The 144179-nt window shown below is 39.9% G+C and overlaps 1 protein-coding gene across 1 annotated transcript; it reads left to right on the top strand.

Annotated features, from left to right (window-relative positions):
- The first annotated feature begins 20848 nt into the window (after positions 1-20848).
- LOC134222429 (uncharacterized) lies at positions 20849-100640 on the top strand. Its single transcript, XM_062701579.1, has 5 exons — positions 20849-20855; positions 20961-21467; positions 21610-22354; positions 100226-100335; positions 100417-100640. Exons 1-5 carry the CDS (start codon positions 20849-20851, stop codon positions 100638-100640), a joined length of 1593 nt encoding a protein of 530 aa, XP_062557563.1.
- The last annotated feature ends 43539 nt before the right edge of the window (positions 100641-144179 follow it).

Here is a 144179-nt window from a genome sequence, read left to right on the forward strand (position 1 = left end):
GACATTCTAATAATTTTTCATGAAAATTACTAATGCTTTCTTACAAAAATTGCAATAATTTTTTTGTGAAAACTCAAAGAGTTTTTGATGGTAAATTCAAATAATGAAAGTGAAAGTTTTCAAAAATTTCGTTTTCCATAGAGTTTTCAAAAGAATTTTTTTAGAGCTGCCGAAGAAATTGCCTTTAAATTTCGAAGAATTTCGCTTATATGTATGTCCAAAGAATTCCTCATGAAAATTCCAAGAATTTCAGAAATTAAGAAAAATTTCTCGGGAGACTTCCCAGAAAAATCTTCAGCGGAAATTCTGAAGAATTTCTCCACGGAAATTTCGGAGAATTCCCTTACAAGTTCCAAAGAATGTCTTTTGGAAATTCCAAAAGACTCTCTTTCCCTTGGATATTCCAAAATATACTTCCTTTGTAAATTCTACAAATAATTGTTTGTCGAAGTGTGATACTATAATTCCCGTGGAAATTCTAAAAGAGATCACTTGTAGTTTCTAAAGAAGTTCCCAAAGCCGAAAATCAAAAAGATATTTTAGTAGAATCTACAATGTAATTAATAATCCAAGCGGAAATTTTGAAATTTTTTTCGAAATTTTTTATATATAGAATATATTATTGGAGAATTTTCCTGCTCCAACACAGAAGAATTTGCTGTTAAAATCATTTGGATATTTTTTTAAGCCGTAGTTCAGACTATTACTACTTCAGTAGAAATCCATAAGAGATTCAGAGAGATTAAATTTCAGTCAAGTCTTGCAAAAAAAAAAACGGAAGGATCGAAAAAAAATCAAACAAGTGAACTTCGCACAAAGCTGCTGTATTAAATGTTTTCCGGAGGAATTCTCAAAGGAATTTATGAAGAAATTTCTAATAGAATTTCAGAGGAAATGCCTACTGGTATTTCTGAAATAATTCCTAGATTTCTCCAGGAATTTCCTCAGGAAACGAATTCCAGAAAGTCTTTCGAAAAATTCTCTCAGCTATATTCGGAAATTTCTCTCAGGAATTAGTTCGAGAAAAGTTCCTTCAGAAATTTGTTTAAGAAAACCTTGGGAACATCGTTAAGGTTGTTTTCTCGAAAATTCCTCAAGAAATTCTTTTCTAAGAACTCTTTGGAATTCCTTGAAAGTTCTAGAGACGAAATTTCCTTAAGAATTCCTGAACAAGATCCTGAAAGGAATATTCGTAGAAAGTCCCTGAAGGTTTTTTCAAAGTAACTTTCCTTAGAAGAAACTTCTCGAGCAGTCTCTTAGATATCTCCGAAGGAATTCCTTTGGACATTCCGTCAAGACTTCGTTCAGAAATTCGGATATACCTTCTGAAAATCCTTCTTTTGAAATATCTACAGAGGAATGTTTTAGGAGTTCGCTTAGGGAAATTGTTTCAAAATTCCAAATCTCTAAAACCTCCTTCAGAAATTCTATTAACGGATTACTTCGGAAATTTCTGTCCAGCTTCGAAATCTTTTACTTACCTTTGGAAATTTCTTTGAAAATCAATTTGATATTCACTTCGAAATTATTTTTTAGAAATTCCTCTAGGAGTTCTTTAGCAAGAGTTCCTTTGACAATAATTGATCCTGGGAAATTCCCATAGGAATTCTTCCAAAACTACTTTTAAGCAATTTAATAGAGAATTTCTCAGGGTAATCACTTTGAAAATTCCTCCAGAAAAATTCTTTTTTGTAACTTCACGAAGCTACCTACAGACACTTTTCAATACAAACTAGCTCTGTACACATCGTTGATCTCGTCTAGTCGTCCTGTTACCGGCCATGAATCATGGACGATTAGAAGATGCAGATTATCAAATTCTCAAAGTGTGTTTGAGTTGAAAATCACTGTGCTCAATACTTATACAGCAAGGAACTGGAAAATATGGGTAAATGGCTGAATAAAATGAACCACGAGTTAAAACCAATTGTATACACAAATGCGAGAGCATAGGCAGGAGTTGATAAAATAAAAGGCAATGATTACAAGTGGAGTTGGACATGTAGTGCGTATGCAGGAAGAGAGACCAGCAAAAGAACTTGCAGTGAACCTGGAAGAGGACGTTGGCTCAAGGGTTTGCAATCGAGAAAGATGCGGAAGCAGCCGCTGATGCATTTTTGGGAAATACTATTAGGTATTCCTTCAGAAATGCTCTGTGAGGATTTGCTCAACATTTTTCTTAAAGGTTCCTACAAAAGCTTCCAACATTACTTCACAGGAATTTTCTCGGAAAGTCCTTTAGAAAGATTATTTAGAACTCCATCAGAAAATAGTTCATTCTTCAATAAATTTCAGATGATGAAATCCTCGCAGGAATATTTTATGTTTTACCTAAAGGAATTTCCCAAAGAGAACCCTGAATGAATTATTCTTTCTAAAATGAAAAGATTCTGCAGTAGGCCATTGTCATAGGATTTACGAAGCTGAATTCCTAATGAAATTTACTGAGAAATGCCTACTTGAGGAATTAAAAAAATCATAGATTTCCTCCAGAAATTCATTCAGAAACTCCAAGAGCTTTGTTGGCATATTTAAAGGCAAGAATTTCAGTGAAAATATTGATAGATTTTTCTGAAACTTGAATTGATTTGAGACCAAAACGACTGAAGTGTGGGTATCTAAATCCTAAATTGGAAATAACTTTTTGAAAAGACAGTTAAGCTACCAATTTGTTCTATGACACCGAAATCAATTCCTAACACTTTAGGTCACTGAAAAAGAGTGAAGCCAGGATTTATTTGATCAATCAAAATAACATTTTGAAATCAGGTATTAATTAGTATCGCTCAACGGCAATTGACTATTCCTTGAGATGTGCATGTTTGATGATCGGCAAACGCAAGGAATATTGCAATTTTAATCCACTGAGGTTGATTTTTATACGCGGGCGTTTCCTACCGTGTGAAATCAGAAACCGCGTTAATCCAAAATCCGCGGTAAAATTGATTTTTTCAACAATTTATTTTTTCATCCACGCCAGTTCACGCCGCCGCCGCCGCCGCCGATAAAGTCAACGGCGCGCCGTGGCCGTGACGCCGCCGCCGCCAGAGGGGCAAAAGTGACCACCACGCCGCCGCCGCCGATGATATGACCGGCGCACAGGTCTAATTTCGGTTCGTTCCGTTTCGAACCAACATAGGCATTTTATATTTCGTTTCGTTTCGTTTCGTTAGGAAAAAGTGTGTTATCGCATACCCTTAATAGAATTAGCAAATCCATATTCATCAACACTTATTGCTTTGCATGTACACTTTGTTTTTACATTAATCCATAGTGTGTTGCAGCAGCAAAGTTGCATCAATATTATCTAGAAAACAATCATCCAGAAAATTATGAAAACATACCCTTTTTTACTATCACCCCGCCCTCTGCTCATCGAAAGTTAAAAAAAAATAAATGAAAGCAATTTCAACTTAATAACTTTAAAGCTAATATTCAATGCATACCAATGGGTTTCGATTCTAATCAAATGCAATGGAATTGCAATCTGGCAAATATTTGCTCCAGCATGGTTCAATCGCAAAACAACAGCTGTTATGCCACAGTCAAACCATATTTACATAGAGAAAAATAAAACAAAATTCCAACTCAAAAGAACACACACAAACCCACCTACATGAATCAAAACACATTCTCATGCCAACGCTAATTGAGTCCGTAGCAAAACAACATTGTTGCTGTTGTTGTTGTAGCTCAGCATTTCACAGCTTTCCCGGAGTCATTTTTCGATCCAGCGCTCCAGTGCCACCCCCCTCCTAAGCTTTCTCGCGCGTAATCTCTTTCCATTGAACGAGATCGAGATGAATTCTACACACGTTGTTATATCGAGAAAAAATGCCATTTTGTTTTTGTGGTTCCGGGACCACGCTGTTTGCATCACATTGTAAAAAGCGGAATTAAATTCTGACCCTCGGGTGATTGGAAATGAAAACCGGAAAAAGAGCTTTTTGTGAGTGGACTCGATTCCCGGTACGTCGGTCAATTCCGTGGCAGGTTATATCGGGTATTGGCCGGGCAGCGAAGCCAATGAATGTTGTTGCAGCATATCATCGTCATCTGGGTCAGGGATTCTCAAATTGCGAAAAACAAATTCTACGCAGAATGAAACAATAGTTGAAGCTAACTTAATAATGTTGGAATGTATGTTTTTTCTATTTTGTGGCGGAAAAAAGAATAAAGCAACGCTTATGTCCGCAAGTCGGTGTCCAGTAAGCGTCCGCAGAAAGCATTCACGATGGATGTATTTCATCATGCCCGCCATGGCAATTTCCCACCAAAATTCTATTATTGGTTAATTGTGTTTATTTCCACAAATTCGGCTTTAGGCATCTACGAAAAAAGTCAAATAAATGTGATTCACGAAATGCTACGATATATGTGACATCAATTTCAATAACCCAAGCAAAATGAGATAACAATTTTTGACAATTACGACGAAAATATCAAGATCACCTTTGAATCGATTTTGGTGATTCAAACTCTTTTTAATTAATAAGCGAAGTTTGGGTATCGCTATCTCACAAAAGCGCAAAAGTTTGGATGAATGGGCATATTTCGCACCGAAAATCAGCTTAAAATTCAAATAAAACTCCCTCGAGAACAAAACAAAAAAAATGCCATTCTGATGAGAGAGCACAACTGATGCGATCTTTTTTGTTTGCGGGTTCCACGACCCAATCCGAATTGAACCTGGTGATCGAATTGACAATCAACTTTTCTGGTGCCGGATTGTTTTTGCGTTACGATGCAATTGACTTCTCAAATGCGGGTGACCGGACACGGACACGGTCGACGCGGTTGGCTGTGCGATAGAAATTTGTACTTTGTTTGTAATGCAATTCGCGTAGGTGGTGGGGTGCACGCATCGTTCGCAGAACCACGGCGGCGGTCGAGAATTAAATGAAGTTGTAAACAGAATGTGTTTTCGATTTCCCGCCGTTAATTGCATCCCCTGAGCTGAATGTGCTCCGAAATTGCATTCGACTGAAACTGATCCGACAGGCTGTTAATTATTGTTCGAAGAGGAAAACCATTGGTAATTGTAAGCTTATTAAAAGTCATCGGAAAATCATGTTTGAGTGGAATGAATGATGGCTCAAATAAAAAATTGGCCAGTCAGTGTTTCTAAGGGAAGCGATAATTGCTGCAATTACCCAAGCAATCGGCTTGCAGCTCCAACGTCATGGGCGTCTTTGTCATGGGTTTTAATTTCATTTCAATTCAGCTAGCTAATAACTGATTACGGCCATACCATTTGGCCCAATGCCACTTGGGCGTATAATCGCCACTTCCAGGGCTGTTACAACAGTCGTGATTTTTGCGTTTTTCGCGAACTTTCGCGAACAGATTTGCTCTACCAGTCACGAAAATCGCGGTTCCTTTGAATGTTGTCGCGGAAAATCGCGGATTTATTGTATTGCAAAATGCGATTTTTGAATTTGAGGAAATTGATTGGATTGTGTTTAGAGCTTACTCTTCGTTTCCAATATGTTTTTACAGTGGTTCCTACAAAAATGGTAGCAAAATAGAGGATTATATTATTACGTTTTTTGGAACGACTCTTTTACTCTCCGAGGGTGTTATCATATTCGGCCATTCTGAACACACGGCGCTCTCGTATAACTTCGGTGTGAGCCCTTTCCGTACAACTTCCGACGTCTGTGATATTCGCGGAACACTTTGTCTACCGATCAGATGTGATATTACTAGAGATGGGTGTTTAGATCCGGAATCGTCAAAATGATTCGGTTCTTTAAAGTGAGTAAATGATTCGTAACTCACTTTTTCAAAGATCCGGTTCACCAGATCAGGATGTGAGGAAATGATAAAATAAAAATTTGTTGAAGGGTTTTCTAATCATGTTATAAGTATATGTGAGTTAGAGAGGTGAAATTATTGAATGTATGGGCCAAAAGTGTAGTCCTAAAAGACAACCGTTTCAGAATTTTGCACTCTTTTTACTTTGTGATCCAAAGATCCGATCCGTATGAAAGATCCGGATCATTAGACTGAATGACCCAGATCTGAACCGTTCAACGATGTGATACGTTTTGCCCATCTCTAGATATTACATCTGTTTTGTGTAACAAAAAAGTGACGTAATTGGCATTTTCTTCCAAAATCAAGCGCTGTAAGAAATGTGTGACGTAATATGTTCGACGTAACGACAAAAACGACGTAATAAGCAGGCAAATGAAACCGCCCTTTCGGCAGCTGGGTTAGGGGTGTTCGGGAATTTTCTTTCATGCTTCTAAAATAAATTTCAAAGAATGTTATATTGTAATTTATTTCTCATAGTTTCCGTCAGTATACAACATCATAGTGAATTATTGATTCTCATTTCAACTAACATGATTATGAAACAACAAGTTTTTGTACTAACAATATTACAAATTTTTAGTTTAGGATTTCATGATTTTATATTCTTAGATTTTTAGTTTAGTTTAGTTTAGTTAGTCAACTTTTAATTTACTGCACTTTACCAAACATTCATTCAAATTTCTTAAGAAACTCTTCCGAAAAGTTTACGGGATTTTTTTTCTGAAAATTCATTCAAAACTCCTTCCGAAATTTGGGGGGCAGCAGGGACTATGTCCAAGGGCTTGACGATTCCTCCCCATGCCATCTGCGAGTTGTGGGACTTGCCTAGGATGTGGTGGGGTTTGACAGTGGGCCCTGTTAAACCTCTATAAAAAGCTGCATGTATTCGCAAGTAGGCCCCACCAAAGCGACCGTGTGCCACTCAAAGCGCACAAGCCCAAGTCCTGGTGTTAGGTGGGACGCTAAACAGCCCTGACACGACGGCCCTCCGACGAGACAGGAGGTTTGCGCAGGCCCAATAAGCCGCCTAGAAAACCAATCATTACGAACAATATAAGAGATAATGCGACTCGATATAATCGGCAAAGACCTAGGCGACGAATACAGGATCACGATTGGAAGCTTGGAACATGGAATTTACGTGTCGCTAGGGTTTCGCAGGTTGCGACAGGATGATCTACGATGAATTACATCCCCGCAACTTCGACGTCGTGGCGCTGCAGGAGATTTGCTGGACAGGACAGAAAGTGTGGAAAAGCGGGCATCGAGCGGCTACCTTCTACCAAAGCTGTGGCACCACCAACGAGCTGGGAACCGGCTTCATAGTGCTGGGTAAGATGCGCCAACGCGTGATTGGGTGGCAGCCAATCAACGCAAGGATGCAAGCTGAGGATTGAAGGCCGTTTCTTCAACTATAGCATCATCAACGTGCACTGCCAACACGAAGGGAGACCCGACGACGAGAAAGAAGTGTTCTACGCACAGCTGGAGCAGACATACGATGGATGCCCACTGCGGGACGTCAAAATCGTCATCGGTGACATGAACGCACAGGTAGGAAGGGAGGAAATGTATAGACCGGTCATCAGACCGGATAGTCTGCACAACGTATCGAATGACAACGGCCAACGATGCATAAACTTCGCAGCCTCCCGCGGAATGGTAGTCCGAAGCACCTTCTTTCCCCGCAAAAATATCCACAAGGCCACATGGAGATCACCTAACCAAGAAACGGAAAACCAAATCGACCACGTTCTAATCGACGGTAAATTCTTCTCCGACATCATGAACGTCCGCACTTACCGCAGTGCGAATATTGAATCCGACCACTACCTCGTTGCAGTATGCTTGCGCTCAAAACTCTCGACGGTGTACAACACGCGTCGAAGTCGGACGCCGCGGCTTAACATTGGGCGGCTACAAGACGGTAGACTAGCCCAAGAATACGCGCAGCAGCTGGAAGTGGCACTCCCAAACGGAAGAGCAGCTAGGCGCAGCGTCTCTTGAAGATGGCTGGAGATATTCGATCCGCCATTGGTAGCACCGCAACCACTGCACTTGGCACGGTGCCCCCGGATCAGAGAAACGACTGGTATGACGGCGAATGTGAGCAGTTAGTGGAAGGGAAGAATGCAGCATGGGCGAGATTGCTGCAATACCGCACGAGGGCGAACGAGGCACGATATAAACAGGCGCGGAACAGACAAAACTCGGTTTTCCGGAGGAAAAAGCGCCACCAGGAAGATCGAGACCGTGTAGAGACGGAGCAGCTGTACCGCGCTAATAACACACGAAAGTTCTATGAGAAGTTAAACCGTTCACGTATGGGCCACGTGCCACAGCCTGATATGTGTAAGGACATAAACGGGAACCTTCTCACAAACGAGCGTGAGGTGATCCAAAGGTGGCGGCAGCACTACGAAGAACACCTGAATGGCGATGTGCCAGACGAAGATGGCGGTATGGTGATGGACCTGGGAGAACGCGCGCAGGACTTAATCCTACCGGCTCTGAATCTCCAGGAAATCCAGGAGGAGATTGGCCGGCTGAAGAACAACAAAGCCCCTGGGGTTGACCAACTACCAGGAGAGCTATTTAAACACGGTGGTGAGGCACTGGCTAGAGCGCTGCACTGGGTCATTACCAAGATTTGGGAGGAGGAAGTTTTGCCGCAGGAGTGGATAGAAGGTGTCGTGTGTCCCTACAATAAGGGCGATTAGCTGGATTGTAGCATCAACAGCGCAATCACAGTGCTGAGCAACCCCTATAAGAAAATCTCCCAAATTGTATCCCGTCGACTAGCACCAACTGCAAGGGGAGTTCGTGGGGCAGTACCAGGCGGAGTTTTATGGGCGAACGCTCCACCACGGACCAGGTGTTCGCCATTCGCCAAGTACTGCAGAAGTGCCGCGAATACAACGTGCCCACACATCATCTATTCATCGACTTCAAAGCCGCATATGATACAATCGATCAGGACCAGCTATGGCAGCTAATGCACGAAACGGATTTCCGGATAAACTGACACGGTTGATCAAAGCGACGATGGATCGGGTGATGTGCGTAGTTCGAGTTTCAGGGCATTCTCGAGTCCCGTCGAAATCCGCAGAGGGTTACGAAGGTGATGGTCTTTCGTGTTTGCTATTCAACATCGCTTTGGAAGGAGTAATACGAAGAGCAGGGATTAACACAGGTGGTACAATTTTCAATAAGTCTGTCCAGCTATTTGGTTTCACCGACGACATAGATATTATAGCACGTATCTTTGATAAGGTGGAAGAAACCTACATCATGAAGAGCGAAGTTAAAGCGGATCGGACTAGTCATCAATAAGTCGAAGACGAAGTACATGATAGGAAGAGGTTCAAGAGAATACAATGTGAGCCACCACCGCGAGTTTGCATCGGTGGTGACGAAATCAAGGTGGTAGAAGAATTTGTGTACTTGGGCTCACTGTTGACTGCCGAAAATGACACCAGCAGAAAAATTCGGAGACGCATAGTGGCTGGAAATCGTGCGTACTTTGCACTCCGCAAGACGCTCCGATCGAATTGAGTTCGCCACCGTACCAATCTGACAATCTACAAAACGCTCATTAGACCGGTAGTCCTCTACGGACGTACAGGTAGTCCTACCTGGACGATGCTAGTGGAGGACCAACGCGCACTTGGAGTTTTCGAAAGGAAAGTGCTGCGTACCATCTATGGTGGGGTGCAGATGGCGGACGGTACGTGGAGGAGGCGAATGAACCACGAGTTGCATCAGCTGTTGGGAGAACCATCCATCGTACACACCGCGAAAATCGGACGACTGCGGTGGGCCGGGCACGTAGCCAGAATGTCGGACAGTAACCCGGTGAAAATGGTTCTCGACAACGATCCGACAGGCACAAGAAGGCGAGGTGCGCAGCGGGCAAGGTGGATCGATCAGGTGGAAGATGACTTACGGACCTCCGTAGACTGCGTGGTTGGCGATGTGTAGCCATGGATCGAGCCGAATGGAGAAGACTCTTATATACCGCACAGGCCACTTCGGCCTTAGTCTGAATAAATAAATAATAATCCTTCCGAAATTCCTCCGCAAATTCCTGCTTGAACTCCTCCAGGACATCCACCGGAAATTTCTCCAAGAGTTCATTTATATTTTTTCCGGAAGTACCTCCAGGAGTCTAGACAGAAACTACCACTGGAGTTCCTCCGGAAATTGCTTAATTGCTTCAGGATTCTCTCCAGAAATTGCTCCAGAAGTTTCTTCAAAAACCCCTACAGAAGTTCCTCCGAAAAATCACCCAAGAGTTCTTCCAGGACTTCCTCTGGAAATTTCACAAAGAGATCCTTTGAAAATTTCACCGGAAATACCTCCAAGAGTTCCTTATAAACTACTCCAACAGTTCCTTTGGAAATTACTCCAGAAGATCCTCCGATTTTTTCCAGAAGAAATTCCACCAGGACATAGTCCAAGAGTTTTTTTTTAATTCTTCGGAAATATTTCCAGAAGTCCCTCCGGAAATGCCTTCAGGAGTGCCTTTGAATTACTTCAGAAGTTCCTTTAAATATTCCTCCAGAGCTTCCCCAGGAAATTCCTCCAAAAGTTTCTTTGGAAAATCCTTCAAAAATTCCTCAAATCATTCGTCCAGGAGTTCAATCGGAAATTCCTCCAGAAGCTCCTCCGGAAATTCCTTCCAAAGTTCCTCGGGAATTTCCTTTCAAAATTTTCCTCTCAAAAAGTTCTTTCGAAAATTCTTCCGCAAGTTTCTTTTGAAATTTCTCCAGAAATTCCGTTGCAAATTCCGTATGCAACTTTTTTTTGGAAATTTCTCCTAAAGTTCCTCCGAAAATTCCTCCAGTCTCTTCGGAAATTCCACCAGAAGAAAATTTCCAAATTTCTTGAGCAATTTCTGGAAATCCAAGAAGAAATAGTGATGGAACTCTTGGAAGAATCTCTGGAGGATGCCTTTTAGAATTTTATGAAAGAATTTATGAACTTACTCCAGGAGGAATTTCTGGAAGAACTCTTGAAAAGGGACTGCTGGGAGAATTTTCGGGAGTCTCTTGAAGAGGGACTGCTGAGAGAATTTTTGAAGGGTCTCATGAGGAAATTTCCTGGGGTAACTGCAGAAATAATTTCTGGAAGAGTTCCTAGATGCATTTTCTTATAAATTCTTGGAGGAATTTCCGAAGAAATTCCTGGAGGACTTTCCAAAGGATCTCCTGGCTGAATTTTCTTAAGATTCTTGAGTTGTTTCTGGAGGAGCTCCTAAAGGATTTTCCAAAGAAGCTCGTGGAAAAAAATTAGTAGAATTTAGTGAGATTTCAATGGAGAAATTGCCGAAGGAACTCCTGAAAGATTTTTCGGAAAAACACTTGGAGGAATTTCAGAAGAAACACCAGGAGGAATTTCCGGAGGACTTTTTGGAAGAATTCCTGGAGTAATTCTTGAAGTATTTCTTGGAATTTCTGGAGGAATTTCCAGAAGATCTTCTGGAGAAATTTCTGGAGGGGTTTCCGAAGGGACTTCTGGAAGATTTTTTCAATAATTTTTGAAGTTTTTTCTGAGAAATTTCTGTAGGACTTTTCGGAGATACACAAGAAGGAATTTCAGAAGGAATTCTTGGAAGAATTACCGAAGAAAACCTTGAAGGAATTTTCGGAGGAGTTTCTTGAGGACCTCCTGGAGTAATTTCTGAAGAATCTTCTAGTAGAATTTCTCGATGAACTTCTGGAGGAATTTTCGGAATAATTCTTGGGGGAATTTTTGGAGGGATTACTTGAGGAATTTTTGTGGCATTTGGGGAGGATCTCCTGGAAGGAATTCTTGATGAACTTTTAAAGGAATTTATGGAGGATCTGCTGCAAGAATTTTAAGGGAACTCTATGAGGACTTCCCGAAGGAATTCTTAGAAGAATTGACGGATGAGCTCGTGGAAAATTTCCAAATTTCTGAATAAATTTTCGAGCTAACTCCAGAGGATTTCTTGGAGGTATCTCTGGGGTAGGAGGATCCCCTTAAGCAGTTTCCGAAAAAAACTCGGGATGATTTTCTAAGGATCCTCTGGAAGAATTTCCGAAATAATCTCGGCCTTCTGAAGAAATAAGTGGGGGAGCTCCTGAAGGACTTTACGGAGAAATTCCTGGAAAAACTACCGAAGGAGCTCCTGCAGGAATTTTCGGAGACCTTCTGGAGCAATTTCCGGAAGAACTACTGGATGGGTTCTTGAACACATTTTCGGAAAATTTTCCGAAGGAGCTCCTGGAAGATTTTCTTGAGGAACTTTTCTGGGAAGCTTCTGGGATTTTTTGGAACAATTCTTGGAGTAATGTTTGGAGAAATTTTCAGGAGATCTTTCCGAAGGAACTCCTGGAGAAATGTATGCGGAAATTATCAAAGAAGCTTCTATAACGAAATTTTTGAAGAAACTGCCAAAGGAACTACTGGATGAATTTTTGGAAGAACTCATTCTGGAAATTCGGGAGAGACTCCTGAAGGAATTTTCGGAGGAACTTCTGGAGGTATTCTTGAGAAACTCCTGGAAGGATTTCTGGAGGATCGCCTGGAGAAATTTTCGCAAGAACTTTTGGAAGAATTTTCGGATGAAGTTCTGGAGAGACTTTGGGAGGAAATTCCGAAGGTACTGGAGGTATTTCTGGGGGAGCTTTTGGAAGGTTTTCCAAACAAACTTTTTGAGGAATTTCCTGGGAAAGTTCGGCAGGTACTTCATGAAGAATTCCTGAAGGTATTTCCGAAGAATTTCCGAAGAAATTTGCTCAGTTTGTAACAGCCCTGCATTTATCATTTGCCATGATAGGTTTTCCTATTTTCCACATTAGGAAGTTAGAAGTTGAACGTCTTATACGTATAATTTTTATTTTATGTATTTAAAAAAGATGAAATTGAAAGGTAGAAAGCTAAAAGAAGAAATTATTAAGAATAAAAGAAGAACAAAAAAAGAAATAAAAAACTGTAAACCTTTACCAGAATTCGCAGCTTCTCCAAAAGCATTTAAAAGAGAAAGAAGAGAAGAGAGTTAGAAGAATTCAAAAAGGAAAAAATGGAAGGAAGAAAAGCGAAAAGGAAGAAGAAAGGAGAAATTTGAAAATATGAAGAAGACAAAGTTAGAAAAGAAGATACAAGGAAGTAGAAAAAACGAATAAGTTGAAAGAAAGCAGAAAGATGAGGTAGGTAGAAAAAAGAAAAGGAATATAAGGACAAAAGAAAAAAGATAGTAATAAGAGTAAGCAGGTAGAAGAAACAAGGAAGTAAAAGGGAACAAATAAGTAAAAAGAATAAAGAGGAAAGATAAAAGAAGAAGAAATAGCTGAACCAGACAAAACAATTTGGAGAAAAAATGTTAAAGAACGTGGAATGGAGAACAAAGTAGAAATGAGAAGGAAAGACAAAATAGGAAAAACAAAGAATGCAATTGAAAGAAAAAAGAAAAACCCACATTAATCCACCTAGCGGTGTTGGAGTCTTTCTCGTGTGTTATAAAAATAGTATTTTAGTATTTTGGCCGATCTGGCCAATTTTCAATAGGAAACGAATTAGACGCACCCGGACGGGCGAGATGATCCTCAAGCTGAAGCGGGGCGTTTCGCAAAAAGGCGCCGCCTACAAGAAGTTGGCGGAGGAAGTCCTAGGCGAGACGGTCAAGGTGAAGGCACTCACGACGGAGGTGAATCTAAGGGTTAAAGACCTGGAAGAGATCACCGCATTCGAAGAGCTCGTGCCTGGAACCGGGGCACAAGCAATGGGACTGCAAAGTCCCTGACAGAAGCAAGCTCTGCCGACGCTGCGGATTGGAGTGACATAAGACACAATGCTGCACGAAACCACCCAAGTGTTTGATTTGTTCCAGCAAAGCTGCGAACAGCAAGCACCCCATCGTTAGGTGCCTGGCGTTTAAGCGTGCTGCAAAATCACAGTGCAGGTAACGCAGCTAAACCTGAACCACTGTGATGCAGCCCAGCAACTGCAGTGTCAGACAGTTGCTGAATGGGGGACAGATGTCGGCATCATAGCAGATCCTTACCGGGTACCCGCCAGGAACGGTAATTGGGTCACCGATGGGTCTAAAGTGGCGGCGATATGAACAACGGGGAAATACGCAGTCCAAGAGTTGGTGTCTTCGACACACGAGGGCTTCGCCATTGCCAAAGTCAATGGGGTCTTTTATATTTACAGCTGCTATGCGCCTCCTCGATGGTCGATCGAGCAGTTCGGTCGTATGCTGGATTGTTTGACGGCTAACTTGATGGGGCGTAGGCCGGTGGTGATGTGGCAGGGAACTTCAACGCTTAGGCCGTGGAACGGGGAAGCCGTTCTACGAATCAACGGGGGCAGATCCTACTGGAATCACTGGCCATGTTGGATGTGGACTTGGCCAATGTCGGTACCAAAGTACCTACAGCCGGAGCGGACCGAGTCGATTATCGACGTTACGTTCTGGAGCCCTGAACAAACGAGTAGATCGAACTGGAGGGTAGATGATGGCTACATTCACAGCGACCACCTGGCGGTTCGCTACAGTATCGACTATACGGCCAGCATTCAGCGGACGGAAGAAGGGGCGAGGCCTAACCCTCATATGTGGAAGACATCATACTTCGACGACGAGGTGTTTAAGGAAGCGCTCCGCCGCGAGCACAATACTATCGGTCTGAGCGGCGAGCAGCTGGTAACAGTACTCTCGCGTGCATGCGATGCCACCATGCCTAGGAGAGTCCACCCTAGGAATGGGAGGCCACCGGCTTACTGGTGGACGCAAGCAATTGCGAACCTGTGCCACGCCTGCCTACGGGCAAGGAGGCGGATGCAGCGAGCACGCACAGAAGAGGAGCGTGTTGAAGGACAGGTGACGTTCGTGGCTACTAGAGCCGCTCTGAAGACTGAGATTAGATCAAGCAAAAAAGCCTGCTTCGAGGGTCTGATTCATGGGGTGACGCCCATAGGGTCGTAATGGCCAGAACACGTGGGGCGATGGCCCCTACAGAGCGGTCTCCAGAGATGCTGTAGAGGACCATCCTGGGCTCTTCCCACGTCACGACCCAGAGTCCCTGGCCTCACTTTGTGGAGCTGCCAGGAGCCAGGTGGCCGACGAGGGAAGAGTAACTGTGGCAGAACTTGCGGGGATTGCACAGTCCCTTAGTGTAGGTAAGGCGCCAGGACCGGATGGCATTCCGAACCTGGCCATCAAAGCGACCATTGCTGAGGCTCCCGAGATGTTCAGATCTGTCATGCAGAGATGCCTGGACGAGTCTTCCCTGAAGCATGGAAAAGGCAGAGCTTGGTCCTATTGCCAAAGGCGGGAAAACCACTGGGGATCCGTCGGCATATAGACCAATATGCCTGCTTGATACGGCGGGGAAGGTGCTCGAGAAGACCATCCTCAACAGGTTGTTGATACGCACGGAGGGTGCGGATGGTCTATCGAGTAACCAGTTTGGCTTCCGAAAGGGTAAGTCGACCGTAAACGCTATCTTGTCGGTTACCAAATCCGCAAAGATAGCTATCCTGCGTAAGAGGAGGGGAGTTCGCTATTGTGCAGTAGTGACTCACGGCGTGAGGAATGCATTCAATAGTGCCAGTTGAGCAGCTATTGCATTCCTGCGCGATCAAGTTATTGGTGGAAGCACTGCAACCGCTGCATTAGCCATGTTGCCTCCGGATCAGAGAAACGTCTGGTTGTGACAGCGAATGTGAGCAGTTAGTGGAAGAGAGTTTGCTGCAACACCGCACGAACAAGGCGAACAAGGCACGATACAAATGGCGCGGAACAGACAAAACTTCATTTACTGAAGGAAAAAAAAGTCAGCAGGAAGATCGAGACCGTGAGGAGACGGAGCAAATGTACCGTGCTAATAACGTACAAAAGTTCTATGAGAAGTTGTCCTTTTCTCGTAAGGACCACGTTTCACAGCCTGATTTTTGTAAGGACATAAGCGGGAGCCTTTTTACGAACGAGCCTAAGGTAATCCAAATGTGGCGTCAGCACTAAGAACAGCACCTGAATGGCAATGTGGCAGACAACGGTGGCGATACGATAATGAAAATGGGAGCACGCGTTCAAAACGAATGTCTTCCGGCTCTGGATCTCCAGGAAATCAAGGAGCCCCTGGGGTTGACCAACTACCAGGAGAGCTATTTAAACATGGTGGCGAAGCACTGGTTAGAGCGCTGCATTGGTCAATTACCAAGGTTTGGGATGATGAGGTTCTGCCTCAGGAGTGGATGGAAGGTGTTGTGTGTCCCATCTACAAAAGGGCGATAAGTGGGAATGTAGCAACTACAGCGCAATCACATTGCTGAACGCCGCCTACAAGGTACTCTCCCTAATTTAAGGCCGCCGACTAACACTGCAACTGCAAGAGAGTTCGTGGGGCAGTACCAGGCGGCATTTATGGGTGAACGCTTTACCACAGACCAGGTGTTCGCCATACGTCAGATATTGCAGAAATACCGCGAATACAACGTGTTCATAAATCATCTATTTATCGACTTCAAAGCCACATATGATACAATCGATGGGACGAACTATGGCACGATAACAGATTTCCCGATAAACTGATACGGTTGATCAATGTGACGATGGATCGGGTGATGTGCGTAGTTCGAGTTTCAAGGACATTCTCGAGTCCCTTCGATACGCGCAGGGTTTTACGTCAAGGTGATGGTCTTTCGTGCCTGACGAAGGAGGGAATAATACAACGGGCTGGGATTGAAAGACAAAAATGTACCAAACTGATCTAAAAAGGCCTTTCTACATTTATAATAAAGATTTATAGCTGCAGTCAAACTAAAACAAACGGAAAATTAGTTTGCCATCCCAGCTCAAAAGTTAGTGCAATAAAGTTCATGCGATCCCGGTCTAATGGGAACAAGAAACTTCACCGTCATCCTCGCTTATTTAGGCCATGCAACCTGTTCCTTTTATTTTGACTACCTTCTAGCTTATCCCAGAGCATAAAAACATAAACATTTCCTAGTACCTGCTAATTTTTCTGCTTTTATGATGCACCAATTGGCTTCATCGATGCGCCTCGTATATGACCCTCTCTCTCTCTTGATGGCGCGGTGCACGCGTTGCTGCTTCACTTTATCCATTTCGGTCCCCTTATCATGCCCAGGGTCCATCCAATCTATGAACCATAATCTCGCTACAGCGCAACGTTATGATCGGAAACTTGATCCCGACTTCGAGAAAGGCCACGGAGGCGGAGACACGTGAACCATCACCGAAAAAACGAGTGCTCTCTTTTGTTGCTTGACTTCATAAATTATATCGGGCCCCTAAAAGACAAAAGAACAAAGCACAAAAAAACCGCCGACTCATGTTCTGGTGGCGCAGGTGGATTTCAGGTCCAAGTTCTGATGAAGGCAGCGCTGCATTTTGCGCAGGTCAGAAAAAAAGTGGGTTCTAATTTTTTCTCTAGTTTCGAAGAAATTCGAACACCATAAACCTGCATGTTCTTCGATAAGGAAGGAACCGAAAAGACTGGACGATAAAAACCATCAAGGACAATGACACGCGGCCTGTCAAACGGAGGACAATTTACCGAGCGCTGAACGAGGGCGCATATCACTTTGTTAACGGACAATAAATTTGGAAATCAGCCGCCTGTTATCGTGGGTTCGTTTTGTAGCCCAAACAGTCAACAAAGTGGCAAGGATAACGGCGCTGGAAGATGCGATGCGTGTGCCTCTGAAGATAAGATCTTGGATATATAACAGTTGTATGGTAAAAACCGCGAGGCTTAAGCTTGAGCTATTTGTATTTTTGATCGATGTTGAGTTAAATATGTCCTACCTACGAATCATCTACAATACCTACCAGAGAATTTTCCTTGGAAGTTCCAATCAAATTCCCGTGTAAATTTGATTTTTTTTGCCGAACAATATTTCACTTGAAAATTGAGTACTGCGTTGCCGAGTGGGTCGGTAAAGCTTTGCCGAAATTCAGTAAATAATTATTTTTATTTATTTTATAAGAAATTTCTTCTGCTTATGTTTGACTAGTTTCCTGATCGTAGAAACCGATATTTGAATGAAATTTTAATGAGATCAGTTTGTTCAAGAAGGTAAGCGTTACAATGCCTTCATCTTCAAATCGTGCGTTCGTCATTTAGGTGTTCGGATAAAATCTTAGCATGTATACACTATAAGTTCATGTCAGTGCGGTTATGGCCTCGTGCAGCAATGACAGGCCTCGAGTCAACAAAAAAGATGGCTTCCTGAACGTACACTCAGAGGCAAGCCGAACAATTAGCAGGCAGCTCACTGCATCACCGCAGAACAAGCAAACGCTTTCCAGTGAGTGGAACAAAACAGTGTCCAATCTGTAAAGGTACTTGCCAGAACATTGCGAAATGTAAGCGCTTTGAAGAATTCAGCTACGATTCGAAGTGGAGGCCGCCGTACGTGAGTGCAAAATTATGCCGAAAATGTTTGCGAAAGCATAATGGTTCGTGTAGACAGCAGAAGGCGTGCGGCACGAATGGTTGCGCTTATCTACATCACCCTCTTCCTCATGGCTCCGAAAGACAACAAGCAAATGCGTCACCAACGGCAACAGAAAATTCCGGGGCAACGGAAGCAAACCCAACAGAACTGCAACATCCACCAGAGCCAGTCTAAAGCTTCTCTTCCGGATTTTACCAGTGATTCTCCATGAACCAGCAAAAGCCGTAAAAACCTACGCGTTTATCGATGATGGTTCCGAACTTTCCATCATGGAGCAAAATCTGGCGGAAGAATTAGGCGTGAAAGGACCAAGAACACCCTTGTGCCTGAAGTGGACCGGAGGTTCACAGCGTTTGGAAAATTCTTCACAAATGATAAGCCTTCAGTTCTCCAGCAACAGATATAGCTCGAAAAAGTACCAATTGTAAGCCGTGCAAACCGTGCAGTTTGCAAATTCGTCCACAGACGCTGTTGTATGCTGACATCCAAGAAACCTACCGACATCTCGCCGGTCTACCAGTAGAATTGTATGAAAACGCCTGTCCTAGGATTCTAATAGGACTTGACAACCTCAACCTTGGCCATCCGCTGAAAATCCAGGAAGGTCGTCCGCATGAGTCGATAGCCGTCAAAAACACGACTTGGCTGGACCATTTATGGAGTTATGCACCCGACGACACGGACGTACATTCCGTAAACTTTCATTCCCTCCATGTTTGACAGTGTAACCAGTACGTCGGAGAAAACCTTCATCAAGTAGTGAAGGACTTCTTCTCGCTTGACAGCCTCGGATTGTTATCCCGAACAAACTTCCTCAGTCGCAGGAGGATCAAAGAGCCCAAATGCTGCAGTTTTTTTTTGCGAAATTCTGAGCTGGGCGATACGAGTCTGGACTTCTTTGGAAGTACGACAAAATCCGACTTCAGATAGCAGAATGATGGCACTGAAGAGATGAGACTGTCTAGAACGAAGAATGAGAAACGACAAAATATTAGCGGATGCGGTTAAAGCGAAGATTGAGGATCACATAGCAAAAGGTTATATCCGGAAGCTGTCGGACGAAGAGGTTAAAGTAGAGTGTTCTCGAGTATGGTATCTACCAATGTTCCCAGTAGTGAACCCGAACAAACCGGAAAAACCAGACTCGTTTGGGATGCCGCAGCCACCGTACATGGGGTTTCACTGAACAGTGTACTGCTCAAAGGGCCAGACCAGCTGACTTCACTGCTGTCGGTGCTTATTCGGTTCCGGGAATACAAGATCGCAGTCTGTGGTGACATCAGGGAAATGTATCACCAGGTTCATATACGTGAAGCTGATCAGCACTGTCAGCGATTCTTTTGGAAAGACAACGCAACTGACGTAGACCCGAACACCTACATCGTACAGGTCGTGACGTTTGGAGCCTGCTGCTCACCGAGTACCGCGCAGTATGTAAAAAAACTGCACGCACGCAAATTCCAACAAGATAACCCGGCAGCCGTTGAAGCAATCATCAAGCGACACTACGTCGACGATATGCTTTGAGTGTCGAGGATGAGGAGAAGCAATTCAGCTTACACTAGATGTACGAAAAATACATGCATCGGCTGGATTCGAGATCCGAAACTGGACATCTAATTCTCCCACTGTACTGGAGCAGTTGGGCGAACCTTCATCAGCCGAGGAAAACCTTAATGGCGAAAACCCGGTTGAAAAGATTCTCGGAATGTGGTGGAACACAGCTTCAGATCAATTTAAGTTTAAGATCTCGAACCGCATGCACGAAACTATTCTTTCGGGAAGCCGTCGGCCGACGAAACGTGAAGTCCTGCGAACACTGATGATGGTCTTCGATCCGCTGGGCCTTATTGGCCACTTTCTGATGATTCTGAAGACACTCCTTCAAGAAATATGGCGCTCCTCAACCGGATGGGATGAGAAAATTAACGATCAACATTCTGAAAAGTGGTCAACTTCGTGTGTAGCTCTTCCTGGAATAACAAAACTCCAAATTCCTCGATGCTATCGTTTATCAACATCCGTATCTGACGACAATGACGTGCACTTGCACATTTTGTCAATGCGAGCGAAGCGGGCTTCGCTGCGGTCGCATACCTTAGGTATCAAGAAGGATCAAACATCGAATGCACACTATTGGCCTCTAAGACAAGAGATTATCCGCTAACATTTTTATCCATTCCCCGGTCCGAGCTTCAGTCATCGGAGTGCGCTTAGCAGATGCAATTCGCAGGTCATTGTCGATAAAAGTTAAAAAACGATTTTTCTGGACGGACTCCACAGACGTTTTGAGCTGGCTAAATTCGGATCACCGCCGTTACAGCCATTTTGCTGCCTCCCGAGTCAGCGAGATTTTGGAGGCCTCCGACGTTCGAGAATGGCATTGGATTCCAAACAAGCAGAATATGTAGCGGATGAGGGAACGAAGTGGAGCAAAAATATCAATCTGTCAGCCGCCGCGCGTTGGTTCGTCGGACCAGAGTTCCTGTGGACGTCAGCTGAGTTTTGGCCGCTACATAAACTTCGCATCAACAGCACTACCGAATAGCTACGTCCACATCTGTTAGTACACATGGAGGGTAATACTTGCGTAATAGACGTACATCGCTTCTCAGATTGGCAGAAATTACTTCGTTGTACTGCCTACGTTCTCCGTTAAGTTATAATTCTGAAGCTCTTCGTAGGTAATAATGATCGTACTTTCGGTCCACTGCAGCATTGGGAGCTGAACAAGGCCGAGAACTACCTGCACCGTGAAGCTCAGAGAACAGTCTTTGCCGATGAAATTACCATTTTAACAAGGGACCGGGAAACAGAGAATCCGGACAAGTGTTTACCAAGAAGCAGTTCGCTGTTCCGTCAGTGCACCTTTCTGGATGAAGCCTATGTTATCAGGATTCGGGGTAGAACACAAGCCTGTGCTTTCATTACCCGCGACGCAGCTCAACCAATCGTTCTTCCACGCGATCATCCAATTACCACGCTCATCCTCCTAGATTTCCATAAACGCTTCAATCACCAAAACCACCAAACAACAATTAATGAAGTACGTCAACGCTACCACATTCCGAAACTGAAAGTAGCCTATAAAAATGCCCGCAAGGGCTGTCAAAAGTGTAAAAATGATCAAGCTTCTGCACAACCTCCAATTATGAACGCCCTACCGATGCAAAGCCTCGCAGCATACACACGTCCGTTTACCTACATGGGAATCGATTATTTCGGTCCTATGACGGTTACTGTTGGACGACGCTCTGAAAAACGATGGAGTCCTGGCAACGTGCCTCACGATTCGAGCGATACACTTAGAACTAGCTCACACTCTGACTACAGATTCATGCCTGCTGGCGATACGAAACATAATAGCACGAAGAGGAACACCAGCAGTTATTTTCAGCGACCGTGGCACCAACTTCCAAGGCGCTAGTAAAGAGCTGAAAGCTGTTTTGCAGAACATCAACCAGGACCAACTCGTCCGGGAGTTCATGACACCGAATACTGAGTGGACTTTTATACCACCCGTCTCACCACATATGGGAGGAGCGTGGGAACGCCTGATCCGAACTGTGAAAGCTAACTTAACCAAGTTGCAATGGGGAAGGCTTCCCACCGACGAGGTTCTTAACAACACACTGTTAGAAATCGAAAATGTGGTGAATTCAAGACCACTGACTGAAATCTTTATGGACAACGACGAATCATCTGTGTTGACACCGAACCATTTCCTGCTCGGTTCGTCGAACGGCCTGAAACCAAGGGTACCATATAACGATAATCCGACCGTTCTCCGGAACAGCTACAAGCAATCACAAATTATGGCTAACGAATTCTGGAGAGGCTGGTTAAGAGACTATCTTCCTGAAATTACTCGACGCACCAAATGGTTTGGTAAGGTCAAACCAATCCAAGTTGACGATGTGGTGATCATTGTGGACCCTAACTCTCCACGCAACAGTTTGCCACTAGGACGCGTAATAGCCACCAGGTCTGCGGCAGATGGTCAAGTCAGAAGTGCAACTGTTCAAACCACTCGAGGCATTTATGAGAGACCTGCCGTTGCTTTCTCGCCGTATTGGACGTAGGCGTCAGAGAATAATGCGCCTCAGGAGACCCTTCTTCGCATTAGGGGAATGTTAGTACGCCCGTCCATCGACGAGCCCCCTTGCAATATTGCTACCATAAACGCTACCCAAAACCGTGCTACCGTGAAAAAACCGTGAGAGATGACATCGTCCGTCAACGCTGTCACAGATCTGTCATGACTGATGATAGGCAAAATTGAAAGCTGAATGTGTATACCTAATAATAGCCGAAGCAACTGTTTTACTGCCCCAAAATTGTAATTTATCTATCCACTAAAATTTCTTAAAGTCTACTGAATTAGTTATTTAACATGTGTTTCTTGGCTTACATGCCTATTGAACTACAATAACGCCAAAGTATTGTAAAACAAATGAATTATTTAGGCCAGTCAATAACTCAACTTTCTACCAACCACACCAGAAATAAAACCTACCAATTACCGTTCAACTGAGCAGAATACTGAACTGTTTCGCTCTTGCGGCAGCGAGTTGGTAAGAATAAATTTGAACTCCATTATAAATTAGATAATTTACCCAGTAAAATTTGAACAACAGCTAAACTGTGCCCGTAAATTAAGAATGCTCAATACGTCGATTTGTTGAGGAGTAGTAGAATACTAAACGTAATGAAATTCACACCTTATTACGTATAGCTACACTGAACATTGTTATCACTTTGTAGGATTTTGTAACTTTCTATTCTAACTGAATAAAGTTGACGGATTCGGGATATTCAGGCGACGTAAGCAGCTATTCTTTCCAACAATATTATTATTATTATTATTATTATTATTATTATTATTATCTTTATTAGAGAGGTTTTCGGCCCTGGGCCGGTTCACCTCGTATGTCGGAACTGTGAATTTAAAGCGTAATAATTTTCTTATTGATTGCATAACAATGGAAAAATAAAACTATGCAATGGATCATTCAACCAACGGAACATAAACATTCGATTTAGTTGGGTGTGTCCAAAATGTGCACCTTTGGATGGCTTCTCAGAAAGTTGTAATTTTGGTACATTAATCTTTAATCAAAGTGTGCTACGGTTGTCGATGGACGTAAAAATGTCATCGCTCTGAAGAAATCTTTTTTCCTCTCCCATATTTAAAAGTATTTATGAAATAGTGAAAATAGTTTATAGAGTGAAAGCTATATTGGAGTATCCCGTTCTGGAAAGTTTTAAAAGGAGTATCCCCAAGCCCAACACTAGCAACGTAGTAACGAAAGACGATTCTTGGGCCTTCAGATGGACAAAATTTAGAAACTTGTGATGAAGGGGAAAACGCACAAGCGGCTACGGTGGGAGAAGGTTTCGAGTTACTAAATATCTTCCGGGCGGCGGCTTGCAGGATTGCCGGAACTTGAGCAGATTTACAACATGACTTGTCAAAAGCGAAATATCATCTATCACAATTGGCGCATCACGGATCGGAGCATTGTTCTGGGTACTGCAAAGGTAAGGGCATTCCGGATGTATTGGTAAGTTGCAGGGATGGATCCCTGATCGAATGCCTTAAGAGGTTGTCCCGCAAAATAGGTAATTGGATTTTTCATTTGTAAGACGTTTGGTCTAGCAATTACAAAAATTACAGTATACCCCCGCTAATCCGACAAACTTATGACCGGACTATCGAGATTTTTCTCGTTAATCTGACTGTCAAATTGAAAATTGACAGCATAATGTGTTCGAATGGGTGTTGATACTTTTAATCCGGAAAATTCTGAATGAGCGAGATCCGAACTAACAAATCGTCGGGTTAGCGGGGGGCAGGGCTGGATTTATGGGGGGCGGGGGGTCCGTGGCCCCGCGCCCCCACAAATCTTATGTACCAAAACCAACCTTTTTTGTACATTTTGGAGTCATACCGTCACATACCGTCGGCCCCGGAGCCCCCTTCCGGCTAAATCCGGCCCTGGCAGGGGGATATTGTATCTGTTAGAGAAGATGCGGTGCGATGAAAAAATCCCAAGTGGAAGAATCAATTAAAACATTTAAAAAAATTGGCAATTTCATCTGACCGAAAGGGTTGATTGGCCGAAAGGGTCGTTTGGTCGAAATGGTCGTTTGGCCGAAAGAGTCGTTTGGCTGAAAAGGTCGTTTGGCCGAAAGAGTCATTTGGCCGAAAGGGTCGTTCGGCCGAATGGGTCATTTGGCCAAAGAATTATTTATCCGGAAGGATCATTGAGCCGAAAGGGTCATTTGGCCGAAATCGTCGAAAAACTTGTCCAAATGATCAAATATAGATTGTATGAATCATCAATGATCATTGTGTATATAGTATACAAGTAAACATAATCCGGATGAATAGAGTTTTTCGTTAAATGTTAAATATGTCCGGCACTGAGGAACCCTCCCCTACATCTGGCGGCATGGAAGCATTAAACAACAACAAAAAATTGAAGCTAGTATCAGACGATTTATTAATTACCCTATCAAGAAATTACGGTGTGGAACTTAATTTTAAGATTAAAAAACACATGAATAAAGTTTAAAAAAACTATCGAGAAACTTCCCGAGGAAAATTATATTGATAATAAACCATGATTTCAGCAAAACGATGATTTTTTCCATCCCATCACTAGAGTTTTAATGATCTATATTGAAAACTGAACTGGAATGCCCAGTTGAGATTTTCGATCCCAATATCGGAAGCTTCACCGGCTCAGCGCCGCATTGTTGGCCAGATATTTTCGATTCAGTCTTTTCGCGAGATAAATTTCACCAATGGAAACCATCATCTCATTTCAATTTATATAGATAAATAAAGTCTTCCCTATACACACGATCTTTTTCGCAAAAACAAAAAGAGCTGACACCCTGCTATTATTCCGATGTTACTTGCATGCATAGTGTGCATGCTTCGGTCCTCATGAATCATTCAACTACCGTCGCATTATTGCCAACAGTTGTTGTTGTTGTTCGCAAGCTCACAGCTGAGGGTGATAGTCGGAGTCAGAACGACTCTTCCTAGGAAGAATCATTCCTCAATAGGATGATTCAACGAGATAATGTTCACATATGTAACAACCGTCACGTCACATCGACTGCCATCGCATCTTTGTTCTGCTGTTGCTGCTCCAAGGAACAAGTCATGCGCGCATGACGTTCATTGCATCTCTCAGTAGGTACCTATAATAAATCAAATTTCGAAACATGTAATGAATCAAAAATGAAGTCATATTGGTACCGATGGTAAAGCGATTGCCTTCAATGTGTATGGATGTGGGTGTGATGTGGACATAATATGTTAAGTCGGCGACTTCTTAAATGAACAACACAACGCATTGTAGAGAATTCAAGCTAACATAGATCAACAGTTTTCCTTCTGATTGTATTTTAATTCTAGGTTTGGAGCTAATTCGTACCTACCTCACCCCTGCTTCCCCTTGCAACACAAGAATATAACACACTACGATTGCGAAGAAATTGCACTTTGTGGCATTTTTATGCTTCCCGTGCGTTATGGTTACTGTTGATGGAACATACCCAAGAGTGCTCCAACCTTGCACCTCAGCTCATGGGAATATTCTTTTATGGTGCATACGTTGCGAGATTTTCAAATCGATCACGTAGCAGCTCTCGATGGAATCATTCGCAAACTACTCTACAGGTCATCGTGAGTGAAGCACACATTTCCTGGCAACATCAACTCATGTTTAATTACTTATCCTTCAATCCATTTATCAATTTCAAAAATTGTTTTCAAACATCCTTTTGTGTTATTTACTCAGGTAACATCTATTTAATGAACCGAAATTTTCTTCCTTCCTGCCTTATCCGTCATTGACTTCTTGCCTGGGATGTCCTGCAGAGAGCCAGGTGCGCCATAAAACCACATGGCAAACCAAGTCAAGGTAACCAGGAAAAGGGACCAAGACCGTACCAGCATCGTCAGGGAAGAAGAGATTGTCTTCACCTCGGGCCATAGTACGGCAAATGGTGCTCCGTCCCTACATGTAGATCGAAACAAATAAATGATAATGTGTCTGTCTATCCGGGCCATCCCATTTGCTTCTATTAGCCTACTTTCCGTGTGGCTGGCATACAGTTTCACTCAATCTCTCTCCTGTGGGCATTTGGCAGGAGCTATCCTGTCCCAGCCAGCCAGCGTTTCACCTTCATGGTCTACCAGTTTGTGTAGGGCGAAACTGTTGAGTAAATGGGATTGTGTATGGATGTCGGCGTGCAGAAAATAGACAACTGAGCTGACTGGGGACATCAACACTAATAATGTTCCGATGAAATTGAATTAACCTAAATGTGTAACTAACTCGTTGAAACACATGTCTCTTCTTCAATGAATGATGGTTCGGTTAGAGCCTTAAGATGTTAAGGAGTGTACTATGTATCCTCTGTAAAGGATTGCTAGAAACAAAAAAAAAGTTTTACATTAATGGATTTTTAAATAAAACTCGTATTAAATAAAAATATTAAAATAAATAAATATTAAAATCGAATTTGATGACTTTCTTCAGAACTCATGAAAACGTTGCATTTTAACATTTTTTAACTTTCCCGTGGAAATTTCACCCGTCGACCCGGCGCGGCAGACGTTGTTCTGCATAGTACGCGAAAATACGCGTTCTGGGCTGCCCATGCGAAATTTTTAAACGATTCTTAATTTTAGTTATAGGTACTCGATTTACTCAACTTCACTAATGATTTTAGCATAAGAAAATATTAGGGGTATACACTTAACGGCGTAGGTCGCTGCGTATCTGATTATAGAAATGTTTCACACTCAATCACAAGGGACATATTTCAAATCGCCTATGAAACATTTCCATAAACAGATACACAGCAACCTACGCCGTTAAGTGAATCCCCCTATTATATAAACCCGTCGGAAATGTCAATGAACATTAGAGTGATTCAAATTTTGACTTTTTCGCTACCCTGTGCTTAAACGATTGTTTTTGCTATTTTAATAGTCCTCCCAAATTTTCAGATGATTTGGATGTAATTTGGTTGTGCACGAGCCGTTTGAAGGTTATATGAAAATTACTATGAGAATTGCCACTTATGTAAAGGATCGTTTCATGGAGCAGCCCAGAATCTATTTGAATATATTCAACGCATCGCCATCATAGAATAGATCCTAAGCTGAAAGTCAGTTGTTGCTGCGAAGCAATCTGACTTTTGTGAGCAAAATAAAGAAAACATAAATGCTCATTATTGATATTGATGTTATTCTTTTACGTGTTAAATTGAATTTCCCACAATTCAGTATTTCCCGAATAACTTTTGTTGCCAGCATCAAATCGTTTAGCAATAACGACGATATTTTCCCTTGTTAAATTTCTTATGTTGCAAACGTATTCATAAATTTTTAGAGCTTAATGGGCAATGATGGGGAACGGTTTTTCACGAAAGTTACTGTTTTCATAGTAATTTTCATACAAGCTTCAAACTGCTTGTGCTCAATCAAATTACATCCAAATTAGCTAAAAATTGAGGACGATTATTAAAATGGCAAATTCCATCGTTTAAACATAGGGTAGCAAAAAAGTCAAAATTTGAATCACTCTAATGAACATACTTGCTGAAGGAACGAAGAAAACCCATCCAGCCCAAGACGAATCAATTCTAGAGTAAATGTCGCAAATTGGTCAGCCCGTTTGTGAGTTATATTGCCTCAAAGAGAATGCAGTTGGTGCAGCATCAAAAATCAAGCTGTTCATCGAACAGGATACTGCTTCAAGCCGTGATGATGATGATGATGACTGATGGTTCGATATCTGATGATTCAAAGTGGGATAATACAAAGTTTTGTTTTTTAAAATTTTGATTCCAAAATTTCTTAGCATAAACTGGGAGGGAACTGTTATGATGGGGGAAAATCATTATTTCTGAGTTCTACTATTCAAGCCTTGATGATTTTGTTCATGCGACTACAATCGGCCTTCAAGGAAGGGCCCCGGATCCAGGTGGGGGAATTCGGTTCCTCGTTGAGAGTTTGGTGGAGTTTTGGTTGCTCCACGTGTTCTCCCAGGCTATGTTTTTTGTTTTTGAGTCGCTTTTAATAACATCATGCCACCGAGTTGGCGATGCGATGGCAGTAGCGATCTCAACTCCCACAGCTTCGATGAGTTGAGTTGACAAACTGTACACCCTCATCTATGTCATCGACTCCTGAGTACGGACATTTTGATTTGTGTTGCCTGTCCATATACTTTTTTGAAGGTTCTGATCTGGACCGAAAACTGGTATCATGCGATACATCTTTGCTATGCCCGCAACAAGCAAGTAACGATAGAGATGGAATCGGAGATTGGCGTTGATCAACTTTTCTTGTCCATGTCATGCCCATTAGGGCATCGTTCAACAATACTCCAGTTGACATTCTTCAAGTTTTTCAAACACTACTCTCAGATTCGTCCTTGTACTGTTCTATTTTAGTACTGCATGGTCGGGTAGTTATAGAGTAGCCCAAGCTTATATGGAAAAAGTGAAAAGTCTGGAATTTCAAATCTTGCACCCTTAAATGACAGTTTGTGGGTCCCAGAAGCTCCCCTGAAAATTTCAGCTCATTCGGTCCAGTGGTTGGCGTGCGCAAATGGCTCAAAGTTTGTATGGAAAAGTGATCCAAATGTATGGGGAAACGCAACCGTTTCAGTTTTTTGCTTCTAGGTGGCGCTGTAGTCGACGGATTCCTGTTGTGGACAAAATGTAGAACCTTTTTTATATAAGGAAGCGACTGGTGAAGACCGGATGTCAATCCCTTAGAAATTGGCCAAGTTATAAGCATCCAAAGTCGAGGGTGTCGAGCGTGTCCCCCAGGGGTGTTTAAAATGAGAGCAACGTACCACCGACCATTGCGACGGCGATGCAGGCGTATTCGGTGCGTGCGAAATTAAATGCATGATTATCACGCAATCTCGCGAATTTTTATCCGATTGGTAAATACTTTCCATGCTCTGTACAGTAGTGTAGCTAGACAGGGAGGGGGTGACTTACCACTGAAGCCCACGAGCTGAAGTTTTTAAGGGGAGACAAAATTCATGAACTATTTGTAACGAGATGTTTTCGGACATCGTGATGCCCGTTGCCTCAATTTTAGATCGATATGATATAATCGTTACAGACAGAAGGACAGAAGGACAGAAATTCATAGAGACCTGGGATAATTTATAAGTTATATATTTTTCTACAACAACAGTTTTAATGTTTATAGCATAATTTATTAAATGTATAAAACTACAAAGTTATAAACAAACAACACTTATTCCTATAATAATTATTTATTGCAACTGCCAGGCCTTCCTTTATAACAGAGCGAGTGCAACCTGGAAAATTTTGCCTATGCTGTTGAACAACTTTGAGAAGATATTGAAGCTGTTCTTCATTTTTGTCAGTTTTCCCACAAAAATCTTGAACTAGTTTAACTCCTCTTTCAGCACAGTCATTCACTACCAAGAATGAATTAATTTTATTTCTACTTTCAACAAATTCTTCCAATTCATCCCATATACTAGGATCTTCTTTGAGAAAATTTGCAGATATTCCACAAATTTCAAAAAAATTCATTATGTTTTGAGAAACAAAATCCGAAAGCGTACACGAAGTCAACTTATCGATCGTAGATACTTTCAATTTTATTTTTCTTACTTCATCACCCTTACAAGATTTTAAATTGTGTGCCATTTCTTTTCTCTCATCAGTAGATATTTCTGGGTCGAAAAAAGCCAGAGCGACTAGTTCTTCACTCAAGTACCATAGATGATTTGCAAATCTTGAGGCCGCAGTCATATACACATTTCTTGATTGATCAGGGAAAGCATCTCGTAAAATTATCAATTTTTTGCCAGGTTTAAATCATTTCGTGCTGCTGATGAGGGTAAAGGAGCTTTAAACCAAGACCAAATGTAAACTCGTAAAATAAAAGCACACATTACTGAAATTTTTTGCCTTTCATCATCGGTCATGTCAAATTGGCCTCTAAACAGCCATATTTTAAGCCAATATATTGCTTACGCCATTCATCTGGCATTGCTATATGCTCCTGGTGGCGAAAATTTAATTCTTTTCACACCAAGAAATGCTAAAGATAAATTTAGCAACTCTTTATAGTCTTGTCGTTGCTGTTGAATACTGAGTTGGGTTTCCAAAAATTCAATCAAATGTTGGGTTTCATCACCGAGGATCTCAATAATGTTTTCGTCTACCATATTTTCATCAGAGGATTAATCCATAGTAGGCCATGCCGATTTAAATTTTATAAAAATACTTGAAGAAGGGCCTTTTGAAGGAAATAGTTTTTTCCAAGCTGCTGTCATCAAAACTTCGGCAATATAATGCCTACACGCCAGCCAAAAAATATCTCTGCCAATTCTCTTCTCGATTAGGGTACAAGCGCTTTTTTTGATTCCTGTATTTGCTGCTGTTGTATCAAATCCCATTGCACAGATGCGATCGCTTAGTTCCCATGCATTCATCAATTTGCAAACTTCGTTTGCCTGTCTTTCACCAGAAGAAACCAGAAAGACCAGAAGACAATTTTGGGTCTCCAAGCAGCTGAACATTTGCTCCAGAAGGTACCAAAACTGGCAATCTTTCTACTTTGTAAGTACCTGAAAAGAAAAAAAATCAGATAGATTCTTTAAAAAAAAAGTTAAAAATTTGTTACAAATAGCTTCTTAAAAAAAAAACAAATATTACCAAATGTAATCTAAAATAGTAGGAAAGAAATTTCAAATAACAAAAAAACCTATCGATTACTTCAAATCATGCTTAGTTAGAAGATATCCAAAAATCATAACACAGAATAACACATTTCAATGCCATAAAAAATACTCAAATATATTATCTGTAAGATCTTGAAGCAGCTTATCATCCCAATGTACAACAAGAGGTCCATTTAGATCAAAACTGCTTTGGATATTTTGAGCAATCTCTTCGCGATATTCTGCACGGATTGTTTGTCTGCTTTACCTTGAGATTGTTTGTCTGCTAACGGTAAAATCGTCTGAAAAATAGATAAAGTTGATAAAGATTTTGTTTTAGTTACAAGATACTATCAATATAATAAAATTAAACTCAAGGAGAAAGAACAATACAATAAAAGTACTGTTAAGGAGAACTTACCTAAGTTTAGTCCAGTACTTGTTAAAACCGCAGAATTAACATACATTGCATTTCGGTCGCTTAGTCCAATACGGTATAGGGTGGCAGCTAGTATAGGAGTCATTATTTTTTATTTACTTCGCTCGGAAAACGCTCTACTAGTGGAGGGTTTCTCATCTGGAAGCAAGACATAAAAATATTGACATACAGTAGAAGTTACCATCTTATATGATTATATTCTTACCTCCTCCATCAATAGTAAAAACGCTGGTAGCTGATTGAGATTCCAAGGAAGGATCTGGTTCCGTTGTTGGTTCTTTTTCGATTTTGCCTTTTTCAACTCTCGCAAAGGCAGATCCAGGCCTTCCAGCTTCCCTTTGCAAAATAAGGAACTGTTTATCCTTATCGTTTTTAATCAAATTTAATGCATTTCGTCGAGCAATGTCAAACAATCGATCCAAATTATTAATGAAACTAGACTTTTGCTCTTTCTGTTTATCTCCCGCGTGAGAAGATTTTTTTGATAATTGCTCGCATTTTGTTTGAAACTAGAGAAAATATCACAATTGAAAATTTAAATCGATGCAGTATTTCGGAAATTTGTTTTTTTTTTCTGCTGAGAAACAAAAACATCATGTTTATCAGGGTTTCCTGAATAAATTTCGTTCTAATAATCTTGTTAGCTAATAATCTAGATTTTCTAGTAGTAGGTACTACAACATATCTCAAGCCCTCCAGTCGATATTTTGCTAGGACTGAAGACTTAACGTTCCAACGATACACGCGAGTTAATTAACAAAAATGTAATTAGCGAAGGCATAAATTCATGATCTGCCTAGCAGTGCTAGTAAAATAATTCATAAATCTTAATCATTGAGCGCTCCCGCACGAACCAACCCCTGGTAGTAGCCATGAACAAAATAACAAAAAATGACATGGATTCGATTGGTATCAGAGATAGAAGACAGGCAACAATATCAAACATTTGCACCGAAATATCATTTAAATATCAAGATATGCTATGGCCAAGAACAAACTAATGGAACATGATATTGATCACTTATTACAAAATGCATAACTTATTCTTCCCATGATATTTTAGTGCAAAATATTGATATTTTCGATTTTCCGGAGGAAACAAAACTCGATTTTCCGGAGGAAAAAGCGCCAGCAGGAAGATCGAGTCCGTGAAGAGACGGAGCAACTGTACCGCGCTAATAACGCACGAAACTTCTATGAGAAGTTGAACCGTTCACGTAAGGGCCACGAGCCACAGCCTGATATGTGTAAGGACATAAACGGGAGCCTTCTTACGAACGAGCGTGTGGTGATCCAAAGATGGCGGCAGCACTACGAAAAACATCTGAATGGCGATGTGGCGGACGAAGATGGCGGTATGGTGATGAACCTGGGAGAACGCGTGCAGAACATAATTTTACCGGCTCCGGATCTCCAGAAAATCCAGGAGGAGATTGGGCAGCTGAAGAACAACAAAGCCCCTGGGGTTGACCAACTACCAGGAGAGCTATTTAAACGCGGTGGCTAGAGCGCTGCACTGGGTCATTACCAAGATTTGGGAGGAGGAAGTTTTGCCGCAGGAGTGGATGGAAGGTGTCGTGTGTCCCATCTACAAAAGGGGCGATAAGCTGGATTGTTGCAACTACCGCGCAATCACATTGGTGAACGCCACCTACAAGGTATTCTCCCAAATTTTACGCCGTCGACTAGCAGGGCAGTACCAAGCGGGTTTTATGGGCGAACGCTCCACCACGGACCAGGTGTTCGCCATTCGCCAAGTACTGCAGAAATGCTGCGAATGTGCCCTTATATCATCTATATACGTTCCTTCATGCGCTACCATCCACAGACACTCGATTTGTTGAATTGCAAACACACAACAATCAAGTTCACTGTTGAGAAGGAACATGAAGGAAATCTTCCCTTTCTGGATCTTTTAATAACCAGAAAGGAAGACAACACGCTGAAATTTGGCATTTACCGTAAACCCAAATCGAACCATTTTGGTGCACAAAAGCAAGCCGCTTTTCACTCGATGGCGCACCGGTTGTTCAGCATACCAATGGAGAAGATGGATTTTGAAGCGGAGAAAAAATTAGATCCCCGAAGCAGCTAGGTTGAACGGATACGATGACGAATTCGTTCGTAAAATCCTCAAAAAACACGAAAGGAAAAACCACTAAACTTCAGCCCGAAAAGGAAGAGGTTAGAAGAATTAGCTTACCCTTCTACCCGAAGGTGACAAACGCTATTCACACTACCCTAAAGCAGCATGGTCTCCAGACAGTCTATAAAAGTAGGAACACTTTAAAGGATCGTTTATGTGCTTTAAAAGATACGATTCCGAGGGAAGAAATGTCTGGCATATACGAAATCCCATGCCAAGACTGCCTTGCAGTGTATATTGGTCAAACACACCAAAAACTGAAGGTTCGTTTAAGGTCACTCCTGACAGAATCCACGTTTCAAAGTGCTCGCGTTTTTGGGGGCATACCACTCGATACGGAAGCAACGCACAACTGTCATTTTTATTTTTTCACGCATGCTGCGACGCAGCAAAGCTGAATCAACAAAAAATGACAGTTGTCCGCCGCCTCCGTATCAAGTGGTGTGCCCCCGAAAACGCGAGCACTTTGAAACTTGGATTCTGTCAGGAGTGACCTTAAAATAACATAAGTACGCAGTTGACAACGACAGGTTCTATGACTCGAGCGTGGCAGCACACACTAGTGACCAGCTAATAAAATGCGTTCGAAAGTATTCCCAACTTAATGCCTGGGAGTCCTTGTACATTGCCACCGCTGAACAGCCGCTAATGAACGAAAATGAAGCGCCAACATCATCATCCCTTTTCAACTTGACGAAACAAAAAATAATGTGAATGCCATCTCTTTTTGACGTGTACTGTGCCAAGTACAAAAGTGTAATCGTTCCCATTTGTAACCAGTTGGACCACGTCCTGTAGATGGGCAACATCGAGCTCGGTCGTCGAACAGGTAAATTTAAAAAAATCCTTTTTCGTTCGTAAGAACCATAAGAGTTGTGTCCAGTCTCGAGTCGCGTTTTGTGTGTGCATTCTCGGGTCCCTTCCGAAACGCGAAGAGGATTACGGCAAAGTGATGGTCTTTCGTGTCTGATATTCAACATCGCTTTGGAAGGGGTTATACGAAGAGCAGGGATTAACACGAGTTGTACAATTTTCAATAAGTCCGTCCAGCTATTTGGTTTCGCCGACGACATAGGAATTATGGCACGTAACTCTGAGAAGATGAAGGAAGCCTACATCAGACTGAAGAGGGAAGCTAAGCGGATCTGACTAGTCATCAACACGTCGAAGACGAAGTACATGATAGGAAGGGGTTCAAGAGAAGACAATATGAGCCGCCCACCTCGAGTTTGCGTCGGTGGTAACGAAATCGAGGTGGTAGAAGAATTTGTGTACTTGGGCTCACTGATGTCTGCCGAAAATGTCGGAGACGCAAAGTGGCTGGAAATCGTACGTACTTTGGACTCCGCAAGACGGTCCGATCAAATAGAGTTCACCGTCGTACCAAACTGACAATCTATAAAACGCTCATTAGACCGGTAGTCCTCTACGGACACGAGAGCTGGACGATGCCCGTGGAGAATCAACGCGCACTTGGAGTTTTCGAAAGGAAAGTGCTGCGTACCATCTATGGTGGGGTGCAGAAGGTGGACGGTACGTGGAGTAGGCGAATGAACCACGAGTTGGATGATCTGCTGGGAGAACCATCCATCGTTCACACCACGAAAATCGAATGACTGCGGTGGGCCGGGCACGTAGCCAGAATGTCGGACAGCAATCCGGTGAAAATGGTTCTCGACAACGATCCGACAGGCACAAGAAGGCGAGGAGTGCAGCGGGCAAGGTGGATAGATCAGGTGGAAGATGACTTGCGGACCATCCGTAGATTGCGTGGTTGGCGACGTATAGTCATGGACCGAGCCGAATGGAGAAGACTCTTATATACCGCACTTTTTATATCTCACTTCTGACTTCTCACTTATCACATTTCACTTCTGTTGCAAGCGACGGAGGTACTAGCGGGTACCGAGTCTTTCAGCATAAATGACACACATGTTGTTGTCTGCGATCAGCTATAAAGCTTTGTAAATATTTATAAATTATTTGCACTTTAAGCTATTTACAATAATACTTAAAATTTCGGTAGCGGTATATGGAAAAACGATTCAGTATTTCCCATCGCGTACCTCTTCACTTGCTCTTAATGTTTAGTCTGTCAAATTAATAAAAACAGTTTCTACAGAACGAACAATAAGCTAAGTCTCATGTGTCTGGGGATGCTCAAGTTAAATATAAATTTATTTTCTACTAATGTTCAAATTCATCATGCGGTTTATTCGCATTAACTTCTCGCATTAACATTCACTTCTCCCTTTATACTTTTTTGTTTCTTACTACTCACTTCTAACTTTTAATTTCTCATACCTTACTTCTAATTTCTCACTTCTAACTTCTTATTTCTCATTTCTCACTTCACGCCTATCGCTTTTTACTCTAACTTCTAACTATATCATGCATGTACTGTTTCTGACAACATCGGGTTAGCGAGGTGAAAATGAATTGAAAAATTTCTTCAACTTAGAGAATATCGGGTAGGGGAGATATCTATTAACGGAGGGAGCGCAGTATGCTAGATTCAAGGGAGTTTGAATCTCATCAAATAAGGGTATATATCGAGTTACCGAACATCGAGTTTGCCAAGTTCTTGAACAGACTTTGGCAGGTTCTTATATATAGATGTAAGAAAATCTATCAAACTCCAGTTGGGTATAGACAAACTGTTACATACCAATTGAGGAATTGAGCACAAATTTATTCCGTTATTCTAGCTAACGTGGCTAGGTGGGTACTCATCGCAAAATTGAATCACAAGAATAAGAAACAACTCACATGGCTTCTAATTCCTGGGTTTTTGATACAAACGCGGGTTTCCAGGCAGCAAAAACAGTACAAAAATATTGTTTTCTTGGATCATGCTTTACTCCCGGTGAAACTACTTGTTATTATTTGAACACTTAGCATCTTTCAAATACAAACGCTCTAGAATGGCAGAAGATAACCAAATGATTTTATCGACGTTTAAACCGGCATGTTTAAGCTCGTGCTTATGTTGTAAAACGTTTTTCCTTAATCGGCCCTCCATTGAGCACATAATCCCACAACAATGTGTAATAACAGAAATGAGAAATCGCCGCTGGATATTTGATTTGGACCATCTGATAATTTAAAGTTCGAACCCCAGTCCTCCGCCCTGTCAAACCCTTTTCACCTACGTGGTGCCTCATCCCACCGCCGCCGTGTGCTGGCTGCTTCGCGGTTCTATACCTCTTCTGCCGGCGATGTTTACTTTAAGAACGCTACACATCCACTCAGTCTCCTCCAAACGTGACGGATTTCTGGCCGGCAGCTCACAGCAGTAGTCTACCAGTCGCCGGAGTGCATCGATGCATGCCGAGGCAGCCCAGCCCAGGAACAAGGAATAGGAACGGGAAAAAAAGACCGGGCGGAGGGAATCAAGCCGAGAAGAATAATTGTATCTGCCATTCTTGTTTGTCCGAAACTTCGTTCTCATCGAAAATAAGCTTTATTCAGCGTGTTTCTTTTTCCGAAACAAAAATTTTAATCCGCCTGTCTCCCTCCCGGCAGCGAATTGAGCATTGCGCACACTGACGGGGAGTGAAGAAAGGGAAAATGAAAGAAAAAATGCCGAGGGATAAAAAACAACAGAATGAAAATGTTACACAATCGAGAGCTGAGCTTTAATCTTTAGGACATTGAAAAAATGGTATCCCTCAGGGATATGTGATGCTCGGAATGATTTAGCTTGAGAAGATTCAAAAACAATAATGAAGGTTCGTTGCTTCTTCTATGCAGATTTTAAGCAAATCGATTGTCTTACTTTGTACGGATCTCTTAAATTATTATATAACAGGAATTTTCCTCCTCATTGTACAATTTGAGCTTTTTGATAACTCGACTCGACAACTTTTACAAATAGCAATTAAAACACATTTTACTTCTATATCTAATCATCTCGCATACCCCCGTCCTAGTACCTCCTGATCAGGCAAACGATGCTCGGTTGGCTGCCTTGCTCGGCGTTTCACACGAACGGCATGCAAGTGCACAGATCTTTCCAGATAAAATTAGGATTCTCTGCCTTACGTCATCCGGCAAAAGGCATCACTGGCAAACTCCGTCATGCGGCTCATTGTTGATGAAGGATACCGGGGACCGGAGGATCGATAGCAAACCAAAGGCAACAGTAATGAAAGCATAAATAAATAATTCTTCACAATTTCGACCACATACATATTAATGTTTTTGGTTCAAGTTCAAGCAGCTCATTGTTAGCGGAGAAACGTGTACCTACAAACGATACATTTTTCTCAAATTTAACCTTCTGTCGAGGCACGATTATCCGGCCGAGACGGAAAGACGATGGATGCAGACCACCACGGCCGGCTAGCTGGAACTCCGGGAGGCTGCCGGAGTTTTCTCCCATGCGAGCCGGCCAAAGGAGCAGTGCAAAGCCGAGAAGAATAACGTGCGCGTGTGTGTTAAGTCCCTCGGGAATGCATCACGTTTTTGCAGCGGTATAATCCGAAGCAATTAAAAAGAATATGCTTCTTCTCGTTTGATTGTGTGCATTTATTTCGCAACAAACAGTTTCTGGAAACATATGTAATCCTTTGCAGCTAGGAGGTGTTTTTCTTTCATTACTTTTTTATTACAGTTTCTCATTTTTGCTTTGATAACACGCATTCAATACTGCATTCCTGAAAAAAAAAGTTTTGGGTTGTTTTTTATTATTTGGATAGGTATTACCTGCTCTGTTTTATTTGGTTTAGAATTAGAGCTACCGTCCTTATTTTTTCTCATGTATCGAACTCATGGCTTTTGTAGTCCATACTGTCCTCTAGCCTTTACGTTCACTTAGTGCACGAGAAGAACTAAATACAAATTCAATGTAGCAGTTCCAATTAATCACTAATGAATGGCTCAACTCGATAAACGAATTAAGTATTTCAAACAATGTATTGCAGGACAGTCGAAAAGGCGTTTGTTTCGGTTTAGCAGGTCATCGTCGTATTCTAAATCCAAACCGAATCCAATCTTAATCCATTCCAAAACCAAAACAACACCAATACAAATCCAATCCATATCTATTTAAAATTCAACCCAAATCCAACACAATTCTACTTCAAATATACTTTAAATTAAATCTAAATACAATTTGGAACAAATCTAATCGAAATTCAATCAAAATCCGGTATATTGAATATATAGTCGCATTCTTAATCAAATCCAAATCCAATTCAAATCCTATCCGAAACCAAACCAAATCCAATACTTATCCAATCTCAAACAAATCCAAACACAATGACAATCTTATCTAAGTTAAATCAAATTATTCCAAATCCAACTCTATGCAATCCAAAACTCATCCGAATCCAATTCAAACTGAATACAATAGAAATTCAACGCAAATCCAATGTACTTCCAATATTATTATAATCCAAGCCCAATACAAATCCAGTCCAAATTCAATCCAAATCAAATAAATTCCAATTCAAACCTATCCCAATCAAAACCAAACACATCGTCAATCTTATTCAAAATCAATTGGAATTTCGATAAATTTCAATACCACGCAAAATTCATTCCACGTCAAACTAAAGTCCAACCCAACTCTAATACAAATCTAAACCGACCATAATTCAAACCAAATCCAACTTAATTCTAATCGAAATACAATTCAAATTCTATTCAAGTCGGCCTTCGCAACTTAGCGGCTACTGAGTGAGCCCGAGATTCCCAAATTGGACGCAAAGTTGAAGCACTCACAATCCATTTGTCAAGCCAACATTTCAAGACGGGGATCCTTCATAGCTTAGTTGGTTAAAAGCACCAGTCTGCACAGTATAAAAATGTTACAGCATATATGATATAACAAAAAGGCTCTGTTCGATTCGACTCATTTTTCTATAATTTTTTAAAATTACAGGCTGTCTTTACTATGGAGCTTGTATTTAATATTGCGTACAAGAAAAAGATGGATGTAAAATTAGAGGCTATTGAACACAAAAATATGAGTTCAAATATTTCCATAGCGTTTAATTTTCAGAATTTTTAACTGTGTAGCGTACTGAGGGTCGTGAGTTCTAATCCAATCGAAGGAAAGTGGTTTACCTCCAATGCATTTTCAAATCAAAATCATCCACATAATGAACATCATCTGTGTAATAATCACATCTGGGTTTTCAGAACATTGTAAAACTAAGGTCGTCAAAACCTCTGTGAGACGTTTCATTCAACTCATGGATTGTTTTTAGAATGTGTTGTACTTTTTAACCTTCGAAGACTCGTGCAACATTACAAAACAAGCACACTGGTCCTATACATCGGAGGCGAAACTGCATGCATGACTTAGGACAAAACGAGTCCCGAAGATTTAAGCATAAAGTTCTGCATACATAAAATAAGGTACCCGAGCAAAAATAGTTGTCTTACTCGAGTATTAAATCAGATCCTATGCATTTATAATGTATTTCATTTCGAATTAGTTTGAAATTAGATTTAAATAAGAAATTAATTCTGAGGCGTGAAAGAAAATTAAAAATGAGACGCGAGTTGCATGTTTCCGAAGGTATTTTTGTTTGTTCCGGAGCGGGAAGAGCTCCGAAGCAGTTTTTGTAAATTCCGGTGCGAGGAGGACTTCTAGGAACTTTTGGTTTATTCCCGAGCGAGAAGGACTCCGAAACATTTTTTTGTATTTCCGGGGCGAGGAGGACACCGACTCTAAGATACTTTTTGTTTATTTCGAAGCGAGCAATTCTTCAAGGAACTTTCGTTTATTCCAAAGCGAGAAGGACTACATTTTATTTATGCAGGAGCGAGTACGACTCCGAGGCACATTTTTGTTCATTCCAGAGCGAGAAGGACTTCGCAAAACTTTTTGATTATTCTGGAACGAGGAAAACTCCGAAGCAAATTTTGTTTATTCCGGAATGAGAGGAACTTCAAGGCATTTTTTGTATAGCAGAAAGAGGAGGCCTCTAATTCACTCTTGTTTATTCCGAAGCCAGAAGGACTTTTAGACACCTTCTGTTTATTCCGGAACGAGGAGGACGCCGAATCACTTTTTGTTAATTCAGGAGCGAGGCATTTTTCGTTTATTCCGGAGCAGATAGAAAACCGATGCACTGTTTTGTTTATTCCGTAGCCAGGAGGACTCAGTTTTTTTTAGCTTATTCCGAAACATGTAGGACCCCGACACACTTCTCGTTTATTCCGGAGTGAGGAAGAATCCAAGGCACATTTCAGAGCGAGGATGGCTCCGAGGCACTTTTTGCTTATACCGGAGCGAGGAAGACTTCATTGCACGTTTTGTTTATTTTGAAGTGAGAAGGACTCCGATGCACTTTTGGTTTCTCTTTAAGTTTCTCCGGAGCAGGGAGGGGAATGGTTGACATTTCTTTTTACCATTCATTCGTCCATCAGGGATCCCGACTAGAAGGTCATATACAAATTATATCAACCTATGTTATTATGTTATACTAAATTTTTATAACAAAATTTGATAGAAACATGGTGCAGGATGTTGTTAAAATATCTAAATTTCTATCAAAAACTACACTACTGGGAACAAAAAACTATTAAATTTTGTTACAACTTTATTATAAAAATAACATATTCTGATAGAAATTTATAACAGAATCAGATACAAAATATATTGTTTCTGTGCAGCTGGATTTTTACAGGTCATGATAGGTCTCCAGATTGTGATCAACAATCAGAAATTTTTGTTTTTGTTCGAACAACAATATTTTTCAAAAACATGAAACTAACAACATTTCAAATAAGGCAACCTTCTCAAATTATATCAGCGTTGTGATATCTATGGCTGGGAGACTTTGCTACATCTATTTTAATTGCCTACTGTTGGGCAATTCGGTGTTAAGCATTTTTCAAATCATATTATGATATAATCCTGTTACAACATTTGAAAGATAATGGCTATTGAGAACAAAATTGTATCAAAATAAGTTATAAATATCACAATATGTTAAAATTGTGTTCAGTTTCTGTTATGCTCTTTTAGTCGGGATGCCAGACATACAGACATGTCTGTATTTATACAGACATTATTGGTCTTGCATACAGACATCATACAGATTACAGACATTATACAGACTTTTGATTGAAGTTACACATTTTTACAGACATTCAGTTTTTGAAAACTTTAAGCTTTCAAACAGAATTAGGCTTTAAATTTAAACCATTTTGGGGTTTCAAACAAAATTGTTATGGGGATTTCGTACGGAATTCTATAAGGTTTCCAAATGGTATCTTTTTGGAATTCCGAGCAAACAGAATCCTTTCAGAATTCCAAATGGAAAGATTCTTTGATTCCTTCCGGAAACCTGAAAAAATTCCATTCAGATGTATAACATTATTCCATTCTGAAATTATCCCGCAAGAAGGCCCAAAAGAATTCCATTAGGGTGTCCAAAAGATATCCGTTCGTATCCTTCTGGGTTTACTAATGAAATTCTTTTGGGCTTTCGAAAGGAATCACCCAAAGAAATCTTTTTGCACTTCCAAACGGAATTCTGGTGGCATTCTAAACAAAATCATTCCAGAGCTCCGAACGGAATCCTTTTGGACTTTCGATTGGAGCGTTCTGGGCTTCAGAACGATTTTTTTTCTACTTCTGGGCAAGGGATTCCGATGAGAATACTTATGGGATTTCCATCCCAAGCCTTGAAAGGATTTTATTCGGAAGCGCAAAAGCAATCGATTCGAAAACCCAGAAGAGTTCCTTCAGAAAGCCATAAAGAACCCCGTTCAGAAGACCAAAAAATCTTCTTTCCTTAATGAGCATGAGCCTGAGCATATGAAGCGTAAAGAGCATGACGACCAGGGCCGGATTCAGCCGGAAGGGGGCCCCGGGGCCGACGGTATGTGGGGGCCCCAAAATGTACAAAAAAGGTTGGTTTTGGTACATAAGATTTGTGGGGGCCCGGAGCCGCGGCCCCCCTCGCCCCCCTTATAAATCCGGCCCTGATGACGACCGTGCATTTCGTAGTTGATACTCCGTGATCGACCAGAACAATCGTTGCAAATCAAGGATGTTATCGATCATTTAGTAATTTGCGTTCGATAATTTAGTAGTTTGCCAATAACTCATTCCAGAGGCTGAATTTCAAAATGTGTTGCATGGTAGAATTCCAGTGCGAAGGTTTTTCCACAACTCTGCCTAATGGTTTGTTGTTAGAATTCAACTAATAACGGAGTTAGAGCGTTAGTTGCAGTAACTTAAAATAAATGATTGGAATTTTGTTATCATTTAGTCTAACTTACTGAAACTATAGCTATAGAAACTATAGCTATATATAGAAACCGTTACTAGTGGAATTCAAACAACGAACCATAAGGCAGAGTTGTAGAAAAACCTTCGCGCTAGAAATTCACCATACAACATATTTTGAAATTCAGCTTCTAGAATGAGTTATTGACAAACTACTAAATAATCGAACGCAAATTACTAAATGATCAATAACTTCCTTGGCTGCAATCGTTGCACAGGGAACCAATGCAATGGATGGAAGCATGGGATTTGCTCTCCAACCTCAATGTGCACAGCCCGAGAGCTCTAGTATGTTAAATGGTTAATAACGGCGCTGGTCACGTCCTCACGGTCCATAGGGGATGAGAAGGTATTTATGATGCCATCACTCGCCCACTGCTAGCCGAGAACACCTCTGCACTCGCCATGAATTCATGCCGAATTTTATTGGAACCTGAGGATTTCAAATTCTAACAGTTACCTGCTAGAACTAGTCAAGTTGTAGGTATATATGATAGAAGATGGAAATGGTATGAAAGCTTATTTCCAGTTCTAGCGATTGCTATAGAACATGAGAAATATATGGAAAGATACAAAGTATGAGGAAAGGAACGGAACCGTGTTGTGCTTCTGAAAAAAAAAATATTTTCAAACGGATTCATTTTAGGCTTTCGAAAGGAATACTATTGAAATTCCGAGTGGAGTGGATGGATTTTTTTCTGTTTCTGGTCAAGGGATATCCTTGTGGGATTCCGAAGCCTAAAATGATTCCGCTTGGAAGTCAAAAGAATTTTATTTCGAAAGCTCAAAAAAAGTTTCGTTCGGAAACCTTAAAACGGTCAAAAGACTAAATTTTCTCCGCTTGTAAACTCTCAAGATGTCCGTTGCGTTCTTTGGGTTTACAAACGGGTTTATTTCTTCCCAACGGATTTTCCGTTAGAAAATTCGTGAATATTATCAATGCATACTTATGTAACAACATACAACAGAACATTATTCAGAGCATTTGGTGGAATATCTTCACTTGTTATAAGACGAGATAGTATAATCCCATTTAATTCCACCACTTGATTGTAACTTCACAGTAACTTCGAGAATACGTATTCCGACCTCAGCAGCAATCTTACTTGTTTTCAGTATTTCGTACTTGACTCGACTAAAACTTACACCGACTTTTTAATTGTTGAAACCTTGATATTCTATGTTGTCATTGACAACTTGTCAAAAGTGCATGGTTTTTGAATAATTTTCTAATTTATACACCTTCTAAACTCCATACAGACAAATACAGACATTTTGCTGAGATTGATACAGACTTATAAAAATTGTATCTGGCATCCCTGTCTTCCATGCAATCACAGAAAAACAAAACCACGGCAGCCGCAGCAACAGCCACGACAAGCAGACGACAGTAAGCCCATGCTTTTACTTTTTTTTTCTCGGCACAATTAATGTTTCGTACAATAATTTTACAACGTATAACCGTTTTTTCGTGGCAAATTCATTCATTCATTTATTTAGTCTACATCTAAACAGATAACACTGAATCAACAATTTGACGCCACAATACACGGTTCGAAGCCGCATCTCTCCATCCTCGAATACGCCCCACGCTCGCCCAGTCGTTTTGCACCTGGTCTCCACGCCGTCTCGTACCTACCGGATCGGAAGCGAACACCATCTTTGCAGGGTTGCTGTCCGGCATTCTTGTAACATGTCCTGCCCATCGTACCCTTCCGGCTTTAGCTACCTTCTGGATACTGGGTTCGCCGTAGAGCTGGGTGAGCTCATGGTTCATTCTTCTCCGCCACACACCGTCTTCTTGCACACCGCCACTTCTTCAGTAGCTGTTCAGTTTCCCAGATTCTTTCGTGGCAAATATTCATTTAATTACTGCTAATACATCAGTACCAATGGCTAGAACTCTTTCCAGGCTGTGCGCCACAGGTAATTAAACTCGATTCTGTTCTGTTTGTTCTGCGCACGAGCCGAAACAAGAAAGCTCACGAAAATGCTGACTGCACTGACGGCACAAGACTCTCACGCCGCAGCAAGAAACAGTTTGCCGATGAAGAAAAAAAAAAAGTAAAAAATGCCGCGACAAATTTTTTTGGCAAACTGTTTTGGTTTGTTCGGTGCATGAAATTTGACCTAATAAAATCTAAACAATCGCATAATCAAAGGTTTCACTGTACATGTCTCAATACTGCTCCGGAATGAGAAGGACTCCAAGGCGCTTTTTGTTTTTTCGGAGCGAGAAAGACTCCGAGGCAATTTTTGTTTTAATTTTGGGGCGAAAAGGACTCCGAGGCGCTTTTTGTTTATTATGCAACAAGAAGGATTCCGAGGAACTTTTTGTTTATTCCAGAGCGAAGAGGAATCCAAGGCACTTTTCGTTTATTTCTGAGCGAGGCAAACTTCGAGGAGCTTTTTGTCTATTCCGGAGCACGAAGGACTCCGAGGAACTTTTCGTTTATTCCGGAACGAGAAGGACTCCGAAGCATAGTTTGTTAATTTCGGAATGAGAGGAACTTCAAGGCATTTTTTTTACGTACCGAAGCGAGGAGGTTTCTGAGTCACTCTTGTTTATTCCGAATCAAAAAAAAATCTTAGGCGATTTTTGTTTTTTCTGGAACAAAAAGGAATCCGAAGCACTTTTTGTTTATTCCGGAGCATATACGATACCGAGGCACTTCTCAGTTTTTCGGAGTGAAGAGGACTCAGAAGCATTTTTCGTTTATTCCGGAGTAAGAGGGGCTTCAAGGAACTTTTTGTTTATTCCGGAAGGAAAAGGAGGAACTTTTCGTTAATTCTGGAGCGAGAAAGACTTCTGGACACTTTTTTTCATTCCGGAACGAGAAGGACTCTGAAGCACTTTTTGTTTATTCTGGATCCATCAGGACTCTGAGGCACTTTTTGTGATTATTCCGAAAAAGTAGGGCCCCGAGACACTTCTCGTTTATTCCGAAGTTAAGAAGAATCCGAGATAATTTTCGTTTATACCGGAGCGAGAAGTAGTTCAAAACACTCTTCGTTTACTCCGAAGCGAGAAGGACTCCGATGCACGTTTTGTTTATTTTGCAGCGAGAAGGGCTCCGAGGCTTTTTTGGATTCTCCGGCACGAGAGGAATCCGCGGAACATTTTGTTTATTTCGGAGCAAGAAGAACTTCTAGGCACTTTTCTTTTATTCCAGAACAAGAAGAATTCCGAGGATTTTTTTTTGTTTATTCCAGGGCAAAGAAGACTCCGAAGCAGTTTTTTTTTTCTTTCGGAGCCAGTAAGACTCCTAGGCACTTATTTGTTCATTCAAGAAAGAAAAGGATTCCGAGGAACTTTATGTTTATTCTGGAGCGAGGCGGAATCCAAGGATTTTCTCGTTTATTCCGGAGCGAGGAAAACTTCGAGAAGCATTTTGTCTATTCTGAAGCGAGGACGACTCCGAGAAACATTTTGTTTATTTCGGAGTGAGAAGGACTCCAAGGCACTTTGATTGCGCGGCCGGTAATAAAGTTAATCAGTTCAGTGCGTGTTTTCTCTTGTTTCGGACAGCAAAATGATCACGCGATGTGCTGAAATATTGTGCTCTGCATTGCGCGGCCGGTAATAAAGGTAATCAGTTCAGTGCGTGTTTTAGTCGTCGCGAAGTTGTTAAGATATCGAATCAGTCTTCGGGAAAATACGTAAGACACGCGTTGCTTTTCCGTTTTTGTATCATCATGAATATGGCGTAGTTCAAAAGAAATAATTAGTCGCATACCAAGGCGATTTTTTTATATATTTCCTTCCCAACTAACATACTATTCCTTTCCAGTGCGCTCATGGAGATGTAGAGGATTCCTCGGTCTCTTGTAGCAATGAGTGTCGAACTTATTTTCCTCCTGTTATCCTAATTGACTGAGAGGACGTGGCCGGCATCGTTATTGGTCTTGAATTAAAGAAACTTCGAAGCATGTACAGTGAGAATAGCTTTCTAGTCCCGAGAAAACTATTCAATTAGTGAGCTGTGCATTATTTGTTGTTTCTCGGCCAATCACGACTAGCAGCTACGATGGGTACAGTCAATCAAGCTAAACTAAGCTAATAGAAGGACTCCAAGGCACTTTCTGTTTATTTCGAAGCGAAAAGGACTTCAAGGCTTTTTTGAATTCTCCGGCACGAGAGGAATCCGCGGAACATTTTGTTCATTTCGGAGCAAGAAGGACTCCAATGCACTTTTCTTTTATTCCAAGAACAATAGAATTCTGAGGATTTTTTTTGCTTATTCCGTGGCGAGGAAGACTCCGAAGCACGTTTTTTTTATTCTGGAGCGAGAAGGACTCCTAAGCTCTATTTTGTTCATTCAAGAAAGAAAAGGATTCCGAGGAACTTTATATTTATTCCGGAGCGAGGAGAACTTCTAGGAGCTTTTTGTCTGTTCTGTTTTGTCTGACTCCAGACACTTTTTGTTTATTTCGAAGCGAGAAGGACTCCGAGGCACGAGTTGTGTATTTTGGCGTGAGTAGGATTCCAAGGATTTTTTTTTGTTTGCCGAAACATTGCAACTTCGATGCTTTTTTTTATTTCGGTACGCAATGAGCCAGAAACATTTTTAGTTTCTTTCGGTTTGTCTTCCTGCATTTTGTTTATTGCGAAGCAAGATGGACTCCGAGTCAGTTAATGTTTTTTCTGGAGCAATAAGTATAACGAAGCTTTTTCTGTTTACTTAATAGCGGAATGACTAAAAGTTTTTTTTTTTCTTGAGAAAAGCGGATGTGAATTTCATTTGATGAAATTTGAAACAGTTTTATTTGGATTCAGATTGCATTTCAATTGGATTTGCAATAGATTTGGTTTGGATCTGTTTTGGAACTGGATTTCATTTTGAATGGATTATAGATAGATTTGAATTTGATTGGATTTGGATCTGAATCGGATTAAAAATGGATTGGTTCTGGAGTGGATTTGGATTCGATTTAGATTGGGTTCGGATCAAATTTTTGCTGGATTTAGATTTAATTTGGTTTTGAACTGGATTGGATTAGAATTTAATTGGATTTGGACTGGATTAGGATTTCATTGAGCTAAGTTTCTTTTAAATCATATTTGTGATTTACACAGGATTTTGTTTTCACACGATTTTTTTTCGCTCGTATTTTTGATCGTGTGACTTCAATTTGCCACCAAACCCTTCGCAACATGTTTAAAAAAATCTAGAATAAATCAAAGAAAAATCACATGATAATTATTATACGTTTAATATTTAGGATGAGTGGAAAATTGAGAAAATGTAAATCGTGTAAAAACAGAATCCAGTGTATATGGTGATTATTCATAAGTTGATTTATTTAAAATGCAATGAGTTGGATTGTTTTACTCAACATCACATTTTTTGTCCTAAAATTATTCAATTTCAGTTATTGTTGTACATTTTTTCTCGTATTGGAATGTATGAAAAAGGAAATAATGCTATTTAATAGAGAATAAAATGGGACATTCCTTACTCGTGCAGGAAAATGCTCGACTACAAAACAATACCATGCTGAAGATGGCTGGGTTCGATTCCTGGTTCGGTCTTGGAAATTTTTTCGACTTCCCTGGGCATGAAAGTATTATCATGTTAACCTCATGATATACGAATGCAAAAACGGTAGCTTGGCTTAGAAACCTCACAATTAACAAAGTTGCGAGGCGGCAATGCCACAGTGAGGGATGTAATGTCAATAAGAAGGAGAAAAATAGAGAATGGACAAAGGGACAGCCGTAAACTAAAAAAGTGACGTAAACGCCATTTCCCAAAACTGATGTTAACTAGTACTACTCATCGAGCACTTTAACAGAAAAAATGAATGTTATTACGTCGCTTTCACAGATTACAGCAGGGGGAGGATGTAGTGAATATGACGGACTTTGTGATTGTTCTATTAATTTCGACTGTAGTTTAATGATTTGGAAATGGATTTTCAGTCTTGACAAAATCAAAACACTGTTATTTAATCTTGTCCAACGTTTCGGTCCGTTTGGGACCTTCCTCAGGGACTCAATTCTTACAGGTTTATCCTCAACTGTGATTATGCTGAACCATTGATTGTCATGAGGTCAGGATTTTCCCACATAAACTTTCTACCACAGAAATCAATGGTGATCGATCTAGTGCCAGGCACTGAATTCCAACGAACAATAAACGGAAAGGGTATTACCATAAACGCGGTGCTCGAACCGTTCTTGTTTATGTGGGAAAATCCTGACCTCATGACAATCAATGGTTCAGCAGAATCACAGTTGAGGATAAACCTGTAAGAATTGAGTCCCTGAGGAAGGTCCCAAACGGACCGAAACGTTGGACAAGATTAAATAACAGTGTTTTGATTTTGTCAAGACTGAAAAGCCATCTCCAAATTATGTGATTGTTCAACATAAATGTAAAATCATGATTTTTGTACGACCGAGTTGCTTATGCAATTAATTAATATGTAATTAATTATCAACTAAATGTCTAGATATAACAAGAAAAATTAATTTACCGCGGCAAATATTTTTTTTACAGTATTCACCGCCTACCATCATCGTTGATGCCGCTGTGACCGCTACCGACAAATTTTCTGTCATTTTGAAGCAAATTCGTTTCAAATGAAATCTCTTACATTTAATTAAAACGAGAACCGATTCACACAAATTACAATCATTGAATGGACGCAACTTTGGCGTCTGTTGCTCTGTGGTGATAAATCATGAAGTCCAAGTGGCCGTGTCGACAGCAAGTAAAATTTTCTCGTTTCGTTTGGTGGCTGATAAAGATTGGAAAGGCGCATTGAAAACGTTTCCCAGAGATATTTCTGGACTATCATTTGTGAAGGGCATAACAGCCAAAATTGATTCCTTCCCATTCTTTGTTCAATGGGGTAAGGCACATAAAAATCACCCTCACCCCAGTTATCACTCACCTATTTTAAAATATTCGTTTCTCTACACAGTATTATTTTTTTTTGTAAATTTACGTTTATTTTCATGCACATATTTGGAGCATGAAAATAAACGCAAAAATGAGTTGGGTATTAAATTTACACGAATTGAAAAAGTAGTCGTGCAAAATTACATGACATGTAGTTTTAATTGAATATCCTTAAGCGTTTAATTTTACACGATCGTTTAATTTTAAACGATGGTGTAATTCTACAATTCGTTCATGGTGTTTTTTTTTGTATATTTTGTATTTTTTTGTATATTGGACTCAAATGTACGATATTGGACAATATTCGAAGAAGGAGTTAAAGTCTGCAATCTTTAGAGATGAAAATATTCCTGGGTTAGGAAACAACTGAAAACCCAAGCAACCAAAAGTTCGGATTTTACTTAAATTTGTTCCTAACCGAACAAATTGGTTCACTATTGGTTCGCATTGAGTTCTAAGCCCCTTAACCGAACTTTAAAGTTCACTTCTGCGCTCCCACCATACAAAAAATTACTTAAAATGCGAGCTGATTAAGCCAAAATATCCCATCTTATCCGTACTTTTGGTTGCTTGGGAATATACCGTAATGCAATCAGATTCCAAATCAATTGAATGGTAATTATAAAGCATTGTGACAGTATGTTATTTAAATAAAATAGTGTGGAGTCGAGTTTTGTAAATTCATTTATTTGTTTCATTAAACAATACATGTCTTAATGCCTTCTATTTCAAAGTCTGACAAAGCAGAAATAATGATACAATGAACGGAACATTCCAGTGGATCCAAACGTGGTATCAAAAGCGTCAATGCTATACGCAACTTCCATTCCATTCCATACACATTCCAAATCAGTCAAAGCGATTTCCTGGGGGTACCCGAGGCTGTTCCTACTTTCAGATCGTGTGCTAGCATCATACAATAATTAGTTATTATTTCGCTTTTTTCACATCGACGTGCCAAGGACGCAGATGTTTTTTAAAGGATTCACATGATTTGCACCGTAATCCCCACTCCGGAATTACATTTCTCGAACATGTAAACTTACGAATGGCAGATCAGCTTTTCCATGTATTTTATACCAGATGCACTAAACTTACACTTAATCATGTCGAAGCAAACTAAAATACCACCAACTCACAGAGTGAAAAAAAAACTGGAGTGGGCTTGAGCATCCGCCATTTGTGTTTGGTCATGTGGTGCTGTATATTTATTTACACGTTGATTGAAAATTAAAGCAATATTGATTTAAAATTCAACGAATGCCATTTATTTTTAAAGTACTTGTTGGAAAAAACATTGTGCTGTAAAATTGAGTGTAATGAAATGTAAAGTTACATGTTTTTCGATGCTCTAATTATGTGCATTAAAATTCACTCAATTTTCAATCAAATTTTTGTTTCAATCACTTTATTATTAAAGAAGTTAAAAAATCAACCTAATTTTCAATCAAATTTCTGATCCAATAAATTTATTTTTAAATCATTTCTTATTTACACGTCATGTAAATTTCATTATTTTTTGCTGTGTAAAACTAGTTGTTGAAAACGGTTAAAGTTCAGTTTTTTTTTTCATTTAATTATTAAACAATATGAATAAACTTGAACTCTAACTGTTTTCAATAGCTAGTTTTCGAGAAATAAAGATTTTAAATTAGGTGGGTGAAAACAGGGGTGCGGATGATTTATGGGAGCCTTAACCTATATAGCTTTGTATGTAGACGAAAAAGCAGAAATAAGGAATTTTGGCTGTTACGCCCTTTTAAAATGTTAGTCTAGATTTGCAAAATTAGTTTAACAGAAATTCACTTGCTGCTGCTTTTTTTAAGCCAAAGGGGGGGGGGGTCGTTTTTCCGAACCCATTCGGCTGAAAGCCATTTGGCCGAATGTCAATAGGCCAAAAGTTGTTGCTTGGCCGATTGTCCATAGGCCGAAAGTTGTTTGGCCGAATATACCATTTGGCCGAACAGACCATTTGGCCGAAAGGGTTGTTTGGCCGAAAAGATCGTTCGGCCGAAAGGGTTGTTTGGCCGAAAGGGTCGTTCGGCCGAAAGGGTCGTTTAGCCGAAAGGGTCGTTTGACCGAAATGGTCATTTGGCTGGAAGGGTCAATAGGCCAAAAGGATCATTTGACCGAATGGGACATTTGGCCGAATAGGTCATTTGAAAAGTGAGAAATTAGAAGAGAGACTTCTCAATTCACATTCCTCATTTCTCACTTCTCACTGTAAAAAATGAGGAGCGCAAAGTGAGTAGTGAGACGTTTCACTACTCACTTCTCGCTGTAAAAAGGGAGTAGTGAGACGTGTAGCTACCCACTTTTCACAGTGAGAATCGAGAAATGAGGAGTGAGGTGTGAGACGTCTCACTTCTCATTCCCAAATTCTAACTTTTCAAATGTCCTATTCGGCCAAATGACCCTTTCGGTCAAATGACCCTTTCGGCCAAATGACCCTTTCGGTCAGATGGGTTTCGGCCGAATGGGTTTCGGCCAAACGACCCTTCCCCCCAAGGGCTGGGACGCTATCGATGTCATCTTTACGGTTGAATTGTGTGGTTCTGTTTACCATACCAAAATTAGCATTAGCATTAGCATTGAGCAATTCGCACAAATTCGTAGGTGGTACAAGCCAAGACTATTGTATGAGAGTAGCATCACTTTCATCCGTTACCACAGATATTGATTTGGGACTAATCACTATCTCTTAGATGGAAGCAATGCACCCTCCAATAGTCAAGATCTGTCCTGGCCACGTCCTTGCGAATGCTGAGGAAGGGGAAGGATGGTTAGTTGGACACCTGCTTAAGAAAGATGCTGTGACATGTGTATAGCACATGTCAGCATCCCCTTAATATAATTCCTACATATTACTACTCAAGCTATTAATCGATTAGCAACGAACGTACAAAGTCGTTCGTTGACATAGAAGATGTCTCAGCAATTTATGCCTGGGACCAAAAGTCTCTTATTACAATGCATACATGTGGTACCTGTTACCATGGCGCACTGGCGTTAACGACCTCCCTTTATGTATAACAGTCCAACTCTCTCTCTATCAATATCGATCGCTCTTTGACGATCGTTTTACATAATGCATTGAATGGTTTCGACTGTCTCCCGTAGGCAAGTATGTAATTACGAATTATGAATAAAGTCAGTTCTGTTAGAACCGTGATGAAAGGTGTTTGCTCAGTCATATGGTGACTGAATATCACAATCCTAAAAAGGACCATTACAATGCAGAGAACTCTACGACCTCTCACAGGTACCACGGGAGGTTTTTTGGGATTGTGTGGAAGGTTAGAACAGTAGGAATCGTTTTGGTAGAACGTGAAACACAGAAAGAACTAAGATAGAAATACAAAGTAAGAAAGGGACGAGCCTGGAATTGAACCCACGACCTCCTGCTTATAAGGCAGAAGTGGTAGCCACTAGACCACCGAGCTCGTCTTCTGTTTACCATACCAAAATTTACCATAAAAGATCAAAAGAAGTTTGCTTTCTCAATAGTTGCGGTTTTCGAATAAATTAAATTTATGTCGAAATACCTTCATTCATATAAATATTTTAATAAATTCCCAAGTAACATTTTGATCTATAATGGTTTTAAGGTACTTTTTCAGAGTGAATAATGATCGTCAGGAGCGTTATGTAACTAAAAGTGTTACTTGGGATTCATTGCACCTTATTAGGGCCAGCATTGAGAGAGAGTATTTTTATTTATTTTGTTTAATATTCAAAAATCGACCTCCGCTACCATTATTCTAAACTCTGGTGTACATTCAAATTTAATGCTCGGAGTATTCCTGTAGCGCATAGGTCCCCAAACTGTAGGTCGCGATCCCCACGGAGGTCGTGGGCCTATCATTGGTGAGTCGTCAACCACAACACATTTTTATTCATACTTTAGTCTCTATTTTTTGTTCTCAAAAATTTATCCCAGCTTTTGAAATTGGATTTATGTTCTGAAAACAATTTGGAAAGTCAAAGTCACAATCCAGATTATTTTTCTCTCATATCTGTGACTTAGAAACACAATTATAAAAACTTTTTTTTTCTTACAGAACATGCGAAATTTGGATCAAAATTTCTACAAAAATTTAGAAAGAATCGATAATTTTCTTATTGAATACCTATTGAAAAGAGTGACTATACATTTAAACAAAATAATATCAATTCAAACATCGTGATCTTTTAAATTAAAAGCTATGTCAAGAATACTTTTGAAAAATACTTCAAACAGTCTTAGTTGTTGAACCATTTAACCTAAAAATAATAATATCGTTATGCCTTGAAAAGCAGAAAATTTGTTTTCGTCCTTCATTTTATACACAGCAAATAATTTTGAAAATTCAACGACGTGTAAAATTGCAGTGCATCGCAACAAACGAATAAACATTCTATATTCAATTAAAGTTGACTGAATTTTATAAGCAAGGATGTTAACGATCATTCAGTAATTTGCGTTCGATCATTTAGTAGTTTGTCAATAACACATTCCAGAAGCTGAATTTCAAAACACGTTGTATGGCGGACTTCTAGTGCGAAGGTTTCTCTACAACTCTGCCTTATGGTTCGTTGTTTGAATTCCACTAGTAACCGAGTTATAGCTATAGTTTCAGTAACTTAGACTAAATGATAACAAAATTCCAATCATTTAGTTTGAGTTACTGCAACTAGCGCTCTAACTCCGTTAATAGTTGAATTCTAATAACGAACCATTAGGCAAAGTTGTAGAAAAACCTTCGCACTAGAAGTCCACCATACAACATATTTTGAAATTCAGTCTCTGGAATGTGTTATTGACAAACTACTAAATGATCGAACGCAAATTACTGAATGATCGTTAACATTAGGGTTTTAGTACCGGGAGTACCGGTACCGGAATTCCCGGGAGTACCGACCAATTTTCGGTACCGAAATACCAGTACTGGCTTAAAGAAAGTACCGGTATTTTCGGTACTAACGAAAATGTTTTGGTTAAAACTTCCGATGGTTAAAACCACATTATTTGAAAGCAGCAGCTAGTAAAAAGATATTTTTTTTACTAAAATTTCAAACACCTGACAATAGAGGTAATAAACTATATAGAGGACGATTGCCGCTGCGGTTCCCTTTGTTATCGTCCCCAAACATGTTGGCTACCTATCTGTCAAAACATACTCATTTTCCTTCGCTGACATTTGAACCGTTTGTATGAGAAACTTATATATTCTGAATCCTCGTCCAAAAATACGTATTATGGCAAAAAATACGAAAAAAAAAATTTGCTCAGGAATGTATGATTTTTTTTTCGTTTGTTTGAGAAACTACATATGTCCACGTACTTTGAAGAGCAATTGTGGAGTATTGCTTGCATTTTTTTGCACTAAAAGTGTACCAGAATGTTGAGTTTTACCAAAACCCATTGATCTGTATCGAAGAAATCGAAAGATTCGGTGCAAGTTTATTCAAAAACAGTTTTTTGTTGTTTTCTCGAAATAGTGTAAAATGGACTTATGCAGTTTCTCAAACAAATGATTCATTTAGGCTGTGAACCATTCCACCGATTCGTTTAACTTTTAGTTGAAATTTGACACTTCGATGGTTATTTTCCCCTCATGGTTGTTCGGAAGAATTTGAGTTTTGACAGACTAATAGTTATTCGGAACGAAAATGATTTGGCGCCAATTTTCTCGCGAACAAAGTTTTACTTTATGTTAAAAAAATCTTCCAGTACCGGTATTTTCCAGGTACTCCCGGTACTCAGGGGTTCAGTACCGTAATACCGGGACTCGCCAAAAAGAGACGGTACTAAAAACCCTAGTTAACATCCTTGTTTATAAGCAAGCACGGTTTAAATTTATTCCGATTAAAAAGAATGAATGTTACGTTTATGTGCATGCTCCAAATATGTGCATGAAAATAAATTTAAAATCGCAAAATTATAGTACGACGTTAATCTCTACACCCAAGAAAACAAATCTTACAACCATTCTATAAAATCTTGGCATATACAATTCTTCTAGGTTTTAATTCAAGAAATGTAAGCTTTTTATGCAGATACTGAATTAGAATAATACGAAATTAAAATACTTCAATACAACGCCACAATGGGAAAAAATGGTCCATAACGCGAATAAATTCATTATCTCGGTTCGGTATGGGCGGATTGCGCTGAAATTTTACACAAATCGTAGAACTTTCTAAGGAATCGCGTTAAGTTCATTGCATGAAGCTGCAAGACCTCGTTTCACCCCAATGCCCCTTATTTGTTATCCTTTCCGGAAGGCCTTGGCCTATTGGGTAACAGTAATAAAATAATAGAACATGGGGTAAAACAAGCAATATATTAGCTTTTTTAGTCGTGCGGTGGACAATTTTTTCCCATTGTGCAACGCTTGTATTAATGTCTTCCAAAATTGTATATGACAAAACTTTATACAGTTTCTGTAAGGTTCTTGAACAGAACTGTATTGAAATAGAACATCCTTGCGCTGGTTGGGTGTATGAATCACACCATCAATTTCATTAAAACTGCATCAACCGATCATGAACAAATTCAAGAATTCCTTAAAAACTGAACGATTATTTTCGAAGGTAATTGAAGGCTTCCAGAGCAGCTTTTTTCTTCAAAAGAGATAATATAACATAAATGCTAAAGCTTGGTGTCTACTTCAGAAATAGAATCGAGAACTGCTGAAATTTTGCGAGCATAATGAAAGGGAATGGAGCAATTTCAATCATTTTTTCCTCCAATTTCTGAGATTCTATATATTTTGTAGGACAAGAATAGGAAGCCCTGCTGTAGCGTAAACTTTGAGCACAATATATGCAAGAAGCTGAACTTTTACCTTAGTGCATAACTTTGGATGAACTCGTGGGAACAAAACAAAAGCCACCCTGACTTACACATGATTTATTAAATGCAGAAATCTCTAGTGAGATACAAATCTTTCTAAGTGTACATTTTGCATTTGTAATCGCTCGCCTTCAAGACCGCACCGGCGTTTCATACATCACCATCCGAACAAACCTGAAATTGCAGTAGCGCTACCCGACAAGCACGTGTTCTCACAAATTCCCTAATTATATCATGAAGATAGTTTCCGTGCGGCCCCCTGGCGGTACTACAACATACTACAAAGCAGTTAGTACCAGTGCAGAGGTAAAATAGCACAAATTATCAACCGAATGGGGTTTTAACCGCTACACATCGTATTATAGTGCCGAGCGTGGAAACTGTGGGAGTCCCCGGTGCCTCGAAAACGCCAACTTTTGCACCTCGCATCGCATCGTAGAGGTATGTTCTATACCATCTACATTCTACAAGATATCTCGTTCGCCTTCTTCGCGCTGTGCTTAGAGCGTGCCCAGAGTTTAAGGCCAAGATAAGCAAATAAAATTACCGAAATAACGATTCCAGCGCACCGCATGGGATCACCTTGGAAGCAACGGGGAACCCGGCCATGCCATCCGACCCGCTCGCCATCGTGTGCTGGACACGACAATCTTGGGCACTTTGGAGTACCCAGCCGGCAAACGGTTATGTGATGGAAAAACATGATATCTCAATTTTCCAGAGACTCGAAAATTATTAAAATTAATATACACACGTACCCGACGAGTGGCTGCGTCTTGCGTAGGCCCCTTCCTTTCCGTTTGTGGAACTATCGGAGGCCTTCCCCTAGCATCATTCGAAAAAACATAGTTTTAACATAAGAAAGACATTACCAACAAAATACTGTGAGCTTTCTCGGTTCACTATAAAACGTCGTACTTTAGCTCCCAGGAGGAGGCGGGCGCCTGGTTCCCTGCTGTTTCGCCATGCTTATGTTTTGAGCAGTGTCACATCGAAGCATGAAGTGAAACACCATTACCGTCGCCTCATGCGACGTTCCTGCCTCTGATAGGTTATCCAATTCTCTCTGACATGTTAAGCAATATCATCGTTCGCATCTGGCGTTGAAACTGCAGAGCCCCAGTGCCTAGGCGAGATTGCATCCTAAATTGTCAATTTCATTAGCAAAAATTCACGGAATAATTGGAGCCAGTTTGATTATCAAAAGGAATCTCCGTCTGGGCTACGTTCTCAAATCGTCTGGGCGTCGAATAAGTCTCGGCTCAACCTCAGGAATTTGACTAATGAGAAACACAAGAATCCTTTCAGATCGAATTAATCGAAATACCAAGGACTTGGGCATAGTGCGCTCCGATATTGTCTTTTGTCGTTTAGATCCGTACTCCTGTACTCAACCGCACTCACTTTCCACCCGTCGACGGTGGATGCAAACCCAAGATACCAACAATGTCAATCCGAGCGAATACACACAGAGCCAAACTACGGCTGCTTCCGTTTCAACAATGCTCCTTCAACGAAAATATCATTCGTCTGCATTGCCTTCCACGGAGCAAGGCGTATGCCGGCGGGTGCCTGGGGACAAAACCGAATCTCTCGGAAATAGCGTTGTTATTTTGAGCAGCACTTTTCTTCGCACACACCCACTTCCGCAGACATAAGTTTATCCCATATTATCAAATTGTCATTCTTAGCCCCAAGCGTGCATGACCGCAAATATTCGATTTATTTGTCATCGTTGTCTGTGTCGGTTGTGTCTTTAGTGCGTTGCTTGCGCAATATTGTGTATTGTGTCGAGATGTTGTGTTTCTTGTGACGGATCCCATGAGGAAAGATTTAATGCGAATGTCATTATAGAGGATGGGGGTGTGCGGAGTTTCTTAGAAATAATATAAACTTCTGTATTTCGTCTTGATATTCTACAATTTCAGATACTCAACCTTTCGTCAATAATGTAAAGCTATAAATTAACCTGTGCAGGGTAGATAAAAATTATCGAAACATTTTATGTAGTTTGGAATGTTCATCAATTTATTTGGGAAACATTCTAATTATAAAAGACTAAAACGAATAAACGATTTTACGCCACATTCCTTCAAATTGATGGTGACCCACTTTCTTTGCAGAGTTGCTGTCCGGTATTCTTGCAATGTCTGCCTTCAAATCCTTCCAGTTTTGGCCACTTTCTGAATGCAATATCATACATGATTCTAAGAGCTCATGAAGCATGGTCCAAGTTTAGTGAACGATCGTTGTAATTCGTCGTCAGCAATATTATGATCGGCTTTAGCATCGGCATGGCAAGAAGTAGATTTATTGTTGTTCACCGGGAATCGGCAACGGACAATTCTTTTTCGTTTGGTGGTTGTTTGTATTGCTGCAGTTTCGCCAATATTCGGTAGAATAATGTTCAAATCATTTCACGTCGAGCATCCGTGCGAGACGGTTGTAAGTCCGCGTACGGTATGTTTCTCATTCGGTTTTTTTTCCTGAAGTACAGGTAGCGGAAACCGCCAAATGTTGAACGGCTAATTTTGTCGCCTATTGTTGAACTTCCATAAGAAATGCACGTGCGTTCAACAATAGGCGAAGAAATTAGCCGTTCAACATTTGGCGAATTGCCCTAGTGGTTTTTTTTTCGAAAGTGTTTTGAAGCATAGTGCTTGAGTGGAAGTGGTGCTTAGCTAGCAGTTAAGTAGCCATTTCGTTGGTTTTGCAACTACGCAAAACTTAGCAGTTTATTCGGCGTCCATCGCAGGCGCAGGCATCATCGTCCCACGCCGACAGTCATCATCCATCGTGCGTCTCCACCAACACAGACGCTGCCGTCCTACCACCATTCATCCACCCAGTTGCAGTGAAGTTGAGAACACCAACAATAGCGTGGTTCGCTTCGACCGCACCAGCGGCGATTGTCCATCGAGCTAGTGTGTGCTGCCAGAACTGTTAGCCGGCAACACAGCAGTGTGAACGCAAGTATTTAATTGAGCTCCCTCTCATTGTTCCCCTCTCTTCTCCATCTTATTGGAATAGTTTTTTCTTTCTTTTTTACTCGTCTTCCCCTCTGTCCCAAATCATTATTTTGTTTGTGTGTGTGTTTTTTTTCTGCCCTTGTGATAATTGTTTAGTTTTAAAATAGATTGTGCCTCGCTGCAGCGGCGCATTTCGTGTCCGCAATGCGCGAAGGCGAAGTTGGCGGGGGTACTTCGTATTCCATGTCAGATGTTTCGTTGCATTCGGGTGTTCCAAACCAAAATGAAATGGACACCAGCAATGCTAAAATTTCCTCTACGAGTCTCCGTCCCAAGGTCTACCCTCACGACTCTAGTGGGCCGTATGTTGTTTTCTTTCGACCCAAAGGCAAACGTTTGAATATCAGCCAGATCAGCAAATATCTGGAAAAGCGATTTTCGTCTGTCACGACCATTGACATGGTTGGGTCCAGCAAACTCCGTGTCACGGTCAGTGATCGCAAACAGGCCAACGAGATTGCCACCTGTGAGCTTTTCACTCTCGAATATAGGGTGTATTTACCGTCAGCAGTGTGTGAGATCGCGGGGGTGGTGACGGAGGGAAGTATGACATGCGACGATTTGAAACAAGGTTTCGGTCGTTTCAAGAACGTTTCTTTGCCTCCTGTTGCGATACTGTATTGCAAACAAATGTATTCGGTGTCGCAGGAGGGAGAGAAGCGGAGTTATTCCCCGTCTGACTCTTTCTGCGTCACTTTTTCCGGGTCCGCACTGCCTGACTACGTAGTGATTGGCAAACTTCGTCTACCTGTTCGGCTGAATGTACCGAAGGTGATGAATTGTGTTAATTGCAAGCAGCTGGGCAACACCGCTCAGTACTGCTTCAATAAACCTCGCTGTGCATCATGCGGAGAGAAGCATGTGGAGGGCGCGTGCAAGACGGCACCGAAATGTGTCTATTGTAACGAAAGCCCTCCACATGCTCTTGAAGCTTGCCCAACGTACATACAGCAGCGAATCCACCAGAAACGGTCTCTTAAGTAGCGTTCTCGGCGAAGTTACGCCGAAATGTTGAAGAAGGCCGCTTCTCCAGTCGTTTCTGACACCATCTACTCGTCTCTTCCTTTGGACGATCAAGGTAGCTCTGACTCCGAGGTTGGAAATGGGGTTCCCTTTGTTTTCAATGGCTCAACGAGGAAGAGAATAAATCAGAGCCAGCGACCCTCAAAAAAGCCTAGAAAACAGCATCAAAGTGAGCCCCAATCCAACATGGTCAAATTCAAAGCGGGTGGAAATGCTCAAAAACGTTCAACTTTTGTGGTTTCACATCGGGATGATCGAGAGTTTCCACCGCTTCCGGGAACATCTAAAATCCCAGATGCCCCATTTTTTGCGATTTCTCAGCCAGAAAGAGAGCCTACAGAGCGAGCAGAAGAACTCCCGAGCGCTCCAATGTTCACACTTTCTGGCATCGTGGAGCTCATCCTCAACTTCTTTGATGCTTCCGACCCCGTGAAGAACATGGTCAAAACTGTTCTTCCTATTCTGACTCCTCTCCTGAAGCAGCTGGCTTCGAAAATCCCCCTCCTCGAGTCATTTGTATCCTTCGATGGCTAACTTAGTCAATAAGGGTAACATGATTTCGATTCTACAGTGGAACTGTCGAAGTATTCTTCCAAAATTAGATATTTTTAAATTTTTAGTTAACAAATTACAATGCGATGCTTTTGCTTTATGTGAAACATGGCTAACACCAGATGTGAACCTTCATTATCCTGATTTCAACATAATCCGCCGCGATCGGGCAAATCCGCACTGGTAACAAAAATGGAAGCGGCTTCAGCTGAGAAGATGTTGCGCTGACTGGCTGACTGACTGACTGACTCTCTGATCTATTTAGACCGGGTCCGGAGACTGTACAGGCTCTCATGGTTCCGGAGCCGTGTTCCCAACAGTTCTAGAACAGATCTTCTTAATTCGTCAGTGTTTTCTCCACTTCCGAACCGGGTGGCAATGATGTAGTCGATCCGGACAGAAGGCATTAGCCAGCTTCTCGCTCCGTGCCAGTGAATCCGCGCCACTGGGGTGAGATCGATGTCGGCAACATTTCTTAGAATTCGGTCAGCTTCGTCGAGGAGAGGGATTCTGAATTCACCTGAAGAGGCTGCCACAAAAGAGGCGGCTTTGCGGCAGATGGCCATCAGAACCCGATTTCGGAGGGGAGGGGAAGAATGCCAGCGTCAAGGCATGCAGCTTCTGCGGGAGTGGACGGAAGCAGGTCAGAAGATAACCGGACGTGGTTGATGAAGATAGGCGAGAGAGTGTTGACGAGATTCCGGTTAGCAGGACACGTTAGCTGGATACCGTAGAGCAAGCGGCTGTCGATAATAGCTTGTCCTACTTTTAATCTGTCCAGCAAAGGCAATATCGTGTATCATAGCGAATAAGTGTACAAAGTGGAGGCCACATACGTACACTTGGCGTGCAGTCAAATAAAGGCATGCACCTATATCGCCTCCACCTGGTAAATTTATTCGCTACTATATGCAACTTGGCTCGGTGGTGGTTCTATTGTTGGGTCGGTGTTGTTGCAAGGGTTTTCATAAGACTGATGCGGGACTTGCAAGCTACTTTCACCGCTTGGAAGTGCGGCAGAAGCGTGAGTTTCCTGTCCATGTCGACTCCAAGCACCCGGACAATCTTCCGGTTGGGGATGGCTGGGGATGGATGGTGCCGGCCACTGCAGATGTGACCCCGGACACACTTACTGGCGTCCATTACAAAACCAACGGATGAAGCCCAGCGATAATTGGTACTTGCTGCCGCCTGATTTTTAATCCTATTCCATCCAGGTGTCCTGCGACGATCAAGAGAATGTTGTCGGGATATATGCCGACGCAAAACAAATGTTTACTTTCTCTGTTTTTTTTTCACAAATTAACAGTCCATTTTTTTCTAAAGCTCATCGACAGAAAAAGGACGAACGCCAACAAATTTATATTAACCCTTCGTATGCCCATTTTTTGCTACAATTACGCTCGGTGCTTACAATTAACGCCCGGTGGTGCATGAATCCTGAGGAGAATCGAGTTTTGGACGACCGAACGGACACGCATCACTCTGTACTTACTTGCCCAATAGCTACTGCAAACAATTGAAGATTGCACTTTTCTTGATCGGAGCAAAGCGCAATGCGCATGTGCCACCGAACAGCATTATTTTCCCGACGACTGAAACACGCACCGCACTAACCTACTCGATGGCTACTGCAAACTATTCTGAGGGAAGTTAAGGATACTATCCAACAGCTAGAGTTTTATAAAGTAGCTGGTAAGGATGATATTGCCTGCATAAACTGATTGTCAGAATCTGGGAAACTGAACAGCTACCGGAGGAGTGGAAGATGCCCCAACTACAAGAATAGGAGACAAGCTGGAGTGTGAAAACTTCCAAGCGATACAAAGTGATATACCAGATCAACTTTAATGTACGGAAGCAGTTCTCAACCTTTTTCTTGAGAGGTACCCCTTTCGCATTAATTGAGGTACCCCCGATACTTTTTTTTGCTGTAATTGAACATAAAAGTAACTCATTAGATATATGAAAAATCAATCTCATTAATCTCTCTCCATTAGGTTAGCTGCAATTTTCATAAATCGAGCTTCCTATTTATTATTTATTATCAGACTAAGGCCGGAGTGGCATGTGCAATACATAAAAGTCTTCTCCATTCAGCTCAGTCCATGGCTGCACTTCGCCAACCACGCAGTCTGCGGAGGGTCCGCAAATCGTCCTCCACTTGGTCGATCCACCTTGCCCGCTGTGCACCTCGCCTTCTTGTTCCCGTCGGATCGTTGTCGAGCACCATTCTCACCGGATTACCTTCCGACCTTCGGCTACGTGCCCGGCCCATCGCAGTCTTCCGATTTTCGCGGTGTGTACGATGGATGGTTCTCCCGACAGCTGATGCAACTCGTGGTTCATTCGCCTCCTCAACGTACTGTTCGCCATCTGCACCCCACCGTAGATGGTACGCAGTACTTCCCTTTTTGAAAACTCCCAGTGCGCGTTGGTCCTCCAAGAGCATCGTCCAGGTGTTGTGTCCGTAGAGAACTACCGGTCTAATGAGCGTTTTGTAGATAGTCAGTTTGGTACGGCGGAGAACTCTATTCGTTTTGCGGAGCGTTTTGCGGAGTCCAAAGTACGTGCGATTTCCTGCCATGATGCGTTTCCGAATTTCTCTGATGGTATCGTTATCGGCGGGCACCAATGAGCCCAAATACACGAATTCTTTAACCACCTCGATGTTGTCACCACCGATAGAATCTCGCGGTTGGTGGCTTACATTGACCTCTCTTGAGCCTCTACCTATCATGTACTTCGTCTTCGACGTGTTGATGACTAGTCCAATCAGTTTAGCTTCGCTTTTCAGTCTGATGTAGGCTTCCTCCATCCTTTCACAAATACGTGCCATGATATCAATGTCGTCGGCGAAACCAAATAACTGGACGGACTTCGTGAAAATTGTACCACTCGTGTCAATACTCCCTCCAAAGCGATGTTGAATAGCAGACACGAAAGACCATCACCTTGCCGTAACCCTCTGCGCGTGTTGAAAGGACTCGAGAATGCCCCTGAGACTCGAACTACGCACATCACCCGATCCATCGTCGCCTTGATCAACCGTATCAGATTATCCGGAAATCCGTTTTCATACATTAGCCGCCATAGCTGGTCCCGATCAATTGTATCATACGCGGCTTTGAAGTCGATAAATAGATGATATGTGGGCACGTTGTATTCGCGACATTTCTGCAATACCTGACGTACGGCGGACACCTGGGGTGGCATTGTGCATCTCGATTCGAACGTAATTCTATCGAGTCGAACATGTTTGGCATTACGGCTTTCGATTCGATCTCGAAAACGACTCATCGTTCGAGTATGCTCGAGGAGGTACAAGAATAACGAGATGTTTTGGCATTATGGAGACTCGATAGCACACTGAAAAACGACTCAAGGCGAATGAAAATCACCTTTATAGCTTTCGAATGTTCAACCGTCTAAGACGAATTAAGTACTGTCCATTTAATTCCACCAGTTGATTTTCGTTATCTTTGCAGATACGTATTTCGACCACAACTGTGTGGTCGTCTTCAGTGTCTCGTACTTGACTCGACAAGTCGTAAAAACGTATATATTCCAAAATCTACGTAAAAATAGTTGAGTTAAATAAAAAAAACGCGCAAGAGATGACCCAAGTGCATCTAACTAAAACACATGGAAATATCAAAGTAATTTATTATCGAATCCTTTTTTAGCTTTGAATTATTTAGCTCAAAATTGGATATGTGGCATAAACTCGAATAAATATAATAAATGCTAAAGCATTTGATGAGTTTGATTGCTCTACGCATGCGGTCGCGTGTACTCAGACGACTAATGACGGTGGAAGACCGACACTTGATTACAATTAGAGCAAACAAACTAAACAAATGCTTTAGAAAAGCCATGCACAGCCAAGACATTTAACAAAAACAAAATGGTTTTCGTACGGCCGAGATGCTTATAATTTGTGTCGTAACTATATCTCAATTTATAAAACATGTCGCATCGGCGTAATGTTTTAATCGGTTTCAACTGCTCAATAAATAATATTGCTTTTATAGTCATTGAGTACGATTTGCTTGTTTATAAATTAACTGCCAATTCATGCCATGAAGGATGCCTTTCCAACAGGCAACATGCTACACGCAGATGAAATTACTCTTATTCTCTTTGTTTACTCACATTCGCAAAGCGCTGAAGGTTGTCTCTCCAGCGGGTGGCATGATAAACACGGAGACAGCTATCCCTTATTCTCTCTGTTTACATTTCGTTTGACAGAACATACTCGATTGAGCTAGTACAGCACCATTCGAAATCTTGTACTGCGACTGAATGAAGTCGAACGAAATACATAATGCCGCAATTTTTTCGAAACGAATGCAAAAACGTACGAATCGAGTGATTCGATTCGAGATGCGCAATGTCACCCCTGGTCTGTGGTAGAGCGTTCACCCATAAATCCCGCCTGGTACTGCCCCACGAACTCTCTTGCAATATGGTGTTAGTCGGCGGCATAAAATTTGGGAGAGTAACTTGTAGGCGGCGTTTAGCAATGTGATTGCACAGTAGTTATTATAATCCAGCTTATCGCCCTTTTTGTAGATGGGACACACGACACCTTCCATTCACTCCTGCGGCAGAACCTCATCCTCCCAAACCTTGGTAATTACTCAGTGCAGTGCTCTAGCCAGTGCCTCACCACCGTGTTTAAACAGCTCTCCTGTTAGTTGGTCAACGCCATGGGCTATGTTGTTTTTCAGCCTGCCGATCTGGATTTCCTGGAGATTCTAAGCCGGAAGTCGCATGTCATGCGCGCATGCTCCTAGGTTTATTACCATACCGCCACCGTTGTCTGCCATATCGCCATTTGTATCGTGCCTTGTTCGCTCTCGTGCGGTGTTGTAGCAATCTCGCCCATGCTGCATTCTTCTCCTCAACTAGCTGCTCACATTCGCCGTCATACCAGTCGTTTCTCTGATCAGAAGCCACCGTGCCTAGTGCAGCGGTTGCGGTGCTTCCAATGGCGGATCGAATATTTCTCCAGCCATCTTCAAGAGACGCTGCGCCTAGCTGCTCTCCCGTTGGGAGTGCCACTTCCAGCTGCTGCGCGTAGTCTTGGGCTAGTCTACTGTTTTGTAGCCGCCCAATGTTTAGTCGCTTCCTGCAGGACTTTCATGATTATTGCAGGCTTCCGAGCCTCTTCAAGGAAAGCTTCCGAGCGTCTTGAAAGGCGGTTTTCGAGCCACTTCGAAGGTGGCTTCTGAGCCTCTTGGAAGGATGCTTTTTGAGCCTTTTGAAAAAAGAATTGCAAGCCCCTTGAAAGGAGGCTTCCGAGACCTTCAAAGCGAAGCTTCCAAGCCTCTCAAAAGGGGGCTTCCGAACCATTTGAAAAGGGGCTCCCAAGCTTCTTAAAAGGGGGTTTACGAATTTCTTGAAATGAGGCCTCTAAGCTTTTTTAAAGGAGCTCTCCGAGCCTTTTGAAAAAAGCCTTCGATTCCTTTTAAAAGAAGGATAACTAAAAAAGGAGTGATTCGGGCTACCTGAAAGAAGCCTCTTGAAAGTAGGCTTCCAAGCTTCTTAAAAAGAACATTCCGTGCCTCTTGAAACAAGCCTTTCGAGCCTTTTAAAAGAAGGGAAGTAGAAAAAAGCAAGACAATTTAGTGAAAAAAGCTTGAAAGAAGGCTTCCGAGTCTCTTGAAAGACAGCTTCTGGGCTTCTTTAAAGAAGGATTCCGGGTCTCATGAAAGGAGGCTTCCTAACCTCTTGAAAAGAGTCCTCCGAGCCTCTTGAAAAGCGTCCTACGAGTTGTTTAAAAGGACTTGCTTGAAGCGTACAAGGATGCTCTCAATCCTCTTGCAGCGGACAACTGAGTTTTTAGAAAAAAAAGCGAGATGGAGACTTCCGAATCTGTACTCTCAATATTTTACTTCCGAAGCATATTCGTAACATCTTATTCAAAATTTTGTTTTGACCAGGTACATTACATAGAAGAATTTTTAAATTTGTTCGTTCGACGTTTTGTTCTTTGGGTCTCTTGTCCCACAAGCATTCATCCACTTTGCTCGTTCTGGAGGGCAGGGAACAATACGCCTTGATTCGCTGATCGCCATGCATATTTTGTACACACAAATCACACAATTATCAAAACTTTAGCAATAAGTTTTGATTAAAATTGTAAGTCATCCGCCATTACGCATTTTTGTTCGAGGAACCCCTTGAGCCCTGCGAAATTACATCAAGGGGCTCATGTACCCCAGGTTGAGAACAGCTGCTGTACGACAATTCCTCCAAAAATTACGTGAACAGCAGATCTCAACGAACAATCTGTTTGTCGATTTCAATGTGGCATACGACAGTATTGACCCTGTAGAGCTATGGAAAATTATAGACTAGAACAGCTTCCCTGGAAAGTTTACTGTGTGAAGATTTTGAGCGAACACTCCAATTCGTTCGAATCGCGCCGTCGACTAAGACTTTCGTGCATGTTGTTCAACATTGCGCTAGAAGGTGTCATGTAGAGAGCCGGTTAGAACAACCTGGGGTAGGATTTTCAACAGATCCAGTCAATTTATTTGTTTCGCGGATGACATGAACATTGTCGGCCGAACATATCCAAGGTGGCAGAACTGTACACTCGCAAAGCAAAAAAAGAAATTATAAAATATGCTGGGTACTAAAGCGCCCATGCGTAATTTACACAGTTAAAATCAAAACGGTACATAGAATAAACCACCTTCAGTGAAACATGTTTCGTACAGCGTAAACACAATAAAAGCTCTACGTTTGCTTCCCTGAAGAAATGACGTAATAAAAACGATTGAGTCATAGAAGCATTGAGTCATTTGTGCTAACGACCCTACGCCAAAAACCCTGATTAATCCACCTAGCGGTGATGGTGCCTTTCTCGTGAATTATAAAAATAGTATTTTGGCCATTACTCTTGAGCCCATAGTCCGATCTAGCCAATTTTCAATAGGAAACAATGGGAGAGTATCCTGCGTCGAATGCAACTTGTTGCGAGTAAATCGGTTAAGGATAAGTACTTGAAAAATGAGTGACATTTTTTTTGGGTGGGTGCGCACAGACACACACACACACACACACACACACACACACACACACACACACACACACACACACACACACACACACACACACACACACACACACACACACACACACACACACACACACACACACACACACACACACACACACACACACACACACACACAGACATCACCTCAATTCGTCGAGCTGAGTCGATCGGTATATAACACTATGGGTCTCCGAGCCTTCTATAAAAAGTTTGTTTTTGAAGCGATCATATAGCCTTTACGTATACTTAGTATACGAGAAAGGCAAAAATAAGGAGACACAACTACATACTTTGGACTAATGGATAGTCATCATCGACGGGGTCTCCATTATTCGCATTTTGCATTCTATCTGAAGCCGAACAAAAAAGCCCAGAAGGTACAGACAAAACATGACACTGGTCGTCTAGACAGATGTAGGTTGTTGAAATGGAAACTGTGTTTAAATTGAATTCGATTCGATTTCAATGCGATATATCCGGCTTAGACTTCTAACTTGCTTATATTATGATTTATTGTTGCAATTTTTGTTATTGGATCTTAAATGCAATTGAATTCGCAGTACCCTCAAGACTTTTTGAAGGAAGGATCCATGCCTCATAGAACTCACTTTCCACTCACTATTCGGTGTTACTCCGCTAGGTACTTTACTGATAACATTCACGTTATGATTACTTAATTCACAGACTTCCCCAAACAAAAATTACAAGAGGGATCTGGAAATGTTTTAATGCTATTAACAATCCACATCTACGATAATGACTTGTTTCGCTTCGCCTAGGCACAACGTTGATACTTCCTGTATCATGCTCACAATAATCGCATTTGCTCAAATCAACGGATCTAAAACGACAACATTTCGAACACAAAGCTGACAGATCGACGTTGACAAGTGATTCGGATTAGTTTCTCCTGGCCCACTTGAGGATGGTAGGTATGGCCTGTGAGTAGTTGCACGAAGATGGACCACGCGACCCTCCTGGACGAACGGGATGGAATGCTGCGTTGCTGCGTGTATCCTCTTACATACGCCAACCACACGCAGCACGTGGGAATTGGACGAGCCGAGTGAGAAAAGCATTAAAAGATATATTTATTACCACTCAAATTAGGTTCGTCATTACTTCAGAATGCGGAAGACAGAGAAAGAAAGAAACAAATAATCGTGGCCTACAACTAAATATATGTGAAGAGCAACATTCTTTGTACGATCTCGTTGGTCGCATCCTATCATGTCTCATTTGCTTATGTCGTCCACATGTGCCCTTTAAATATGACAATGTTCTCTTTTCGTAATTTACACCATATTTTACGGCTGCGTGTGTCTCATTTGAAAACACGGCCAATGCTCATGTTTTGGACAGTGCCGTAACTATTGGATGGCCCCTTGGCTGCAAGAAATACTTGTGTGTGGTCGGAAATGAAGAATATGGGTGCTTAAGACGATAAAATCTTGTGTTACCTCGCACCTCGGCTGGTGTCAGATTGGATAAGATTATAAAAGCGAACTTTGGACAATGGTTGAATTATTTATGCTTCTCTCCTATTATTGTGACCATAAGCGCAAGTGTTGAAACGGTATGATGAAGTAGGCACCTTCGCCCAAAAGTGATGACCGTGCAAAGTTAGTACATTGAGAGAGGCTGTTGGCTGCGAGCGATGCGGAATAATGGTTAATTTAATCACTGCTCATAATTCAAATTCATTATCAGGCCACCATGTGTTGTGAGTTACAAAGTGGGTTAAATGGGCATAATTATGGTTATTACAGAAGCTTTGAAGGTGCACTAGCTGTGTGCGGGCAAGTCAGGTCAGCATGGGCTATGTAGAGATATTAAAACTTGTGCATCAAAAATCACTTTATAAAACGTACCCTAGTTCTTAGAAATGATTTTCATTCTTTCACGTAGGTATGCTCAAAAAAGTACGAAACACAGCTTTCCTTCATTGATCGATTTAACTTACAGGTTCAATTTGAAAGAAAATCAGTCGATGATAAGCAATTCTGTTATTCAAGCAAAGGATTAAGGTTGCAACGATGTATTTATGTTAGCATCGTATATTCAATTCGGTTTTTAGCTATTCATGCTCTTATAGTTTTATTAGACCTAAATTAGGCAATAACGACTATTCGTGATTACACTAATTGCTTCTTGGAACAGGCCGAAAAGATCTTTTTCATGTCTCATCTCGTTGTCCTTGGACTAACGTTGGGGTACGACACGATTAGTATTCAGAATCATATTCAAACATGTTCTCAGTGGGTGGATAGCATCCTACGAATCCATTACACTTAGGGCCATTTCAGATGACAATCGAGCATGAAAAAAAATCAGAACGAACATGTACGTTCAGTTTATGCCCTTTTGTCACAATGACAATGACAAAGCCCGTTCTTGTCTTCCAACTTCTTACAGCAAAGCGTTGCCGAAAGGCACTCTCGGCCAAAATATGTTTCATTAAATTTTACTTGTTGATGTTTCGGAGCCTCGGCTTTTGGTTATGTTTCTGCTGCCTACACTCGGTTCTTATTATTCAGGACTCTCATTGTTACATGCCACAAACATACAACGAAACAGAACAACGCCCATAGTGGACAAGCTGGCTCGGTCCCTGCCTTCCTATTATGAGTCCGGTGCGCTACAAAAGTGCAAAATGCTTGTCTTCGCTTCGTTGTAATTTTCTTGCAACAAAACAAAATTCAATTTTCACAATCGTAAACTCGGTTACGCAAGGCAAGACGCTTGCTCGGTACAGTTGATCCCGTGATATTGCGTTCAAGAAATTAGAAATTCTTCTAAATTCTCCCAAAATATTAATTTGGCAATATTATTAGGATTTTCCACAGGAAATACTTTGAGATTTCCAAAGGAAAGTTATGGAATTTCCAATGAAAGCTTTTTGGAATGGCCAAGGAAAATTTTTCAGAATATCCCAATAAAAAAGATTTTCAAAGGAGAGAATTGTTCAGAATTTTCACGGGAAGTTGTTCGGAATGTCCAACGGATATTTGTCGGAATTTTCACAGAAAATACGATTAATTCTGCCCAACGACCATTTCGGCTGAAAGACATTTTCGGCCACATGACCTATTAGGCCAATCGACCTGTTAGGGCATTTCCGGCCGTAGTCCAATTCAGCTAAATGACAGTATCAGCCAAATGATGCTTGCTGCCAAGTGACCATTTCGGCCAAACAGCATATTCGGCCAAATTACCAGTTGTCCATTTCGAGCAACGAGCTCGGTGGTAGAGTTAATACCGCTTCTGCTTTACAAGTAATAGGGCGTGGGTTCAATCCCAGGCCCGTTCCTATAAAATCATTCTCATTCATTATAAAATGTATCAAGAAAAGTTCTTTAGAGAGGTCAAAATAGCACAGAAATGAAGCGATTAATGGTTTTGCTTGTCATATGGACTTCCAAAACATTTGGAATAATTCTTCTTTAGACTTCCAAATTCTTGAAATATTTTTTTTTTAAACTAATTTTATTTGCTAATTATCTAATGCATGCATTCATCTCTTAGACTAGGTGTTCCGTGTTTTCTTAACACTATCATCCTTATTTGCTATGTCATATTTTTAGTTATTATTAACACATTTCAATTGCCTCTGGCAGTACGATTTTTTTTCCTCTGGTTGAGTTGAACCATGTAGGAATTACAATGTTTTCAACTTAAACTAATCTTAACTAATTTTTAACCTTAACCTTAACCTTTTTTTATACTAAGGGTACAAGGAGTTAATCGTTGCAATAGAAGATTGCAACGATTTTTGTCTAAAATTGGAAATTATTTTGTTGGACATTTGTTGCAATGTCTCAATATTAGACATTCTATGAAGTTCATTGGTTCATTCAATTTTATGTTCAATCCTCTGAAGTGCCTTCTTTCTGGTATTCTAGAAAGTAGTCCATATTGGCACAGCATACAACATGGCAGGTCTAAAAATTTGTTTGTAAATCAAAAGTTTGTTCTGAGAACAAAGTTTTGATTTTCTGTTTATAAGTTGATATAGACACTTAATATATTTGTTACATTTGGCTTGAAGGCCTTCAATGTGATTTTTAAAAGTTAATTTTTGATCTAGCAGAAGTCCTAAATATTTAGCTTCACTAGACCAATTAATTGGAACCCCATTCATAGTGACTGGTCTGCTAAAAGGTTTCAAATAAGAAGCTCTCGGCTTATGTGGGAAAATTATAAGCTGAGTTTTGGAAGCATGGAAAATTTCCATTTTTGCAAGTAAGTGGAGAAAATATCCAAACTTTTTTGCAACCTAGGGGAAAAATGGGTAAAACCGACACCCTAAGCAACTTTACAGTTCCCCAATCTTTGAAGCAATTTTCCGGCCTAGAAATTTCATACAAGCATACTTTGGCTCTTCATGCATCAGTCCATGAGGTCTCAGGACAATATTTCTTGATAGAATTTGATTTATGATGAAAACGCGAACAGTCCATCTTCCAGCCCAAACCGCTGGGGTGCGGGTAAGATCGACACCACATGAGGGTAAAACCGACACATCAAGTCGTTATGAAATCGAACATCAGAACAATTTTAAATGATGTTGCAACATAATTGAAAATGTTTAACAACATTAATTTTGATATTTGTGTATAAAACTCATGTTTAGGGATCACTCATAAACGATGGTTGAACAAAATTTGATATATTTGAAATCATCACCACATATCATATTTTATTTAGTTTCTTTAGTGGGTCGAGTGAAAATATATAAAGTATAAGAATGTTATTAACAAATTTACTAACTACTATAAATATTGACCTACAATTAAATTTCACTTATTTTAAAAAGTTGTTTATAATGGTGATTTATAATAAATGTGTAGTAAAGTTATGACAAGAAATGAAAAAGACTAGTTTCGTAGGTGACACTCTACATGTTTACAGGGGTGAAAATGGATCACGAAAGAACAACACTAGAGGACGGATTGAATATATCTAAGAGCAAAAAAAACCTAAAAAAACGGTTCTTCTTTGAGCGCTATTGTTATCCGACCTGCAGGTTTTCCTTGATGACTCAATATTACCCCGTAGACCTATTGTCACGCAAAATGATGATATGGTATGTAATCAGTCTATGATTAAGTTATATTCCCCGGCGCCTCGTTTTCCAATCCTTGAATTATATTATGCGAATGATGAGTCTAATAAATCAGAGGTATTTCGTGATTCGATGGCAGGTGTCGATTTTACCCCAACTGATAACATAATAATGATGAGATACATGCAGATGTTTATAATTAGAAAAGTTAACTATTTTTCCACAATATACACAAAATGATGTTCAATTATGGATCAGAGATTGATTAAATACTGAAAATCAACAAATTATTGTCGAAAAAGCTTATACACCGATGCCAAAATTTTACATAACTCATCTCCTCAATGGTAATCAATGTTAATTGTCTGTTTATTATGACTCTTACACGTCTCCGCCAGTTACAAAATTGCTAGAAATACAAGAAATTAAACGTTTATTCAAAGTGTGTCGAAATTCTGTCCGATAATCACTTGAAATCAGAAATTTGAAGCGGTGTCGGTTTTACCCGCAGTGTCGGTTTTACCCACAATTCCCCTACTACAAATGACACGAAGGCTTCGCCCTTTGGCTGAAAGGCCCGTGTCATCTGCAAACAAAGATTTTTGACACCCTGGTCAGGTAAGTCAGAAGCAAAAATGTTATACAATATGGACCCCAGTATGCTGCCTTGGGGGACACCAGCTCTTACAGGTAATCTATCAGATCTAGAGTTCTGATAGTTTACCTGCAGTGAGCGATCTGATAAATAATTTTGGATCAGTTTAATGATGTACAGAGGAAAATTAAAATTCATCAATTTTACAATCAAACCTTCATGCCAAACACTGTCAAATGCTTTCTCTATATCAAGAAGAGCAACTCCAGTCGAATATCCTTCAGATTTGTTAAGCCGAATTAAATTCGTTACTCTTAATAACTGATGGGTGGTTGAATGCCCATGGCGAAAACCAAATTGCTCATCAGCAAAAATAGAATTGTCATTAATATGAACCATCATTCTATTTAAAATAATCGTTTCAAACAGTACATTCAAAGTTAATTGCCTATATGCCGGGTATTAAGCCACCCGGAGTGGAAATTAATTACTATGTCTGAAACTTGATTATGCATATGTACAACATGTGATAGATTTAGTTCGGAAAAGGTATTGGAGGGTAACCGCCCCTTCGGTGGGGTTTGATCCCACGACCCCAGTTCGCATGACAGGTGCTTTCCCTACTAAGCTACGAAGGACCTAAGTCGTCCACCGCAGCTTAGCGAGTACTGATGAAACCAAATTCACAGCACCAGGTACCAGCCGATCTCTCGCAATACATTTTCAGAACTAACTCTCTCAAATGTATTTTTGTACACAATGTCAACCAAGTAGGATGAGTATTTAATATTGTCCGGCTCCTCCAATACCTTTTCCGAACTAAATCTAGGGTTTCTCACCCCATTCCCGGCCTAACATGCGCACGACTGCATTATTTAATTGATATTTATGACTAGGGACAACTTTTCTGAATTTTGTGGGCCGTGTAATATTGCGATGGGGATCACCTCTGCTTCAAAAATAATTATTCTTGCTAAACACCGCTTGAAAAAGCTTTTATTTGATTTAAATTAACATGGTGCAGCACTCATTTCAATCATAGGCGATTGCTTATCCGGCATACCCCAAATCTCCTCGGCATACGCAATATTTTACTCAATCTCTCAACATCTTACTCTCATTCTCTCTCTCGGGACGGTATAAAATGCGACGTAAACAAAAATATGCACGTTCCACGACAACAAGATGCCAGATGGTATTATTCATAATCATTTTTATTTGGTTGAGAAGATATATTTACTCATCCAAATTTCTTCCAAACACATAAAAACAATATCTTTTCCACCTTTTGAAATCGAGAGAATTATAAATAACATGATAGCTTCAACGTATTAGACAGTTTTCCTATTAACGATGAAGGATTATCTTCATACTAAAATAAGACTTATGGCCTTTTGGCAGCACTGTACAGCTAAAAGTTCTTGGGTCGAGGTGATTTTTTGTTCGGTTTGAGGATACATTTTTAAATGTATTCCAATATGTTTATATAAAATCTAGTGATACGAACAATTACAAAAGATTAAAGTGCGTGAGTTTAGCATTATTGTGTGGTGATAAACAGCCTGGAGCAACGGTTGTATCGAGCACTGTGACGATTTTCAGGTAGGTGTTTATTTGATGATACCGTTTTGTAAAAGTGGAAAGAATCACTTCGGCTCAGTGGTGTTGCAACGAAGAGCAAAAGTTTGAAATCTACATTTTTATTTTCTATAATTGGATCGTTTAGGAGTGAAATAAATGGTTGAAAAATATTGAGTATTGTGCTAGATAAATAGGAGACTTTTTTAAAATGATCAATCATAAACCTACGGCTACTAAACAGTATATATCATTAGCTTTCTGTGCAGTGAGCCGGGAATGGGGTCCATAGGCCCAAGTAGTGATTAACCCTATCACATGTTGTACATATGCATAATCAAGTTTCAGACATAGTAATTAATTTCCACTGCGGGTGGCTTAATACCCGGCATATAGGCAATTAACTTTGAATGTACTGATCTCGAGTGGCGATCTCTCTTCGCTTGTGTGGTCGTGTTGGGATCTGACGACCAAACTGGCACAACCTCACACAACCCTACTTCATTGAGCGCCGTTGCTGATGAAGCAAGTGTGTAGGAGCCGGACAATATTAAATACTCATCCTACTTGGTTGACATTGTGTACAAAAATACATTTGAGAGAGATAGTTCTGAAAATGTATTGCGAGAGATCGGCTGGTACCTGGTGCTGGGAATTTGGTTTCATCAGTACCCGCTAAGCTGCGGTGGACGACGGAGGTCCTTCGTAGCTTAGTAGGGAAAGCACCTGTCATGCGAACTGGGGTCGTGGGATCAAACCCCACCGAAGGGGCGGTTACCCTCCAATACCTTTTCCGAACTAAATCTATCACATGTTGTACATATGCATAATCAAGTTTCAGACGTTTCAAACAGTTTGCTCATTGAAGAAAGCAAACTGATTGGGCGATAACTAGAAGCCTCAGCTGGATTTTTGTACGACTTCAAAATTGGAACAACTTTGACGTTTTTCCATTTATCTTGGAAGTATGCCAATTGAAAACATTTGTTAAATAAATTAACCAAAAAGGATAATGAGCTCTCAGGAAGTTTTTTGATAAGTATGTAGAAAATACCATCATCACCCGGGGCTTTCATATTTTTAAATTTTCTAGTAATAGATCTTACTTCATCCAAATTAGTTCCCAACGAAGGGTCAAAAACATTCTCTTGATTGAGAATGTCTTCGAAGCTCCGTGTAACCTGATCCTCAATTGGACTAGTGAGACCTAGACTAAAATTATGGGCACTCTCGAATTGCTGAGCAAGTTTTTGAGCCTTTTCGCCATTTGTTAATAAAATTTTATTTCCCTCTTTAAGCGCTGGAATTGGCTTTTGAGGTTTTTTAAGAATTTTTGCTAATTTCCAAAAGGGTTTCGAACTGGGATCCAACTTCGAGACATTATTCTCAAAGTTGGTATTTCTCAGAATAGCGAAAAAAGTTTTTTAATTTCATTTTGCAAATCTCGCCAAATAACTTTCAACGCGGGATCGCGAGTTCTTTGGTATTGCCTTCTTCTCACATTTTTAAGACGGATCAGTAGCTGAAGATCGTCGTCAATAATAATGGAGTTGAATTTAACTTCACATTTCGGAATTGCAATGCCTCTGGCTTCGACAATTCAATTTGTCAAAGATACGAGAGCATTATCAATATCACTTTTGGTATCGAGAAGAATATCAACATCAAAATTCCTATCGACATACGTTTTATATAAATCCCAATCAGCTCTATGATAATTAAAAGTAAAGCTAATAATAAATAAATAAATAAATATCCCGCAGAACAATCTTCAAATAAAATTTTACCATTGGAATTGCTTTGAGCATTATTCCATGAACGGTGTTTGGCATTGAAGTCACCAATTACGAAAATTTTTGATTTGTTGCGAGTCAGAATTTGAAGATCGGCTTTCAATAAATTCTTTTGCTGCCCATTGCATTGAAAAGGCAAGTAGGCTGCAATGAAGGAAAATTGTCCAAAATTTGTTTCAACAGAAACTCCCAAGGTTTCAAAAACTTTGGTTTCGAACGAAGAAAATAATTTATGTTTGATACGTCTATTGATGACAATGGCGACCCCACCACAGGCGCTGTCGAGACGATCATTTCTGTAGATAAAATAATTTGGACCTCTTTTAATGGAGAGTCCTGGTTTTAAATAAGTTTCTGTTATAATGGCAATATGCACATTATGAACTGTTAGGAAGTTGAATAATTCATCTTCCTTACCCTTTAGAGAGCGGGCATTCCAATTTAGAACTTTCACACAATTATTTGGATCCATTGAAACGGAGTCCGATAACAATTTTTTGTGTGTACTTTATACCAACCTGAACAGCTTCAGGAATGGTATTTGCTTTGAACATTGCATCAATCATGTGATGCAATTGTTCAGTTAAAAAATCAAAATCGGAAGCAGTCATGCTACCTGAATCGGCAACATGACCATTATTTTCCGTTGGGACATGGGTATAAACCTCATTTTGAGAAGAGAAATTTTGTCTACCAGCAGCGATGTTTGCATACGTAGGTACATTGGAAAAATTGGAATTTACTGAAGTGCTTGCTACCCGTTGACGAGCGGCAAAATTTGTTTGTGAATTGTGGTAGGTATGAATTGCTCGACCGGTAACCGGTTTCGAAATTTGAGCGTTTGAATAATTTCTACCCGTTGAATCTGGGATCCGATTGGAATTTCCGTCATCACTTTTGCACGGGAATTCAATTTTTTTTTGCGTGAGGGGCATTTCCAGAAATTGGATTTATGATTGCCCCCACAATTTGCGCACTTAAATTTATTGGAATCTTCTTTCACAGGACATGCGTCCTTGGCGTGAGAGGTTCCACCACAAATCATGCATTTAGCATCCATGTGACAATGTTTGGTTCCATGACCCCACTTTTGGCACTTACGGCACTGGGTGGGGTTTTGGAAATTTCCCCCAGGCCTGCGGAAATGTTCCCATGTAACACGGACATGAGACATAATACAGGCCTTTTCCAAACTTTTCATATTATTTAGTTCACTTTTGTTAAAATGAACTAAATAAAATTCTTGAGAAATACCCCTCTGGAAAGTACCAGAGTGGGATTTCTTTCTCATCCTAATTACTTGGACTGGTGAAAATCCAAGGAATTGAGAAATTTCAATTTTAATCTCATCCAGTGATTTATCATCACTGGGGAGACCTTTCAAGACGACTTTGAACAATCGCTCAGTTTTGTCGTCGTATGTGAAGAATTTATGGCGCTTCTCAGTTAAATACTGAAGAAGACGTTTGCGATCGTCAAAGGATCCCGGCAAAACGCGGCAGTCACCCTTCCTAGCAATCTGAAATGAAACCTTGATCCCCTGAAGGCTACTCAAGATTTCATTCCGAAAGCCAGAAAACTCGGCAACAGATACCACAATTGGCGGAATCCTTTGATTAATTATATATGATATGGAAATGCTAATATCATCTTCCAAACTTGGACGTACATGTTCATGATAGAATTAGAGGCGAAAGTATAGAATTGATAGTTCCGTTAGGATACGGCAGACATGAAGAATGTTTTTATAGAAGTCGATTTGAAAGCGAGCGGAGGGCAATATTTGTGATGGCACATATCACACGACCTTCCTTCTGCCAAGCTCCCGTATGAAGGGGGAGGGAAGAATATCAGTGTGGAAGCTGATATATGTCCACTGGCAAAAGGAAGGTGGTTTGACTTGCTCATATGCCATCGCGTGCGGAAGGATTTGCTATCGACGAGTACTGTCTCCAAATTTCTAATATGACATCAGCATTTAGTCGAATAGGATTTTAATTGCACAGTTCTGTTTTCTCATTGCGTCCGTCTCGTCGCAACCAACTTGGCTGCCTCGGAGAGAACAAAGCAGAGAAAGGCACTGCTGCTGTACCGTCGACCAATAACAGCTGAATTGATGGATGCCCCCACCAAGGGTAGTACACTAAATTAATGATTTCGTGTGTGCTACTTCTACGTGAAGTTAAACGATTTATAATGATATGGAAATGCTAATATCATCTTCCAAACTTGGACGTACATGTTCATGATAGAATTGCAATAAAAATCCTATTCGTCTAAATGCTGATGTCATATTAGAAATTTGGAGACAGTACTCGTCGATAGCAAATCCTTCCGCACGCGATGGCATATGAGCAAGTCAAACCACCTTCCTTTTGCCAGTGGAGATATATCAGCTTCCACACTGATATTCTTCCCTCCCCCTTCATACGGGAGCTTGGCAGAAGGAAGGTCGTGTGATATGTGCCATCACAAATATTGCCCTCCGCTCGCTTTCAAATCGACTTCTATAAAAACATTCTTCATGTCTGCCGTATCCTAACGGAACTATCAATTCTATACTTTCGCCTCTAATTCTATCATGAACATGTACGTCCAAGTTTGGAAGATGATATTAGCATTTCCATATCATTGTAAATCGTTTAACTTCACGTAGAAGTAACACACACGAAATTATTAATTTAGTAATTATTTATGTGAATAGTGGAAGTAAATGGAAGAATAATAGGTTAAAAACCTTGGAATCCTTTGTTTCTTCGCATGAATCGAATCACCTGGGCTAAAGGTAGATTCGATTTGCTCAATTTCATCATTAATCAAGTCGAACTGATTGCTCAGTTCGATAGGAAAAGAAACAATGTCAACATTAGATTTAGAAGGAATATCTGAAGTCTCCAGCTTCCTTCTATTTTTTCCGCGCTTGGGCAGGACGGTCTTGAAATCTTGTTTCTTTGAAGGAAGTGGAGAATTCAGAGACTCCCCCTTCCTCTTGTTTTTATTAATGCTCATGGCTGAGCGTGGAGACGTGACCTTCTAAGAGGTTTTTTTTTCCCCAGAACGGTGTCCCTGCAGGATTACCACCGCTTGTCGGAATTTTACTTCCGCAAACGGGTCCAACGTAAAACGAAGGCACGGGTCCTTGCAAAGATCCATACGGGATCAGTGGGTACAAATAGCGCTGAGAAGCACTGTTGAAATTAAAATAGCTTCGGGTAGTATTTAAAACTTCCTTCCGCAAAGAGAGAAAGAACCGCACAGCACGAAAGCACGATGCGTTCTGATTCTTGAAATAAATCATAATAAACTTTAGACGATGAAAGCCACTAATTGTTTTCAGTATTATTTCTGAGTTTAAAATTCTGTACTAAAAAATGTGGCAAAATCGGATAGTGGAGAAATCATATCAAAACTATTCTATAACTAAGTTATAGAATCGAAATCAGTAGCGCACAGAATTTGAACATGACATGAAATCACATTTTCCAATATTCATGTACAACGTTGCATTGCCTACTTTGATCTCTATTCGATCGTGCTTGAAATATGAGTTAGGTAGTTTTTGAAACTTAATAATGGGACAGCATTGCCAAATGCAAATTGTTGCAATATATCGGTTGAGAATAAGTTCCCGTAATATGAGTAAGTTTTTGAAACGCATGTTACATATAGAAAATTGTATATTGGCCATAATTTTTGAGAACATTGTCCAATATGGATCCCATGGGAAACAATGAAGCAGGATTCCCCGTCCTACACAACATGTTATGAGTGAATAGGTTCTTATAAATAGAACATTTTTTATATGCATTTTGCGAATAAAAAATGGCGTAATTAGCTTCGAAGCCTAGGGGGGCTATAGCCCTTTCATCTATTTTATCTATTTTGAGCATCTTTTAAAAAAAATCGAACATTTTACCACCTCACTAAGGTCAGTGGTCACACTTATCAATATTCTCTTTTCTCAAGCACATGCTTTCTGTTATAGTTCAAAGTATCGAAGAGTTTTTGTTTACCTGCCGACGATTACTTGCATCTTGGTGTAGTAGCGCTCGACTTTGTCCCCCACAATCAAAGGATCATATTTGATGGATCGCCGTCAGGTTTCCACCGAGGCAGTGCATACATCTGCATATTTCCATAAATATTCTATCTATCACAAATTAAAAAAACCCTGATTAATCCTAGCGTTGTTGGTGCCTTTCTCGTGCAAAAATACTATAAAAAAATGAATGAGTATTTTTTAGCGTGTTTTGCATAAAAAATAGTATTTTGGCCATAACTTCTTATCCCATAGTCCGATCTGGAAAATTTTTAATAGCAAACAATGGAACAAGATTCCCCGTCGAATGGAAACTAGTAATGAAAGTAATTCTGAAAATGCAAATTTCCAAAAAGTGTGTCTACAAAATTTGTACACATACGAATGAGCTGAGCTGAGTCGATTGGTATATAACACTATGGGTATCCGAGGCTCTTATCAAAAGTTCGTTTTTGGAGTGATCATATAGCCTTTCGGTACAACTTTTTTGTACGAGAAAGGCAAAAAATAATAATCCAACATTTTTCCAGGTATTTCGACAAGAATTCTCCAAGGATTCCGATGATAATCCTTTAGCGATTTCGACGGGAATGTTCCAAAGATTCCGAAGGAATTCTCCAGATATTTTAACGGGAATCCTCCAAGCATACCAAAGGGAACCTCCAGGGATTCTGAAGGCAATTCAACAGGAATGTTCCAGGGATTCCAAATCCTCCCGGGATGTCGACGGGAATCAGAGATTCCGACGGAAATGTTCCGGAGAATCCGACGGAAATATTTCATGGATTCCAATGAGAATCTTCTGGAGATTCCGAATGGAATCCTCCAGGAATTCCGACGGGAATATTCCAGGAACTCCGGCGGGAATGTTCCAGGAATTCCAACGGGAATGTTCCAGAGATTTCTTCGAAAATCCTTCAGGAATTCCATCGTGAATGTTCCAGGGATTTCGTAGGCAATGTTCCAGGGATGTAGAAGCGAATCGTTGAAGGATTCTGTCGTGGGATCTCAAAACAAATCGTCGATGGACTCTGAAATCGTCCAGGGATTCCGTAAGCAATCCACCGAAGGGAATCCTCCAGAGATGTTGAAGCAAATCTTTGAGGGATTCCAAAGCAAATTTTTAAGCGATTCCGAATCAAATCATCAAAGGATTTTGAAGTAAATCGTCGAATGATTTTGAAGCAATTTGTCGAGAGATTTTGAAGCAAATCGTCAAAGGCATTCCGATCGTCGAGGAATTACGAAGTAAACCATTGAGGGAACCACACAGGAATCAGAAATGAAAAACAAGCTCTTCCTGTCTTGGCTGTCTTCCACTCATTTCATTAAGGGTGAATATGGGAGATAACTCTTTTGCCTTCAAACTTTTTTAGTAATTCATTATGCTATATATTGGAAATAATTATCACTACATACTAACTTTTCAAATCCTATGGAGAGCTAAGCCCCCTATGCTTCCCTTATTTACGACAAGGTGTATGTGAAAAAGTGAATTGGCTCGATGTGCTTCAGTGAGGCTGTGGCCCGAGGACCTCTAAGTCTGTATTAGTCGAAAAAATAATGTAAACATTGCCACCCACAGCGGGCGGGTGGAGTGAAATGTCACGTCTGTTATAAAAATTTCACTGAGTATGCCAGACGTGACGTCACGTTCGGTCGCCTTCGGCCATCTTCGGAAATCCAGCTGAGAGTTTCTCCCTTAAATAGCGAATTTTCGTTGACAGGTGCTACTTTAGGGTTTGGCCCACACCTGTAGTAAAGCACATCGGTATTGGCCATAACTTCCAAGGCCAAAGTTTGATTAGCCCGATTTTCAACTGGAACGTTGGAAGAGGAATCCCGTCAAACGCAATTTGTTGCGAGCCAATCGGTTTGTGGTAACTGTTTGAAAAATTGGCGAGACTCACTCCTTTTTTGCGTAAAAAATGTATTTTAGCCATATTTTCTAATCTCATCAACCCAGTTTTCAATAGAAAACAATGAAACAGGATTCCCCGCTGAATGCAACTTGTTGCGAGGAATCCAGTGACTGGATGATGGTGATGTTTTTTATTTCTTTTTTTTCTTCCTACCTTGAAATCGATCTCACATTCCCGAAAAGGGAGAGGAGTAAACAACAGAACTCACATCATCCAGTGCGCCACAAATATAAAATTCACCACAGTCACCCAGCAAATGACAAAAATTCACCACGCGTTCAAATGGGCCACTCACATTCATGCGGTAACGCTTGAAATTAGCAGCATGTCAGGGTGAGTTGTGTGTGGATAAATTGTAAATTGAAAGATAGACCTGCGCAGGAGTTCATCAAATTCACTCAACTAATGGATTTTGACACTTGAGCGGGGTATTCTCTTGAACAATAGTTCATTTTGCGTTCATTAAGCGACCCGCTCAAACGTCATAACTTCTTGGGGGATATTAAGGTGATTATAGAATGAAGCCAGAATTCGGCCATTTTGTAAACCACGTGCTTTTCCAATATGTTTTTCAAGAGCACGAGATGAAAGAACCATAACGCGTATGGGGCTGAAATGATGGTAGATCTTTTGCTTAGTTATGCTGAATATTCATAATTTGAGTTTCGGCACTGTACAAAAACTATTACGCCAATTTTGGGGTTTTGGAAATGTATGTAGATAAGCGTGTGGTGAATTTGAAATTCACCACGGGCTTCATTCTATAATCACCTTAATTTACAATGTTATGAAAACTCATATGTGAATATGTACGTTATGTGGAAGATATTGATTTGAAAAATGTATTGGAGGTAACCACTTTCCCTTCGATGGGACTCGAACCCATGACCCTACAGTACGCTAGACTGGTGCTTTAACCAACTAAGCTACGAAGGACCTCCGTCGTCCTTCGCAACCTAGCGGGTACTGAACGAGCTCGAGATTCCCAAATTGGACGCATAGTCAAATCACTCGCAATCCATTTCTCAAGCCAAAACTTCCACATGTGTATAGTACACGTCCACATTAGAGGAGCGTGAGTATTTTGGATGTCTGGCGGCTATACACATTCTTCATTAGCAACTATACTGATCAAGTGAGGTTGTGTAAGCTATTTACCAGTCGGTCGTCAAGCTCAATGACCTTTAACCCTTGTAAACACACACACACAGACATCACCTCAATTCGTCGAGCACAGTCGATTGGTATATTGGCTATGGGTCCCCGGACCTTCTATAAAAAAATGATTTTGCAGCGAACACATAGTCTTTCGGTACACTTAGTGTACGAGAATGGCAAAAATACTTCTTTGAGAACCATTTTTACTACATTTCTCGGGTACTTATTCAAAAGGACGTATGTGATTTTGAAAACAAAGATTCAAACGTCGATTTTGCCAGTCTGATAGCCCTCCCACGAAAACCATCACCATAGACCGATAGGGGGAGGCTTCGGCTACCTGTTGGTGGTGTTGGTTTGCGTGGGAGTGCCATCAGACTGGCCAAATCGACGTTTGAATCTTTGTTTACAAAATCACATACGTCCTTTTGAATAAGTACCCGGGATTTGTTTTTATACGCCCTTAAAAACTACACAGTATTCAAATGTTACAGCATATTAAGCATATGCGGTTATTTCGAAAAATTTCGTTTCATGTGGTTCGGAACGAAATTCCGCGGAATTTCCCGGAATTTGCGCATGGCGAAATCTGGTTTCGTAAAATTACAAAAATTCCGCTACAAAAATCTAGCTTTTAACGGAATTTGACGAAATTCCGCGGAATTTTTCTCATACGGTCGTGTATTATCAAAAAAATTTGCCTAATGTTATACACATTTTTCTATTAACGCTTAATACATAATCCAATTCTGAGTCGACAAATACGTATTTCGTTTTCTATAAAACGTCTTCAGAAATGTCCAATAGAAAACAAAAAACATCTTCAACTATTCTATCCTACTTTTATTCAAAAGTGATCCGATATAAGACGTTAGGCTCAAAACTAGGCAAAGTCGTGACGTGGATTCCTAGGGCCCTTGTAGGGCCTCAAACCAGGCATGACTAAACACCGCCTAAGAGTTAACTCTCTGTCAGTGCTCAAGCAAATTTACGTTGTCTGTGCTCTGGGTCAAATTGACCACAAATTGATGTTGCTATACCTTTTGGATTGTTTGGCGAATTTTGGATTTTTTGGGCTCTTTCGAAAGATAATCTAATCATCTTTCAGGTCGTAACCGAAGATTGGCTATAGGTGGAGGGGTTTTCGTGAAAACAGATGCAAAAACAGTGATTTTTATGCTTATTTTACTTAAATCTGAAAACCCTACACACTTAAACGCTAAATTTGATTTCGGTAATAAAAAATGACGAACTTGGTCGGTAAATTACTATATTACTGATATATCGTCAAAGTTTGACATTTAAATTGTTTTTCTAAACTCTCGTTGCCGAAATTCGGCTAAGAACATTGATCACCGAAAGTCGGTAATCTATTTTGCGATCAGAATCGGTGAAATAATATGTTTGCCGAGATTCGGAAAAGTGTGAAATGTCAAAATCGAAGTTGTGTCAAAAACGCAAAAAAATGAAAAAGGAAATTCAACTACGGGTTTGCTTGCCGACAAACTGGATTCTGTGTAAGTTTTTAAATATTATCTATGCGATTGATGCATAGAATAATTTAATCTGTTTTGTAATTAAATTGACATGATATTTTTCCAGAGTCTTTTTGCGGTAATATTCAACAAACCGAAATTAAGGCACCACTATTGAAATATGTATTGTGCATTGGAGTCACCGGTTGCACGTGAGAATCGAGACTCTGAGACGAAGAGATTTTTTTTTTAAGGTCTAAGGTGTTTCCGACAAGTGAATGCGGTGGTGTTCATTACTATTTATGAAAATAATGTTCGCGCAAAGAATTATCAGTCAATGTATTTTGAAAGCATACCAAACACTAACTAAAAGGCATTATGTAAAAAAACGTACGCATCTCAATTTGCTGGTGTTCATAAAAATATGTCGAAGTGCTAAATTCATATTTTCAGACCAATATGTTTCAGGAATAAATATATTTAAGATATTTGTTGACTTTTCCTTTTTTTTTCATTTTTTTTTTTAAACAAGAGAAAAATAATAATTTCCTGAATTTCGGCAGAATTATATGCCGAAAGATCCGGTAATTTAATTACCGATATGCCCGGCAAATTTTGACAGCTGGTATGACTACACGTTTTGCAGCCCAGTCGGCAATTTGAACTTTTAACGAGATTTTTACCGAGCTCTCAGCTGTTGGATTCTCGGCAATTTATTTTGCCGGCCTCGGCAAAGAAAATTAAGTGTGTACTACTTTTGAACTGCACCTTTTCAAAAAAGTTATGCAGGAAGGCGTGTGCCTTGAAATGAGGCATCGATTAATGTATAACTTGGCCACTAGGTGGTGGTATATTTGAATTATTTATTTTAGACTACCTAAAGTGTCCCGATATATGGAATTTTCCACATCGTTAATATTCTTCTCGCACAAATTTGAGATTTGTTAAAATTCTTTTGCAAAGGTCGTCTGGTGGGAATGGATTGTCTTGTGATGAAAAAAATAATTAGGAATTTTACAAATAGGCTGATCTTTGGTTACGCGTGTAGACCCAAAGGACTTAACTGCAGGGTTTTCTTGGATGACCTAAAATATATTCTGTGAACGCTACCACAACATTCATGTTTCCAAAAAATGCTACGAACCAAAATGCATCATATCTCAGATGGAACAGAATACTCAAATATAACAGCTCACTAGCGCCGCATCTTGGAAGAGGTGCTCATTATATTGAGCACCGCTTCGTAGTCCTGATTATCCTGAAACATGTTGCCGAATACAACTTGGGTGTAGGTACGAGGGTTCTCAAGCTAAAGCAATATTTCAAAAATGAAAGAATATTGCAAGTACACTAGCGCCACCTATTCGTAAATTTTCTTATTATTTTTTTCCGTCACAAGACAGTCCATTCCCACCAGACGAACTTTGTTAAAGACGTCATCTTTACAAATTTGTTCGATTTTACAATATGGAAAATTCCATATAGGGGAACTGTACCGGTTTTGGCCATGTTCCTAATTTGGCCAATTTTGTGAATAACTCCAGAAATAAAGCAATTCGCAAGGGTTTTATTAGTTCCAACAAGAGATATATCCCTCACGCTTCAACGCTGCTTTTAACTGATCGATTATTTTGGAAAAATATGTATTTTTCAGAGTTGGCCAAATTAGGCACTGAGTTGGCCAAAACCGGAGCACTTCCCCTATCGGAATATATTAAGTAGTCTAAAATAATTATTTCGAATATACCACCATATAGCGGTCAAGTTCTAAACTAATCAATGCCTCATGTCAAAGTACACGCTTTCCTGCATAACCTTTTTGAAAAGGTGCAGTTTAAAATGGGTAGGATTTTCAGATATAAGTAAAATAAGCATAAAAAATCACTGTTTTTGTTCTCTTTTTCACGGAAACCGTTCCCCGCGAGGTACCCGCCAACCTGCAGCCAATCTTTGGTTACGACCTGAAAGATGATTAAATTATCTTCCGAAACAGCCCAAAACATCCAAAACTGATCATACACTCAAAAAGTTATAACAATTTCAATTTGAGGGCAAATTGAAACCCAAAGCACAGACAAGTTTTTTGAAAAAAAAGTACACTGTAGCGTTAACATACATATACAACAACAAACAGATAATAGCTTGGTTCATTGAGTTGATTGTATAAAACACTATGGCTTTCCATGAAATGGTTGAATTTGAAAGGAAATATTATCCTATTGTTACAAGTTTACATATTTATAACGAGCAAACTGCTGCCGTAAAATCTTTACAATCATATTTCTGTAATACAACCTGAAATACATATCTTTGTGCATTTTAGAAAGCTGTAGAGGATTCGTCTACTATAAAACCACGCTGATAAGTCAACATGAAGTATGCTTCAGTATAATCACACAATTCTTAAGTGAAATAAGGTTTTTAACTGAATTTAGAATACCAAAAAATCCCTCAATTCCTTTATTTTTATATACTTACTGATATAAAGCAGAACTGATATAAAATTGATCAGATTAGGGTGCACACACTCCACGATGAATTCCTTTGAAAGCAGCACAGATACTGGGGTATTGCCTTATCCCCAATGGTATATAAACGGGAACGCGACGATTTATCGCAGACTGCTTCTTCTGTTACTATAACTCTATTGGTAGCAAAGCAGTTATTTGTTTTTGAAAAATGATATCAGAATTGCGTAAATAATGTAAGATCAATTCAATAAAAATTCCGCGAAAAAAAATACCTTTGTTTCGTTAAATTCCGAATTAAATGGACTTTGATCTCGTATAGTTTCGTAGTCTCGAAAGCAAATCTATATTTCGTTTCTTCTAGTTTCGAATTATTTTCCATAGCGTGTATTTTTTTAGAATTTTTAACTGTGTACTAGCGTCTTAGTATATAAGCGCCTCTTCTTAAAATAAGCGACCAATTTTACAACTACAGCTTGTGATAATTATAGATTCAACAAATCCTTCAAGGTTTCTATTCTTTCCCATGGACTTCCAATAATGTATAAATTTTTGTAAATTTTAAATTGATCTTATTTTTAGATTCCAACGACTTCTTTCTACCTCTGGAAACCATGAAGCATCTTTTGAGCGCTTTTGGGATGAAAATATACTTCCTGGAGTAATGGAGTCAATCAGTAAACAATTTCTAGAAAATCCCAGAAACCTCTATGTTTCCTGTTCAAATTATGACTTTAAAATCTCCTTTTCCAAACACACAGTTTTTGTCAGAGAATCACTTGATACATGAACTGTGTACTTTTTATAGTGGTAGAAACCTATCAGAGAGTATTTCTACTTTCTTTTTAACTAATATTATAGTGTTTTGTTCCTATTTTTCAAAAACTAGCTCTCCAAAAACCAACTTTTCATTGAAGGCTTGAGTCTGATATACCAATCGACTAAGCTCGACAAACTGAGCAAATGTCTGTCTGTCCGTGCGTACGAAAACCGAAAAACATTAGCCAACTTTTCATATAGTAATCCTTTTTTTCCGCAACAAGTTGCATTCGACGGGCGATAAACTGTAGTTGATCACTATTGAATTCAATAACGATCAGTCATTGTGTTCAAAGATATAAGGAAAATGGTATTCAAGCACAAGGTACAAGATACAAGGTTGGTACATTGCGGTATATCCACGATAGTTGATGATTTTTGCAATTGTTTTTGTTACCTAAATGATCCCATTCTGCCGCTAACCGCAAGCGAGCACATCTGTATATGGAGGCCCACATACAGATGTGCTGGACTTGCGATTAGCGGCAGCATTATCATCGGTAGGACAATGCCTTGACTGTTCCACCCAGGAAAATTCATTTGTAGGACATGTCCTACTTTTCCTACCCACTCCCGATACCACTGTTCGCATAAATAAAGCCTTGAGAAACCTTCTCCATGTACTATAATTATTGACTATTTTAGCACGCGAGAAATACCATCAACGCCAAGGTCTGACTTATTGACCGCAATGAATCAACTTCCAATCTACTCATCAAAACTCCGTGTTTTTGGAGGAATTTCTGTGTGTAGTCAGTGGTAACAACTCTGCACAAAACATCAGCAAAAATAGCAACAAGATGTTCTTTGAAACAGAATTCTGTGTGCGTGCGCTGCAAAATAGGACATTGGAAGCAGTCACTTGGAATGCTTCTATTTTCCTTGGGAACCGTTTCATAGAAAGGATGCTAAAATTCATGGAAGCGTTTTCTATTGCTGACGGTCAAGCATCATGTCGGAACAAAGGCGTTCATTTATTCTTGATTGCTACAAATGGGAAACATAAGGCGAAATGTTTTGTAGTCACCATGACATAATATTCTATTGTACAGATACATACATTTATTTCATACGGTTACATTTCGTTAGAATAAATTATATCACAAAAACATAGAATTGGTTTGTCTTTTTGTAACAAAATTGTTTAGTTCTTGATTTGTCGAGTACGACACGTAGACCATGTACATAGAACCCGAATGGAATAACACGAACTAATCATTTAGATAAGTGAGGCAAAAATGAACAAATGAAATTCAAACATATGAATGACGAACACCTGGTCAAGAATCAGCTCTCGTTTAAATCTAGCTTCCAGTATTCCACCAAATGTCTCTTTTATCTTTACCGCCATTTCTTTACCGTCTCTTTCGATGAGTGTTTATGTGCTTATCGTTTTCGATGTTGAACATAATTTAAAATATGTTTTCTCAAGTCTCCTGTCGGCAAGTTTTGTCTTCAGCATGGCTTTTTACGGTAGTTTTTATTCTTTTTTGCGTTCGTTGTACTACTGCCAGTAGAAGTCAGGCATCACTATACAACAGCTCGTGTGTTTGTCGAGAAACTGTTCTTTTATTTGGTTGCCTGTACACCTCGTGAATGACGATTTCTTTTACGACACTTGCTTTGAATAACAAAGGGATGCCGAGTCTTGCTGCCACTACTGGGTGTATCCTTTTTTATTTGTGTATAATTTGTGCCGAACAATGGGGTCCCACTTGCCTTGCAGAGAGAAAACGAGATGCACTTCACGGAGGTCCGCTACATGTTGCAGGAGTTTAGAAACGGTTGCACGAGTGTCGCGGGGAAGTTGATCCCAGTTGCCAGAAAAAAACTCCAACACTGTATCAGCCTCGGCAAGGATGACCTCAGGCTGCGTCGACAACACTGACCCGGCCGTTGAGTTATTGTTTGGTCCAGTTCCTTTATGTCGCTGCAAATGGGAAAGGACATCTATCAAAGAGCGACGAGCGGCAGTAAAAATATGAAAGTGTCGTTGAGCCTTCGGCCGAGGACCAACATCAGCATGTCCAGCAGCAATGTGAAACAAAAACCGATTGCACATCGAAGGAGGTCCTCATAAACTTTTCAGCATGAAGTGGAGAACACTTTCTTCTAAAGGATCAGTTTTCTACACACTTAACCTATTTCTGTGCAACCATTCTCTTGCGTTAACGCGGCAGCTCTCGTTGAATCCTTTCGGCCGCTTATTTTATTTCTTTTTTTTGGGTCGACTTTGGATGCGTTTTAATTGAACGGATGGACAACGAACGTGGCGGCAACGAACCATAAAGGTGGGAATCCCTTTCATCCAACGAATAGAGCGGAATATTTGATGTTCCATGTGGTGGGTTCTTTCTTTCTTACCAATCGGGACTCTTAATTTATGCTCTATTCATGCGCTCAATTAAGTGTGAATGTATGGCAACAAAGTTTAATTTTATGTCAAACAGACCGCTGCACCTGTATAAACGGAAACGGCAGGTGATTTGGTTTTATGATCATCGTGGGAAATCGGGATTGTCGGCTGGAATGACACTGCACTTACTGATGGTGAATTACAAATAATATGAGCATTGAACTGTTTGGTTAGAGCTACGATGAAATTTACTTTTCAAGTGTAACTCGGGCACATAATGTTTCTTTTTTTTCATGAACCGGAGCGATGTAGGTACTCTGAAAGTGAATCTCCGAGGAACGTCTGAAGAATCCGTGAGTCAATCAATAGACTCACATTGATGAAATGAAATTTATATCGTGTTTTACGCCACGGTCGCCTGTTCACCGCATATCATTACTTATTACACCGAGTGTGCGAGGCTTACTGTTGTTATTGGTATTTTTACGACGTGTCACGTTCCTGCACTGATTGCTGGATTAGACTTCATCTATTTTTCGTTTTCCTTACTTCGAGAGTGCATCCGAAAGCTCAATCACTTTGTTCTATATGGAGCGTATCGTAACTGCACCAAAACCCATTATTGATACCTGGAATCATTCCTCCAATTGTTGGTGCAGTGTTCTAATATTTGCGGTATTTTGTTATTCGTGTTCCTATAGTTTTGCGAGTTCCATAGGTTTTATATGAGATTCGCAACTATTGGAACACTACCGCAACTATTGGCGCAAGGGATTTAAAGGTTCTTTACCAATTTAGAAGGAGTTCCAATGTTATCTTTGTGTCTATTGTATTTTGACAGGTCAACTAACTGCGCTTGGATTAATTTGTTAATTCTCTAAAATCTGTACTACCGCAACTTTAGGAACACCCACGACTATCGGAACTTTAACCCTACTTAACACTTAACACACATTTTCCTGGCGAAATGAAATGAAACGAAATTTAAAATGTCCATGTTGATTCGGAACGAAATGTAGATTTACTTCCGTGACTTCGAAACGAAACGAAATCAAGGTACTATTTGATTCGAAATTTTACGAAACGAAGTTTTTATTTTTTTTTTGCGGAAATACCTACGTACTTGGAAACGCAAATTAGCATATGCAAATACAAAACGTCAGATCTGCCTGATTAAGAATTGCACACACATTACAACATTCAGCATTTTAAAGTCAAACAATGGGCATTTTCAAATAACAAAAATAGTATTTTGTTCCATTACATAACACCTACCTATATCTACCAAACAAAATTGTAAATAGGAACTAGTAATTCTAATTCTCATACAAAAATTTTAGAAGTTTAATACAAAAAGTGTGACGAAGGGGGGAGGGGGGTTGAAAATCGCCAAATTTTGCGTGACGTACTTTATGGATCTTCCCTAAAAGATTACAATTACTTTGCATTTCCAGAGCTAGCTTCAAAAGCAATTTCTAAACATGAAGTACAAAAGATGTTGTTGGCGTTCATGTACTTGGTCATCATATCGGGAGTCTTCATCAAATAAATTTCGTTCAAATTCGAATTCTTAAGCAAACATTTGATTCAGCTTTACCAGGATTTTGAAAATTTGACTTCATTCAGTGGAATGTAATAATACACATTCGTCAAAGTCTTGTTTAATCAGCCTTTGTATCATAAGCCATAAACTCTCCAGCAAGTCCAAATTGGCTGAAGCCCTGGTGAACAATATCACGGCTAAATGCACCCTAGTTAATTTCGTCGATCTTCCTGGGCAAGTCACCACCTCAAGCAGTAATCCGATTGATCGCACATTTTCAAAACGCGGTAAAATTCTGTCGCCGGAAAACTAAAGCAGCAGCTGGTAGCTCTGGGAAAACAACACAACAAGCGTCAACTAATCAACATTCTGGTATGGATAATGTGTGGACGCGCGTAGGTTAGTGCCGCTAGAGCGATTTGTCAAATCGTTAGATGTTTCTGCCATGTGGAAAATCTCGATCATTGGGTCCTTTCCTATAAGCAGATAGAAAATTGCTTTGGCATAAATTTACCCACTTGATGAATCCTTTATAGTTTTTAAAAAACCCACATAACATTTATTTTGAAATAGATATGTTTTTCCTCTTCCTACTTGAACACTTCTAACAAAACACCGAAGAGGTTTACAAGTAAAAAACAATGAGACTGTGTGGAAAATATCTTCATCTATATATATAAAACAAAGTTGGCATTTGTACGACCGCGCATCACTCAAGAATAGACAACCCAATTTTTACTAATTTATAACCCTTTCCTTCTTCTATTTACGAGGAAAAATGTTAAGATGAATTTTTCGTACAATTTGCATGATTTTTTTTTTCAAATTTGATCATCTATATATACGACCGCGCATGACTCAAGAATAGACAGCTCAATTTTAGCTAATTTATATCCCTTTCTTTTTTTTATTTACGATGAAGTTGAAAAAAATTGACAATCGAAATAAAATGTCTCCGATGAAATAGTTTGTCGTGCATTTTGTATGATAATTTCAAATCATGTCATCTAAGTTGACATTATCATCAGATAACGGAAAGATCGATTTTTGTTAATTTTGGTTTGGCTACTAAATTAATTCAAAAAGTGTCATGATAAAATAATGTCAAAAAAAAGGAAAAAAATATTTTGAAAAACCGGTTTGTTTTAAAGATAAATTGTGTACGTAAAAAATATATCAGCAAATTGATCAGTTTTGGGCGAGACAAAGTTCGCCGGGTCAGCTAGTTATAATATAATTTAATGTTATATAAGTTCGAAGCACTTTCTTCCCCCGTAAAAATATCCGCAAGGCCACATGGATATCACCAAATCAAGAAACCAAATCGACCATGTTCTGATCGACGGTAAATTCTTCTCCGACATCACGAACGTACGCACTTATCGCAGTGCGAATATTGAATCCGACCACTACCTCGTTGCAGTATGCCTGCGCTCAAAACTCTCGACGGTGTACAACCCGCGTCGGAGTCGTCCGCCGCGGCTAAACATATTGGGCGGCTACAAGACGGTAGACTGACCTAAGACTACGTGCAGCAACTGGAAGTGGCACTCCCAACGGAAGAGCAACTAGGCGCAGCAGCGTCTCTTGAAGATGGCTGGAGAGATATTCGATCCGCTATTGGAAGCAACGCAACTGCTGCACTAGGCACGGTGCACCTGGAGAAACGACTGACATGACGTCGAATGTGAGCAGCAAGTTGAGGAGAAGAATGCAGCATAAACGAGATTGCTGCAACACCACACGGGGGCGATCGTGGCACTATACAAAAGGGCACGGAACAGACAAAACTCGATTTTTCGGAAAAAAAGGCGCCAGCAGGAAGATCGAGACCGTGAAGTGACGGAGCAACTGTACCGCACTAATAAAGCACGAAAGTTCTATGAGAAGTTAAACTGTTCACGTAAGGGCCACGTGCCACTGCCCGATATGTGTAAGGACATAAACGGGAACCTTCTTACAAACGAGCGTGCGGTGATCCAAAGGTGGCGGCAGCACAACGAAGAACACCTGAATGGCGATGTAGCAGACAACGGTGACGGTATGGTAATAGGAGAGACGGAGCAACTTCATAGAAGCTAGCGTTTTTCAATGACCTTTATTTTTCCTAAATTTTAATATAACTCATAACTCTTTCAATTCGATTTCCGTGGACATGAATAAACCCTGAAATATTATTTCAACAGCCAGTCACCGCAAATTTGAAAAAATCAAAAAGAGCTAGCTCGGATGGTGGAATTGTAAAATCCTCTGTAGGACTAATTCATAATCGACTTTCTAGAAACAAATTAGTATGTGAGTTAGATGACGAGTGCTGCTTTAATCAGAGCAATTCAAAGTATAAAGTCACCCAGTTTGCGGCGTAACCCACTTCTATCTACCACTAGCTTTCCTTACGCAATCGTGAATAGGATTTGAGCTTATTTATTCGTAGTTAAAATTATCGTTAAACGAATAAATTCAAATTTTCTACTCTTTTACTATTATCCGATGATGGTAAAGAAGACCCTAATAATAATTTAAATAGGATGTAGTTTGTCAAAAATGCATACGTATGTTTGTCTATATTCGTTTGAACATTCTTGGTGTCCTAAATGGCGATGAAAGTAATAATTATGCTTATAAATAGTCAGTTTAGATCGCGAGATTAATAACTTGTTATAATGATAAACGACAACTTTGACTTCAAGATACTCCATAAATGAATATGATACAATGATGACCCAATTTTCAACATGTTTAACAATTTTTTTTCTTCCTCTGATTTAGACCTGTGCGCCGGCTGGATAAAAAATCAATAAGTAGCTGAGAAAATCAATTTTACCGCGTATTTTTGGATTAACGCGGTTTTGATTCACACGGTACGAATCGCCCGTATAAAAACCGACTTCTGTGGAATAAAATTACAATATTCTGCGTTTTCCGATCATCAAACAGCACATTCAAAATAGTCAATTGCCGGCGATACTAATCAATAGTAATAGCAAACATTTACAGTACCCCCTGAGGAAGACACAATCCCCGTGTCGAAACGTTGGGTCGTCTCACAAACAGTCTAATAAATACCTGATTTCAAAATTTAATTTACATTAACACTATTTTGTTATACTTTGATTTTGATAAAATAAAATTTTAACAATAAATCCTGCTTCACTTTTTCGTGACCCTTAAGTGTTAAGAATTAGATTTCGGTGTCATAGAACTAATTTGTTAATAACTTTTTTCAAAAGTTATTTCCAATTCAGGATTTTGAGTCGTTTTGATCTCAAAATGTCTAAATTTCAACAAATCTAATATTTTTCCTGAAATTTGGTTAAACATGCCAAAGTTCTTGGTGTACATTTTGAAAGAATTTCTGGAGGAAACTACTATTTTTTTAATTCCCACAGGCATTTCTCAGGAAACTTCATCAGGAATTCCTTCGCAAAATTCTATGACAATTTCTGCATTTTTTGATTGGGTAGGAACTTTTTAAGAAAATTTTGAAGAAATCTCCACATTTTCGAAGTCCTAACCTTTTTTCTAAAATGCATCAGCGGCAGTTCCCACATCTTCTTCGATTGCATACCCCAGAGCCAACGTCCTCTTACAGATTCTCTGCAGGTTATTTGGCTGGTCTCTCTTCCTGCATACGCACGCAGATTCATTCATTCGTCTGAGCCATTTACCATTTTCCACCACGCTGCCAAGTATTGAACGCAGTATTTTCAACTCAAACACTTCGAGAATACGATAATCTGCATCTTTTAACGTTCATGATTCATGGCCGTATAGGACGACTGGACGAATCAACGATGTACAGAGCTAGTTTTGTCAGTGCCTGTAGGTAGCTTTATAAAGTAACAAAAACAATTACTGGAGGATTTTTCAAAGGATTACCCGGAGAAATTCTGTATAAATTATATGAAAAGTTGTCGAATGTATTTCTTAGCTTTTGTGCACACACATACACACATACACATACATACACACGGACAGATAGACATGTGCTCAGTTCGTCAAGCTGAGTCGATTGAACACTATGGGTCTCCGATGCTTCAATAGAAAGTTCGTTTTCGTAGTGAAATGATGGCCTTTCGGTACAACTTCGTTGTACGAGAAAGGCAAAAACCATCATAGACTTCCTCGGATATTCTATAAGGAACTTGTTCAGGAATTCTCAAGGAAATTTCGTCCTAGAACTTTGCAAGGAATTCCAAAGGGTTCTTAGAAGAATTTCTTAAGGAATTTTCGGGAAAATACCTTAACGATTTTCCTAAGGTTTTACTAAACAAATTTCTGAATGAAAGCGTAGAGGAAATTCCGACCAAATTCCTGAGAGAAATTCCTAAAAACAGCTGAGAGAATTTTCGAAAGACTTTCTGGAATTCGTTTCCGGAGGAGTTTTTGTAGAATTTCTTGAGGCCATTTTCAAAATTATCCCTGAACTAATCTCCATAGGAATTTTTGGAGAATTACAACAAAAAAAATCCGAAGGAATTCCTGGAGAAATCTAGGAATTACTTCAGAAATACCCGTAGGAATTCCCTCTGAAATTCTATTAGGAATTTCTTCATAAATTCCTTTGAGAATTCCTCCAGAATGGATTCCTGTGGAAATTCTTTTAGGAATTCTTTTGGGAAGTTGGTTAGAAATACCTTCAAAATCTAGTTGTTCAAACGGAAATGATTTTCGAAAATCCATTCAGGCTCTCTTTTAAAAATGCTTTCGGAAATACATTTAGAAATTCCTGCACAAAACCCTCCAGGAATTTCTTCAAAAACTTCTCCAAAAAATCATTTAGGAGCCCCTCAAAAAAATTTCCTTGGATAATCTAAAAAAATCAACCAAGAATTCCTTTGGATATTTCTCTTGGGTTTTCTTTAAAAGTTTCTCCGAAAATCCTCCGGGATTTCTTCTTAGATTTCTTCCAGGAAATAATTGAAAATTAATTAGAGAATAAAATAGTTTTCGGTGGAGCTGCTAATTGAATTTTCAAAAAAATAAACCAACAAATTAAACAACTAACACTGAAAAAATCCGAGGGTATTTCTGAAATAATTTCGTAAAGAGCCCATGGAGGCATTTTCGATGGAAGTTCTAGAAGAATTCCCGAAGAATGTTTAAAAGGAATTGCTGGAAGACGTTCTGATGAAATTCCTTGGGAAATTTTGGAAGAAATCCCTTATGCAATCTCTGGAAGAATTTATTTGAGGAATTCATAGAATATTTGCCGAAGAAATTCATTGCTTTAAAAATTAAAGAGTTACTAAACATTTTTTGAAGAAACTCCAAATGGAATTTCTTGATATTTTTTTTAAGTAATATCCAAAGGAAGAGACATTTAAGGTCTGGCAGAATGCCATATTAATGTACGAGAGAATACGTAGCTTTTTGGGATCGACGGACAGGTCAGGGCCATACCGGTTAGGGCAAACCAACTACAGAAATGGATAAAATAATGTCACCGACTGTGAAGCACAATAGTGTTTATGGTTTGGGGTGTTTTTAGTGCAAACGGCACATTTTGAAGAAAAACTTGAAAGAACGCGTAAAACGGGTAAAATAGATCCAATTATAAATTTGTCCTAAACAACGATCCGAAACATTATTCTAATGCCGTCAAAGAGTGGCTGCCGTTCAATGTCAAATTGATGCTCCCCAATCTTCAGACCTCAACCCCATTGAAAATCTTTGGGATCCTTGGCCTTGTACAGAAAGTTTTAGATCACGCGATATAGAACTTAAGCCAATTGAAGAAGGTTTTCGTGGAAAAAAATACGGAGTATCTCCCCGGAAGCAACCCAAAAACTGACAAATTCAATGAAAATGCGTCTTCAGCGCGTAATTGTAGCAAAACAAAAATGAGAATACGGAGGATTGGGAGTTTTGGGCATTTTAAACCATGTTTTTAGCCTTTACGGACAATATTTTGGCCTTGATTTTTTGTCTTTTTTCTGTTAATGAGCTCAACGAAAAGATTGGGCTATTTATTTGTTGAATTTATCGCTGAAAAGACATGAGCATACGTCGTAATTTTCTCTAAAATTAATGTGACGTTTGTTTTAGCTCAATAAATATGTTTTATAAAAAGTTTTATATCCGAGCCATCACCGTATGGACAATTTTTTAATACAGCGTAAGTCCTGAGCTTTTGTTTATTCTAAATATATTTTTTCAGTCAAGGAAGAATACTGCAAAATGGTCCCAACAATAGTTGTATTCACGCTCGCTTGTAACCTTTCTCGCGAGCGATATTCACTCATTCATTACCCGGGCAGAAGCCATGATATAGATCACTACTTACAAATAGCATGACTTGATCTGCTCATAATATTTCAGTGCAAAATATTGATATTGTCGTCTGATCTTTTATCTCTTATATCAATCATGTCCATATTTCATTTTGTTATCTTATCAAGATTTGATATTATTTAGCAATTTTCGTCTGCTTGGGTATGGTTATCCGTTACCCGTGAATTATCTTGAATATCATTTAATGCTATTTAATTAGTATCGCAAAGTTTGCAAAATTATTTAACATATTTGTGCTCCATTTTTTTTTATCGCGTTATCAAATGTATTGTGATTGATGTTGGATTTATTTTAACATTCTGTCGAATATTTCTAAAGAAAGGATGATTTTGCTACTTTTAATTAAATTCGACTAATTTAACGCAAATCTCTTAGTTTTTAAACTTTTCAATTATTTTGTTCAGTAGAACACAAAAAAATATTTAGCGCTGTTGGATAATAAGTTTGAATACCTCTGGTCTGTATGATTGCCTAACAAAGAACATAACAATTAAAAATTTCCCATTCGATAGATTTCCAAGAATGGAACGAAACCTGTCAAACTGCTTATGTACACTGATTTAGATTTTTTGACAAGCTCCAGTCAAAATCCCTCTTATCTGGACACTTCATGGCAACGAGCAATCCCCTTGTAATGGGGAGTAATAAAAATGGCGTTAATTTTATGGGCTGCTGAACACATAATCGAGAGCATCCGTCGCTCTCTGCTCATGATTGCCACCGGCTTTCGGTGGTATCCATTTCAAAGCTGCCATTCCATCACGGGTTGTTTTGTTGGGTTATCCATCAGTGCGCGCGCGAATCACTCGACCATTGTTCCCCACTCGTATTACAGCAACAAGCAACCGCCATCAATCGCGCTAGGTATCTACATTACGGACTTCAGCTTCAGCCATCAGATCAGAGCCAACCACTTACAAGCGTCTATCGCCGGGCAGGATGCGAGTGAGAAAATGCCATCGTCGAAGTCGGTTGAAAGTGGCCACACTCACTTAATTCCGGCCGGCTTTTTATTTCCAATTTTAGCGAGGGTCTCTACGACAGCTGCGCGCGGTCGAACTCAAGTGGCCAACGCAGCCCGGCTGGATGGGCGGGCGGTGTGTGCGTCGCTTGTTCTTGCTGGTCGCCACTCCAAGAGCCAGCCAAGCAGATCCGAAAACAATGCCGCTGAGAGGTTGATGGAGGGAAAAACTCCATTTCACTGCCTAATTGAGTCCGGCCAGAGCGCCGAAGTGGTGGTAAGCGTTTGATCTGAAGGAGTTCTGGATTTGAAAATGTGAAATGGCACCGAGTTTGTGCAGCAAAGAAGGGACATGCCTTGCTTGCCTTGGTTGGGTGATTGCGTCGTCAGTCGATGATGATTGGCGAAGTTTGACCAACTCGGTAAAAAAGACCGCTCATTGGCTACTAATTAAACGGTCGCTGATCACGTGCATTGCTAACTATCGAGTGATGAAATGAGCCACCGGGTACAAAGTTTGAAGGGGCAAAGAGAATTGTGCGGTAGATTGAATGCATGAGGAAAGTTTTTTGCTTATTTTTATAGAGGTTTGATATTTTGAGGAACAGAAATTATATTTTCTCATACGAATATCAGAGAGATTACTACATCAGAAAGATAATTAAATTCATATTTTAATCATAAATTATCTTAATTATAAGCAACTCACAGCTCCATGCATTTATCATGCTAGGTATTACTACTATAGGACATATGGGCATAACCATTAGGCATCTCATATTTACAAGCAACACATATGTTCCAAAAAAGTTTTTATTCTCACTCTATTTTCTGCATTTTATGGTTAAGGCTGGTTCAACTTCTATTTATACTTCTAATGAAAAGGTCCAAGGCAGTGGAATGTATTGTATTAGTATATTAGTGTCTGTCTGGTTTCCGCAGAAACACTGTCTTGTTAAAATCCCATATTGCGATTATGTTTATTGTATAAATTGATTTGAACTTTGATTATCTTGCTAAATATTGGAGTTTCGATTGAGCCAACTTTCTAATAATGCAAAATAAAGAATACACTGGAACGTCTCGGGTGAAAAAGCTATAGGATTTGCTAAATTTATTAACTACGCTGAGTTCACCACTTCGTATTCGTCATTGTATCGTACCCTAGTTCTAGAACATTAGACAATGGTTGTATGATAATCGACCACAGCAATTCTTAAATACGCTCGCCAAGCGGGCTTTTTACATCTTACTCGGGTGGCTAATTGCAGTCGGCCGAACTGTACGCTTTCCCTATGAACTGAATGCTCCAAAAATAATGTACCTATATGAGGAGCAAAATATTCCACTAATTTTTTTGTTGTAAAGGTTTATATAAAGTGATGGGTTTTAATGTATGTAATTACCGCAATCATATAGTTTACCCCAAACGATTTGAATGTGCTTGTTGTTTGTCAGATGACAGCCAACAATATAATAAAAATCCGTTCCTGTGCCAATGACTGAATTGTTCAGATGAAACTTTTTTTTCCAACTTAGCTTGATTGCAAAAGTAATTGACCAGTTCCCGATCATTCTGGTTCTTTGAACCGTATTAGGAAGACCTAAACCTGAAAGTAAAGAAACACACTGCACTGGGTCGAGAAGGAGAACATAATTGAAATTTTGACAAAGAACACCACCATTTCGCCAAGAAACGATTGAACCTTTCCACGCATCCATGGTATTATCCAGTCCAGTATTATGATTTAGAACCGCCTTCACATTCAATCGTTTTGGTTTAGTATGGACTTGATAGCTTTTTTTTATGCATGGTGGATGATATTACATCATTTCAATTTGAATAAAATCGCTTCACTGTCATAAATTGGATCTGATTGTGTTCTGCATGACTTCGGTAGACGTTTGGTGGATTGTTTGGAACGGTAACTCTTGTGCGTTGCCACTGTGTATGCCTAGCTGAAGCCATCTTTTTGGATACTACACCAAATTTTCTACTCGTCATCGAGTTCTGATCGTGGTGTTATGACGATTTGATGTGACAATCTAAAAACAACGTCAAAAAAAATGTTGCGTAGAGACAGTTTTCATGGAAAAACATTTTTGGCCACCCATTTGTATGATAATTCCCCATAGTAGACCGGTGTATAAAGGTGCGTGTTTCGTCACAAAAATCGTTGGCAACTGAAGGTCAATCATCGAACTCATTACCCTACAAGGCATTGTACGCTCATGCGTTGTTTGCCCGGAATTTATAACATTTCATCGAAAAAAAATTCGTCGAATGACATTTAGTCAAATGACATTTGGTTGAAAGGACATTACGCCGAATAGACATTTGGTCGAATGAACATTTAGTCGAAAATTAATTTTAAGTGCGATAGGACAATGACGTCGAATGACGCTCGGCGGAAAGGACACTACGTCGAATGGACATTAGGTCGAAAATGAATTTTTGAATGATTAATCTTGCTACATTTCGTCGAATGGATGTTTGAAAGAAAGAAACCTTAGTCAATAATAAAACTAAATGATTCATTGCGGTGTTTGAAAAAGTCACATAAGTACCTAATACTCCGATGTTCACCAAAAAATGATGGGTTCATAAAAAGAATAAATAATAGGAAAACGGAGAATATTTCCGACAGGATATTGACTTTGGCGAACCTCTTTAACCAACTACAATGAGTCTATGTGGTCAAAAGACATTTAGACATCGAATGATTGTTTCGTTGAATGACACTTGCACGGAAAGACATTACGTCGAATAGACATTAGGACATATGGCCGTTTGGGCGGAATTAAGTTTTTAAGGACGGACGAAGTATGAAAAATTGAGTGAAAGAAAGAGTTTCCATTAAAATAATGAGAGAATCTCTACTGCAATTTATTTTTTGATTAAATGTCCATTTGACCAAATGTCTCTTCGACTAAACGTACCTTTGGCGAAATGTCAACCAACGAAATATTCCAAAGCCGACTACGATGAAAATTAACAACATAAAATTGATATCATATATTGTTGAGTTAGTGCCAAAAAATAGAATAGAGTGTATTTCACCATCGGTACTCAATGTTTTGGTATTTTGGTGGGTTTCCAATTTTTTTATAGTCCATCAGAGTTTCTAGAAGACTCCGTTTTCGCAGGCGAAAAATCTTCATTTTCGTTTCTTTCGCTGCTGATTTACCTTCCCAACGTCCACTGAGTAGCTCTAATCAGTGGACGAGTTCATCCATGTATCTTGTGGATATCCAAAAATCTATTGCTTAATTATGCGTTTTTACGAAATTACCCATTACCGACTTATTATTATGTAATACATTTTTCAACATTCGACTGAACGCCCATTCGACTAAATGTCTATCCGACTAAATGCCCAGTGAACCAAATGTCCCTTTCGACCAAATGTCCTTTCGACTAAATGTCATTCGACCAAACGTCATTATACGAACTGTCCCAAAGCCTTATACCCGCTTTGGGCCCATTTACAAAACATCTCCTTTTTCTCCAATTCACATTTCTATTCTTTTTGATCACTTTTATTTCCATCAGGTGTGTGCTCCATCCCCAAACAGCTGGCCACACATACATAACCACAAACTCCTCTTCTCGACTCGATCGGTTCTATGTTAACACTAGCCATTGCCGAAATCTCCATTCCGCAGATACCCATGTATGTTCCTTCTCCGACCACAAGGCTGTTACTCTGCGAATGTGTCTTCCAAATCTTGGAAAAGCACCAGGGAGAGGCTTCTGGTCACTGCGGCCCCACCTCCTAACAACAGAAAACATTGAAGAATTCCGCTACCGGTGGCAATACTGGACACGACAACGAAGAAATTACAACATATGGATGGACTGGTGGATTGCATATGTGAAACCGAAAATAGCCTTCTTTTATGTTTGGAAATCAAAGCAAGCTTTCGATTATTTTCATTACGAACATCAGCGGCTCTATGCGCTTCTACGACGAGCATACGACAATCTTCTAGGTCATCCGGGAATGCTCGCAACGGTTAACCAACTGAAGGCGAAAATGCTACAACATCAACGGAATTTCACGCACTTGTTCATCCACTTAAAGAAACGTTTGTTGCCGGAGAGAAAATTTCAACATTTCACCTGGGCGAAAGAAGAAGAAAAAGAACTACGATAATACAGCTGCGAGACGACGAAGGCGACATCATACAGGACTCCGATGTCATAGAACATCATATGCACCGATAGTTCACCGAACTGTACTCCGAACCAGGTCCAGCAAACGATATACAAAACTTTAACTATTATCGGCTCTTTCAGTCTTATAAAGCAGCTAAAAAGTTATTCCATCTATTTTCCGACGTTTCGGTGTATATTTCACCTTCTTCAGGGATTTAGAGGCTACGTTTTGTTGTGTATGTGTGTGTCCTGTCTGAGACCTGTCTGACTGTCCCTGAAGAAGGTGAAATATACACCGAAACGTCGGAAAATAGATGCAATAACGTTTTAGCTGCTTTATAAGACTGAAAAAGCCGATAATAGTCAAACAAAATTGAGCACAACAGTTGAAAGCATCCTTTCAGATGTACAAATATGGAAGAAATCAGTACAACAGAAATTCTCACCGCTATCCGAATAAGCGCGCCAAGAAAATCAGGCCGGGCTACAGAGGGAGTTCTACCATCGTATTTTCGACATCATCCATCGTGAACTCAACCTGGTTATGAACGAAGCACTTGCCGGACGATTCTCATCTAGATTTGTGAACGGTGTGATTCTGTTGGTTAAAAAGAAGGACAGCGACGGAACTGCCCGTTCATACCGACCCATCTCACTACTCAACGTTGATTTTAAAATCCTCTCCCGCATCATTAATATTCGCCTAGAAGCAGTCATGAGAGCACATCGTTTGCTCAGCCCAGCTCAGAAATGTGCTAATTCGCCAAACAATATATTTCAAGCCACCCTAGCCCTTAAAGATCGCGTGGCGCAACTCATCCAAAGGAAACAGCGAGCAAAAATGACTTCGTACGATCTAGACCATGCGTTCGATCGGGTACGGCACTCGTACTTGTATAGAACCATGCGGTCGCTCGGAATCCACCCGGGTATAGTGGATCTTCTCTCGTGTTTTGATAACGCTTCGTCTTCTCGATTGCTTATCAATGGACATCTTTCGGTCCCCATTGCAATCAATCGCTCCGTTCGTCAGGGCTCTCCGCTGAGTATGCATTTGTTTGTACTTTACCTGCATCCACTGCTGAGCAGATTAGAACGACTCTCTCGCGACAACCTGGTAGTTGCTTACGCAGATGACATCACAATAATTTGCTCATCATTACGAATAATGCAAGAGACGAGAGAAATTTTCCATCACTTCGAACGAGTCTCTGGGGCAAAGTTAAACTGGACGAAATCAAAATCCATTGATGTCGGGTACATCGAAGGCAATCCAATACATGCGCCATGGTTGAATACAGTCAACACATTGAAGGTTCTGGGAATAACATTCGCAAACTCGATTCGGCTAATGACGAAATTGAACTAGGATGCGATTGTTGCCAAATTTTTCCAAATTATTTGGCAGCACTAAACGCGCTGCTTGACACTCCACCAAAAAGTGATTTTGCTCAATACGTTCATAACGTCAAAGGTATGGTATGTAGCGTTTATACTCCCACCTTTCAGCATGCACACCGGAAAAATAACGTCAACAATAGGGAGATTTCTCTGGCACGACATTCCGACGAGAATTCCCATGACGCAGCCAGCACGGCGCCGTGAAGACGGCGGTCTAAAATTGCACCTAGTTGCAATAAAAAGTAAAGCACTGCTGATCAATCGTTTCATACGTGAACTCCATTGCCTACCGTACTATCGGTCCTTGTTGCTACCAAACAATCTCAACAACACAATCATTCCTGCTGATCTGCTTCCTGCCGATCTCAAACTAATCTGGCAACAATGGCAACAGCTCTCTCCTCAGCTAATACAAAATCCATCGTCCGCTATCATCCACCACCACTATATTGAGCAAATCGAAGTGCCGAGGATGGTTCGACGTCACCCAGAATTTGATTGGAGAAAAATCTGGCGCACTCTTCATTCCCGTAGCTTTTCTTCAACAGAGAAAAGTAACCTCTATCTCATCGTAAATGAAAAGGGACCGTATCGCAAGCTTCAACACACTATAGGAAGCGCGGATAATGAATATTGTCTGCATTGCAACGGTGCAGTGGAAAGCATGGAACACAAATATAGCCAATGTCAAAGGGTACAAGCAGCATGGCATTTTCTACAGTGTGAAATAACAACAACCCTAGGAGGCTGGCGGAGACTGTCTTTCAACGAACTGTTGAGACCAATGCTGGACAGGACCAGACGAACTCAACGAATTAGAATTTTAAAATTGTTCATTAACTACATTTGCTTTATTAACAATTCAAATAATATATTTGATGTAAATGCACTTGAATTCCATTTGAACTGTGAAGTAGACTAAGTTTTCAAACACGCTGACAAATAAAAAAAATTAGAAAAAAAAATCTTCACTCTTCTCACTTTTCACAGTGAGAAATGAGGAGTGAGAAGTGACGCGTCTCACTTTTCACTTCTCACCAAACATTTCTCACTTCTCCTTGTGGTAATTGAGTAGCACGAAGTGAGCAGTGAGAAGAGAGAATTGAGGGATGAGAAGTAAGACGTCTCACTTATTATTTCTCACTTGTCACTAAGTACTCACTGAGTAGTACGAATGGAGAAGTAAGACGTCTTACTACTCACCACGCACTTCTCTCTTTTTTCAGTGAGAAATGATAAATGAAGAGTGAGAAGTAAGACGTATCACTTGTCACCTCGCGGTACTCATTTCTCACTTATCATTTATCACATCTTATTTTGCACTTATTCGTTTTCACAATGTGAGAAGTGAGACGTCTCACTTCTTACTCTTACTCATCATTGCTAACTTCTCAATGCAAAAATGAAAAATGCGAAGCTAGAAGTGAGAGGCCTCACACTCGCTTCTCATTTCTCACTTCTCGCTATTTCCAGTAGTTCTTCAACATTTTCGGACAAATGACCTATCTATTTAACCAAGAGACCTATTCGACTATGTGACCTATTCGGCTGTATGACCCTTTCGTTTAAATGATGGTCTGTTTGACCAAATGGCATATTCAACCAAACAACTTTAGATCTAGTGGCCATCGGCCAAATGAAGGCCCTTCTCCATATACCATTGCTCTACCGATGACAGTTAAGGCGTTGTGTCAACGTTAGGTCAGCCGAAAAGCGTAGCATTCCAACGTCCACAAGTACCCGATAGAAGGTTGGCGAGGTACTCATCACTTCGAGAAAAACACGTCGCTTTTTAGGAAGGATTATCTCAATCTCGGTGACGGTGATGGGACGATGATTCTCAGATTTAGATTCGCCGGTGTTGATGTATTTTATTTATGTACAGACTTCAACCACTACAAAATTCAGGTTGTTTTCGATGGTTCCTGTAAAACGATTTCAGAAGTATCGCTTAACGATGTACTACTGGTGGGTCCAATCCTCCGCCGTACAAATATGCGGTGTCGGCCAAGCAGATCATGTTGGTGTCGGACGTGGAGAAAATATTTCGCCAAATCATCGTTCTTCTTGAAGACCGCCTACTAAAGTGTCTCCTCTAAAGCACTTCAACAACTGGCTATAGATTAGTGATATTTCCCGCTTTCAGCACCTGGACACAGTAACTGCGCAAATGGCACTCAACTGTTTAGCGGGCAAAAAAAAAATTGCACTTCGAACTGCGACCCAAAATCATCGGTAAAAGCATGGATTTCTTCTTCGGATATTCTACGGCTTCAGTTCTTCATTGCTCCGCTGGACACCGGTACGGTTCTTACTATCATTAATTGCAACTCTAGGACTTCTGAGAGCGGTTACTATACGTAATGAAAATGAACAACTCTGGAGCTGGTATTACCACTAGTGGGTAAGGTCTGTAGAAGTTTTCACGAACAACTACATCTACTCAATCAAGAACAAGACAAAAGTGGTGGAAGTGGTCTATTCGGGGTAGTAACTCATTCAAGATAGTAACATTTTGGGTAACGGCGTTCTGAGCAATGGAATTGTAAAAGCCGTACTCAATTAGCATTGGCCTGCATATCTTTTACGATAACTGTCATTTTGTTCTGTTTTTTTTCAGTAAGCACCAAGATCTTGGTGAAATGACGATACTCGATACAAAAATACAGATCCAACGAAGAAATATTTTGTTTAAAAAAAACTCAGATAACGAACGACTTTTTTTCTTAAGGAGTTAAGTTTGGAAACCTATTCGACGGTGTCTATTTTTCTCAAATTAAAAAAAAACAATTTTCATTCTGTGGTTGTCCATCTTTGCAATTTGCCATTGACTTTTAGAAGGCTCGATGGCTTACAAGTAATGCTCCTATCAAGCATTTCGCGCTGGAACCTAATTTTCATAGAAACCTCTACCACATAGTCAAAGTTAGGCACAAAATCATAATAAAACAAATGAAAAACTTCAAGCGAAGCATGAAAAACAACAAAACCACAAATGAATGCAGCACTTTGTTTTCCAACGGATGTCGAGTTCCAAACATCCGTTGCAATTATCTTATTTTTTCACTTTCTGGAGGAGAAATGCTGAGCTGGTAAACAGGAGAGCTACCAAAACAAAATGATTCGAGAGCAGCGCAATCATCATTCACACTTGTACTTGCTAAGCGTTCTGTGGTCGGGGCCCATCTACCGCCGCGTGTGTGTGCTATGATGGGAAGACCCGGTGAGGCTGCGTAAATAAACCAAAGCTGGAAAGTGTTGCGGTTCAGCTTCTTCATACCGGGAGAAGCACACTTCGTTGATCTTCTGTGCAAAAAGGGCCCTCACGGTGTGGGCTCTTGGGAGACTTTGGGGAGTGTGCAACTTGCGGCGGCATCATGTTCGGTCCCTTTTGATAAGCGCTGCTGCGCTCCAGCGGGTGCGAATGCCGACAAAAACGGCACTTGCTCGGTTTCGGCCCTGCTGCGGTTTCACGATTCGCGCGGTTATTGAAAGTTGAGCCAAGTTAAGCAAACAATGTCAGATAGGTGAAGTGGCCGGGAAGAGCTCTGTCCCAATTTGAACAACGATTGACGCACCGTCTTCGCGTTTAGCGCTTGATTCACGTTGTGTGTGGCGGACGCCTTTGATGCTAATTTATTGTATTCGATTCGATCGATTTACACTCGAAATAAGCGCTTCGACAGTACTCCCAGCAACGACAACCGAAACACAGTGCGGTTGTTGTTGAATTTGGTTGGTCATGACTTTGCTGTCCTGGACTTTTTGTTTGTAATATTATATTTTCATGAAATGAAGACGGAATGTAGATTCTTCTGATAGTATCCATTACATTGGCATTACATCCCCCAGTGGGACATTGTCTTCTCGCAGCCTAGTGTTCATTCAGCACTTCCACAGTTAATAACGGCGAGGTTTCTAAGTCAAGTTACCATTTTTGCGTTTGTATATCATGAGGCTAACACGATGATACTTTTTTGCACATGGAGGTCGAGACAATTTCCAACCCGAAAATCTCCTAAACCGGACCGGGAGTCGAACCCAACCACCTTCATCATGGTCTTGCTCTGTAGCCGCACATCTAACTGCACGGATAAGGAGGTGCTAATGGCGAAAAACCGAACTGTTTCATAAATAAATATCGAATACAAATATTCTCCAAATATTGCCAAAACAGTATTAATAGCTGGGTTAAACATAGTCCAAATAAAAATATAGTCTTAGGCAGGATATGCCTCAATGAGTTTGTGTCTCAGTTACTGTAGCAATCCTAATTTAATTCTCGTCATTATTGCCCTACATCTTCACGATCCGTATTTTAAAAGAACTGTCATTCTCATAACCATTAAGATGACGTTATAATATTCGGTCCTTGTTTGCCATAGCAATCTAGCATCTATTTTTACAGCTCACACATATCCGCATAATGAGAATCAGTTGATTAGTTAGAGTTTTATAAAAAATAAAAGATAATGAAACTAACAATTAAGAATTCTGACTTAGGATACCTGTCGTTTGCTTTGCGTTGGGAGATGTTTTAGCTAAAATTCAATTTCGACCGGTAAGATCGGTCAAATGTTTGCCTGTGCGATGCGGTTCGAGTTTAAGAGTTTCAAAATCAAGCCGCTTTAAGTGGGGAACAAAAGCTTCAGTTTATGCTGGATCAACGATTGCCGGGAACGAGTGTAAACAGAGGTGTAAACGTACCAACGAAAACCAATTGATTCCCAAACCAAGCGTGGTGAAGAGCACCGCATTCCCAGATTTGTACCACCCGTTGTTGCCACACTCGAACTGAATTCATTTGCTCTTACCGTCGTCGCGTTGAACTTGAGCTGAAGTTTACACATAGTTTTGGTCATCAGCAGCCAGCAACATCAGTTCAGGCATCACACCGTCGACGATCGATCGCCGTCCGGTACCATGGCTCTGGCTGGCGGAATTCCGTGAGCCTTCCCGCGAAGGTGTGATGCAGCGATTTCCTTTATGGGGAATCCCAACTGCCGCAAAAGCGTGAAATTGTTCAAACAGTTTGGCGGCTACCAGTCGGACAGTGGTAGCCTCGTCGGAGGGCATGGGTACTCTTTTTTTATACACCGTCCATTTATGTGAGCATTGATCGAATTAGTAAAGACCATTTCGACATCCGCTCTGACATGGGAACAAGCACAACTAGAACAGCTCTGAATAAAAACCTTTAAAAATCTGTATACAATTTTGGCAACTATAAATTCTGAAAATGTTCATACAGTAATTGAATTCAAATTTCAAATTTTGTATTATTTTAATGCAGTATCTGTATAAAAAGCTTAATTTTTCAAAATCAAAATCAAAATCTTGCAGAATTGTGTATGCCAAGGTTTCATACAAATCTGTGAGATATATTTTTTATGTGAATAAATATGGATACATATTTTAAATTTCGGCATGTAACGGGTTGAGATTGATTGACTTTGGTATTATTTGGTTAAAATTAATGAATAAATCAACAAAGTTTTCGGCAACGGTTCTTCAAACAACACGAGGCCTATCTTCGGAAACATGCACGATTGTTGTCCTATCCCATAAATTCGTGTTATAACCAATAAAAACACAGCAACATTAGCCTATCTAATTATTATACAATCAGGAGAACCTTGAACATTAACTTCAACATCACAGCCTACCAGAGGCTACTTGAGTAATCGCCTTCGACAAATTATTCCGGTAATGGATTCTACTCCATTATTACCTCATTATCGTTTCGGTCCCTTACAACTAGCCCAAAAGTCCGGTGACAAACGGAGGATAGAAAAGGTCACTGAAACAAATGGCCCACCATAAAAAGTTATAAACCCAACTCGGAGAAGCGAAAACCATTCTGGCCGCAGGTACGTCGCGACGACGACGGTCACATATCTCTATACCAGGAGAAGACACTTGAACTTTCGGGTTGTTGTTGTTGTTGTTGCTGCGGCGGTTTCTTTTCTTTCACCCACGGCCAACCGAACCGGCAAGATAGATAATCATGGTTCGCGTTTCGGGCACAAACAAATTGCGCTCTGGTTGTGCTTGAAGGACACTTTCTGCTCTTGTTCTTTGGCTGAATCGCGTTTCCGTAGCGACAGCAGATCCCCACCGGTGGTAGTTTAAAAAGCATTTTCCATTAACGACCTACGCGCTGTAATGTAGGATCGTCGCAATTTTGTTGTTCACCCGCAACCGATGAAAAACGAGAACATTAAAGTGCGTTGTTGGGATGTGGAAGAAAAGTGAAAATGGAAAGTTCTACACTCGTTAGTTGTGTCACACAGTTTGTCAACGAAAAAATTCAGGAAACTTATGATGGGACTAATGTTTGTCTAGGTGAAAAGCTTTTAAAGTGCTTGTGGGGTTAGAACGAATGTAGCAAAGTTCTTCAAATCGAATGTCACTTTTTTTACTCTTGACTTTTCACTTCTGCACAGCTTTAAAAAAAACTTTTCAGTTATCTATTTACACCCGGTTCTTTTTTTTACACGGGTGGCTTTTAGTTGATTACGACCTTTAGCGTTGATGAAACTATGAGTTATTCCCATGGACAAATTCACGAAAAACCAAAGAAAATTCAGGTGATATTTGAAAAGCTGTGAAAAATCAGGTTAACCGGGAAATTAAAAAATACCAACCGGTTAAAAAAAATGGGTGTATTTATTTATTTTTTATTTATTTTGGAGCAGGAAAAAGCCCGGTTGAGTAGAGCATATCCCTTCCTCAAACGGGCGCAAAACCTTCTCTTCTTTTCATATCCACAAAAATTACATTTTCCAACAGATACAATGTTTACTTAAAACTATTACAATTTGTAGATTCTTAATACTAAATATCCTAACTAACTAACATTAAACTAGAGTGTATTAGTTTGGGGGGCGGCAAGTATTCGACAAAACTTTTTCCGAAGGCTGGAGCGAGAGATATGAAAATCAAATTCAATTGCGCAACGATTAAAAATGCAGCACATACAAGTGAATGGTTCATTATGCCCATAATTTGTGCGTGCACCCTGGAGAATCAAAAATGAATTAAGTCAAAGCTGGCGGTAGGGAACATTTAGATTAATCAGGGAGAGCAAAAATGTGGGCTCAATTCTGAATTGTAGAAGGTCCGCAACAAATAGAGCCCTGGATACGTCACGACGCTCACTTAACAATTCCAAACCAATAAGCTTGCAGCGGTCGGTGTAACTGGGTAGGTTATTTGGATCGTTCCAGGGGAGATGCCTTAGGGCGAAACGAACAAATTTGCGTTGAATTGCCTCGATACGCGAGACACTGTTTTTATAAAACGGTGCCCAAACGACTGAAGAGAATTCTACAATCGACCTTACTAAAGCACAATACAGGGCTTTCAGACATTGGATATTCCTAAAATCTTTTGATAAACGGAAAATGAAACCAAGCATCTTAGAAGCTTTGGAGGATACGAAAGCGACATGATCGATGAAAGATAGTTTTGAATCAAATAGTACACCTAGATCCTCAACGACACATTCTTTTTTAAGATTTGGTGTCCCTATCTTGTAACAGTAGTCGATAGAAGAGCGCTTGCGTGAAAATGAAATCACTGTGCATTTATCAGCATTGAGAACCATAGGATTTGTTTCACACCAGTCGATGAACACATTGAGCTGAGTTTGTAAGAAATAAGCATCCTAAGCTTCTGCTTCTGAGAATCAATTAGTCGATTAACATCGTTGAGGTAAACAAGGAATATTAACGGTCCTAAATGACTTCCTTGTGGTACACCTGAAGTAACAGAGAAGTACGATTAGGTGCAATCGCCAATCTTAATAGCCATTTCACGACCGCCTAGATAGGATTTAAGCCAACAAAGGAAAGATCCCGAGAAACCGAGACGTTCAAATTTTGCGATAGTAATATCATGGTTGATTTTGTCGAAAGCTGCCGAGAAATCAGTGTAAATTGAATCAACTTGTTGTCTGTAGAGCTTGTGCGATGAACGATGCATAGACGATAAGGTTGGTATTTGTTGAGGGCTTCGGCATGAATCCATGTTGATGTTCCGAGATGAAATCGCGACAGTTATGGAATATAAAGTTATAAACTACTTTTTCGAATAACTTTGAAACAGCACACAATGCGGCTAAACCACGATAATTGCTAACCTCGCGTTTGTTGCCTTTTTTAAAAACAGGGAAGACATAAGATTTTTTCCAGTGGTCAGGAAACATTCCATTCTGTAAGGATAGGTTGAATAGCTTAGAGAGAGGTTTAGATAAGCTTTCTGAGCACTTCTTCAAAGCGAATGCAGGAATACCGTCGGGTCCAGGAATTGTTGAGGCCTTAATTGAGGAGCAAATATTTTCAACCACTTCAGAATTTACAAACGGATGATGTACAACCGGAGGACGAACGGGAACGTTAATAGCGGCTTTGCGAACTTGTTGCACATCCAGAGATTCGCTAACAAAAACACTTGCAAACTGACATTTGAATGGGTCACAGACCCCTTTGGTAGATAAGCATTCAACGCCACCTTTGGACATAACAGGACATGACATGACAGGTAGGCCCGATTGTTTCCTTTGATCGTTGACATAATTCCAGAATCCTTTAGGATTATGCCGTAGTTTTAATTGAACTTTCCGTTGATATGAAGAAAACAACCTTTTGTTTAAACGTTTGTAACGGGAGTTGGCAAAGATGTAGATTTGTTTACAATACGGAGACTTATGCTTCGAGTATTTTCGCAGAGCAGTTCGTTTAATTTGTTTGAAACGTTTGAGGCGTTTGTTACTCCAAGGGGGATTGGGCACAGATTTTCGGGCACGCTTTGGAATGAATTGGTCGATAGCATACAACATAATATTGCTAAATGAAATAACTGAAGAATTCAGGTCCTGATCGATAATGTTGAGCCAATCTACGTTCGAGAGAAAGGTATTCATACTGGTGTAATCATCGTTTTTGTAGTCGTAGTTTGTTGCTTCCAGAGGATCCTTAAACACGCAAGGGATAGCGCCACTTACTTCTATCATTAACGGCGGGTGATGAATCGACGATCTTACTAGAGGAGACGGAGCTTCTGTTAATACAAATTCGACATCTCCCTCGATGCTACCAAAACATAAATCGAGCATCCGACCATTATTGTTTTGAACAAAATTTAGTCATAATATATATGACCTTGTTTTTAGCGCTTTCGTATTTGCAGAAACTTTGACCGGACCAGAATTTAAAAGACGGATTGCATATCAGCTTACCAGATAAAATGTTTGAAAGGAGGGCATTTAGTTCTACGTATGGGTAAAAAGTAAGACATATAAAGGGAAGATTTAAGGTGGTTATACAACAAGGCCACAAATCAGCCATCTTGGAAACCACGTGCTTTTTCTAGTGATTTTTCAAGAGCACGAATTGAGAGAACCACAACGCCAATGGGGATGAAACCTCCGTAGATCGTTTGCTTACTCGTGCTTAACAATCGACTTCAATTTCAGCATTGTACGAAAATTATTACGCTTGATTTGAACTTTCAATAAAAGGAGTAGAAAACCGTGTGGTGAATTCAAAATTCACCACATGGCTTGATTGTATAATCACCTTAACGGTGTGATTTAATTGAAAATTTCCTACTTCCACATTTGATTCGTTTGTTTGAGAAATTGCATATGTGACATTTTTGGTCCAAACGAGATTTTTATATATTCAGATATGGCCAGTTTGTCAGATATGACCAGTGCTATCGACAGGTGCCTTCCTACAATAGATGGGAGCATCATCGTCATCATCATCATCATCAAACGAGATTTTTATAATTCTGAATCCACGCCACGGTTAAAAATACGTATACTGATGAAAACATTTTTCCTGCCTAGTCGATCCATATTGTTTGCTACGTACCTCGGCTTCTTGTGGCCGTTGGATCTTTGTAGAGAATAATTTTCACCGGAATTCTGTCCGAAATTCTGGCTATAGCCGTATACGAGCCCGCCCCACAGTGATCTTTGATTTTCGCGGTGTGAACGATGGATAGTTCTCCGAACAGCTTATGGAACTCGTAGTTCATTCGCCTTTTCCACGTTGTACCGTCCACCATCTGCATCCCACCATCGATCGTATGCAGCACTTTCCTATCGGAAACTCCCAGTGCGCGTTGGTCCTCCTCGAGCTTCATCCAGGTTTCGTGTGCGTAGAGGACTACCGGTCGGTCTTATGGGCGTTTTGTATATAGTCGGTTTGATAAGGCGGCGAATACTATTCGATTGGAGCGTATTATGGAGTCCAAAGTATGTACGATTTCCAGCCACGGTGCGCCACCGAAATTCTCTGCTGGTACCATTTTTGGCTGTCACCAGTGGGCATAATTTCACAAATGTTTCAACCACCTTAATTTCATCACTACGTTGTCTTCTCTTGAGCCTCTTCCAATCATGTACTTCGTCTTCAACGTGTGGATGACTAGTCCGATCCGCTTAGCTTCCTTTTTCAGTCTTATGTAGTTCTCTTCTTCGTTGGCATTACATCCCCCACTGGGACATTGTCGCCTCGCAGCTTAGTGTTCATTAAGCACTTCCACAGTTATTCGTCTAGACGCATGTGCTGTGGAGTGTGGGTTCGATTCCCGCCCCAGTAAGGAGAAAACTTTTCGTAAAGCGAAAAGTTCTCCACTGGTCCACTGGCTGTTGTGTGAATGTCCTGTCCGTTGTCTAATGCTAGATGTTAAGTGTTCAGTCTGTGCGACCTCTGGTCGAAGACGGTGACCCTGTCTTTTTTTTTTTAAGGTTTCTAAGCCAGGATACCATTTCTGCATTCGTATATCATGAGGCTAACACGATGATACTTGTATGCCCGGGGAAGTCGAGACAATTTCCAATCCGAAAATTGCCTAGATGTAGTTAAGTGTTATAATATCAATATCATCGGCGAAAGTAATACTAAATAGCTGGATTCCATGAAAACCGTACCACTCGGATTAACCCCTCCCCTTCGTATTACCCTTCCCGAAGCGATGTTGAATACCAGGCACAAAAGATCATCACCTTGCGACGAACACCTGGTCCGTGGTAGAGCTGGTACTGCCCCACGAACTCTCTTGCAATTAGTGCTAGTCGATGGCATAATATTTGGGAGAGTACCTTGTAGGCCGCCGTTCAGCAATGCGATTGCGCGGTAGTTGCTACAATCCAGCTAATCAATTTTTGACGTATACTACGTCTAAGGGAAAGGCTCGAATACAGGGTGCAAAATAAAAATTTCAAATGTAAGATTTCAAACGTTAATCGCGCCTTTATCGATGGATTATTAAGATTAATATATATCAATCATTTCGCAAACTTTCCACCAATTTGCTAATTGTATTAAAACTACTGATTATCAACGCAAGACTAGTGAAAATTTTGAATATTTCACGCCCGGTAAAAGATCAGAACCGACCAATCCCGTTCATGCATTTCCAGTACGGACATCAGATTGATATAAGGTACGCACCTTTTGGCTCACCGCTTAAGGCTCAAGACTTCATCCGATTCCGTTTTGTAAATTAATGACTATATCACTTGTTTGAAATAGTGATGCAATTGGTACGAAAAAGTGCAGCAGCGATAAATAAATATTGTTTACAACTGGGGTGGGTGGAAATGGTGTGGCAAAAATATGCCAGCTGATGCATAATGTTGCCAGACTTGACGAATTGTTTATTTTATATCATAAGACATGTTCATGGTGTATCAAATATACCGTGCGGGACCGAAATCCGTCCACCTCATGAGATATCAATAAAATAAAGGGGGTTAAAGGTAATTAATGTAGAAATAATTAATTTTATCTTGTTCAGATTTTTGGCAGTAAGCTTCTAGGGCATAGAATTGGAAAGATGGCTTTGAAATTAAAACAACAAAAATAAAAAACAAATCTCCACCCACCAAACGCGGAGTTTGTGCCGCCATTTTGTTTTCGGGTAGAGCATAATTGCACCAAAAGTAGCTGTGTTTTAATTGCTTATTGTGAATCATTACATAAGATCAGCGGAATACAAATCAAAGGGATCGCTTCCCAAGGTGTGTATCGAACTATTTACAGTGGTAGTTCAGTCAATCAGACTGTTTCAATTTAAATATTTAGTTAAAAAAATAGCTGTACAGATTTTGATCCTTTGATTCGAAATCCGTCCACGGTGGACGGATTTCGAGTCAGGAGTAGTTGTTTTAATTCATTATTTTATCATGGTTTTCGTAGTTTTTTATGAGTAAATGTGGAACAGTTCAAAAGTAGAAGCGTTCATGCTCCTGTGTTGATGGCAAATGTTTTATTTACATTCGATTCCTATTTTCTAATGACTTTTTCATATACTAAGGTGCTTAAGTGTACGGATTTCGATGCTCTACGGTATGGGTATTTATCGGTTTAAAAAAAATTATACACCACTTGGAATGTAATAGAGTGATAGCTTGGCACAAATCTCCCAAATTGAGGTGAACGTGCCCCTGGAGCCGACGTTCTGATACCTGAATAGAGTGATAGCTTGCATAACTTGTTTGAATATTTATTTTTTTAGTTGTATTGTTCAATCCGATAAACAGCAATGATTTTTTCCAATAAATAAATCTGGCAACGGTGAAGAGATGATTATTTTCTTGTGTATGCACATCTTTGTTTGCGTATTGGCTGGCGTATACGTTGTATTAAATGAAATTGCATCGCGTAGATTTTGTACTCACTATTTCACTTATTGCGCTAGTGAATTTCAGTTTTCCGCATTTTATTGCATTCACAATACGGTCGTCAAATTTGTCTGTCACTTCGATTTTTGAAAAGCAGTTTTCGACAGTTTTTGGGCGCGAAGTGAATTAATTGGTAGTCAAGATTGAAGAAAAATTTGAAACTCAGTTAGTGAATATGTTTTAGGAGTGATAAAATCAAGGAAACAATGGGAAAAGATCAAGTGAAAAATCAAGTGAGTTTGTGCATGTGTTTGATTCAAAAGTTCGAACGTTAGTATGCGATCGATGAACATACGAATATCGGCCTAGGAAAAACGCAGTTTTCAGCATTTTTCCAGCAGTTCCGCAGTAATTGCTAGTTTTGACAAGTGAAAAATTAATATGGAAATGCCATGAATATATTTTGATGGAGCGTAAGTTCGTGAATAGCCCCAAAATATTGAATTAGTTCAAAACTTTTTTAGTGTTAGTGCGGATTCGAATAAAATCATCGTCATTATCGGATTGATTACGGTTTATAGAGCCTTAAGGTCTCTTACGGTGTCATTCAGAATGGCTGCCGTGCGGCTTACCAACACAATCTTACAGCTACTCACTTTCTCACTCCAATTAGCACCGAGCAGTTTGTTAGTGATTGAAAAAAACACACCTAATTATACTTTTACTAGAAAAAGTGTCAGAACTATGTTAGAATCTTAATCTACACATTGATCAATTTTCAACCCATATAGTGCTCATTTAGCGTCGATTCAATAAAAATAAAACTGAGTGAAAAAATTTCCTCCTCCCGCCACGCATGCGAACGACGTCGTCGGTTGCTCGTCGTATGCAAGCAGCATGCATGGAGCGTCGTATGCAAGCAGTCATTGATCATTACCTATAGCAGCAGACAGTGATGTCAACATGAAATACTGTGAAATCATAGTGAAAATATGTAAAATATCGAAAAAAAATCTCCCTTCAACCTGTTATCTATTAATGTTGAAACCGATCGTTTGAAGGTTACAATATAATCTTGGTTTTCGTGCATGCTAATTTGATTTTGTCGTTTTTTATTGTCTTTCTTAATTATTATATTTATTTTTTTTTGTTATTGTTAAATAAAAATAAAATAAATTATGTACAATAAATTTGCATTAAGCTAATTAAAACCTAAAAATTTGGGGTTGTATACAAGACACGACCGCTCGACGTAAACTACGTAAAACCAAATATAGTACACTGAACCAACTATTCCGCTCTACAGGGGTTAGGCAAAAAGGTTGAGATAGGCAAAATTTTGTCAAAGTTCATGTCAGCATAACTTTGCATAGAAACGCGGAAACTCTTCTAGTATACTATCCCCACGCAAAACCTGAGATAGGTCCTTGGCCACCGGAGATGTTCCGGGTTTTGTGAGGGTATGTTAAAAACGCATTTTTTCTTTAACTTGTCATTTTATGTGGCGTTTACTGTCATCATGTTTTATGCTTTCCCCAGAAACTAGAACTAATATGCTGACCAATGCTGGCAGCAGGTCTGAAATCCATTAGGTATACGCAGAGATACGGCAATTTTCGTGAAAAAGGGGCGGGATTGGTCATACACCTTGAATAAATGTCACTTTCGCAGAACATCCGGAACCTGTTACAAATTGGCCAGAGAGTCTTACAGTCCTCAAAATGTATCTTCAATAATGATTCTATACTCATCGTCTTGGGAAAACATGAATTTTGACATCCATATATGCATGGTTCCAGATGGTACACAAACCGGCTCCTTCTGGAAGGCCCTTGGAACCTGCTATAAGGGTGGCAGTGGACACTATCATTTTGGAAATGTTTCTATTGTTTTTTGTTTATTGTTTACTTCATCAACAGGCTACATTAAGCCCCAATGATGGTGGTCAGTGGCGTAGCCACGGGGGTGGTTTTGGGTATAAACCCCCCCCCCCCCAGAGACAAATTTTTTGGAACAAATTTTTTTTTCGAAAAAAAAAATGTTCAGAAACCCCCCCCCAGATCAATTTTCTGGCTACGCCACTGATGGTGGTATTAACCTAATTTTGTAATATAAATACTATATAACGATAAAAGAACAACGAACAACTATAAACAAATATTATTCAGTATAACTGTCATTGAGTAAGCTCATAATAAAAATCAATACCAAATCATTCACGAATTACACATAAACATTATGACAACAATATCTTTAAGGTGACCAGACGTCCCGCGTTTCGCGGGACAGTCCCGCTTTTTCGCCATTTGTCCCGCGTTGAAAAGAGTCCCGCGAAATGTCCCGCATTTCACTTATTTCAAGATAATGTCCCGCGAAATAAAGAAATCTTATATATAAAAATGAAATGGTCTGTGTTCGTATCCGCATAACTCAAAAACGGCTGGATGGATTTTTTTCATTTCTTCAGCAGAAACATTCGTTATAGTTTCCGACGGGTTTATAGGGTATTCTCCCATGTGGAAACCAGACTAAAGCTAAGAAAATTGTGAAAACTAAAACTTGAGTTTGTATGGGAATCTTGCATGGGCAGTTGAAAACGCACATTTCCGCCTACTATGCAGGACAACGTCTGCCGGGTCGACTAGTATTTAATAAATAGCAGTAATTTAGTAAACGTTCTTCAAGAACTTATAAGATTTTGAAAATTTATTACCGTGGGGCATCGAAATCCGTACACTTAAGCACCTTAATATATGAAAAAGTCATTAGAAAATAGAAATCGAATGTAAATAAAACGTTTGTCATTGACACAGGCGCATGAAAGCTTCTACTTTTGAAGTGTTTCACATTTACTCATTAAAAACTACGAAAAACATGATAAAATATTGAATTAAATCAACTACTACTGACTCGAAATCCGTCCACCGTGGACGGATTTCGAATCAAAGGATTAAAATCCGTACAGCTATTTCTTAACTAAATATTTAAATTGAAACAGTCTGATTGGCTAAACTACCACTGTAAATAGTTCGATACGATACCTTGAGAAGCGATCCCTTCGATTTGTATTCCGCTTATTTTATGTAATGATTTGAAATTAGCAATTAAAACACAGTTACTTTTGGTGCAATTATGCTCAACCCGAAAACAAAATGGCGGCATAAACTCCGCGTTTGGTGGGTGGAGATTTGTTTTTGATTTTTGTTGTTTTAATTTTAAAGCCTAATTTCCAATTCTATGCTCTAAAAGCTTACTGTCAAGTATCTGAACAGGATAAGATTAATTATTTCTACAATAATTACCTTTAACCTCCTTTAAATTATTGATATCTCATGAGGTGGACGGATTTCGGTGCTGTACGGATTTCGGTCCCGCACGGTATATTGATTAATGGCCTTCGTTTCGTTTTTCACATACAAAGCATCGCTCCGAAGGCTTGATGAGTGGTCTTTCACCCAATGCCACGGCCACACTCGCATGTGGTTTAAACCTCTTTTCTGCGTCCAAATTATATTTCTTACATCTTAAAAAAAAATTATCATCAGTAACAAACAGAGTAAGGAAGAGCTAAACAAATTTGTTTAGCTCTCTCCTACTCTGTTTGTTACTGATGATAATTTTATTTAAGATGTAAGAAATAAGAAATATAATTTGGACGCAGAAAAGAGGTTTCTTGAAGGGTTTCTCATATTATCATCAACGTCATTTGTATCTTCCCGTCTCCCACAAAATTATAACTGTGGTAGTGCAACGTCGAGCGGCAGCACAAGCGCTCACTCAAAACACGTCTAACGTTTCGGCATCGGGTTCGATGTCTTCTTCAGGGGAAAAAATGGTTTGCTCTTTGTTACGGAACGCCTATCATACTTAACAAAAAGCGATCAATTTTTTTCTCCTGGAAGAAGACATAGAACCCGATGACGAAATGCTGGACCAAAATTAAAAATACGTTCTAATTAATCAGACTGCATTGCCGAAAAATCTCGAGAATCAACACTACAGTAGAAGTCAACAACTAGAAATAATAAAAAAATAACAATAGTCCTTTGGCCCAGATTCTGACAGTTTTCGATGCTCGATCTCTGAATGTAGGATCTCTAGCTCAACAATTTCAACTCACATCGTGTTCGTATGTTGTTATTATTTCAGTAAAAACTTTACTTGAAATCTGAGCAAGTTCGACGAATTTTAAGTAGCTCGTATCTTTTTTTGTTTCAAGCTTATGGAAAAATTTATGATAAATCGTCTGTCAGTTTGCGGGGAATAATAAAAAACCTGAGTAAGATGTAGACATTTTAAGCAAATTTGAGCGCTCTGCCTAATTGCATAAAACGAATAATACGATCACTTTGAATGTTAGCTAAATGCAACCAGTACAAATAAGTTTAACCATCAGGCACTCGCACCGTTGTAAAAAGTTGAACAGATTCATTCACAAGAGAGGTAAGATTGTGTGATTGATTCAGGGCCAAGGGTGTGATTGATTGGGGTATATCAAATTTTAAAATTTTGACTTTAGCAGATTTTTGAATAAAAACAAGGATTTAACAAATTTTGTCCCGCGCTGGCACAAAATATATCTGGTCACATTAAATATCTTGCACAAAATAAGCTCAAATAGTAACTTGCACATGGAATTATTATTTAATTGCTTTAAAGACATAACTTTGATTCGTGATTTCTCTCAATTTTATACCTATTGGCCACGTACAAGGTTGTAATGCTTTTGGTTTGTATATGATATACACTGAAATTTTGAAGGATACATAATCCAGGTTTTCAAAAAACTATCCCCTTCGGTATTAGCTTTCTTATATTGATCTTTGCTGAATCACGAATCTCAAGACAATCACGCACAAGAATATCAATATCGTTAACAGCAGTGTTTGGCTCGATGTTTGAAATAAACAACGAAAACGTGTCTTCGGAGTTGGAATCGGTATAAGCCATAGAAGCTAGGTCACTCTCATTCGTATCATGGTAGGTTTTAGTTCCATCCAAAAGAGCTCCTCGGGATGATGTGACGACAGGAGTCGAGTGTGCCAGTTTGCTCTGCTTTTCGATCCGTGCTCGCTCGGGTGTTACCATGGTGGCTAATGTTATCAAAATCTCCTCTACTTTAGTTTTTAATTCCAAAACGTAGGATTGAATGGATTCAGTAACGGTCGGTTGAGTGTGTGTTGGAATATTGTACATGGCGTCGCGTGTAGTACGAAAATCCAGTAGGCAATCGTCGCACATCCATACAATGTTATTTGTTAACAGTGCACATATCGACGACTCCGATAGTCCCACACAAGCGGCATGGTACCGCTTTGCGCATTTGCCTTCACACATAGTGAACCTATCACTTTTGCGGTCGATTGTGAGAGAACATCTATTGCACTGCATTGTTCTGGGTAGTGACTCAACAGAAAAATGGCTTTTGACTTCTTAATTCTTGCGCAGAAATTCACGGATATGCTTGAAACTCTTGTTCCGCAACGTTCGTAACTAAATGTTAAACTTCACCGATATATAAGAAGATTGTATCAAGCTTTACAGTGTTTTAAGGCGTTGTTTTCAAACGGAAAAATTGAAATATACGGCAGCACAGAATAGTCAAACATTCGTATCGGCACAACAATAACAACCCAACACCTGTTTTTGTAATCATCATATCGCAAAGCCATGAAGTTAGATACTCATATTTGCATTATTCCGACCTGTTATCATTTCATCATGTTCCCGGGACCGTTTTTACGGAAATGGTCATATATCTGCGTAGTTTTGATGGATTCTCGATCTACAGCCACCATTCGTCGGCATATTAGTTCTAGCTTTTGGACAAAGTATAAAACATGGTGAAAGTAAACGTCACATAAAATGACAAGCAGTGGAAAAAATGCATCTTGAACGTACCCTCGGAAAACCCGGAACATCTCCGGTGGCCAAGGATCAATCTCAGGTTTTGCATAGGGATAGTATACTAGAAGAGTTTCCGCGTCCGATGGTCCCAATTTTATCAAAATCGGATCATTCTACGCAAAGTTATGCTGACTTGAACTTTGACAAAATTTTGCCTATCTCAACCTTTTTGTCTAACCCCTGTATATAGAAGAGAAAGAACCATCCCACGATAATACTACCCAGCTTGAGCAGCATCTCCCACTCTATGAAGGAGTAGGGACTCCACTGTCTAGCGGCTGGGCCACCCCATTCATACAACCTAGTTCAATAGCCCACTCGATCGCTTTTGAAGACGTTCTGTTAGTGAAGTTAGTGCACATGGTACCGCTCCCTGGGCCCTCGAAGTGAAATGCTAGGCCTATCGCTATATTGGCCGAGTTGCCGTCATCTGGATTTCATTGCTGTGATACCCCGGGATTGTCTGGTTTCGGAAAAGCCTCATCAGGACCTGCTCCGCCCCAGTGCACCGTACCACCAAAGTCGACCACCGAGCATCAAAACGGCCTCAACGACAGTGTTAAGCCTAAAAAACACGAGATAAAATGAGCAAGTACCCTAAACTAAACTCCATTCATTAGACTATCAAAATTTTCTTAAATAAAGTGTTAGATTGTATGGTTCTCTAAATTCAAGTAGTTTTGCTAAATTATTTTTGTATTTAAATTCCCTATTTCAAAAATATATCTAGTTCGCCGAAAACCAAAGTAAGTGGTAAGTCAGTCCACCTAATTGATTGGGATTTATTCAGAGATCTCCCTACACAAACGACCCCGTATAGTGCGCGTTGTGAGCCTTTGTCTGGCACCTAAAACTCCTATAGAGCAGTGGTGCTCATCAAATTCATCAGCCAGGAGTTGCTAAGACTAGAAGGTTCCCAATCCACTCACGATGAGGAAAATTACTATCAAGTTTATGTAAAAAATATAAAAAGAGTCAACATTTCACCCTAGCAAAAATACAAGCGCTCAAAAATAGCATTTTTGTCATGCCCTCAAATAATCCGGATTATCTCCGGTGTCCAGCGGCCTGAACATGGATTTGATTAACAACAAAACAAAACTTGATTAATTTTCCCGTCGAACATTGTAACAACCAAAGAAATCGGTTGATTTTTCACAGAGTTATGGTCATTTGAAATTTGATAAAATTTTGCCTGTCCCGATCATTCTGTCGTAAATCGTAACGTATTAACGCGTTATGGGTAAACAGATCTTAAAACAAATCATGAAATCATGATTCAAAATCACGGTGTATTTTCATAACATGAAAACGCACTAGATTCATGAAATCATGAGTCATGTTTATCATTTTCGGGAATAGATTTGTACCCGTGTAGCGTACTGGTTTCGTGGGATTCAGTGGTTACCCTCCGACAGAGATGTCCTTCACAGTTGGCAAAAAATCTGCTCTTTTATTTTTCACAATTTATAACAATGAAATAAAATTCATTCATTGAGTGCAACTAAAAACTGAATATTTGAGTTTTCGAAATGTTCAATCTGAAAAAAATGGGGCACGCCAAATTAGAGGTGTGCGCCGCCGCGCCACGCCGCCGCCGGCAGTTTTTGGCACGCCGCCGCCGCAGACATTTTTGCATCGGCGCGCCGCCGTTTAAAAATTGTCACGCCGCTTATCTATAATTTTCCACGCCGATACAAATTTGAAGATGTCCGCAGAATTTTGGAAGTGGAAGTAGAAATTCTGAACATTCAATGGATTTCCTGTATAATTTCCTGATCCATCACATTGAAACACCAGAGATTTTTCCGTGAAGATACCAATGATTTCCATGTAAATCCCATACAATTTCAACTTGAATTTTTGAAAATCACTCCGTAAAAACTAAGAAAAACTTTGTGTGTAAATTGCGAAGGATCTCTCTTTGAAATCCAAAGAATTTACCATTGAAATTATTTTTTGAATGGAAAAGAGGCGTTCAGCAGAAAGCCATATGGAAGGAGATCACAAGGCTGAAAGTTGTTTCGCCGAATATGTCGTTTAACCGAAAAGACTATTTGGTAGAAGCCTATCCGAGCAAAGATTGAGAGCAAATCGATAACTTGTTTCAATGTTGTGAAATAATGGATTATTATTACTTAACTTGATATCTTTTTGGTCGTTTTAACGGTTGAGTAACAAAACGTTTAGCAGAAAAGTCTTACTGTGACATCAAATCGAAAGCTATTCCTGCTGTCATTGAGAGCAAATAGAAAACTAATTTTGATATTGGTTTCCGATAACAAAACAAGTACACAGTTTGATGTCATATCATGCAGTTTAGTAATCTACAGCAAAATTAGATCAAAATATGTAATCAATCATGATTATTCATATTTGAAAACAAATTATGAATCAATTTTAAGTCAAAATCAAAATATGTTTTATATATGCACTCATTACATTTTCAGACTTTGCTAGGGTATCTAGCATAGAATTTCATATGGTCGGATAGTTTCTTTGGCTGAAAGAAATGGTTAGATGAATAGCTTAATAGGCCGAAATAGTCATTTGGTCGAAAGGGCCATTTGACCGAAATGAACATTCGATCGAAAGTTCGGCTGAATCGGTCATTTTGGATATTTTCAACACATTAACGGGAGAATCTTTTGAATTTCGTCAGAAAATTCTTCAAGTTTTTCAAGAATATTCATTTGGAAATTATTTTCAGAGTTTTCACGGGAAGTTGTTCAAAATTTCCTTAGGAAAATATTCAGAATATGCACGGAAAGTTCTGTTGAGAATTTTTCGAAATTTACACTTCCTCAATCTAGATCATTTAAGATGGTTAGTTGTTTTTTATTCTTTATTAGATTGATTTTTTCGCAGGGAGAAGTTCATCACTAGACGGCTAGATTGGCAAAGCCAACTTTAAAACAGATTTTTTTTTTGCAATATCCGCGGAGACTGTAGATTTTCCACGAGAAAAACTCCGGCATTTCCAATTCTTCAAAGTTTCTGCAGAAGATGGTTCAAAATGTAGATTTCAACGAAAAATTCTTTGGAAAATTGCTCGGAATTTTCAAGAAATGTTTTTGGATTACTTCAAAACATTCTTTCTATTTTCGATAAGAAATTCTTGGGAAATTCCATTGACGGAAGGCGACAGACCGGTAATTTGGCACAGAAAGCCGTTTGTCCTAACAGGTCGTCTGGCCGAAAGCATCGTTGGCCGAAAGCGACGTACAGGAACATTTGGCCGGATTTTGACCGTAACAGTTTGTCCTAACAGGCTGAAAAAGTCGTTTGACTGAATACCCAACAAACAATTAGGGCTGAATAAGCTAGTTTTTTATTGTAGAAGACCATTTTTGGTTGAATAAGTGCTCTATCAGCTCACAATGTTTATTACAAAAAATGCCGGTTGATTGTCATTTGGGAAAAAGAGCCATTTGGCCCAAAAATGTCCTGTCTGCAAGACAACCTTCTTCAAAAAGTGTCGTTTGACGGAATTGAATAAAAAACAAGTTCGGCCGAATAGGTCATTTGACAGAAATTGCCATTTGGCCGGAAGGGTATTTTGCAGAAAGGATATTTTCGTGTCAAATGACCATTCCTACCACACGGCATTTTCGGTCTAATGATGTATTTGGTTAAATGATTTTTTCGGCCTAATTACCAGTTCGGCCGAATGTTCCTTTTGGCTGTATGTCGCTTTCGACCAAACTACATTTTTTGTCAAACCATTTTCGACCTGATAATAGTTGCGGATAAACGTTAAGCTCAGCTTAATAGGATTTGATTAGATGATCTATTCGGCCAAACGACCTGTTAGGATAAACGATTTTTTCGGCCAAATTATCAGTTCGGCCGCTTGACGCTTTCGGCCAACTGAATTTCCCAAGAATGTCTTATGGACAATACACTAGTCGTTCGATAACTGCAACATGTTTTCGTTTTAGTTAGCGAATGCAGTTCTAAACGTTCTAAACGTCCAACTATTGTCACGTCCGACAACTTCAGATGCAATATAAGTACATTTGATTGTTCAGCGCAATGCAGCTATCATCGAATTTAAAATCGTTTCAAAGTTTAGCGGTCCGATAACTACAAAACTGATGTAACTATTAAATTGCAGCTAGAAAGCATTGCAGTTGAATAAGTTTCAGTTGTCAAACATCTATTGTACAAAGAATTTCCTAAAATTCCTTAAAAATTCCGAACAATTTTCCGTTTAAATGCAAAGATTTTTCATATTAAAATCTACATTTTGAACAATCATTCGCGGAAATTCTATTAAAGTTCCCGTCAAATTCCGGAGACTAATTATTTTAGTCTGAGCAAGCCAACGTTAAAACACCCATTCTATCAGTCGCACTTTCCTACAAATATGAAGTAAATTTCGAAGAATACTCAACAGGAACTCGACAAGAGCTTTCCGTGTATATTCCGAGGATTTTCCTGTAGAAATTTAGAACAATTTCTCGTGAAAATTCTGACGAGTTTCTCTTGACGAATTTTTTGCTGAAAGCTTCTCTTGGTAATTCCATAGATTTGTCTAAACTTCAGAGTAGTTCCCGAGGAAAATTACAATTAACTGCATATTATTCGGCAACTCGAAAACCTTTTTTTGTTGAATATCTTGGCTGTGCATATGTACAGCACATGTTTCAAAATGGACAAATTGATATGAAATTTGCGAAAAAGAATCCACGTGTCTTGGAGGGACTGGAACTCTCAACCTCCTACTCTCTAGATAGGCGTGATAACCCCTACACAACAAGACCACTTAAAGGTCACATTTGCGGAAAAGCCATCAGAGTACAAACCTTCATCGCGGTTAGTTTTTTTTTTGCAAATTGAATATCTTTCGGATGCTTGATTTGTCCTAAATAATTTCTAAATAAATATTAAGGAAAAAGGCAAAAAAATTAAGGGACGTGATAAAAAAAAACGCCACGCCGATGCACGCCGCCGCCGCCGCCGGCTAAAATGGCTATCGGCGTGACGCCGAAAACGCCGCCGCCGCCGACCAAAATTCTGACAAACGCCGCCGCCGATGATAATTGAACCGGCGCACACCTCTACGCCAAATACACGCGGGAGCATGCAAAGCAAATACACCGGCGTACGAACTTCAGACATAGTAATTTTTAATTTAATAAATTTATCACAAACATACATCGACTTTAAATATGTTTCAATTAAACTTTGAAGAAATTAAAAAAATATATGATATGCGCTGATGGTTTATTGAACCACATTGTTTTATTGAAATGGAACCATCGTTTATAAGTGACCTAAACATAAATTTCAAGCATACATATCTAACAGATTGTCGTTATACATTTCTAAATATGTTGCAACATAGTTTGAAATTGTTTTGATGTTTGACCTCATCTTGACTTGATGTGTCGGTTTTCAGTCGCATAAAATAGCGAATAAGTATACAAGGTGGATGCGATATAGGCACATGCCTTCATTTGATGTATATGGCCTCCTCTTTATACTCTTATTCGCTATAATATACGATTTTGTGTTTGCTGGATCGATATTATTGGGTGTTGATCTTACTCGAACCACGGCTGGTTGAGATTGAACTATTCCCGTTTTTATCAGAAATAAAATATTATCAAGAAATACTGTCGTAATAACTTATATGCTTGTATGAATTTATTAGTCCGGAACAGTACTGAGATTTTCATTCTCATTGAGAGAGGTAACGCGGTATTTACATTTTATTCTCTCCAGCTTTCATAGAAAACATAAACAATGAAAAAAATTCCACCAAATTTTTACGGATTTTCATTTCATGAAAGCGCATCAAACTGTTGAAAACAAGCTGTTTCTTCTTCAATAATGTTACTTTTAACTCGAGAATCAGGAGCAAAATTATCATTTAAACGACCAGTCATCTTTATTTGCACAGATCTATTACAACTACTTAGATATATAGATTCCAAAACAAAGCAACATTCCCATCATGAATGCTTGTAATGTGACAGATGGGCAAAATGGTGAATGCATCATGAAAGATTCATGATTACCCTTGAAAAATTGAAAAATGCTCCTTAAAAAAGTGATCATTTTTCCTTAAATTATCAAACAAACTTCCTTTATTTATTTATTTATTTCCGACACTTCACCAGTCCTCTGGCATTCATGTCATAGTAAGCATTACCTTAAGTTAGTTTTACAAAATTCAAATTTCTTTAAATAATTTACATTCTTTTACAAATTTTATAACGGTAGATTCCTTTTCTGTGCTGTTTTGTAGTATGTCAGCAATTGATCCGTTGATACCACAAGCAGACCTCTGTTGGATGTATCCTCTGCATTCGACTAATATGTGATGAATCGTTATTTGAACTCCACACCAGTTGCATATTGGAGGGCTGTTTTGGCTTAGGATATACGAGTGGGTGAGCCGTGTATGCCCTATCCTTAATCGTGTAAGAATCCGTTGCTCGGAAGCATTAGCACGATCTGGAAACTTTGCGGAAGATTGTTTGACTCGCCTTAGTAACTCTTGACTTTGATACCATTCTGTTTGCCACGTATTCCATACGTCGTTTTTAATTGTGCGCACGACATCTTGCGCTGGTATGGGGATATTTAGTAGAGGTTGATTTTTACTGTCTTTCGCGAGTCTGTCGGCTTGTTCGTTACCAATAATACCGGAGTGGCCCGGTATCCAGCTAAATGTTATGTTTCTGCCTTTAATTTTTTCATCGATACTTTGAATCCATGGATGTCTGGATCTCCCACTTTGTAGCGCATCCAGACAGCTTGCAGAATCGGAGAATATGATTGCATTTCGAGTTCCTGCAAAATTTGATATGGCGATATTAATAGCATAAGCTTCAGCAGAAAATACGCTGCACATGCTTGGTAGGCAGTGGCTCACATTCTCATCAGCCACACGCAAAAAAATGCGTTCCCGAATTCGTGAACCTGCAAAAATACACCGTGATTTAATTCATGAATTCAGGAACACCAGTCACGTTTTCCAGAACGTTCGAGAAAACGTGACTGTATTACCGAATCCGTGACTGTTGTTCACGAAAAAATACACCGTGAACTCGTTAGTTCACGAATTCATGAACGCTTTTTTTTGCGTGCATGGCTACTCCGGCCCCACAATAGTTTCCATCTTTTGAACCATCGGTATAGATTTGTTCGTAGGAGTCGTACTTGTTGGTGACCAGTTCCTGGAAGTGTGAAAGTACAACTCTTTTGTTGGTACCTGCTCGCAATTTTTTCCGCAACTGATAGTCCACGTGCGGTGTTTTTGCGTACCAATCTCTGTCACGTGTTCTCGAGATGTGGCTAACCTCTGGGAGTATGAATCCTGACATCTGTTGAAGCAGCTGATTTACTCTTCTTACGACTGGGAAGTCCGTTGTTCTGGGATCCTTTTCCACAAGTCGTATAACTAATTGCGCTAGTCGCTGAATTGAAGCAAAACGGAAGGGTAGACATCCGGCCTCGGCCATTATTGAAGATATGGGGCTAGTTGTAAATGCACCTGATGCTCGGCGCACTACGTCATTGTATGTTGGACCTAATATTCGTTCCATATTATCTATGCTGATGCTGGTGAGTCCAATGCCAAAAAATAATTTCGAGGTTACCAAAGCAGATCCTACTTTCAAAAGTGTATCTCGGCTGCTTCTTTTTAACCGAGAGCCCAAAATTTGTAGAATACGAATTCTGCTGTTACAACTTTTCTTGACGTCCATAAAATGTTGCAAAAAATTGAGCTTTGAGTCCAATATTACTCCAAGAATTTTCATTTTCCTTACTCTAGGAATAGGAGTGTTGTTGAGCCTGATAGCTCGACCTCGTTTTCGGTGGTGCACGTCACAGACATGAAGTAGTTTCGATTTGGAAGGTGCAATGGAGAATCCGACGTTGGCGGCCCAATCATGTACAGCGGAGACTGCTTGTCGTAGAATTTTACGCACTGTTCTATGTTGTTTGCCTTTGACTATAAGGATTACGTCGTCAGCGTACAAAATGATGTTTACACCGTCTGGAATCTTGCAGAATACTGTTTGCATAGCCACTAGAAATAGTGTCACGGATAGGGTGGATCCTTGTGGTACTCCGTTCTCCGCTTTCCTAAGATTGGAGTGGCAGCCATTAGCAGCTACTATAAAATACCTATCGCACAGGAAGCTAGTTAGCATATTCATCATTCTGCCTGAAATTTTCCAATTTCTCAAGGTACGAAGTATGCCGGGTCTCCACGTTGTGTCGTAGGCTTTCGCTATATCCAGAGAGATAATTTCTACGTGTTCGTCCTTCTCATGTTGCAACAATGATTCTAAATCTGCAAAGTAAGTGTCGACACCTTTACCTGCTCGGAAAGCATGCTGACGGGAATCCAGCTTATTTGTGGCTTCTAGTTCTGTGATGAGGCGACGATTAATCATTCTCTCGAAGAGTTTTCCAAGACAGCTGAGGAGTGTTATTGGCCTATATCCTTCAGCTCTGCTGCGATCGGCATCAGTTTTCGGTATAGGAATAACCATACCAAGTTTCATTTTCGGGGGAATGCACCATCGTTCCATACACGGTTGAATAGTTCCAGCAATGCAATTTTAGCACTGTATGGGAGACGCTGTAGCATCAAATAGCTTACATTATCAGGACCAGTCGCAGAGCTTCCTCGTCTTTCGAGAGCCCATATGAGCTCTTCCATTGAGAAGTTTTCATTGTATATTTTGTGTACATTTGCACGTTGAGTTTGGGTAGGAAGTTGCCTATCTTCAGAATGAAGTTTTCTAAACTTATCCGGATAATTTAAATCGGATGATTTCTTTTCATATTCATCAGCTAGTGCTTCGGTTACTTTCTGTCCATCGTTGGTGTTTCCTGTTGAAAGATTCAGCGTGATGGTAGTGGTTTTGCGTTTTCCTCGGAGTTTGTTAATTTTGCTCCATACCTGGTTAGGTTGGCTCTGCGGGTTTATGTTTTCTACAAATTGTTCCCAACATCTTTGTTTGGCATCATGTATCAGTTTTCGACTCACCGATCGCGCTTCATGAAATTTATCCAATGCCGCTTTTTTACGAGGGTCATCTGCATCTAATCGGCGAAGTGCACGTAAGCATTTCCGTCTCTGTTTTACGGCAACTTTCACGTCCTCGTTCCACCATATTACTGACTTCGGACCGGTTTTTCCTGATGTTCTTGGGATGCTTAGTTCCGCTGCTGAGATGATTTTATTTGTGAACTCCTCCACTGATAATGAGTGCCCAGGCTTCAACTCTTTACTTATTGTTTCCTCGTAAAGGTTCCAGTTGGCTTTATCATAAATCCACCTGTCTCGTTGGTCCGTTTTTTCAGAGTAATTCGGCATGTTGATGATGATAGGCAAATGGTCACTGTCCGCACAGTCTGGTAGGACGTTCCAGGTGAATTTTGCAGCGGATGATGTGGAACAGAGAGATATGTCGAGGGCCTGGGAGTTACCAGTGACTGGATCTATTCGGGTATGGGATCCATCATTGAGTATCACCATGTCGTGTTCAACTGCAGTTTCTATGATTTGTTCTCCTCTTTTCTTTGCTTCCGAAGTTGACGTACCTATTCGACTACCCCAGGCGGTGTGATGAGCATTCATGTCCCCTAATAGAAGGGCCGGTTTTGGAAGCTTCTGCACAAATTCCTTGAGTAATGTAGTGGCGTCCTTATCCTTGGGTGGTAAGTAGATCGAAGCGACAGTGATCTTCACAGGTGTGTCTACTTCAATCGCAACTGCTTGTAGTGTCGTTGTTATGTGAACCTGCTTAAAAGGGGTTCCGCTCTTAATAGCAAGACCTGCTCCTTGGCGTCCATGACTTGAGCACTGGCTAAATATTAGTTGGTAGTTGCTTCCGAGGAGTCTGGTCAGCGCTTGATTCTTGCGTGCGTCGATATTCGTTTCTTGCAAACAGATGACTACAGGATGGTACTTCGATATCAGTATCTGCAATTCATTAACGTGCGAGCGAAGACCGCATATATTCCATTGTAAGGCGAATGTTCGTGGGGTGATTGTTGCTTCAATTCTGGAATCTGCTGTGCTATCTGAAGATTCAGAGGCCGTTTCTGGAATCCGGCGATAGCCAGAAGCAAAGGTTCGGGTGTGCTTTTTGTCAGATGGCTTGTGTTCACCTGTGCTTGTTGAAGTACTTGGAAGATTGGATTGTTTTGTGTATGCTAAGCGAATAGGGATACTTGCCGGGGATGAGTAGTAGCACACGTCGACTGCCGCCAGAGGCTCTTCAGTATAAACTGGTACATCTCTGGTCAGGGTCGACGTGTGAAGCCTCGCGCTTGGCGAACCGTGTACTGCTCTGCTGGAGGATGGGGCACAATTGACGTTCCTAAAGTTGTCGTAAATTTCGGAATTGGATAGTGCTGCTGCTGGTAGAGTGGTCGAATTGAGAGTCCGGTGACCTCTAGGAAAGCCGCTCTGCATTACTTCGTAGTAGGGCCCATTTAGCGTATTGTTTGGTCTGCATTCTGGTTCATGTTCCGTGAGAGTATTGCTTTCGTCGAGTCTTGTGTCCTTTAGTGATATTCGTTCTTCTGTATTTGTAGAAGTGCTTGGAAGGTGTAATTGTTTTTTGGATGCTATACGAATAGGGATACTTGCCGGGGATGAGTAGTAGCACACGTCGACTGCCGCCAGAGGCTCTTCGGTATAAGCCGGCACATCTCTGGTCAGGGTCGACGTGCGAAGCCTCGCGCTTGGCGAATCGTGTGTGTAGTATTCGGGATTGGTTACTGCTGTTGTTGGTAGGGTGGTCGGGTTGCGAATTCGGTGATCATTTAATTGGAGAGAGGCCTCTCTTCCATCATAGACAAACTACCTTGAAATATATAAAATGCTCCGTAAACATTCGAAAAGCGTACCGTAAAAACGAAAAAAATGTACCGTAAACAATTAAAAATGCTCCTTAAAAAAGCAAAGATTTGCAACGTAATTAATGATAATTGCGTAGTATATTGACAAAAAAATTATTATAAAATAGTTTAAAATGTACCTTAAAATTGGCTATCATAAATTAGAATCTTATGCACAATTGTATAGCCCCTAGAGTTTATTGCTGATTGTTTTGCTTGGTAACCCTATTCAACCGAAAACTAAGAAAAATGCTCCTTAGGATGAATAAAATGCTCCATAAACAAATAAAAAATGCTCCTTAAACTAAGAAAAATGCTCCCTAAAATAAAGAAATGCTCCTTAAACCAACGAAAAATGTTCCTTAATTTGAGGAAATGCTCCTTAAACGAAAAAAAGGGGTCCATAAATAAAATAAAATGCTCCATAAACTTATAAAATGTAAATGAGTAAAATTGATTCACAATACAAACTGCACGTGCTGTCAAAGCATCCACCACCACGTTCCTTCAGGTTTATTTTTGTAAGGCGACTATTTAGCTCTTATTTTTGAAAGTAGTCTCACTATCAGTTTTTTTGTGTGCTTTACAATTTCGAGTTCGGTCTCCAGTAGCCTTGCGAGAAGAGGCGTAGGATTGCCAATCCGGAAATGGCGAGCTCAATTCTCCACTCCCTGTGCATAGTGTATCCATCGTATTTGCCACACGAATTACATACCCATGCAATGACGGGCATAGAAATGCTTCAATTAATAACTGAGGAGATGCTAATCATAGAATACTAAGCTGAAAACCGGCTCAGATCCAGTAGGAATGTAGAGCCATTAAAGAAGAAGAAGACAATTCCGAGTTCTTCAAGTCGTGTGTGGTTATGCGGGGAAGTTTATGAATAAATCGATTAGCATATTAAATACAATGTGATTTTAATGAATTTCGTATCGCCAAACATTTTTTATTCGATGTGCAAGTGCAATTGTCCGGGACGTCTGTTTGTCTGTGAGCCAGGTGCACAATTTCGCAAACAATGCTTTGAATAGCATGTTGGCTAAGATTACATTTTATAAGTTTTTGGAGCATTTCATTTTTTTCACGTAGCACTGTTTTTCGTTTAAGGAGCATTTCCTCAAATTAAGGAACATTTTTCGTTGGTTTAAGGAGCATTTCTTTATTTTAGGGAGCATTTTTCTTAGTTTAAGGAGCATTTTTTATTTGTTTATGAAGCATTTTATTCATCTTAAGGAGCATTTTTCTTAGTTTTCGGTTGAATAGGGTTACCAAGCAAAACAATCAGCAATAAACTTTAGGGGGCTATACAATTGTGCATAAGATTCTAATTTATGATAGCCAATTTTAAGGTACCTTTTGAACTATTTTATAAAAATTCTTTTGTCAATATACTGCGCAATTATCATTAATTCCATAGCAAATCTATGTTTTTTTAAGGAGCATTTTTAATTGTTTGCGGTACATTTTTTTCGTTATAACGGTACGCGTTTCGAATGTTTACGGCGCATTTCAAGGTAATTTACTAGATAATTTAAGGAAAAATGATCACTTTTTTAAGGTGCATTTTTCAATTTTTTAAGGTCAATTTCATCTATTCAATTGGACATTTTTTGGGCGGTCGTGACAGATGGCCGGGGCCCACTCCATTTCCATTTGGAGAATGAAAATGCAACTTTCGCTTTCACGGAAACTACCAGTACTGGTCTGGAAAATTACTTCATTGATTGGGAATCTGTAAACTAGCTTAAGGTTTTACCCACTTTTCCCATAAGCTAATTAAATTAATGATTTCGATGTCATTCGCAAAACCAAAAAGCACGTAAGACTTGTTGATGACGTTTCTGTTTCTTTGCACACCGGATCTATGAATTTGCGTGAATAATGTCGCACGATGAAAACAGTAATCAATCCATATTGTATTCATTTGTACAGTTGCTGTTGTATATCCTCAGTCATGGGATTAAGTGACATGCAATACGATTTGAGATCAATTGGATCTGAAACATAGAAATGTGTGCAAGAAATTTATTTTTTATTTGCACTTGGTGCGATTTAACGGAACTCCGTTTGTTCATGCTCAATTGTGTTGTTTTATTTTGCAAACGATTGTTTTTTTTTTAATTTCTTTATTGTTGTGATTTTTTACATCGGTATAAGTTCATCACATCTCAGAAATAAATGTAAACATGACACTTTTCAATCCGGATGTATTTATGTCAGTCTTTTACATCCCGGTATGGTTGACCTAAATTAACATGACACTGACATATTCTAACAACATATTTTTCATAAATTCAAAGTTTCTATAATAAAGTCATATAACGAAACCCCAAATGCAGATTAAATCCCATTTATAGCTGTTATAGCTAATCTAATATTAGTTCAAATTTATGGAATCAATCATTTCTAACTGCCCATTCAATCAAGTATCTCTTCGATTTATGACTATTGTCATTCACTCCGCACGAACCGCATGAAACGGTCATCCGAAAATCGAAATGTGTGACATCTGATATCGCTTATGTGGACAATCGGACGAAATCTTCCGCTTGTTCTTCTCCGCCTTTTCTGTGGATTCCTTGTTTTTTCTCCGTTTATTTTTTGATTGAAGCTTGGTCACATTAGCGGGCACCGAAAATACCTCCCCGATGTTGGAGAATGGTGCCACTAAATATTTACGATCTAATATGACAGTATCGTCATCGTGAAATCTAACACAGAAGAATGAGGAAAAATATCGTCTCATGAAAATGGATTCCAGTTAACAGCTATATTATCGGAATCATCGGGTTCCGCGAGGGCGAATCTTAAGGCCGATTTGTGATGAATTTTTGGCTCATCTACTCTGATGGTGCTAATTGGAAATCGAAATCGAGACATTTTATTATTGCAGGAAATTGTAGGCTAAAAACATGAAACATGGTATGAATAATTATAGGACTCGAAGAAATCAAATTCAATCGACTTTGTCATAGTTAATTCATGTGTGCTGGTGGTTTTCTTAATTCTATGTTATTACTCGAACCATGAAATTAAACTGAACTCCTCACACAACAATTGTATTGAACTTGTTCCTGAAAGCGGCACCATACTGTCCGCAGCAGCCTCAGAAATCAATAACCATTTCGCTTTAATTGAACATAATTAAATTTTCTATTCCTGTTCGATCAAATTACTGCTCACATCCAAACAGTCCACGATTGTGATTGCGATGGCCCTGCCGAAAATTCTCCTTTTCCGATTAGTTTCGCTGGGGTAAAAAAGGGCAGCTGACTTCTGCATGTCCGGTTACAACCAGCACAGTGTAATTGGATGAAATAAGATTGGTCACCTGATTTTTGTTGTTGTTTTAAAAGAAATATCTATTGGGGAAAGTTGTTCGATGTAAAGAATAATAAAATGTTTGAAAATTAAAAAAGACGTTACGGCACTATTGTACTTGCCTATTTTGGACAATCGACCACGTCACTTGACCAGATGTATATCGGTGATACTATTGAAACTTTTTTTTTGTCATGAGACCCGTTGGACCGGTGTGGCCATATCAATGCCAGAGAGCAAGAAAAACTAATAGAAATCGGTAGAAAGCGGTGGAAATCGACAAAACCAGAACAACGAGTCGGCCGGCGGGTGCTCATCGCGCTTTAATTGATCAATGAATTTCCGACTGCCGAATGCAATCGTTTATTTTCACTTCATTTAATTCGGTTCCACTGAGTAGAGTGCAAGTGGTTTCGATTTCTGGTTTTGTCCCTATTGTTGAAAGTTTAATGCAGTGTCACAGCTACTGGGAGATTTTGCTTTGAAGCTGCAACTATAGGTTACCTAAAGACGTGTTGAATAAAAATATATATAGGGAAACTGCTCCTGGAATTCATCTCATGGCTCCGATATTCATCCCATCAAAAATAAAGCAATGGAAAGCTATTTGAATTGTTTCTTATTTTTCCGATTTTTCAGCAGTTAGCATGCATGTTGACAATAATAGTGACAAAACTGGTGCCTTATTTATTTGTTTTGCCATGAGGTGAATATATGTTTAGTGAGATGAAGATTGGAACAGTTCCCCTATATATGATGTCCACAAATACGTATCACAGGAATTAAAGTATAAGTATCGTGGAAAGTAAAATATTTTGTAGCAATAATCGGATCGTTAATCTGTATTTATATAGCTGGTTAAACTTAACTTAATGAATTATTTAAAGTCGTCTACATCAAACTTTTTGTTGAAGGAAGGGTGAGCCCAGCATCATAATAATGAAATAATGAGCTTGTCATAAGACGAGTTAGTACAATCCCATTCAGTGTCTTACCACTTGACTTGTATCTTGAGTACGAGACACTGAAGACGGCCTTACATTTGAGGTCGAAATACGTATCTGTCAAGATACAATTAAGTGGTGGAATTCAATGGGATTGTACTAACTCGTCTTATGACAAGTGAAGACATTCCACTAAAAAGCTCAAAATAATTTTCTTATCGAAATAATGAGTTCAAAGATTGTATAAACACGATTCCATCTAATAAATGTCGTCATGACTATGTTCCCTACTATATCAATTAAAGGTGCTCACCATCCGCTTTTTGTAGAAGATCTACTTCACGGAAAGCGTGTTCACATTACATTTAATAAAATTTGACGGACAAAAACGTTTCTAACTATAATGGAAATGAAAAGTCGCAAGTAATTTTTTGATATTCTTTACTATTTAACCACTTGCGTGTATCAAATGGATTCGGTTTCTCCGAACACACCAGCACCAGTCACTTGCTCACATTTCATCGTAGCCATCAAATCGGGCAACCGTGACGTGATGGCACCCATCAACCGCGTATACAACGGGCAAGCAATATCCAGGCAATGAGTTCCATTGTTTTCTGGAGCTGCAAAACTGGCCCTTCGCATGAATGAAATCGCTTGTCTCGCCCTGTGGCACATGATGTCTCAATTTTCGTCACATAAGGCGGGCCCCTGTCAGAACGCGCGTTCGTCACCACTCCTAAGCTGCAAAGTGGCCGCAAACGTCCGCCGTGCCTATACAGTCCTCATGGACGATCGTCATCGTCATCGCCCGGGATGGGATGGGATGGGCCGACCGTGGTCATCCATCCGAGGAAAATGTTTTAATTCCGAACCGGAGATGGAGTTGGCTCACTTGTGTCTCTCACATACTTATGAATAATTAAGTGCACGGCGAATGGGTTTTCCGTCCACCCGTCAGGCAGCCGCGGACAAAAGAAATTAATTCGGATGCAAAAGGCGCTTCTCACGTCATATTTGGGACGGTTGGTCAAAGCAAGGTCTGCCCACCTCGCTTCCCGCGTCTAGTTGTTCGGGAATAATAGTGCCTGGCTCAGTATGGAGAGTGTACTTGCTTGCGATGTTGACGTTTGTGACGTGGTGGAAGAGCTTTCGGTTCACTTACTATTCATTTGCTAGGGATTCCGTTGCTCTTTTACAAGCACTGGTCTTCATGAATATTTATTGAAGTATTTTTGGGGAAGATCTGAATAGGGCTCAGCTGAATGAGGCGCATTACAAGGGTCATGAAATTTAATCATAGTCACAATCTATGAAAGAAAGTGTAATACTAAATGGTATTAGCGTCATCTACATGGAAGATTGATTGATCTTACAGTAGTGATATGGGTAATAGCCTCCCGGAGAGAAAAAAGAAACAGATAGATTTACTGACAGCCACTCAAATCAACTTGTTTTGATTATTTTTGATGTCGTAAGAAATATATCATCGTTCGATTTTTTGGCAATGCAATAATGAAGATACTAGAAACGGTTAATACATTCTTCTTCTTCCTCCTCTTCTTCTTCTATGGCTCTACATTCCAACTGGAACTTGACCTGCTTTTTAACTTAGTATTCTGTTAGCATTTCCTCAGATATTAATTAAAAGCTTTTCTAAGCCGGTCATTACATTAGTAGGGGAAACTGGACACACATGATCCCCACTTTTTATTTTGGATGTTTCTCGATGTAAAATGCTTATATTTATACGATTTAAGATGGACTTGATGAACAATTTAATTAGTTATTCAAAAACATCATTGGAAGAAATTATTTTTTCATGAAAGTTATCAAAAAATCGATTTTTCTAAGAGATAGAAAATTTGACATTTTCAAAACTTGCGGGAGACTTGATCCCCATATCGGGGGGAAATGATCCCTTTATGAGCTGAACATATTTAGGATCTTTCAAGTCTGATAAAAGACTAAATTGGTTTGTTTTTAAATCCTAACAACTATTTATAGTTTAACGTAAAAACAGTATGGCAAAAATTCAAAATATTGTAGGTGTTAAGTAAGGCAAGTATTTTGGTTCTCCAATAGAGTAACAGTGACAATTTCCAACATAGTTGACATGCTGATGATTATTTATGCAATCAATCCACGCCACTGAAAGGCAGGGGTCGTACTACGACAACAATGATGTTTCCAAGAGAATCTCTCTGTGTGGCTGATACAGTTATGATACCAAAACTGGTTGATCGATACATAAATATTAAATATATCTTTTTTGTTTTTAAATCTACTTATACTGTTTATAATTTTTAAAATTAGCCGCGCTTAAAAACCTTTCCCGCACTTAAAAACATATCCCAGTGTGCCTATTTCGGAATAAACCAAAAATGTTTTTGATGCATCGCGGTCGCCAGCCCACTACCAATACCACGATCGTGATCCTACCAGGCTGGTGATTCCATAAATCAATGTGGTACTGTTACTCATGCTTGAAGCATTGTATTTACGTGTATATTATTAATACATGAATGCGATTTCTTTTAAAATACTGAATAGCGATAGGATTAACCTATTGTTAAAACGTTTTAAAGGAAGACAAACAGGAAGACTTGCGATAAAATACGATGAAAATAGTATTTCTAAATAAACTTAACCCATTTATAAAAGAAAGTACTATTGAATAGTAGATCTAACAGTACTGATTTTACACCCGGTTATTTCTTAAGTGTTTTCAAAACTTCAGTTAATTTTAGATTGAATATTATGCTATTTAATTTATTCGCATTTAATAAAACTAATCAAAGTTAAGCATGTTTAACTAAACTTTGTTCTAGGTAATGAGATAAGGCTATTGGCAAATTCAAAATACGCGTGTGCTTGAATAATACCTTAATAAAAGTGAGTAGGAAGACGTCTCACTTCTCACTCCTCATTTCTCGCTTCTCGTTGTAAAAAATGAGAAGCGCAAAGTGAATAATGAAACGTCTGATTATTCACTTTCAACAGAAGTCTTATTACTCACTTGTCACTTCTCACGTTTTACAGTGAGCAGTGAGAATTGAGAAGCGAGTAGTGAGCCGTCTCACTTCTCACTCCTCATTTCTCACGTTTCAAATGACATGTTCGATCAAATTCTCTATTCTGCCAAATTTCCTATTGGGCCAAATGTCCTGTTTGACCAAATGACCCTTTCGGCAAAATGTCCTATTCGGCCAAATGACTCTTTCGACCAAATGACCCTTCGGCCAAATGACTCTTTCGGCCAAATGACCCTTTCGGCCTGATGGGTTTCGGCCTAATGGTTTGTTCGGCCTAGTGGCATTCTGCCAAATGACCCTTGCCCCAATTGGTTTATGACAATTTTTTTTTATTGCGTTCACAATTGGAGTTATTTAATTAGTGCCTTAAAACTACCTAATATAACATGTTACAGCATATATGATATAACAAAAAGGCTTTGTTTGATTACAGGTATTACAGGCTCCGATTGTATTCAATATTGCGAACAAGAAAAAGTTGGAATAAGAATAAGAGGCTAGAGAACACAAAAATACCCGTTTAAATATTTCCATGCGGTGTAATTTTCAGAACTTTTAGATGTGTATAGTTGATAATCGAACTACACTATTTACACTACAAAAAAAAATTGATAATTCAGAACCAGTGGTCTAACTGCTTCTTGATCGAAGTGTAGGCAATGAAACCTAAGGTGTTCTTGGCCTGGGTAGAGTGCTTATTATCATCTGCAGAAATTTGTTTTGGACTCGTTGAAATCACTTTAGTTCTGTAGACTGTTTTGTAGACAGTAGGTTTATTTTTTAGGGAGAATGACCAACTTCCGTAGGTCAATGGGTGCAGTAGTTTCAACAAAACGTTACACTTCGTCATTGACCTGTCAACATGTTGCCGGAAAATAACCTTGCTCTTGAGGGTCAAACCAAAATAGCCAGCCTTATTAATCAATTCAACTGTCGTTCCATTGAGGATGATTTTACATCTTTTAGGTGGAATAAGCTTAGGGGATTTCTAGTAGGGGAAGATGATGACCTGAGTGTTTGTCGCGTTGATATATATATATCCTCTGTGAGAGCATCCAGGCCTCGTTGGGGTTTTGCTAGTAGCACTCCGATCACTCTACCTTTGTAGACGGCAAAGATAGAATGCCGCCTTCTGGAGGATCTGGTATGTCGGAGGTGAACATATGGGACAGCAGGAGCCCGAGGTTACTGCGATGACGCCGTGCGCATTGGAACTCGTTTCGTTGATTGAGACCCAGAATGTCCTGGCAGACAGAAAGTTGTTTATGATTTTCACTAGGTAGTTGGGAAGATTGTAGCATTGTAGAGCAAGATGTTGTGATGTTCGGCAGACTCAAAAAGCCGGCTGTGGATTGCCTTTCCAAAAAGCTTGAATTATCCTGAGAAGCGGCTGATGGGACGATAACTTTTCGGAGATGCAGGATGCTTCCCAGGCTTCCAGGACGATGAGAAGTAGCTGAGACGGAGATACTGATTAAAGATTAGCAAAAGGTGCTGGAAAAACGGAGCACTCATCAGGATGTTGTCGAAGCCTGGGGCC

This window comes from Armigeres subalbatus, chromosome 3, assembly GCF_024139115.2.
Source record: "Armigeres subalbatus isolate Guangzhou_Male chromosome 3, GZ_Asu_2, whole genome shotgun sequence".
Classification (NCBI taxonomy): Eukaryota; Metazoa; Arthropoda; class Insecta; order Diptera; family Culicidae; genus Armigeres; species Armigeres subalbatus.

What these genes read in the sequence shown, in the direction of transcription:
- LOC134222429 (XM_062701579.1), top strand. An exon ending in GCTTTCTCGCCGTATTGGAC is followed by an intron (nt 22,355 to 100,225) that starts GTAGGCGTCAGA and finishes CTCGTATTACAG; the next exon opens with CAACAAGCAACCGCCATCAA. An exon ending in TATCGCCGGGCAGGATGCGA is followed by an intron (nt 100,336 to 100,416) that starts GTGAGAAAATGC and finishes TTCCAATTTTAG; the next exon opens with CGAGGGTCTCTACGACAGCT.